The sequence below is a fragment of the Homo sapiens genome, chromosome 12 (genome assembly GCF_000001405.40).
Source record: "Homo sapiens chromosome 12, GRCh38.p14 Primary Assembly".
Taxonomy (NCBI): Eukaryota; Metazoa; Chordata; class Mammalia; order Primates; family Hominidae; genus Homo; species Homo sapiens.
In genome coordinates, this window is record NC_000012.12 from 42,603,265 (window position 1) to 42,747,443 (window position 144,179).

At 40.8% G+C, this 144,179-nt stretch overlaps 3 long non-coding RNA genes and 2 pseudogenes across 4 annotated transcripts, besides 4 other annotated features; 2 read left to right on the forward strand and 3 right to left on the reverse strand.

The window, feature by feature from the left end:
* Positions 1–404: part of an enhancer, noted in NCBI's record as "NANOG hESC enhancer chr12:42996970-42997470 (GRCh37/hg19 assembly coordinates)", that runs on past the window's edge. NCBI's record gives its function as "activates a minimal SCP1, AML or CMV promoter by ChIP-STARR-seq in naive H9 embryonic stem cells {active_cell/tissue: H9 hESC(naive)}" and the evidence as "EXISTENCE:reporter gene assay evidence [ECO:0000049][PMID:30033119]".
* Positions 405–905: an enhancer, noted in NCBI's record as "NANOG hESC enhancer chr12:42997471-42997971 (GRCh37/hg19 assembly coordinates)". NCBI's record gives its function as "activates a minimal SCP1, AML or CMV promoter by ChIP-STARR-seq in naive H9 embryonic stem cells {active_cell/tissue: H9 hESC(naive)}" and the evidence as "EXISTENCE:reporter gene assay evidence [ECO:0000049][PMID:30033119]".
* Positions 8,349–8,549: a silencer, noted in NCBI's record as "peak1688 fragment used in MPRA reporter construct". NCBI's record gives its function as "represses an SCP1 promoter by STARR-seq MPRAs in K562 erythroleukemia cells {active_cell/tissue: K562}" and the evidence as "EXISTENCE:reporter gene assay evidence [ECO:0000049][PMID:32103011]".
* On the reverse strand, positions 12,239–43,234 carry LINC02402 (long intergenic non-protein coding RNA 2402). Its single transcript, NR_110042.1, has 6 exons — positions 43,006–43,234; positions 40,963–41,030; positions 40,053–40,160; positions 31,017–31,137; positions 26,197–26,422; positions 12,239–12,698 (listed from the first exon to the last, which is right to left on the reverse strand). It is a non-coding gene; the product is annotated as a long intergenic non-protein coding RNA 2402 (long non-coding RNA).
* Positions 33,349–33,994, reverse strand: LOC390308 (CDGSH iron sulfur domain 1 pseudogene; annotated as a pseudogene).
* An 84-nt stretch (positions 43,235–43,318) lies between the features above and the next one.
* Positions 43,319–83,437, forward strand: LINC02451 (long intergenic non-protein coding RNA 2451). Of its 2 annotated transcripts, none has more exons than NR_135027.1 (5): positions 43,319–43,390; positions 43,839–43,975; positions 49,196–49,319; positions 78,658–78,799; positions 83,348–83,437. It is a non-coding gene; the product is annotated as a long intergenic non-protein coding RNA 2451 (long non-coding RNA). The 2 variants fall into 2 exon arrangements; NR_135026.1 differs by lacking the exons at positions 78,658–78,799; positions 83,348–83,437 and adding exons at positions 67,098–67,229; positions 79,439–79,552.
* On the reverse strand, positions 75,553–75,894 carry RPS27P21 (ribosomal protein S27 pseudogene 21; annotated as a pseudogene).
* Positions 83,438–88,951: 5,514 nt separating the features above from the next.
* Positions 88,952–113,855, forward strand: LINC02450 (long intergenic non-protein coding RNA 2450). The gene is made up of 4 exons (NR_135028.1): positions 88,952–89,012; positions 90,564–90,667; positions 104,514–104,722; positions 113,227–113,855. It is a non-coding gene; the product is annotated as a long intergenic non-protein coding RNA 2450 (long non-coding RNA).
* Positions 92,444–92,523: a silencer, noted in NCBI's record as "silent region_4368". NCBI's record gives its function as "represses an Ori minimal core promoter by ATAC-STARR-seq in GM12878 lymphoblastoid cells {active_cell/tissue: GM12878}" and the evidence as "EXISTENCE:reporter gene assay evidence [ECO:0000049][PMID:35858748]".
* Positions 113,856–144,179: the final 30,324 nt, after the last annotated feature.

The following is a 144,179-nucleotide window of genomic DNA, read 5'->3' on the forward strand; positions in this document are numbered from 1 at the left end:
CCCCAGTGACAATTCTTCCTTGGGGGTCCTCCTCTGCTTAAGACATCTCTTAGGGAGAATTTTGGAGTCTGCAAAACAAGAGGTCCTGTCCCAAAGCTGCCACAGCAGAGACAAACATTGACAGGGATCTGTGATTCACGGTTCCTCCCACTGCAGTCCTGCTGGGAGCAACAAAGCCCCAGCCACCATGTACAGCCTAAGGGACAGGTGTCCCACTGAGGCCAGGAGTACCCTCCTCCCCGCTCCCTCCACCCTCTATGCATGCACACATTGTAGTTTTTTCAGAAGTTCCCCCAAATTACTTTCTTGCTAATCTGCCTGTCTTTTCTTGTCTCCCTAGCAGTTCCTTCCCAGACATAGGACAGAAAAGAAGGGTGGGATTCCCCACTGGAAAGCTGTTTCCACATTTAATTGATCTGTAATTCATAGTGGCCCCAGCTCTGAAGCCCACTCTGGCCTTAACCCATCGTTCAGCCAGATACTTAATGACCTGTAAACAACACAACAGCTGTTCACAGGGGTCCATATAGTCAAAAGACCCCGAGGTGAATCTTTTGTAAGGCAAAGCATCTTTTTGTGTGTGATGCAGAATCCCTTCCTCTAATTTATCTGCTTTATAGGTTAGTGCACTCCAGGGCTCTCCAACCATAAACGTAACATTTGTAGTTAGAGTCATAGAAGAATGCTGATGAGATTTCCAGTTAAATTCAGACAAAATGGGGTCCGATTTTCTCATGGTGGCAGAGTGGCTGTTAACATCCCATCCTTCACCTCTGTTTCACGTTAAAGATCAGTGCTTTAATTGTTCTAGCTAGCAAGGAACCAGATGCCCCTCCTCTTTAACAGAGAAACACACATTTCATTTGCCCAATTTTTCTTTGACCCCAAGAGAAGGGTAAGACCCTTTGTAGGGAAAGCACTAAATTCGGAGTGAGAGGCTTGGGGAGAAGGTGCCCTATAGCAGCCAAACAGAGGGAGAGCGCAAATGCCAGGTAGAGGCTACGATTGTCCAACTCGTTCATTAAACTTCTGAGAAGGCAATGTATGGTAGGAATGCTTTATCTCCATTAATGGAAGTATTATGCCACAAGGAGAAAAACATTGTATGAATAAACAAAGACAAATAGGCTGTTGTAAAAGGAGTAGTGTTTTGATAACTTCCATTTCTATTGTTTCTCTTGTACTGAAAAGACATATGTTCATCATAAAAATTTTGAAAAGTATAGAAAAATACAAAAAAAAAAATCCAAAAATACAAAGCCCCAGCCACCCTGTACAGCCTAAGGGACAAGCATCCCGCTGAGGCCAGAAATGCCCTCCTCCCTGCTCTCTCTACCCGCTATGCATGTCTTTTTTTCTGGGCATATATGCACTATAACAATTGATCACATTGGACAGGTGAAACTTGCTTTTCACTTAACATATAGTGAATATTTCCCATGCCATTTAATATTATTTTATAACCACAACTTTATGGCTATATGATACATTTTTAGGATATTAAAACAACTTTTAAAAATAAACATGCTGGGCTTCATACCTAGGTGATGAGTTGATAGGTACAATACACCACCATGACACACATTTACCTATGTAACAAACCTGTACATACTGTGCATGTACCCCAGAACTTAAAAAATAATCAATCAATCAATCAATAAACATTCTTTAGTAGTGATGAGCATACTTTAACTCTGTGCTCATCCATTATTTTCTTAGGATAAACTTGTAAAAAAATTTCTGTTTTCTAAAGCTGTATTTGTCTCAAGTGAAGGGGAAAAAGACTCACTAAGCCCTGTTTGCTAGTTATTAATACCAGGGGGCAGCATAGAATAGTATTTTAAAAGCCTGGGTCTGTAGTCAAACCATCCCCATTTAAACCCCACTTCTACCCTCTGGATGCTTGGTTTCCTCATCTGTATAATGAGGATAATAATGGTGCCTGTGCTCTAGGGTTGCTGGGTGATATAAATGAATTCATATAGAAACACACATCTGGGCCGGGCATGGTGGCTCACGCTTGTAATCCCAGCACTTTGGGAGGCCGAGGTGGGCGGATCACGAGGTCAGGAGATCGAGACCATCCCGGCTAACAAGGTGAAACCCCATCTCTACTAAAAATACAAAAAAATTAGCCAGGCGTGGTGGCAGGCGCCTGTAGTCTCAGCTACTCGGGAGGCTGAGGCAGGAGAATGGCGTGAACCCGGGAGGCGGAGCTTGCAGTGAGCCGAGATAGTGCCACTGCACTCCAGCCTGTGCGACACAGTGACTCCGTCTCAAAAAAAAAAAAAAAAGAAAAGAAAAGAAACACACACATCTGACTCATTATGATACTGCCTCCTTTTAATTCCACCAATGGCTCAGTTAGGTGGGCACTATTATGGCTATATCTGGAAGCACATGTGCAGAAATGAGAAGTAAATTACCCAGGGTGGCCAAACTCAGATGCCATGTGTCAGCTGCAAAATTCATTCTTTCCCCCATTATACTATAATTATTAATTTTATCTATGTGGAAACCCAATTTAGATACTGAGCTCTGGAAGTAAAGGTTTTCAACCTCACTTCAAATCTCTGCCTAAGTATAGCTGCCTCAAAAAGAAGTGACTGTCTGGCATACCACTGTAAGCCTCCTGGCTCTTGTCACAAACTTATCTTTTGAACTTACATTTTTATTGTCTGTCTTCCCCACTAGAATGTATGCTCTCTGAGAGGGAGTTGTGTTGTTTAAATGATTTAGCACCAAATCTGGCACCTGGAAAACTTGTGTCAAATAAATATATCTTATCATTCAATTATGTATATAGCCTAAAATGCCAGATCATTGTCAAATTATCTCTTTTTGTTTAAGCTATTAAGATTATCTACATGTATCAGATCACCTGGATAACTGACAACTTTTCCTTTCACTTTTTACTAAAAGCACCTTTGATTTTTTCATAAAGAGCATCAAATTATAAGTACATTGATAAATATATTGATAAAATCATAAGCTACAATAGGTATACAAAACACATGATTGTCAGTGGTGAATGTAGTGTTTTTCTCTTCTATCCAATTCTTTTCAGCAATCTTCTCCCGAAAGGAAAAGGACTCAAATATAAATACTTTCCTAGAAACCCTCTCATTTCCTGAAGCCCAGAGTTATACTTGCCCAGTACAGACTGTGTATACAGGGCAGGTTGGCTGACTGATCCATCTCACAACTGGATCATTCCATAGGCAATAGCAAGTACAATCAGACTTCAAACCCTTTGCTTTGCCTAATTTTCTTCATTGCTTTTTCTTCCTCTATCTCTTTCAGAATTCCCACTTATTCTTCAAGTGTTATGTGAATATCTATTCTCTGTAAAGCCTGCTCTTACTTCCCTTCTACCCTGGGAGAGAATTTGGCTCTGTTCATTGTACTTCTTTGGCACAATGTACGTAATGTGACTATGGCTCTGAGGACATTATATTGCATTTTAAAAAATTTGTGTTCTCATGTAGACTGAGATTCTTGAGGACAGGGATCATTGCTTACAATGTTGCATAGCATATTAGAGGTTCTGCTGAATGAATGAACTATATGTGTGAGTATGTGTACTTAGAGTTTGTTAAGTGAGTAACAGGAAGCTAGGGGAGATTTTAAGTAAGGGAGATTTTAAGTAAGTAACCAATGTATGGCTTAGGAGTACATGTTTGACTGTCCGTTACTCTACCCAAATCCTGGCATTCTGGCTTGTAGGCATGTGCTTAATTGCTAAAACTTACTCTTTCAATCTTAGACATTTCATTTGAAAAAATTTTGTTTCCTTGTTTGGTGCTTCTGTAGCCTGGCTCTTCTCTCCAAAGATTGTAATTTATTTACTTTTTTCCCTCAAATTTCCTTATACATTGGGTGATATTTTACCTTCTTATTGGTACTTCCACTGTCAGAAAACACTCATCTTTTTCAACACTGAAACCAGTTGACTATAGGAAGTGGGTGGAGAATGTCGTGCCACACACTGCTCAGTAGGGTTAGGAGCTACCATGCATGATTTCAAGTTTCAAGGGGATTCCAAGCAGCCAATGCATACTGTTTCTATCATTGTTTTTCCTTCATCCACTGAAAGCCTTAAGAGTAAGGTCTATGTCTTATTCATTGCCGTGTCCCCAGCGTCCATTAAAGTGTCTGGGATCTAGTAGATACTAGGAAAAAAAAGTATTTAATAACGAATGACTAACTGATCAAAGGAAGGAATGAGGCTTCTGAGCTGGAGAACATATTTGATTTTGAGTAACTCTGATACTCCCCAAAAGGGTGAAGGTGGCAGGAGCTGAAATCTTGTCAGTATTTAATAAGGCTCTGAGGCTCATATTACTGTCAGAGGCATTCGAACCAGAGCAACTCCATCTTGAATAGTGGCTGGGTAAAATGAGGCTGAGACCCACTGGGCTGCATTTCCCTGAGACAGGCATTCTTAGTCACAGGATGAGATAGGAGGTCGGCAGGAGATAAAGGTCACAAAGGCCTTGCTGATAAAACAGGTTGCATTAAAGAAGCCAGCCAAAACCCACCAAAACCAAGATGGAGATGACAGTGACCTCTAGTCGCCCTCACTGCTCATTACATGCTAATTATAATGCACTAGCATGTTAACGGACACTCCCACCAGCGCCATGGCAGTTTACAGATGCCATGGCAACATCTGGAAGTTACCTTGTAGAGTCTAAAAAGGGGAGGAACCCTCCATTCTGGGAATTTCCCTTTCCCAGAAAACTCATGAATAATCCACCCCTTGTTTAGCATGTAATCAAGAAATAGCTATAAGTGTCCTTAGTCCAGCAGCCCAAGCTCTGCTCTGCCTATGGAATAGCCATTCTTTTATTCCTTTACTTTCTTAATAAACTTTTTTTCACTTTATTCTGTGGATTCGCCTTGAATTCTTTCTTGCGTGAGATCAAGAATCCTCTCTTGGGGTGGTCTGGATCGGGACCCCTTTCTGGTAACACTACCATTAAAGAAAATGGTTCTGGAGCCTTTGGAGAACTCTTTGGCAAGAAGTCCGGTAAGTCCGTGAAGTTCATCTTTCCTCACAGGGAGTTTACCAACTTGAATGCATGTTTTGCATTACTGAGTTGACTGGAGATGTCATTTGCAGACTTTCGCTTTGGAGTTAAAGTCAACAACATCATTCTTGCATTTTAAATGAGCTCATGTTTGCCCTGTTCCCATCAATTCCTCTTTCTTCCTCTGCTGTTTTCCCGTTTAAGTTAAGGTTCTTTGCAGAGAAGAGGAGAGGCAGAGAGGGAGTTCTGCGGCTACTGCCACGTTTTCATGGAGGATGAGTGTTCCCTGGGACAGATGGGAAGGAAGGTGACACATCAGCGTTCCTGAGTCCTGGGAGTGGGCTGCAGTTATGTGGGAGATCTGGCAAACTTGCCCGAAGCTAAGCTCTTAACGCTGTTTGCTAGTTGCTGACTTCTTGTTAAATAGCTCTAATTGTAGACACTATTCCAAGATGAACTATGTTTTATATATATTAAATTGTACACTATTAGATTTCATGTTGGTCCCCAGAGATAGTTTTAGGCCGATCATGCCTTTAAACAAACAAACAAACAAACAAACAAACAACAACAACAACAACATACCCGGGAGGCTCTGCCTGGTTTCACAGCTGGGCCCTGGCCTGTGGGTTTCAGCCTGTGATGGACTCTTAGGTAAAATCGACCTGAGCTTCCAGCCTTGTGTTGCATGTTGTGCATCCTTCACTTTCGCAGACACTTTATTTTCTCAACATCCTATTGATATTTAGGAGACAGAGTAGCTGCAGTGATGTGTCACAGACACTCAGGAACTTTACAACACCCAGGACGCTGGATTTCTGGTCTGGAAGATGGTGAGTAGTAGGAGCTGCCTTTACTGAGAGCCTGGCTTTAAATTGTTCTTTAGGCTAAAGGAACCACAGCCAAAAAAACAGATTGAGGTGGTGCTGCTTCTGCTGATGACACAGGCTTTCTGATGGCCCGAAGGAGCAGTTCTCTCTCCTGGGTCTGTGGGGCACAACTGAAGGAAATCACTCGCTACATCTCAATCAGACCTTTTCTTCTCACTCCTCTTCACTGACACAAATTCTCACAGAAAGTTTACAAAAAAAAAAAATTATCAGAGCGTTTAAGAAGCCTTACTCCATGTGAATTATAATTTAGTGGGATCATTTTCCAGCGGATTTCTGAGGAGAGAAAAAGGGTGCTTCTTTATAGGTCCCCAAGTTACACATTTAATCTTTCTATTATGTTGGGATTCTAGATGGTTTACACTTATTTAAGCTTCGTTGGTCACAATTTTTTTTTCTAATGGCTAAAATAATGCTGGTTTTTCACGTCCTGTCATCCCACCCCATTTCCTAGTTTAGTGTTCCCTGTTCAGTCACTCGGTGGTCACTATTATCCTGTATCTTCCCAGTATGTGACTACTCTCTCACCCTTTATTTTCAAAAACAAATTTTTATTTTTATTTTAGTAACAGGGTCTCGCTGTATCACCAGGCTGGAATGCAGTGGCGCAATCACGACTCACCGTAGCCTCGACCTCCTGGGCTCAAGGGATTCTCCTGCCTTGGCCTCCTGAGTAGCTGAGACTACAGGTGTACATTATGTTGCCCAGCTAATTCTGAATTTTTTTTGTAGAGACAAGGCTTTGCTATGTTGTCCAGGCTGGTCTTGAACTCCTCGCCTTAAGTGATTCTTTCTCCTTGGCCTCCCAAAGTGCTGGGATTACAGGTGTGAGCCACTGCACCCGGCATCACCCTTTCTTAATGGTGGGCTTCCAGCAGTGATATTGTGTCCGGAATTGGTGGGTCCTTGGTCTCACTGACTTCAAGAATGAAGCCGTAGACCCTCGCGGTGAGTGTTACAGTTCTTAAAGGCTGCATGTCCGGAGTTTTTTCCTTCTGATGTTCGAATGTGCTTGGAGTTTCTTCCCTCTGGTGGGTTCGTGGTCTCGCTGGCTCAGGAGTGAAGCTGCAGACCTTTGCGGTGAGTGTTACAGCTCTTAAGGCGGCACGTCTGGAGTTGTTCGTTCCTCCCTGTGGTTCGTGGTCGCACTGGCTTCAGGAGAGAAGCTGCAGACCTTCACAGTGAGTGTTACAGCTCATAAAGGCAGTGTGGACCCAAAGAGTGAGCAGCAGCAAGATTTACTGCAAATAGCTAAAGAACAAAGCTTCCACAGTGGGGAAGGCCACTGGCGGGGGTTGCCACTGCTGGCTCTGGCAGCCTGCTTTTATTCTCTTATCTGGCCCCACCCACATCCTGCTGATTGGTCCATTTTACAGAGAGCCCAGTGGTCTGTTTTGAGAGGGCACTGACTGGTGCGTTTACAATCCCTGAGCTAGACACAAAGGTTCTCCACGTCCCCACTAGATTAGCTAGATACAGAGTGTGGACACAAAGGTTCTCCAAGTCCTCACCAGAGTAGCTAGACACAGAGTGTCGATTGGTGCATTCACAAACCCTGAGCTAGACACAGGGTGCTGATTGGTGTGTTTACAAACCTTGAGCTAGATACAGAGTGCCGATTGGTGTATTTACAATCCCCTAGCTAGACATATAGGTTCTCCAAGTCCCCACCAGACTCAGGAGCCCAGCTGGCTTCACCCAGTGGATCCTGCACCAGGGCCGCAGGTGGAGCTGCCTGCCAGTCCTGCCCCGTGTGCTCGCACTCCTCAGCCCTTGGGTGGTCGATGGGACTGGGCACCGTGGAGCAGGGGCAGCACTCGTCAGGGAGGCTCTGGCCGCACGGTAGGGGCGGGGGGTGGGTTGGGGGGAAGGCTCAGGCATGGCGGGCTGCAGGTCCTGAGCCCACACCCACCCAGAACTCATGCTGGCCCACCAGCACCGCGCGCAGCCCCCGTTCTAGCCCGCGCCTCTCCCTCCACACCTCCCTGCAAGCTGAGGGAGCTGGCTCCTGCCCTTGCCAGCCCAGAAAGGGGCTCCCACAGTGCAGCAGCAGGCTGAAGGGCTCCTCAAGCGTGGCCAGAGTGGGAGCCCAGGCCGAGGAGGCCCCGAGAGTGAGCAAGGGCTGTGAGGGATGCCAGCACGCTGTCACCTCTCAGTATGGGAATCTGATCCTTCCCTCCCTGGCCACGGCTGATTAGGTCAACGGTGTGCACCTGGGCCAATTAGAACTTTTTTTTTTTCCCCTGGGTTTCTAAGGAAGCTCTGTCTCTCTGTGAGACTGAAACTTTGGAATTATGGGCAGCCATTTCATATTCACTGGGTGGACAAGTATCATCACATTAAGAAGGATGAAGTGAAGGGTTGTGAGGAGACATGGAGAAAGCTTTCACCCCTCTTCCCTCCCTGTTCTAGTCTTCCTGAGGCCTCGCTGTCTTCCTGTTCTTGGGTTATATGAATCACCTCTGTATCTTTATGATAAATCTCCTTCTCCTACCTTGTTTTTTTGGCTCTAGCAAGTGTGAAGTTTTCTTCTGTTGCTTCTAATCAAAAGAATCTTCACTAGTCTGCATTTGTCGAGTCAGTGTTGCAGTTGGCATTGTCACCACTCCAAGAAGCAGATGAAGATACAGAGGGGAAGAGGGAAAAGTGTAAACACACAGTTCCTCACCAAGCTGGGAAATGGGAGGTTTTCTTCTTTTTTTCTTTCACAGTCATAGACTCATTCCTTGAGGGGAAATTTGTGGCGTGTGCAAGAGGTGGGAGACCAGAGCCAAGGACTGCAAATAATAAAGAGCACGATGTAGCTACAATCAGGAAAGAAACAAGGATCTAAAAGGCAGAGTCAAAGTTGAAAGTTTCACATATGGGAATGGGCACCCAACAGAAAGATCTTGGTCTTCTTAGGCAGATAAAATGCTGAGTCTTGGGCCCCTCCCTAGGGATCTAAGGACTCAGGAATGATTTATTCTTGAAAGGCTGATTAAGATGTTTTGAAATTTGCATACTGGCATCTTTTTGCATACCAGGAAAACTAAGAGGACCTTGAAAGTGTTTTGATAATCACCACTCTCTTTTCCCCTTTTGACATGGATAATTCATATCCCATTTTCATGTGACTAATTCAAATATGATTATTATCCAAACAGAAATATTCTTGTACTTTCATTACTGGAAAATAACTTTCTGCTTGTCAGAGCCAAGTTGAGGAAAAGTCAGCATTGTCTGTTTCTCATAAAGCACATTCTTTCTCTGTCTCATGCCAAAATTCTGTCTCAGTTGGAAATAAAGTGGACAAATCTTCACTGTGGCTGATCTATAGCTTTATAAGAGAAGGAATATATTATGATTCTAACTCTGTCCTTGGGACTTGCTGTTCTGATTTCAGGTTACATGAGTAGAATATTTAAAAATCAGGGAGAGTACATATTCAGAATATGGGCATAAAATGGAAATGTTAGATAATTTTTTATTTTTGACATTAAAATGTTTTTCATAAATTAACATAAACAAAAATCACAGAATGGTTTTTACTTTTACTTAGGAAGAGCAAGGCAAATAAATGTTATTCACACATTGTATCAGGCAAAAATGCAAATGTTCTCCCCAACTAACACCATTAAAAATATTGCCTCTCACAAGTTTCTCCTGGCAAAAGTTAGTTTCAAATCTACAATTTAAATATTATGAGCCAGGCGAGGCACTGTGGCTCACGCGTATAATCCCAGAACTTTGGGAGGCTGAGGCAGGTGGATCACTTGAGGTCAGGAGTTTGAGACCAGCCTGGCCAACATGGTGAAACCTTGTCTCTACTGAAAATACAAAAAATTAGCTGGGCGTGATGGTGTATGCCTGTAATCCCAGCTACTCGGGAGACTGAGGCAAGAGAATCGCTTGAATCTGGGAGGCGGAGGTTGCAGTAAGCCGAGATTGCACCACTGCACTCCAGCCTGGGCAACAAAGCAAAACTCTGTCTCAAAAAAAAAAAATAAATAAATATTATCAGCCAGGTATGGTGGTGCATGCCTGTAGTCCCAGCTACTTGGGAGACTGAGGTGGGAGGCTGAGATGGAAGCTTGAGGCTGAGCCCAGGACTTCAAATCCAGCCTGGGCAATATAGCGAGACCCCATCTCTAAACCAATAATAACTATTATGTGCACAGGGGTGAAATACAGATGCTTCTTTCACTAATATAGGCTGCTCTGTCTTATGCTTTGTGTTAGTAGATGCATTTGAGTAGACCATATTCTGTTTTTATCTTCCTTCCCAACCTGAAATGAGCAAATGTTTCATGGGTTTTTCCTTCTCCTTTTGGTTTCCCCTCATTACACATTTTGCCAGATGGCCAAGGAGTTTCATCTGGAAAAGAATTTTCCATAATAATAGATCATTTGGTACTCACGGCCAATGATCCCACTTCCCCCTGCCATCTACAGGAACCATGGGATGGAGTAAAGTGGCAAATGAGTCATGCCTGGCAGAGCCTAGAGGAGGGGGAAAGACACAGCAAGCAAGGGGAGGCTTGGCTTGTCAAAGACCCGACCGAGAGTCCTAGGATAGTAAGAGCTGAGTGGTGTGTGTGTGTGTGTGTGTGTGTGTGTGTGTGGTGTGTGTGTGTGTGTGTGAGAGAGAGAGAGAGAGTGAACCTATGTACATCCTCAGGAGATACTGTGTGTGTAAGTATTTTGGAGTGTGTAGCTGCAGGTCATTCTGACAGATGCAGAACATGTGTGGCACAACTTTGTATGGCGAAGAGGAGGACTGGGGGAAGACAGGAACATCAATGTGCTGCAAAATGAGATGAGGCTGAGATCCTGGGTGTGTAAGCAAGGGCCTGGTCAAGGAAGCTGTAAAGAAGTGCAAGGGTAAAAGGAAAACTTCCTCTTTGTCCTCAGAAGGTTCAAATCACTCCACAAAAGGCAGGCTAATTGGAGAAAGAGTATGCTAATTTATCATTAATGTTTACATTGTAGATGGGAACACTTCAGAATGAAGACCCAACTCCCCACTGGGGTGCAGAAGCTTATATGCCATCTCAAGATGACAGAAAGAATGGGGACTTGGTGCATGGCCAAAAACAAGTTGTGATGGTAAATTGGGTTTTAGTGGCAAGACAGGTTATGGGAAGGAGAGAACAGGAGACTTGGCTAGCAAAAGTGATCTTATTATGTAAATGGAACCTCAGAGGTAGCAGTCCTCAGTGAGATTAAATGGTAAATTTCTCCCCCGCCCAGTCCTTTAAAGATGTCAGACTCTCAGTTAATGTTTGCTGGGTCTGGATGAGGGAGTGTCTGGCTGCATCAATGCAGATTTTCTACAGATGCAAATTTTCTCCACAAACCACAGGTTTGGAGGGTGCTACTTCATTTTGCTGGCTCTCTGGTAGCCATCTCAAAAATATGTCAAAGAAGTGTATTTTGAGGAAAAATATTTTTCTTTCCTTCAGACTCCACTTTGAAACGTTAAAAAATTTTCACATATTAAAAACCAAGTTGATCCCACTGGAGGGATTTGGGCTAGATGTTGCTAGACAAAGGAGTGGAGACAAATTGGGATAAACACAAAAGAACGACTTTAAATATATCAACCCATATCTTCTTTAATCAGCCTCTTAGCCCTGAGAATAGATCAGTTTAGTTAAATGGCTGTGTCCCATTCTAAGAGGTGGCATTGCAGATAGGATAGGCCTCTACATATGATGTAGGCAAACAGATCTTTAATAAGAGGCATTTCTATGGAAAAAGAAGAAAAAGGTTAATATCTGGAGTACTCTATAGACTAATTTTTCTAGAGTCTCTGAAGCATCTTCAAATTGCAATGGCAATCTGACAGATTTTTCTGGATTGTAGTTTGAATTAAGTGTTCAAGTAAACTTTCTGAGTAGTCCATACATCAGGAGGTGAGAAGATGATTTATAAAAGTTGCTTGGATTTCTCCTGAAGTTCATTTAAGTTGCTTAGCTTCAGTTTGCAAGGCTTTAAGAAAAGCACAGTTTTAGTGTCTAGTGATTCCAAGTCAGGAAAACGAAAGAAGCATTTGGAAATATTAGTTTGGAGACGTGTGGCCAGAAAAAAATTCAGAATTCAATCCAAAGTGTAGGCATATAATAAAAACTCAAAAATAATGGACACAGCTGGAATCTCATAACAGGTATACTCTAGTTTTCTTTTGGAACATAATTTTTATTTCTACGGTCCTCTATTTCTACCAAAGACAAATTACAGTAGGACAAATGTATTTTCAAGATAAGTTTTAGTCTTATTATACTTGGCCTGGTTATTTGCATAAAGTGCAGCAAGAATTGTGATTGGCTATATAGGCTTTTTTATTTTTATTTATTTTTCTTCTTCTTTTAGAGATGGGATTCTTACTATGTCATTCAGGCTGCATATAAACTCTTTTAAGACTGACTTTGCTGGAACTTTTTCATAAGGAATCTCAGATTAGACTTTTAAAAGCCTCAAGGCTAGAAGCCATGCCAAGGATTTGCCATCAGACTATTGCAATATCTGTATGAATTGGGTGAGTTCCTCTTTCCTCAAAGTGCTCAAATAATTTGAGGTTCCTGGGACTGTCAGAAAGTGACATTCCTTAGTTACCAAAGGTCAGGGAACTTGTAAAGGAACCTTGCAGACAACATACCAGACCAGCCTTTCCAAGAAGCTTTTTTTGAGCTTTATAAGTCAACCTTAATTCCTCAAAGCAGTCTGGTCATTATGGAAAATATGCCATTCCAGTTAAATGCTTTGTAAAGTAACCAGTATCTCCAATTGTGTCCTGTTAGAGAAACAAACAAACAAACATAAATACAACAGATCTTTATTGAATTTATGCAAATAACTATATTGCTATAAATTAAAAATATAGTTTCCAAATTCTGGAGAAATGAGTTAGAGAGAAATATAAAAGCTTCAGGTTTTGCTCACAAAATATACTTTACCCAATTTGTTGTAAGCTTGAATAGCTCAAAAGAAAAAGTTTTCTTGACCCTGGAAGACAAAACGTTAAAAAAAAAAGCAGTGTTTCAAACAAAAGAAATCATAAAACATCATTTTAGTCCTCTGTTAGTTCAGTCCCATGTAATTAATTCTTGTTTTGCCTGATGTTGGGCCAGCAATTCTCATGAATGCTGGAAGTTTTTATTTATTCCAATGGTATAATCTCTAAAGCTATCAGAAACCTGAATAAGAGTACTTGTCAGAGCCTTTTCCACACATTTTCTTAAAGAAGCAATTTTATACTGTAGCTGATTATAAACCACTTTTTGAGAAGAATCATAGTAAAACAATAATTGTCTGTGGATGACAAAAATCTTAGAATAACTATGGCTAATGACATTTGACAAGGACATTTGGTTATTTCTATGACATGCAATAATTTAACATAATAATCATAATTATTATTAACATATACTAAAATATATCAGAATTTTAGAAATCTCATAATTTTGGAATATATATTAATAATGCATTTACACAAATACAATGCAAAGAAAGTTAAACACCATTTCATATTTGACAATGCTTCCTGTATGATTTTAACATACTAAATAATCCTAATATAGCTCGTTTGAACTTCCAGGGGGCGTAATATAAATAAAGTTAGTCTGAGGTTAAAAAAACTGAGTTTAGAATTTGAAACGTTGATTTAGGAAAGTTTGTCAAATATCAAAAGTTTAAAACGCTTGCTCAAAATAGGATCACAGATCATTATAAAATAATAGTCATTAATTTAGCTAAGTGATAATGAAAACATTTTAAAAAGCAAAACATTTTACTCTTCAACAGAGAGGACACTCAGTTTCCCAATTATAAAACCTGACAAAAACACCATAAGGGAAACAAAAATCTGTCTCTCCCTCTCTCCCCTCTCTTTTTCTTGTAGTCTAATGAAAAGTTAAACAAAAATATTTTTCTGTCTCTTATTAATACTATACAAAAATCTTATTCAAAAAAGAAATCCAAATTCTACCTTTGTGTTAGTGTATAATTAATGTTCATGCTAATTTTAATAAAAACTTGTAAGCAAATATATCCAATCTCAATCAGTTTTAACCATAAGATTTTTATAAATATTTTATAACCTCTTACAATTTTTCTCATTTTTTCCAACTTTTTATATCCATTTAGTTTATCGATTTTTAAATTTCTTTAATATAATCCAACTTTTAAAAGCTAAAACCAACTTTTAGAAGCCAAGTAAATTTCGTTACTTTCCCTGTAACAAAAACCACATTCTCATGCCTTTTTATAACTTTTCTTTTCAACCAAAAGTCCTTCCTACTTTCTTTATATACTTTACATATGGAATTGTTTCTCTTATATCTAATAGTTTTAATTACATATATTAATTAAATGTTTACTCTTAATAATCCTTATTTTTTATGAAAAGCCTCAGCAGTAAGCAATTTTAATCATGTACGAGATGTAATGTCCAGGACAAAAAACAGAGCTGTGAAGACAATGCTTAGAGGATATAACCCCTCTCAGCATGGCCAAGAGGCACAGCTGAGCAAGGGAGGAAAGGGCCTAAGTGTTGTCCCCACACCCCACTATGGTCACTTATCTAGACTTCAGAATCTAAAGGCTCAAATCCAAAGATGTAAGCTCACAGACAAATTATTCAAGTATTAAAAATAACATAGAAGCAACAGTTTTATGACCTTAAAACATTTATCAGGACAGTATAAACCTGTCTGACCAATAGACCCAGGCAAAATTGTCTAAATTATATTCTAAAGATGTTTTTATTTACAATTTAACAAACTATTTGCCAAAGATTACTAAAATCATACGAACTTAAACAACATTTAAGCTTATTTACCTAATTTATGAGTGCTCATTTATTTATAAATCAATTTGGTACCATATAGATAGTATACAAACAGACAATACACATGAACACAGAAAACCATAGACAGACATCAATAAAGGCTTTATAGTTTTGATTTTAGAATTTTAGCCATGAGAATAGTAAAACTCACTAATTTAAAGGGACAGCGGGAGGAAAACTGTGCCTTTATAAATGGAAAACTTTAAGGTTTATCCTGAGAAACGCTTATTGAGTTTTAGAGAAAACCAGATAGCAATTTATATCTCAAAGCATATACATAGAGATAATTTAAGCTTTTTCAATAAGGAGTTTGTTTGTGTTAGAGGAAGATTAAAAATGAATGCCAAGGTAGACCAGATACAGTGGCTCATGCTTGTAATCCTCGCACTTTGGGAGGCTGAGGAGGGTGGATCACTTTAGGTCAGGAGTTTGAGACAAGCCTGACCAACATGGTGAAAACCTATCTCTACTAAAAGCAAAAAACAAAAAAGAAAGAAAGAAAGAAAGAAAGAAAGAAGCCAAGGTAACACAAAATGATAGGAATTTACCATAGAATTGTATAAAGAGAACAATTTCATTTCAGCAGATAGCTGTTAATTTAGTTCTGTTTTCTAACTAGATCACTGAGCTCATGGCAGAGCCCATTAAGGAACAGGGCCAACAGTGCATTTGCAATTTTTAGGGCCTGATATTTTAAATACATGAAAAGCAGTTGTAGTTGGAAGACAGAACATTTAACCCTTTAAAAACCAATGATCTCACCCTTGAACTGAATCGTGGGTCCCCCAAAAGAGGAAAACACCATGGGCAGGGCCATGCAATGCTTCCACAGTGCACTGTGCTACAGAGACATTTCTCTAAGTGTTTAGATTGTGCCTTTCTTATTTAAACATGAAAAAAATAACTAGCCCCCTGTCGTAATAATCATTTATTGTAAATGACTGCTGTCAGTCACCTCTAAAACTGTAGCTCTTGCCAGGGACTTGCAGTCATCATAGACACAAAGGGCAAGTGTCCTCTCAGTAAAAAATAATCTCTGCTACTCCCAAAAGCCCAAGAGATCAGGTGATAAAATACAAAAGAGCGCATAGTTTTAGAGCTGAGAGGAATCTGTCCACAACTCTTTAGACTCTACAGGAAGACAGGAGACCCTAAAATGGGGTGAGCGATGCTTTTTTCTGTGTTCCATAAGGGATCTGAGTCATTAGATGTCCCCATAGATCTTTTCATGTGGTACCAAAGATGGCAAAGGGAAAGAAAGAACAGGGAGCAGTAAAAGTAAATGGGAGAACAATTCTTAAGAAAGGAAGTGAGCAGAGGGACCAGGCACATACTTAAAAAAAAATGTTGGTCAATTGAGAAAAAAATTTTAAAAACAGAATACAAACGGGAAAAAGCCAAAAGTCCTTTAACATATACCAAAAGTCCTTTAAAATATACCTATACATATAAGTAGTTTGAATATTAGCTTTTAATTAAGTGAACTGTTAACCATAGAGCCTTTAAAAAATTATCTTAAAATCTCTTATTATCAGATTATTTATTTATTTATTTATTTATTTATTTATTTATTTTTCTGAGATGGAGTCTCACTCTGTCGCCCAGGCTGGAGTGCAGTGGCATGATCTCGGCTCAAGTAATTCTCCTGCCTCAGCCTCCTGAGTAGCTGGGTAGTAGTACAGTCATGTACAGCTGAGTAGCTGAGTAGTAGTACAGTCATGCACCACCATGCCCAGCTAAGTTTTGTATTTTTAGTAGAGACAGAGTTTCACCGTGTTGGCTAGGCTGGTCTCGAACTCCTGACCTCAGGTGATCCACCCACCTTGGCCTCCCGAGTGCTGGGATTACAGGAGTGAGGCACTGCACCTGGCCTTATTCTCAGATTTTAGCTGGGAAAAACAGCCGATATTTCTGGCTTTTGAATTTTTATTTTATTATTATTATTATTTTTTTACCAAAGACATCCTCCCAAGTGAACCAAGAATATGACTTAACCAAGGATGCATGAGGTGATTCCAGAGAGGTGAATGGGCATCCCAAAAAGTCACACAAACAAACCGAAAAGGACGGATTTCCTTACTGGAAATCTAATCCAAGCTGTGTGGTAGTCTAATAGTTAATAGTTTCTTGCTTTTGGGGAACGTTTTAACTTTTGGATTACAAAGCGAAGCAGCCCTCATTGTTAATCCTGCAGGGATCCAAAGTAGGCAGTTAGAGCAGTTAGAGCAGGATTTTAACTTTGTTTTAGGTCAGAGTTTTACTATTTAATTTGATCACGAGAATTTCTAAGGTTGGTCATGACAGTATTATGTGTCTTTCTTTTAATTTGATTTTCCCATCAATTATTTAGAATAAGAGAGCTCTGTTTTTGTTTGTTTGTTTGTTTGTTTGTTTGTTTTAAACTTAGGAGTCTAATTTAAAGTATCCATCTTCTGGCCATTGACAACTAGAATTTCCAGTGGAAATTATTCCAATAGCAACTCAATCCAATTGCCTTTTTACGGAAAGCCCAGGATGTAATTTTCCAAGTTTAGAAAAAAAGGTGCTTCCTGGAGAGGGCATAGAAGAAGCAAACCCAAAGACTGCCCCCACCCAAAAAAAAAAAAAAAAAAAAATCCACTCCCAATGTTACCAGAAAGGGGTCTGGATTCAGACCCCAAGAGGGAGTCCTTGAATCTTGCCCAAGAAAGAATTCAGGGCGAGTCCATGGAGTAAAGTGAAAGGAAGTTTATTAGTAAAGGAAAGTAAAGGAATAAAAGAATGGCTATTCCGGCCGGGCGTGGTGGCTCATGCCTGTAATCTCAGCACTTTGGGAGGCCGAGGCGGGTGGATCACGAGGTCAGGAGTTCGAGACCAGCCTGGCCAATAAGGTGAAACCCCGTCTCTAATAAAAATACAAAAATTAGCCAGGCATTGTGGCATACACCTGTAGTCCCAGCTATTAGGGAGGCTGAGGCAGAATAGCTTGAACCTGGGAGGCAGAGGTTGCAGTGAGCCGAGATCATGCCACTGCACTCCAGCCTGGGCGACAGAGTGAGACTCTGTCTCAAAAAAAAAAAAAAAAGAAAAGAAAATGGCTATTCCATAGAGCAGCCTCGACGGCTGCTGGTGGTCATTTCTTGATTATATGCTAAACAAGGGGAGGAATATTCATGCCTTCTATTTTTAGACCATATAGGGTAACTTTCTGACATTGCCATGGCATTTGTAAACTGTCGTGACGCTGGTGGGAGTGAGGACAACCAGTGAGGACAGCCAGAGGACACGCTTGTTGCCATCTTGGTTTTGGTGGGCTGGCTTCTTTACTGCAACCTGTTTTATCCACAGAGTCTTTATGACCTTGTGTATTTTGTGCCGACCTCCTACCTCATCCTGTGACTTAGAATGCCTAGCCATTTGGGAATGCAGCCCAGCATGTCTTAGCTTTACTTTACCTAGCCCCTATTCAAGATGGAGTTGCCTCTGACACCAGGATTAGGCTAAGACAGCGAAAGGCATTTGTTGTGACAGATGTTTAAGGATGGTGTTTGCCTCTAGTAACCCACAAATTTATAAGGGGACACCAGTCACAGACCTGCTAATCTGAGACACCCCATATGCCTTCCTGGAATTGGACTTTTCTGGCACTAACCAGGCAACAAGAATGGAAATGACATAAGTCCTGTAGGGTTGGAACATCTCAAGACAAACTATCCCAAAAGCATCATACGTTCGGAATGAAAATCTTGGGTTCCAGGTCATTTTCAGGCTGACCACCTAATGTGATCTGAAAATCATGTGCCCTGGATGGCAGAGACCAAGAGAGAGTGCTTCCATTTGGTCACAAGTCAAACTCTCAGGGACATGGAACAAAAACAGAGGGAGCCTCAACCAGTGCCCCTCTTTATGACAGCCAAAGTCAAAGGAAAGGACTATTTCTGGGAGGAAAGATATCAAACAATATGAATATTTGTATCACAAAGTACCAAATAGTACGCTAGAGTCACTGCACCAAGACTAGTCACATAAGTCTTCTTCTCCCATTAATCAGAATTTTGCAGAGGCAACAGTGATTTTTGCCATCCACTTGACTGGATTGTACAGAGAGAGATCCTGGGAGCCTGGCTGTAAGAAATTCTTACCCTTTTGCCCATGGATCAGGTCCTAGATTCTCTTATCTGTAGCTTCCAGAAGAATGGAATTTTGACCCTACCAACTAAGCCAAACTCTAGGAGCAAAGGGATAGGTTTGCTGAAAAAAAGAAGTCAACTCACAAAAGGCAGGCTAATTGGAGAAAGGCATGCTAATTTATTAATGTGTATGCTGTAGATGGGGAGACTTCAGAATGAAGACCCAATCCCCTAGTGGGTCGCAGAAACTTCTATACCATCTTGAGGTTACAGAGAGAATGGGGGATTTGTGCATGGCCAAAAACAGCATATGGTGTAAGTCAGGTTTTAGTGGCAAGACAGGTTATGGGAGGAAGAGAAGAGACTTGGCTAGCAAAGGTGGTCTTGTTATGTAAATGACACCTCATGGGTAGCAGCCCTCAGATAGACGAACTAGTAACTGTTTCCTTAGGCCTTTCGAGATGTCGGACTCTCAGTTAATCTTTGCTGGACGTGGACAAGGGAAGGCCTGGCTGCATCAATGCGGATTATCTATAGATGCAACATTTGACTGCCTTTGCAAAATTATAGCTGAGGAAATTATGACAGTGAAAGAAATCAAACCTAACCCACTCCATCTTGCTTCTAACCTTTAAGCTGTCCCTGTTCATTCCTGCGCGTAGGCCGCAGTAACTTTGGAAAGGAATTCGGTTCATGATTTGACTCTGAAACAAAATTGATAACAGCCCTTTCCCGAAAAGACCCCCTTCTTGCCTGGGGACCAGTCTGACTTTGCAGGACTAATAAACTAGCTACAAGATTAGAAATTACAGTTTAGGGGTCATGCAACCTCTGGCTCCAAGAGTCTGAACCGCCCCAAATTGTTCCTGGGGATAACATCAGTGTTGTAAAACCTAAGATCAGTGCTTGAGATATTTTGCAGACCCTGCCCTGGATGGATCAGCTGATACCACACACACTGGTAATCTGGCTCAATCAGTTCTGCCATCCCACCCAGGAACAGAAGACAGAAAAACTCACCATGACCCCCATGATTCCATCTTCAACCTGACCGATCAGTACTCCCCACTTCCCAAGCTCCAACCCACCAAATTATCTTTAAAAACTTTGATCCCTGAATGCTTGGGGAGACAGATTTGAGTAATAATAAGACTCTGGTCTTCTACACAGATGGCTCTGCGTGAATTACTCTTTCTCCATGGCAATTCCCCTGTCTTGATAAATCAGCTCTGTCTAGGCAGCGGGCAAGGTGAACCCATTGGGCGGTTACAATTTTCCCAGCAAAAGACAGGTTTCGAGGGTGTTACCTCATTTTGCTGGTTCTCTGGTTGTCATTCCAAAATATGTCAAAGAAATATATTTTGGGGAAAAATATTTTGATTCCCTTCAGAAGGTAGAGGAAACACACATCATACCATTAGCTGGTTTGCCAAATTTTAGTTGTTAGATCAGAAAACTAAGAAACGGCATTCTTCACCTGGAGCCTGGATTTGTAATATTCAAGAAATTTCATGACCCTTGGAGTCTGCAGGCAGGGTAGTTTACATCACATGAAATCTAAACGATGGTCTTACTTCTGGAACCAGAATCTTTACTCTGCCTGGTGCAAAAGAAGTAACTTGCAAATATAGTGTTCATTTAGACTGAAGCTCATGAAAACTAACTAACTTTGGACTTAGTGACTTTCAGCAAATTATCTAACCTCTCTGGGCTTCAATATCCTCAATTGAAAAATGAAGCAACTGGTCTAGATAAGTGGTCTCTAAACAGTTTTCTAAAACTTTTCCTAGAAAGTGCCCCATCCCTCACTTCCAGGGCACAAGCAGACCTGTTAGGACTTTTTCTGATTTTACCACAGTCTTTAAAGAATACTTACTGCCGATTAAAAGAAAAAAAAATCATTTTGGAGCCACCAGATTGAATTCTACGTTCCCTTCTAGCATTATCATGCTAAATGTGAATGCAGTGTGGTTGACATGAATACATTATTCAGATATTTACTAAGCATCTACTGTGCATTGACCACAGTTTTAGGCATTGAGGATAAAGCAGTAAAGGAGACAAGTCCTTATCCTCACAGAGCATACATTCTAGTTGAGGGATAGATTAATGAACAAAGTGATTACAGGGAATGATTGGTATATTATAGCAGAGAAAGGGCACGGAAGCAGTGGGGATCTCTCTGAGCAGTGGCATCTGAACAGACATCCAAATGAAGCCAGGGAAAGACTATAAAGACCTGGGTAGAACATTCCAGAAAGAGAGAACAGAGAGTGGAAAACCGTGGGCAGACATGAGCCTGCAAATTTATTTTTTACCACATGAACTAATGATCTAGGTCTCCAGCTTCCTTAAGGAAGGAAACACTTGATTTTACTGATTAAGGGTATAGGAGTTTCTTCTACTTGAAATGATGTCTTGTCTTAGTGGTTCCTCCTTACCATTCTCAAGGGCCTCCTCCCACCGCACCTTTGCAGCATGGTATTCAGTTGCAGCAGAGTGAGCATCCCGTCCTGGTGAACTGTCTTGTCCTGCCCCATCCTGTGTATTCGCCTGGGCCGTTCTTGCATCTATTGAAGTTAATGCAACGTGCCTTGACACTGGCTTTTCTTATGCACTTGAATCTTCCCCATCTATTGGTTAACACTGCTGTTAACCACTGCCTCCAGTCCCCAGGATTCTGCACCCAAAACTCTGGCACAGTCTGTTCAGAACCTAGGCCTCTGTGGTGCTCTCAGCATTTCTTGGGCGTGAAACCCCCAGGGGTTTTTCTCTTTCCATGCTGGAGTAGGCACAAAAGACATTAAGTACCAGGACTTTTGAGCCTCAGTGCTTGGGTTTGATTTCCCTATATAGTAAGTTGAGTAACCTAAAATCTCTTTGCCTTCTTCTTCCTTCTTCTTCCTTCATCCTCTTCTTCCTCTTCCTCTTCTTCTTTCTTCTTCTTCTTCTTTTTGAGACAGAGTCTCGCTCTGTCACCCAGGCTGGAGTGCAGTGGTGCGATCGCAGCTCACTGAAACCTCTGCCTCCTGGGTTCAAGCAATTCTCATGTCTCAGCCTCCCAAATAGCCGAGGAAGGATGATTACTTGAGCAAAGGAGTTCGAGGCTAGAGTGAGCTATGATTGTGCCACAGCACTCCAGCCTGGGCAACAGAGCAAGACACATCTCTTAAAAAAACAAAAAACACAGCTGGGCGCAGCAGCTCATGCCTGTAATCCCAGCACTTTGGGAGGCTGAGGTGGGCGGATCACCAGGTCAGGAGTTCGAGACCAGCCTGGCCAACATGGTGAAGCCCCAAGTCTATTAAAGATTTAAAAAAAAATTAGTCAGGTGTGGTGGCACTTGCCTGTAATCCCAGCTACTCGGGAGGCTGAGACAGGAGAATTGCTTGAAGCCAGGAGGCAGAGGTTGCATTGAGCTGAGATCAAACCATTGCACTCCAGCCTGGCCAACAACTGGGCAAGACTCCATCTAAAAAAACCCACGAAAACCAGAAACCAAAAAACAAAAAATCCAATCAGTTCCTGTCCAGGTTCCTAATCAGGTCTGTTTATGCAAATGACAGATTGACACTTTCTTAGTTCTGATTGGTTGTTACAGCTGAGCCCTGATTGGCTGGGGCTGGTGAGCCTTGATTGGCTGGTTTCCAAGTCTAAAACCAGACGTCTCTGTCAGACGTTCTTTTCAATTGGCTGGAAGTGGGGCTGGGGTGGTGGTGGTTTTTCTAGTCACAGTTTATTTTGGCACTGACAACTGGAACTTGTTTGGCTTGATTTCAGAAAGGGAGATCCTGTGACATTTTATAACATCTTTCTGATAACACAGAGTGTGTGACAGCTCCCTCACCCAGCGTGACCACCTGGTTCTGTTTTAAATCTGAGCACCTTAGCCATGGGGAATCCATTTTGCCTGTCACCCAGGAGCATACTTTAGCACTACCTTCCATGACTGCTTTCAGGTACAAATAGCTTAATATATGTACATATATGTAAAATGCTTTTCTTTTTCCTTTGAAGGGTAAATATTTTATTTCTGAGGAATTTATTACTGCACATTTTCTTTCTTTTTTTTTTGAGACGGAGTCTCACTCTGTTGTCCAGGCTGGAGTGCAGTGGCGCAATCTCGGCTCACTGCAACCTCTGCCTCGCATGTTCAAGCGATTCTCCTGCCTCAGCCTCCAGAGTAGCTGGGATTACAGACGTGCACCACCATGTCCAGGTAACTTTGTAGTAGAGACGGGGTTTTGGGTTTCACCATGTTGGCCAGGCTGTTCTCAAACTCCTGACCTCAGGTGATCCACCAGCTTCCGCTTCCCGCAGTGCTGGGATTACAGGCTTGAGCCACCGCTCCCGGCCTTACTGCACATTTTCAAAGAAAGTCTCATAAGAAAGTACAAATGTTATTCTCCCCACATCCCAGAGATAAATAAGAAGGGTATAAAATTTCTTTTTAAATCAGAACACTTGGAAGTTTAGCACCAGCATACAAAATGAACACACAAAAATAAAATAAAATAAAAAGCCTTTGCTATATATTTCAGATTTTTTTTGGTTGGGGTTCTCCTGAGGTGGTATTAATATTTCTTCTTTGAATTCACATATTGCTTCTTTCAATTTATATAACCAAAACCGTAAAAAATGGGGAAAAACAACCCTAAGTTTGCTGAAAACTGGAGAGGTTGCTGTCTTGTCTTTTGCTGTGCACGCATTCCCAGTGTCTCAGCTTACTGGAAAAATTTGCTGTCATTTTCCTTTTGCAGTTGTTATTTTCTTAAAGAATAATAGTAAACGTTCTAATGTCCAAATCTTGGTTAGTCTTCCACTTTCTTGCTCAGATGTTTCTTTGATGCTGGTAAGATCGAGGTCTGCTTTTTGCCTTATGTTATTTTTGAGTGGTCATTAATTCTTTAGGTTGCCTTGATGATGGCGAAGGTGCCTGGTGTAACTCAGCGCTGCTCTGCTCAGTGGTGGGAGCAGGGTTCTCAGTTGGGGCTTCACCTGCTTCGGTCTCTGCCATCTTGTGAAGGAGCCTTAGGAGGATAGAGGCTACGTAAATAGTGGTGGGGAGGCTGGTAGCCACAGCGAGCAGGTTGCTGGCTTGGATGATTGGCTGATTGTTGATTCCCTTTATTTTCAGCTTCTCCAACAGCTGGGGCAGGTCGTGGCTCTCTGAAGCCAGCTACACATTTCAAATCAAAGCCCTACTCTCCAAAGGACAGGAAGCTTTCCAACATGCAACAAAACGCAGACGTGGGTCTTGAAAAACTGAGCCAAAAAAATCTCACACCAGAAAGCATAGAAGTTTTCCTCCAAAATTGTGTTATAAGTTAAAAGTGCTCTCCTAGAAACTTTTAACCATTAAATAGTCTATCCGAAGTTAATTATTCTATCTGAGCTAATTGTACATGATCTTTGAGGAAAAAAAGTCAGCAATTACTGAAATATCCTTGTGTTTTGATGACAGTCATGGCTACAGAAAAAAACCATAAAAAACAAAAAAAAATTGACAGTGGTAGCTGTCATTGTCTGTGACAAGTACTCTCTGCAGGTTATAAACCTTGTGCATTGTTAACTTAGACCTGCAATTAGTCCATTCACATTTTGGTGTGATTTAATTGCAAGAATTGTAATTTGAAAGGGAATAATTGGTATGAAACCCAATATTATTTAATTTAATTTTGTTTTACTTTATTCTTTTGATGGACCACTCTCACAGAATGAGGAATAATTGATTTCATGGCCCACAGGTATCTGATGAAAAATCAATCGAATTAGTGATTTCATTTTGCAATTTACATTTAAATAAAAAGGGATGGAGAGAATTCTTTCAAGAAGTTAAAAAAAATTAGCCTTACTTAAATGATGTTTAATATAAAACACAAAAACACTAAAATAATTCCAAAGTTAATCTTCTACTCTTCTACTCCACTTTTACTCATGACTTTGCAATGACTGGGAACAGGGGTAAGTGATGACATGAAAAATGATGTGGAAAAACAAAAGAGCAAGAATTCGATATAACAGGTTATTTCTATATTTCTATATTTGGATTTAGCCAGTTCATCTGCCCGATATTCTGACCTGTGGGTTTACATAAAGATTTTCTCAGAGACAACTGGGGTATAGTGAAAGGAGCTTTGACACTGTAAACAGAAATCGTTTTTTCAAAAAGTCTCAATTTGGCCATTGTTTTTCTGTACGATCAAGTCATAATTTCTCTACTCCTGTTTCTCATGTAGAATAAGGAGTTAATAATTTAAACTCCACAATGTTATGGTGAGGATTCAATAAAATAATGCCTGTGAAAATGCTATGTGAAGTACAAACTATGCATGGGAAGATGTTAAATTTTAAATGAGGGTTTCATTTAGTTGGGAGAAGCCTAGATCATAAGCATCTAGTGCCTCAACGTCCTGCAGCCTAGTCTGGGTAGACTGCCTCTCAGAAAAGTAGAGGATTCTGTTAGCTGCAAGGCAGGTGAACAGCAATGCGGAGCAGGGGACCAAGGGCAACGTCTAGATAAAGCAAAATGTATCTGGTATTTACTATATATCATGCACTCCAAAGCCAAACTCTTTTTTTTTTCTGTAGAAATCCTGCCCATTCCTGCTTATGTGTTAAGGGAATTTGGGTCGTCGTTTCAAGAAAGTTAAGGATAAAGGAAACATTTCAATTTCCATAGTGTTGATAAAGAATTGCAGCACATTAACAAGGTGTATCATTTAGAACTTTTTTTTTTTTTTGAGTCTCCCTCTGTTGCACCCAGGCTGGAGTGCAGTTGGGGCGATCTCAGCTCACTGCAACCTCCGCCTCCCAGGTTCAAGCGATTCTCCCACCTCAGTCTCCCAAGTAGCTGGGATTACAGGTGCCCGCCACCACGCCCAGCTAATTTTTTGTATTTTTAGTAGAGACGGGGTTTCACCATATTGGCCAGGCTGGTCTCGAACTCCCAACCTCAGGTGATCTGCCCACCTCAGCCTCCCAAAGTGGTGGGATTACAGGCGTGAGCCACCGTGCGCAGCCTAGAGCTTCATTTCAATTTGCATCACTGTCACATGGCAGTAAATGCTAGGCCTTTTCACAGCTCCTTGCTTTATAGGAAATCTCTATGGAGTCTTTATTAGGAGCCTGTTGTAATGCTTTTGAAAGGAAATGCAACTTTATGTTCTTTTTACACTCAGGAGTCTGAAAGGTACATTGTTTTTTAAGAGTGCTGCACAGAGCAGAACTAACTTTACCACCTTGAGGTGTCAACAGTGAGAGAAACGGAGGAAGTCACAACTTTTGAGATGAGAGAAGCTTTTTAGGTAACTATGAGGTGTTTTAAAAAGTACCTTTTCTCTTTGGTAAGTGGAGTTTCCCAACTCCCGTTCAATGATCTGTCAAAGTTAGAATGCACATGAAAGGTGCATTGAGACAACGGTACTTGTCTGAGAGGGAAACAAAAATTTGTTTTTTGATGAATCCTTCCAAAATAGGTCAAATTGAAGCTGCTTTGAGGCACCAAGTGAGGAAATCTGATTTTAGCCTTCCTTTTTCCCCCTCTCGGTTGTAGTTATTCTAAGTGACAAAGAACAAATCATGTTAAGAGAGGTTGACATTTTTAGGAGTTGCTTTTCAAAACATAGAAACCAACATTCTTCTTATTGGCTGACCTACTACGTTTGAATGTGTGTTTGCCTTGGGTTAGGAGATACAGCCTCCCAAAAGATGTGGCTCTACCATCATCAGGCAGCTCTTTCTGAGGAATGATTAACCTATCAGATATATTTTCTTCTCTTTAGTAACAAACCAACGTTCCCCTTTCCGTGCACCCATTTGCTACATCTCCATTCTACTCTGTTAAGATTATGACTGTCTCTCGGATTCCAGGCCTTCTCATAGACCTGTCTTTCCACTGTCCAGGAGCAGCTTTGTATTCTGAAATCTAATCAGAGAGTAAGTTCATTCCGCAAATATTTCTTTTCACAACTGTTTATTGAAGGACAGTGTGTTACAGGCTCTGTGCTAGCTGCTGGAATGCAGCTATGAACCAGGTGGAGAAAGATCCCTACCCTACAGGAGCTTACACTCAGGGAAAAGGGGAATCAGCTTCCTTGATGAAATATAAGTTGGTCTATTTAAATTCTTCTCTAGCTTTCTCATCCCAACATGTGTACCTGTGCAGTTCAAACAGATTCTAGAAAGACTGGGACAGAATTCCTGTTAAGAGAAGATTGCATTTACTGTGCTAGAGCATTTGTTTCTCAGAGCCCAAAAGCTCTTTCTGCTGTAGATGTCTTATCAAGATTATATGAGGAGAGCCTGAAACATAATCCTTCTCACTGCCATTTCCATATCTCTGCCGTAAGGCCCTTGTTTTAAATTCTAGAAGGTGAAAACAATTCACAAACAGAAATGATTAATGGCATGAAGGACAGATTTATGGGAAAGGATCTTAAGAGATAAATATGTATGGGTTGACTTCAGGAGGCTCTCAGAAATTGTTCTTGGTGATATAGTTAGTGAGGAAGGATTAGCATGATATTAAAGCTAAAACAAAGTAGGGTAGAAGAGGATGATTCAGGATGTTTGGGAATACATAATTTTTTTTTTTTTTTTGAGACGGAGTCTCGCTCTGTCACCCAGGCTGGAGTGCGGTGGTGTGACCTCAGCTCACTGCAACCCCTGTCTCCCAGGTACAAGCAATTCTCCTGCCTCAGCCTCCTGAGTAGCTGGGACTACAGGTGTGCACCACCATGCCCAGCTAATTTTTGTATTTTTAGTAGAGGCGGAGTTTTGCCATGTTGGCCAGGCTGGTCTTGAACTCCTGACCTCAGGTGATTCGCCCGACTCGGCCTTCCAAAGTGCTGGGATTATAGGCGTGAGGTACCGCGTCTGGCCTGGAATACTTAACATTCGTACGATGCTTTACAGGTGAATAACAATACTGGATATCATTGATTAAGGGCTTAGCATGTGACAAGCACTTACACAAAAAGTTATTTAACAAATATTCGTTAAGTGCCTCGTATGTGCAAGGAGCGGTTCTAGTTTCTGGAGATACGACCTGAAACAGAAAAGACAAAAAAATCCTTCCCTAATGGAGCTTGCATTTAGTTGGGGAAGGTAGAATATACACAAAATAAATCAGTAATATATGTTATTGGGTCAAGTGGTGTTAAGTGCATGAGTGTATGATTATCTGCACAGCTTGCAAAGTAATTTCACAAACATCATTTACTCATTTAACAAATATTTATTGAGAATACAGTATGTACCAGCCATTGTGCTCATAACAACCGTATAGTTGTTAGCATTTTAACACCAAAATATTGGGATTTAGACCGGCTAAATGATCTTTCCAAAGTAATAGAGCTGAAGGCAGGGCATGATGGGCTTGTACCTTCAATCCCGGCACTTTGGGAGGCTGAGGTGGGAGGATGGCTTGAGGCCAGGAGTTTGAGATCAGCTTGGTCAACACAGAGAGACCCTGTGTCTACAACTAAAAAAAAAAAAATTACAGCTGGTAAATTGCAGAGCCAAGATCCAAACCCATATTTTCATTTTCTAAGTATAGTCCTCTTTCTGATGCAATAGCTGTAACTTAAAAATCTGAGCCTTGAAGCTTCCTTGTTTCTACTTTCACTCCTTCTGTTGCTGTAAGAGTGAAATAAATATGTTTCTAGGGAAGTGGATTTCTACCTTCAGGGCTTCCTGGATATGTGTGTTGCTTGGGCAATATTTTGTCTTCAATTAGATGAGTTTGGATAGCTTAAAAATTCACTGTGACTTGCAAAAGAAATGTTTTTTAAACCTTTACATTCATACACTTTTCTTTAAATGACTTTAAAGAAAGACATTTACTGTAATGTTCCCCTCTCTGTTTCATATTCTCTACTTAATTTTATTCCTTCAATTTCCTCTGGTCATATGAATTTTAAAATTAGGTCGTTTGACTCTTTTATAAACTGTATTTGGAGGCTCTGTCAAACCTCAGTGAGACTTTGCTGGATTCTTAAAAGCCCATGGCTCTCTGAATTCATCCTTTACATGAGAAAGCAGGGGAGATTCTTGGAAATAATCTGAGTTGACATCTATTTCTGTTGTTTTACAATAGTTTCCCAAAGTTTGCAGTTTTAAGTAAATTTAGAACAATTGTAAAAAAGTCAGCACACAAAGTTGAAAATGGTAGAGTTGTAGGCCAGGGAATTCAGACTTCTTATCCTGAATGTTTACACACGAATTTTTCTTTAGATGTATTTTTAACACTGTCTCCTTTGCTTTTATTTTTGCCACAAGGTAAACCCACCTCCAGTAAATAGTTTTGAAATGATTTTAAACCAGGGTGAATGCAGTAAGAAAGCCAATATATTACAATGAACAGAGCATAGTTAAAATAAAATAGTTGGGTGGCTTGGGTATTTAATAATCTTTAAAAAGATACAAAAGCGATAATCTTTAAAAATATAAAAACAACTTTTGTTCAATGTAGATATTATCATTGTTAATATTTTGGTATGGCCTATCCTTTCAGACATGTTTTCCCCTGTAAAAAATGGGATCATATGTTGTGGACTTCATTTCTTTTTTCTTTGTCCACATCATTTTTATGGCTCTTTAGTAGACTGACATATTATGATTTGTCTAACCATTTGTCTATTGACCTTTTAAATTATTTCCGGTTTTTTAACTCTTATTAATAATTTACAGTGAACATCCTTAAAGTAAAATATTTGAACACATCTGTGATTATTTTCTTAAACTAGTTCACAGAAGTTAAATTGTTAGGTCAAAGTGTATATGGAATTGTGTATATGGAATTCAAAGGCTTTTGTTAGTTTTGTCAAACTGTCCTCAAAATTCTGTATTCCTGTAAGTAATATATGGTGAGTTAAAACATTGGGTAAGAAACTAATAAATGCAAACCAGGTACAGTGGCATGGTGCCTGTATTTCTAGCTACTTGAGAGGCTGAAGCAGGAGGACCACTTGAGCCCAGGAATTGGAGACCATAGTGCTCTATGACTATGCCTATGAACAGCCACTGCACTCTAGCCTGGACAGGAGAGCAAGACCCAGGCTCTAAAACAATCAAGTGAAATCCAAAAAAAAACATTAAACGCACAATACATAATACATAATCTAAAAAAGCACAATACATAATTTAAAAAAGAGGAGTTCAGATCACATCAGCCACTAAGAATATTCTGTTCCTTCATTTAGGGGGATTTTCTATTTGAAAACCATCCCAAAGAAAGAAAAATGGAACACCATTACAGTTGAGGTCTATGTAGTGTACTGAACTGGTAATCTGAAAATCTGGTCCCTAGCCCTGGCTGTGCTGCTCATTTGATGTGTGTGGCTCTGCCAGCCAGTTATTCTACCTGGGCCTAGTATTCTTTATTCGTAGTGTGACCATACGTCTTGCTCTATGTCTGTGGCACAAGCATAATAATTAATAGCATTTTCTTTTACTCTCAAAGTGGACAATGAAGTCTGTGCTTGTCCCACTTACTTTTATGTGAGGTATTTCCACTGTTAAAATGGATATATGTTGTTTTGCCTGCCCAGCCTCTTCCCCCTGTTGTTTTCTGTTGTGGAGCCACTGTCTCCCATCATCAGTCAATGTGTCTGCAGCCTAAGTCTATCCCAGACACATGGCCAGCGTGGGCCAGTCAGAGCACCACAGCCTCTTGGACCCGGAGATGAATCTAAAAATAGCCATGTGACCCAAATCAGGCTCCTGTGAGCTGTCCTCCTGGATTTCTGCAGGGCTGGTGGTGCGCTGGCTCATATTGGTCCGCAAGAGCCAATTATTAAATTTCTAGGAGTTTTGTCAATCAGTTGTTAAACACAGCCATTATTAACAATTAGATTATATAAACTTACAATTAAAGTATATTAAAACAAAGGTAGGTGAATACTTCAAACTCACAGCTGCCTTATTATTTTACTACATCTTATATTACCTATTATCTTGAGTTATTTATGTGTTTTCACTCTATATGGTGGAAATACTACAGAATGGACTACTGCACATCTCCTCTCAACTCCATGTTTAGTGATGTTAAGTTGGTAGGTTGAAATTGGCCAGGGTGGGAGTATTTATACCATGGAAATTGGCAAATGTTATAAACCAGATTTTTTTTTTTTCTGGAAAGTTAAACACTTACCTTCACATCACTGGCTTGAACTAATCATTTGCTTTTTACTTTGTCACTATGCTGGTAAAATGTAGTCCTGGAGTAGCAGGAGGGCCATTTCGGTCATTTGGGGAGGGCTTGCCCAAGAACTCTGCTAGTGAAAAGAAAAGTAGAGCTGAGGGCTACAGAATGATGGGATTCTTATTTTTCCTTTGGCTTTATGGAGGTATAATTGACAAATAAAAATAGAGACAAGCTTGGTGTGGTGGTTCATTCCTGTAATCTCAACATTTTGGGAGGCTGAGACAGGAGGATTGCTTGAGCCTTGGAGTTTGAGACCAGCCCAGACAACATAGCAAGATCCTGTCTTTACAAAAAATTAAAAATTTATGCCGTGTGCAGTGGCTCATGCCTGTAATCCCAGCAGGCTGGGAGGCTGAGGTGGGCAGATCACCTGAGGTCAGCAGTTCGAGACCAGCCTGGCCAATATGGTGAAACCCTGTCTCTACTAAAAATACAAAAAAAAAATTTAGCTGGGCATGGTGGCGCATGCCTGTGATCTCAGCTACTCTGGAGGCTGAGGCAGGAGAATTGCTTGAACCTGGGAGGTGGAGGTTGCAATGAGCCGAGATTGCACTGCTGTACTCCAGCCTGGGTGACAGAGCAGTCTCCATCTCAAAATAAATAAATAAATAAATAAAATAAAAATCTAGCCAGATGTGTAGGCATGCACCTGAAGTCCTAGCTACTCAGGAGGCTGAGGTGGGAGTATCACTTGAGCCCAGGAGGTGGAGGCTACAGTGAGCCAAGATCGTGCCATTGCACTTCAGCCTGAGTGACAGAGCGAGACAGACCCTGTATCAAAAAAAAAAAAAAAAAAAAAAAAAAAAAAGACAAAACTCTTAATGTATGTATTTGGTATTTTAGTTGGATGAGAAACTGGCTTAATCCACGTTAGGTTTCTATAATCTATAAATAAAAGTCTTTTGATAATACAGACTCTATAATCTCTAAGACCCCCTTGTAGCTTAATGATATCTGATTTCAAAATTAAATAAGAGGAGGAACTTCTTAGATAATATTTGAGTGCCCATAGTTACTATCTTTGACAAGAAGTCAAATAAAAAATATTCCATAATGAATTCACACAATTTATCTTCAAAACATTCAGTCCTGTATAATGTTAGCATTAAATGTCTTGTAGCCAAAATTTAAGCCATAAGACAGATGAAATAAACTGATGTTAATAATTTCACTCATTTTACAAGATTTCCCCCCTTCTTTTGAAAATAAAATATTGTGTTTAAGCTGATCCACTTTAAAATAATTTTTTAAACCAACTTTTAATTATCCTCAGATAGTGATTATTATCTATATTCAACCACAGCACTGTGTCTAGAAAGCCCTGTTAAGATATAGTTACTCTGCCTTTTAAGAACACTGTACTTTCTCCCTTTGAAATATTGATTTCATTTTACCAGCGTGATGTCCCCATGGTGCACCCTGAGGTGGTATTTGCTAATTAGTGAATGAGTCTGGAGTAGGTCCTACTGAGATATTAGGAATACTCTCCAATTTGACACAGCTGAAGTGCATATTTAACATTTTATTCCTGGCTCACTGTAGTTATGACCCATCTCGCATATTGTTGATTCAAAAGAATCAAAATCCCGTCGGTGTTTTCGGTTTCTGGTACTTGACTGTTGATAGCTCGGAAGTGTTGGTGGTTAATAGTCAACATTCACAAAAATCTTATGAGGCCAAACCTCATAACTTGCCAAGTGCTAAGATGATTTAAATTTACCATCCCTGAAATAAAGTGTTCTTTTCTTTCTCTGGCTTAAAAAGAGGTTAGAAAAAGTCTGTTTTGATTTGGATGATTATGTTTAGAAATAAACTAAATAATAAAAACCTTGACGCTGCCATTATTAGCTCTTTTAGGGGTTTCCTTGTCAATAGCTGGTTGCCTCCTCTTAATTCTATTGCTAGTTTGCCCCTTTTTCAATAGTGAGTTGTCATCTTGCAACTATAACAGAACAAGCTATTTAAATTAACGTGAATGAGAACTGTGATGTATTGGAACGAAACAAGCACTTTTGGGGACTGACCTTGAGTTAATTCCCTGCACCAGCATTTGCATTTCCCAAAGTGTGTTCCAAGAACCCTAGTTAGGGAAACATTTCATGTCAGTATTTCTCAGTGTGCAGATCATCTGCATCTGAACTACCTGGGGTGTTAAAGTACAGGCTCCAGGGCTGCTTCTGAGGGGCTTGGTAATATGAATTTTCAACAGTTTCTCAGAGTGATTCACATGTACTTTGGCAAAAAGGAATCTAGTAAATTTGTGAATTACTTTCTTTTTTTTTTCTTTTTTTGTTTCGTTTTGTTTTGTTTAAACAAATGTGCACCACGATGTTTCAACAAGTAAGACAAATGCCATGAATGTGAAAGCTGCAGTTTGCAATATACCATATTTAGAACCCAGGGTAGGTGAATTAGCCAGAGGTGGTAGTCATTCTAATTAAACAATCAGGTAATTTCACGACAAGTATCAAAACTGTCCACTTAAGTTTCTTTTTTCTTGATGATAAGAGGTCCCACGTTGACTCCAGTCTCTTCGTTGTGTTTTGTGTGAGACCCATCACAGAATGGGAATTTTTGGACCTCCAGAAACGGCAGTACACAGCATTATCTCCCAAATCCTCCATGTCAAAAGCATGTACTGTCTTGGGGTTGTCTTTCTGGATGTGAAGGTTTATCACAGCTTTATTTCGATGATCTTTAACATAAAATCTTTTGTAAGCTAGATAACCAATTGCAGCTGTCCCAGCAGCAACGGTAACTGCTGCCATCCATTCAACTCGTCCGCTGGAACTGGAAGTCAGACTCATGGCGCCGTCGCTTGCAAGGCGTGTGCACTAGGATACCGAGCACAAACGGGTTTGCGCGGCCAGCGAGAGTCAAGGTAGGTGCCAGCGGCGTACTAACGTTACCGACTCCGCGCTGCTACCGCCGAATTACTTTCTTGACTTACAGACTACATTAGCAAATTAAGGGATCTGAAAAGGATCTGAAAAGTCCTGTAGTAGAGACCTGTTTAACTTTTTTAAACCCAGGACTTTCTCAAATTGTTTGATTTTTCAGTTTCTTTTGTTTTTTGAGACAGAGTCTCACTCTCTTGCCCAGGCTGGAGTGCAGGGGTGTGATCTTGGCTCACTGCAACCTCCGCCTCCTGGGTTCAAGCTATTCTCCTGTCTCAGCCTCCCAAGTAGCAGGGACTACAGGTGTGTGCCACCACACCTCGCTAATTTTTTGTATTTTTAGTAGAGACAGGGTTTCACCATGTTGGCCTGGTCTCAAACTCCTGGCTTCAAGTGATCCACCCACCTAGGCCTCCCAAAGTGCTGGGATTACCCGTGTGAGCCCCACTGCACCCTGCCTCAAATTGTTTGATTACAGAATTCTTTTTTGGGAGGAACATTTGTTAGTTGATCAAATACTATTGGGAAAAGTTACTCTATCTAATAGCATAATAATTGTAGATTGTCACAATTGCTTGCTAGTTTGATACTGAGTTACTGTAGTGTCTTGCTATAAGCATTAGACAGACATCTGAGTGTGAATCCTGAATTTTATACTGTTGGTTCGGTTACCTAGCAGTCACGTTCTCTTAATCATAAGGGAGACAGAGCGAAAGAGTGAGTTAATACCAGAAACATTGCTAGAAAAATAGACACGTGTTTCTGATACTATCATATTTTATGAAGAGTGATGTATATGAATACTTCTGGCAATGTATTTTGCCCAGACATTCTACATCCTCACTCTACACCTCCAGAGAAGAGATCTGGGAGATCTGGTTGCCATTTGACAGTAGACTCTACAGAGGAAGGAGCAAGGAGCTCTTCCAGAAACACCAATCAAGTAGAACAATGAGAAAGAAGTAAACACAGTTGAGCAGGAAATTGGATGGAAGTGAAGTAATTCTTCACTCTGCAGCAGAAGTGGTTAAAGGCAACCCCAGTTTTTCTTCCCACCATTCTGCCATTAGGCATAAACAACACAGAGCCAGGCAGTAAAGAAATGATAAAGGAGGACTGAACTTTAGGGACTTCTCTCTGGGGGTGGGACTGCCTTTTGCTTGGCTCTAGAACTAGAGGGACAAAGACGGGTCCGGAGTAAAGGAAGTAGGGCACAGATTAGCTGGAGGGAGAGAGATAAGTAGACCTCTGGGTTTCCTTTCAAATTGCCTGGGTTGATTGACCAGGATAGAGAAGGAGGCCAAATCCTGGGCTTGCTCATCCCGTCCCTCACCACGCAAGGCATTTCATTTCTCCATGCTTTTGCATGCCTTGTCTCCTTTGTTTCTTCTTTTCTTTGTTTTTTTTCTTTCCTTTTTTTTTTTTTTTTTTTTTTTTTTTGAGAAAGGGTCTCTCTCCTTTACCTAAGCTGGAGTACGGTGGCCTGAACATGGCTCACAGCAGCCTCAACTTCTGGGGCTCAAGCAATTCTTCTGCCTCAGCCTCCCAAGTAGCTAGAACCACAGGTGTGCATCACCACGCCTGGCTTTTTTTTTTTTTTTTTTTTGTAGAGGCAAGTCCTTGCCATCTTGCCCAGACTTGTCTGGAACTCCTGGGCTCAAGCCCTTCTCCTACCTTGGCCTCCCAAAGTACTGAGATTACAGGCGTTAGTCATTGTATCCAATCCTGCCTCCTTTATTTCAAATGCCCTTGCCTTGTTCTCTCCCTCTATGTGCCCATGGAACTTTGCTGATTTTTCTAACTTAAGCTCATAATATGTTAATGGTATGCAGCGAGATTGGGAGCTTTTTGAAGGGCAGAGATAATGTCTTATTTATCTTGAGTATCTTGCACTAGGCTCAGCTTCTAGCATAAAACAGCTTTTCAATTAATGTTTGTGGTAGCCAGGGAGATCAGAAATCTCAACAGGATGCCTCTAAATAATCTTTAGAGTACTCATGTAGAGTTCAGTGGTATAGAGCTTTAGAGCTGGAGGCTATCTATAGACCCTCCTCATTTTACAAATAGGGCAGTGATAGTTCACTCAAGAGGCAAGCAGCGACCTAGGACTCAGGCCTCCTGCCTCTCAGTCCTATGTTCTTTTGACTCCCTCAAGGTGGTTTGTGTAATTAAAAAAACCCTCAAAACTCACACTACCCAATGCTGCATGACCCTTTATGAATTATAGTATAAAGCAGTATTTCATGTAATATTTGCATCAGTGAAAAATGCAGAGACATTGAGCTAGAAAGTGATTTAAGGAGGATGTTCTGCCTCCACATAGAATGTGTTCCATTTCTGAATTTTTGCATCCATTGTGTGCCTTTCTAATTCTTGGCTTAGCTTGGAAGCTGCAGTTAAAAAATGCTGGGTGAGAAGCTATTCTCCTGGTACTTTCAACTTTATTGGAAAGAGAAGGTCTCATAAATCACATAAGGGAACTGGGGCCTGTAGGATTGCTTAGTTGCCAAGTGAATTCTGATTGATTGCTTTGGAAAATATGTACATTTTCCAGGAGCTTATCTGAAATAAAATAAAGATTCATACTTTCTCAGACTGAGCTCCCACTCCACCAGATTTCAATCATAGTCTGGTCATTTTAATCCAGTGAAAGGGCAGTTAAATGAACAGTGTAAGCATTAGAAGTGTAGTAAAAAATCTGAACAGCAAAGCACAAATGTTATTTCAAATAGAGAAAGGTTTGGAACACCAAAAATACTCCTAACTAAACATAAAATTAGAACCAGATTCAGGTTCTATGACTCGTGTTGACTTAAGCTTCTTCCTAATAATGGCCAGCATATCAGAGTGGAGAAATTGTTGGGAAAACCATGTTATCAGACGCAGGTATCACTTCCGTATCAGGAAGCACTGTGAATTAGGATTTCAGGAGAACTGAAATTGTGTGTGTCCACAGAGAGCGAAATTAAATGGGAGGAAAACATTTGGATCTTAATCCTTTGAGGTCACAGAAACTGTTGAAAATCTATGAAAGCTGTGTAAAAATTCACATGCATATGAAAACTTTCAGACCCACGATGCCCATAGGGTGCTGGGAACCTACATTAAGTACCTCTTATTTAACTATTTTTCCTAGAATTTCTGGTTTCTATATGTGGCAGATCTGCCTGGCTGGCACCTGGAACTTCCAGCCTCTTCACACACATACACTGTAGGGCCAGGTTGTAGCAAAAAAAAAAAAAAAAAACAGAAAAGGAAAAAAGAGGACAGAACATCTGCTGTGAGGCTGATTCAGTTTTACTCAGGGTGAACAGAAGTGGCCTTAATCCCCTACAGATTTCCTTTACTTTGTTGTTATGCAGAGGGATCATCTGGCAGAGATTTTAAATTTTCTGAGCATTTATTTATACTTTCATTTGTAGTACGTCTGAAAGGAAAATGCAAACTTTTAATTGGACTGACTTGGTAACTTGGTTCAGTGATAGGCTGGGTTCAAAATTGCTCCATCCCCGTTTATCAGATGATTACAGTTTAGGTGGGTAGCAAATTCTGCTTTATCTTGGAGATACACAGTTTAAGAGATTTTCTAGTCTTCATTCATTACCATTTCTTCTGAATTCATCTCTGGTGAACTAAGGAAGACTTCTTGCTGTATGATTAGCCTACTGAACATGATGATGCATTCCTGAACAGACATGGGAAAGGCAGGTGGATAATAATAGTCTACAGCACTTTTTGTTTATCCAGAAATCTGCCATCCCCAGGAGGTTGACATATAATCCCATACTTAATCTGTCATCCATACTTTATGTAATAATAATAATAATGATAATGATAATCATTTACACTTATATAGCCACTTTCATCTAGGGTATCTTAGAGCTTTACAAACACTAATTAATTCTCCTGGTCTCCCTGTGAACTAGGTAAGGCCCGTTTTACAGGTGAGGCATTTGAGGCACAGAAAGGACGAATGGCTTTCTCAAGGCCCTTGGGTACTGAATGACAGAGAGCTCTGTACTTCCAGTTGTCTAGAGCCAGCTGCATCTTCTGGGTGAGTGAGTGGGAGGGACCACACCAGAATAAGGCCTTCTAAGACTTGGTTACCTAAACCCTAGTAGTGCATAGAAGCTCTGGGAGAGTTTCCAAAGTATGTGCTTTTTCATCCCCAGCACACACATGCACAGCCTGTGAGTGGTTGTTTTTGAGGTCTAAGCAGTAGAGGTGGAGTTAAAGTTGGCTGTCATATATCTTTGGATAGGAAGGAAAGGAAAGAACGTGGGCAGAGAATTGCATTTTAAGTGGATGTTGCTGAGATGTATCAGCCTACTCTACACTGAATCAGAGTAATCCTGACTTTTGACTTGTTTTATTCTGTTCCACTACATGAACCATTTGATATGTACATAACAAGGATGCAATGATTAAAGAGAGTCCAGTATGCAATTGGCAAGGCACCTAATGGAAACTAGCTTCTCACTGTTTCCAGGCATTTTAGTTTTAGAGAATCCTTGAAATTCTCCCAAATGGGTGGTGCTGAATTCAGGGAAAATGATGTTTAATGAGTGCTTCTCTCTCTCTTTAATTGCAAGAAGAAATAGACAAATGAGGGCTTATCAAATGTTAATATGCATACCAGTCACCTAGGGATCTGTTAAAATACAGATTGTTGCTTAGTAATTCTGGAGTGGGGCCCAAGATCATGCTTCCAGTTGATGCCCATGATAATGGTCCCTATAGCTTGCTCTGAATAGTGAGACTCTACGCTACTGTTTACAATTCCGATGAGCTTATTCCCACAACATACTGCTCTGGAGGAAGCTTCGGTCAATTGGAGTGAGGCCTGGGCTTACAGGACCAAGGCCTGGTTTGGAAAAGTGCTTCTGCTCTTTATTATCTAAGAGGTTTGAGACCCCAAACCTTTCAGAGCCTCAGTTTTCATATCTTTAAATGAAGATCATTAATTGCTCCTTTGCAGATTTGTTATGCAGATGAATAAAATAACCCAGGTGAAAGAGTCTGGCACGTGCTGGCTGGGTGCGGCGGCTCACGCCTGTAATCCTAGCACTTTGGGAGGCTGAGGTGGGCCGATAACTTAAGGTCAGGAGTTTGAAACCATCCTGGCCAACATGGTGAAACCCCGTCTCTACTAAAAATGCAAAAAAACTTAGCCAAGCATGGTGGCACACGCCTGTAATCCCAGCTACTTCGGAGGCTGAGGCAGGAGAATCGCTGGAACCCGGAAGGCGGAGGTTGCAGTGAGCCGACGTCATGCCACTGCACTCCAGCCTGGGCAGCAAGAGTGAGACTCCGTCTCAAAAAAAAAAAAAAAAAAAAAAAAGTTTGGCACATGCTATAACTCCACAAATGTTGATTCATTCTCTGGGCTCCCCAACTTACCCTGTCTGGTTACGTTCTCTAACAAATACTTTATAGTTTTCCTTCTGTATCTGCTGTAATTAATAACTATATTTTATCTATCTTGGCTTTTTCCTATTATTTTACCTCTGGATTCTTTCTCTTAAACATGTATAAGCCAGCATCAAATGTTAATATGTCTCTCAATATCAAAATGCTTTCCTTGAGCTAATTTCTTGTCTTGTTAACTATTATAAACTTACCTCTGCCTTCCTGGGTTCTAATTTGATCTAGGCCATGCAACACAAGTGAGACTGTATGGTATTCATTTAGTAAACAAATATTTATTAAGCACCTACTATGCTATGTTCTGATGCCCTGGGTATACATACCACTGAGAATAAGATAGAGACTTTTTGTTTTCCATATTGTTTTTGTTGCCTCTGTTTAACTGTTTGAGCAATAGCGAAGTCTTTCTTTAATTCTCCATTTATTGATGAAGACTTTCTCTCATTTTCTTCTAGTTCCATTTTTGTCTTTTCCTCTTGCCCACACTTATCCTTTAGATCTTTTCCCTCTGAATCCATCAGACTGACAAGAAAATTCTTTCCTAAAAAGTCTTTACAAAACTCATATTGTGTGAAATGGTTTTAATTTTTAATAAAAAGCAACAGTGAAAGTTAAGTATTGTATACGCATGGGAACAAATGTCTGGAATAACACATACCTCACTGTTAACACTGGAACTGGTGAGAGGAAACTTTCACCTTTATCTTTATGTACTTTGGCATTTTGGGGAAAAAAACTCTCCCCCTTACAGTCAGCAAATTGTATTCTGTAACACAGAAAAGAAAATGAGAAAAAGTATGGGCCAGGCATGGTGGCTCATGCCTGTAATCCTAGCACTTTGGGAGGCTGAGGTGGGCAGATCACCTGAGGTCAGGAGTTTGAGACCAGCCTGGCCAACATGGTGAAACCCCATCTCTACTAAAAAGAAGAAAAAAATACAAAAATTAGCTGGGCGTGGTGGCATGTGCCTGTAATCCCAGCTACTCAGGAGGCTGAGGCAGGAGAACTGCTTGAACCTGGGAGGTGGAGGTTGCAGTGAGCCGAGATTGCACCACTGTACTCCACGCTGGGCAACAGAGGGAGACTCCGTCTAAGAAAAAAAAAAAGTATAGATTGATGGACGACAAAAGGAAGGTTGAAGAAAAATGAAATGAAACTTACAATCTTCAAATTTGCCCACATTCCCACCTGTAGTTTTATGTCTCAATTGCTGAGTCTGTTATTTAGGTTTCAAATCACTGGTTTGGAACCCCGTCTTCCTGGGATTATGCAGTGTCAAGAACACTGTTGACATGAAAGCAATACTAATAGTAAAACAAGAGGAGGCATTTTTACAAGACACAGCACTACCCAGATGGATTTTGATAAGGTTGGTATGTACCCCAAGAGGTCATAATTAACCACATCAAAGAAGGAGTGGCTTCTTAAGCAAATGGACTTTATCTTGCCATCTGCCAAAAAATGTACCAAATGCTCTTACTTTGTTAAAAAATATCTGCACTTTTGGAACCAAGTCTTCGTAGCTTTGAACTGACAAACGTGATTGAAGAAATACTTTTATTACTTACACATTTGACCTCTCATTCTTTATTTGGCACCTTGCTTCTCTTATGTCCTCCTCGCTTGGACACATCATCTACAATTTACATAAATGAGAAAGTACTGGGTCATGGCTTAATTGGGAACAGAGAGGAGTTATCTGATAAAAACAGAGCAGGAAGAATTTAATTTCCCTAGCTCATGGTCAATTTTCATCCTACCAGCTGGCATGCTGGATTAAGTAGTTGTTAGAGAATTGAATTTAGCAAATCTAACGTAGGCAAAACTGCGTTAGAATTTATGTAGGACTCAACCTGGTTTCTGATTAGAATCCTCTGAAGAGGTTTTTGCAGATTAAGCTTGATTTAATTGGCTAACTTTGGAATTAATAAAAACAACAACCAAGGCCGGGCGCGGTGGCTCACACCTGTAATCCCAGCACTTTGGGAGGCCGAGGCGGGCGGATCACGAGGTCAGGAGATCGAGACCATCCCGGCTAAAACGGTGAAACCCCGTCTCTACTAAAAATACAAAAAATTAGCCGGGCGTAGTGGCGGGCGCCTGTAGTCCCAGCTACTTGGGAGGCTGAGGCAGGAGAATGGCGTGAACCCGGGAGGCGGAGCTTGCAGTGAGCCGAGATCCCGCCACTGCACTCCAGCCTGGGTGACAGAGCGAGACTCCGTCTCAAAAAAAAAAAAATAAAAAAAAAAACAACAACCAAACAAAACAACAAGCACAAAACACCTCTCCAGGTATCTCTAACGTGTAGCCAGGAGAGCTACTTCTGGGACTGAGCCAGCCTTATACGAGGTCTTTGGACTACACAGCTTTTAATTAGAGACCACATGGTTCTCTTAAGGAATAATAGATACTCTTCAAATTTATTCTTTCCTGTGATTTTTAGTTTCAGGTACATTTGAAAAATAATCATAGGTGTAAATGAATAGATTGGAATGGCCCAAGAATGTACTGAACATTTACAATTGTGTTTCAGCCTTGGTACTTTTACTTTATGTATATAAAACTCTAATATTATATTTCTCTGTAATTAATACTTATTTCTTAAATGTTATTTAATGAAGTAGTTCACCTTTATTTCTGCAATGATTATTAAATTATCAATCTTTTTCAAATGCAGAATAAAAATTTGCCTACCCTTGACTGTAAGTTTCTGGCTAGCACTGGAGTTTCTTTCACTGGAGGCATCTTCCTTAGATTCTTTGCCTGCCTCTTCTTTTTGGTGGTGCCATACTAGTTAGACACACCTCTACTGTTTCTCTTAGATTTAATAAAGGTGTTGGAGGCTATTCTTGCTGTTTTGTGGTTTTTATTCTATTTCTTCATTTCCAATATTACTTGGGGATATCTTTTTGTCTATGCTGTTCCCTATTCCACCCCTTTCCAGGGAGTTCTGGGCACAGCATTTTAGAATGTACAGAGATAAACCAGAATGTGCCTCATCATGCATAATCCACATGCCAAAGGACCTGCAAACCATGTTGGGTGATGAACATTTGAAGGAAATGAAGGCAATTGCCCAAAGAAATTATGATGTGAAATTATATGGTAAATGATAACTTCCTTAATATATTTTTCTTCCTTAATAAAAAGAATTGTCCTTTTTAATTATAGAAAACCCAGATCCTCCAAGGCCCTAACCCTGTTCCTTGATATGCAACTTTCTTTAGGTCAGGGATGATACTCATCATTCACCAGTGTTGCCACTTCCTCTGTTGTATTCATGATTGATAGGAGTACTAATTGATCAAAGCATTCTTTCCTGCTTGAATCTGGATGTGGCTTCAGGCAGCCACTACTAATTGATTGGTATTGGTGTTAAAAATGACATTATGTGTAATTCCTACCTTAAAGGTCTCTTGCTAATTACTGCTGCCAGGAGGATAATTCTGCCCTTTAACACCAAGGGGGCTTCATGATCTATATTTAAATAAGTCTCCTGCCATAATACCCAGATAACAGTTGAGACAAAACTAGAATATTTATTAAGACTGTAATTAAGTGTAAGTCACTAACAAAGTGGAAATAGAATAATATAAACTAGATAATCTTGCCTGTTCTTCCCTAATCCATCGTTAGCCTGGGATCCTCTAGCAGGATACCTCTTTGTATATCTCCTGGTTTTCCTCCATGAGGAAGAGAGAATTTTAAACTCCTAATCCTTTGGAATATTTCAGAATCTTCAGGACTTAAAAATTCAGATCCAAGAAAATGAAGTCCCAAGAGAGAGGAATTGTTCTATTTGTTGCTTTCTGAATTCTAGGTGAATTGCCTGATATTACTGAGGACTGGCAACAGAATGTTCATATGACATGTCTTTAAGAGAGACCACACTTAACTACAATTCTACTATGACCTCAAAATCCCAACATTCCTTCAGCAGAGCCACACTCTTAAAGATTATAAATGTTGTCTTCAAATAATTGAATATTTGAAGGTGTAAGTTTATTGCATATTTCTTCCAAGGGTCAGCTAGATCAGTGGGTAGAAATCAGAGGGGGGCCAGACCTGAGTTTAACAGAAGGTTATGTTTTCTACTAATAAGACATGCCCTAATGTTATTAAGCTGCCTTATGTTTTAGTGCTCCTAGTCATTGGAAAGATTTAGACAGTCTGGATTGCCCTGTGCCAGAGATAGAGTTGAGTGGACTCCCTTAGCAGATGGAAAATTGAACTTAATCTCCCTTCCCTTATCAAAGAATCAGGAGATAAGAAGATTCAAATATTCAGTTATTTGAAGACAATATTTATCAAAGAATCGAAGACAACATTTATCAAAGAATCGGGAGATTCTTTGATAAGTTAGGTATAGCTACCCTACACGGTACAGCAGGAGTATTTATAAGGAGGTAATCTATAAACCATTTGAACTTTTCTATCCTGACAGTTGCTGGCCAATGCAGGACTGATTATAAGTAATGATGACACATCTGTAACTTCTAAATGGGAAGGTCTTCGAATGGGATTGAAAAGACAAAGTGATGAAAAAATAATTGTGATAATACATACTGTTCCAGGTTTTAAGTGAGTACAACATAGCTGCATTATAATATAAAATTGTACAACTTAAAAATACACATATATGCAATCTATAATTACAAGTTTATGTGTACAACCTAGTCTATTTCTAAAAGAATTGTTCACATAATTTTGATCTTAAAATTGTAAGATGGAATATTATGTAACTAACATAACACTGCTACGGAAAATATATAATGTTGTGGGGAAATATTCACACACTACTGAAGAAAAGCAGATCATAAAAATAACATGAAGAATGATTCTACTTTTGATGGGGAAAAAGTATACATTTATGTTTTTAAATATAGATTAAAGGTGCTTTTAATTTTGTAAGAAAAAGAAGACTGGAAGGATGTACCTCAAAAAGTTAATAATGGATATTATAGGGGAGTAGAATTAAGGGTGACTTTTGTTTCTATTTTAAATGTTTTCTAAAATTTCCAAAGTTCTTAAAATAAGCAGACATTACCTTAGTGTTATCTTAGTTTTATATTTCTGCTGTAACAAATTATTACAAACTTCATAGTTTAAAAAACATGAATGTATTATCTTATGGTAAGATAATGTATTATCTTATAGGTTAAGAGTCCAATGCAAATTTCACTGGGTTAAAATAAAGGTGTTTATTGGGTAAAATCAAGTGCTGCATTCCTTTCTGGAGGCATTAGGGGTAAATCACTTTCCTCACCTTTTTCAGTTTGTAGAGGCTGCCTGCATTTCTTGGCTCATGGCCCCCTTCCTTCGTCTTTGAAGGCTGCGAAGTTGCATCTCTCTGACCATTCTTTCATAGACATATCTCCTCTGATGGGCTTCAACTAGAAAATGTTTTCTGCTTTTGGCATTCTCTTGATTAGTTTGAGTTTACCTAAATAATCCAAGATAATCTCCACATCTCAAGCCCTGTATCCTTAATCACACTTGTGAAGTCCCTTTTGCCAAGTAAGGCAACACAGTCACAGGATTCGGGGATTATGACATGAATATTTTTGGTGGGGGAATGCATTATTCTGCTTACCACATGTGGTCGGGAAAAGAAAACATTTGTAAAAATGTGTTGAATCCCTACTGAACTCATTCTTTCCAATAGAAACGAAGTCATACATGAGGCCATTCTCCAGGCTAGTCATCAGAGCCTATGTGACCCATGATAGAGGGGATTTTACTTTTTCAGTAAACTTGTTCAAATGGTCCTGTTAGTGCTCTTACACATCAGTACCTGAAAGAATGAACAATAACAAGTTCAAATGGTTTATAGATTACCTCTTTACAAATATACCTATGGTACTGTGTAGATTCACTATATGTAACTTATCAAAGATTCTCCCTCTGAAAGGGAGATTTAGCTCAATTTTCCATCTAAGAAGGGAGTCCATTCAACTCCATCTCTGGCACAGGGCAATCCAGACTTTGTCTAAATCTTCCCAGTGACTGGGAGCACTCTATAACATAAGGCAGCTTACTAACATTAGGGCATGTCTTATTAGTAGAAAACATATCCTTCTGTTAAACACACATCCGGCCCCACTCTAATTTCTACCCACTGGTCTAGCTGACTGTATCAGGAGAATGTATTCAGAGTTCCCAAGTGGATGCCAGGAACATAACCCTACCCTTTTTTTTCTCAGCCTCTGCTTTACTCTCTTCTTTCTCCCTTATACTTATTTTTGCCTCTCCCGTCTCCTCATATGTTCGGGAATACTGAGTGGAGATTCCGTTTTCAGTCTTTAGGTGGTGATCCCCATGGCCTGTGGCATGAGTTCAAGCAGGATGGGGGTAGGAAGTGAGGAACAGCTGAGGAATTAGATGAGTTTGAGAGAAGGTAGTTGTGGGACCTCTTTTTTGGTGTAAATCTCCGAAGGTATCCTGGGAGGCTCCCGTTTCTCTCCTTCAGTTTTCCCAGTGGCCCAAGTGATTGATTCACCTGCTTCTTTTTACCTATCGCCACTAGTGTCACTGAAGGCTTCTGTTACATTAAAAGAAAATCCTTAGCTAAATTAAATTTAATGGAGTTTATTTGAGCAAAGAACGATTCGCCAATTGGGCAGCCTCCAGAGCCCAGGTAGGCTCAGAGACTCCAGTGCACAGCCACGTGGTGGAAGATTTATGGATGGAAAAAGGAAAGTGACATATGGAAAATGGAAGTGAGGTACAGAAACAGCCAGATTGGTTACAGCTTGGCATTTGCCTTATTTGAACAAGGTTTGAACAGTTGGTTTCCTTTGATTGGCCAAAACTTGGTGATTGGCACAAGAGGAGGCTATAGTCTGTTGACACATCCAGTTAAGTTACAGTTCGCTATGAACAGAGAAACCTTTATGCAGAACTTAAAATATGTAGGGAGGCACCTTTAGGCTACACTTGACTTAACAGTTCTTACTTGCTCACCATGGAACAAAACAGTTGTTCATACAAACCAGAGCCCTTCTGGAGTTTTCTGAGGGCTTTTCTATCCAGCAACTGGGGACAGAAAACTCTCACATGCTCCCTTCTACTTATCTTGTGTTCGGGTTATGTAGCTCCAGGTGCTAGGGAAGGAGCGTTGCACGGAAGGGCTGCCTTAGAAGCTGGGGCATGGGGAAAGGCCGGCAAGAGGCTCCGCTGTTGGGCCAGGCAGTGGCAGGTGTGAGGGAGAAAGTCTGCTTTCCCTCTGTGGGGTGAGCTTTCCTCCAGCCTAGGCCAGCACAATCCCAGTCCCAGGTGGGTGGATCCCAATAAACAGAGCAAGTCTGTCTCCTTACAGTGTTCCAAAGATGGCGAGTGTATTGTTTTCTCATGTTCTGAGCTAGCTCTGTAGTTAGTTGAGGAAGTGTCTGGAGAAGGCTTTTCAAGGACAAGCCTCAAGTTGTCCTCTTTTTTGGCATTTAGGGGGAACATTGCCCCTGACTGGGAACTAGGGCTTGCCTCCTGATGATTGCAAGCCAGAAATAAAATCCTAAACCCTCCAACTGACTGAACTGAACAGACCCCCTCTTGGCTGAGGGAACCCCAGAGAAACCCAAAAAACGAAATTCCAGGCCATGCCAGGAAGGGAGGCTGAACACACCTTGTTGTACTCTTTTGGGGTTTAGGTTAAAATAGAGGTCACAAGACTGGCAAAACAGAATCTTTGTGGCAATGGGATACCAAATTACAAAGAAGACCTAAGGCCATGCAAGGCAGGGGTTAAGTCACATCCTACAAACCATAAAATCTGCCCTCCCCCACTTTTTTCTGAGGCAGTCTCCCTTTGTCACCAGGAGTGCAGTGGCATGATGACAGCTCACTGCAGCCTTGACTGCCTGGGCTCCAGGGATCCTCCCTTTTCAGCCTCCTGAGTAGCTGTGACTACAGGTGTGCACCACCATGCCAGGCTAATTTCGTATTTTTTGTGAAGTCAGGGTTTTGCCATGTTGCCCAGGCTGGTCTCAAACTCCTGAGCTCAAGTGATCTGCGCACTAAGTGCTATGATTACAGGTGTAAGCCACTACACCTGGCTTTGTATTGATTTATTAATTGGTCTACAATTCCCATCTCCCTAACATGTATATAACCAAACTGTAACCTGACCACCTTGGACACACTTTCTCAGGACCTCTTGAGACTGTTCCCTGGGCCATGGTCACTCATACAAGTTCACAGTAAGCCTCTTTAAAATATTTTAAAGTTTGGTCTTTCCATTAACACGATGATGAGGAGGATGACAAGTAGCTGCCATGTGCGAGTGCTTACCATGTTTTAGACTGTGCTGAGTGCCTACCTGAATCTAGTTAGATCTTCATGATGATAGTATGACATAAGAACTATTTTATCATTATTATGTGTCAGTGATTTCAAAATAACACAGAAAACATATAACGCTATACACTAAGTTAATGATATATGTAAGCCATGCAAAAAATATTGAGAATAAAATACACTGAATAAAGCACTGAAGTCATACAAAGGGCTTAGCTATGGTTGTGCTAAGCCTTGGAAAAACAGGTGGAATAAAATCCAGAGTCCTCTCTCCCTCTTTCCCCCAATTTACTCTCTTTGGATGGACCACACTGCAGCCGCTCTGGTGCTCTTTCTATCCCTAAAACACACCCAGCCTATTAGAGGCCAAATAGTGCCCTTTCAGTCCCCTAAAGTCATATGCCCAAGTCCTAAGCCCCAGTACCTCAGAATGTGACTGTAGTTGGAGATGGGGCCTCTACAGAGACAGTTAAGGTAAAATGAGGTCATTGGGGTGGGCCCTAATCCAATATGACGTATACTCAATACGACCATGATATTATGATGTATATATTTTGGGTTTTGTCCATGATTCCGGGTTCTCAGCTCCTGTAAGCCTTGCTGTTTCCTAAGTGACTAGAGCAATAAGAATATCTTTTGTTAAATTATTTGGCCTTTTGTCCTGGGTTCTTGAAACACCCTAGAAACAGCTTCAGAGAAGTGAGGGAGAAAGATGTTTTTTTGTTATTCGTAACAAAGCCTTTTCAACCACATCTGAGCTGGTGTGAATGAGGTGATTTTTGGAAACTCAGGGTGGGCAAATGATGGGGTGCTCATTGCCAGGGGAGAACTAGCCATGTGGTCAGCCCCACACTCCAACCACCCAACAACCAGGGAGGGGAGAGAGGCTGAGGTTTAAGTTGATTACCAATGACTGATTGATTTAATTAGTCATATCTGTGTAACAAAGCTTTCATTAAAACCCCAAAAGAACTGGGTTGGAAGAGCTTGTGGATAGCTGAGCATGCGAGAGTTTCCAGGAAGATGAACAAGAAGACATCCACGAGCTGGGAGGGTGGTGCACCCCAGCTCCACCCGGACAGAAGCTCCTGGGCTCATGACCCTTCCAGATCTTGCCCTATGCCTCTCTTCATCTGGCTGTTTATTTGTATCCTTTAAAATATCCTGTGTAATAAACCAAGTAAGTGTTTCCCTGAGTTCTGTGACCTGCTCTAGCAGCTCGTGGGAGCCCTGGTTTATACTTGGTGAGTCAGAAGCACGGGCAAAATAACCTGGGGCTTGCAATTGTTGTCAGAAGTGGAGGGCAGTCTTGTGCAGCTGAGTCCTCAACCTTTGTGATCTGATGCCCTCTCCAGGTAGATATTGTCAGAATTGAGTTGAATTGGAGGACACCCCGCTGTTGTCCTCTGTGCAATCACTTGCTTGCCGATGGGAGAAATCCCCACACATCTGGTGTCACAGGCGTGTTGTGAGAGTATAGAGGAAAATGGTTTGCTTTTCCACCTATAGACACATACAGAGGGAAAATGAGGTGAAGACACAAGGAAAAGACAACCATCTATGAGCCAAGGAGAGAGGCCTTAAAAGAAATCAACCCTGGCATCTTGATCTTGGACTTCAAGCCTCCAGAATGGTGAGAAGATTAATTCTGTTGTTTAAGTCGCCCTGTCTGTGGTGTTTGTTATAGTAGCCCTAGCAAAATAATACAAAGCCTTTTTCTGTGCTAGGAACTTTGTGCTTTGCATTTTCTGGTTGGAAATCTTTGTTCCCATGCTCAGTTCAAATATTCCCCCCTCACAGAGGCTGTCCCCACCTGTCAACTGAAATTACTGCCCCCACTCCCAACAGTCAACCTCTTACCAGCAACCCCCAGCACAGGAGTCTGTTCTGTATTTTTTATACTTCTATTAGCACCTGATATTATTTACTTGTGTTACTGTTTATTTTCTCTTCCCTGATCCCTTCTAGAATGTAAGCGCCTTAAAGGTAGCCTCTAGTTCATTTTTATGAAATAAACTGCTGTCAGTTCAGAGCCAGGGTCTGGTGATTAAAAAAAAAAAGAAGAGGAAATAACCTTATTATTATTATTTTTTTATTATACTTTAAGTTTTAGGGTACACGTGCACAATGTGCAGTTTATTACATATGTACACATGTGCCATGTTGGTGCGCTGCACCCATTAACTCTTCAATTAACATTAGGTATATCTCCTAATGCTATCCCTCCACCTTCCCCCCACCACACAACAGGCCCCGGTGTGTGATGTTCCCCTTCCTGTGTCCATGTGTTCTCCTTGTTTAATTCCCACTTATGAGTGAGAACATGCAGTGTTTGGTTTTTTTGTTTTTTTTGTTTGTTTGTTTGTTTGTTTTTGAGACGGAGTCTCGCTCTGTCGCCCAGGCCGGACTGCGGACTGCAGTGGCGCAATCTCGGCTCACTGCAAGCTCCGCTTCCCGGGTTCACGCCATTCTCCTGCCTCAGCCTCCCGAGTAGCTGGGACTACAGGCGCCCGCCACCGTGCCCGGCTAAGTTTTTGTATTTTTAGTAGAGACGGGGTTTCACCTTGTTAGCCAGGATGGTCTCGATCTCCTGACCTCATGTTCCACCCGCCTCGGCCTCCCAAAGTGCTGGGATTACAGGCGTGAGCCACCGCGCCCGGCCCAGTGTTTGTTTTTTTGTCCTTGCGATAGTTTGCTGAGGATGATGGTTTCCAGCTTCATCTATGTCCCTACAAAGGACATGAACTCATCATTTTTTATGGCTGCATAGTATTCCATGGTGTATATGTGCCACATTTTCTTAATCCAGTCTATCATTGTTGGACATTTGGGTTGGTTCCAAGTCTTTGCTATTGTGAATAGTGCCACAATAAACATACGTGTGCATGTTTCTTTATAGCAGCATGATTTATAATCCTTTGGGTATATACCCAGTAATGGGATGGCTGGGTCAAATGGTATTTCTAGTTCTAGATCCCTGAGGAATCGCCACACTGACTTCCACAATGCTTGAACTAGTTTACAGTCCCACCAACAGTGTAAAAGTGTTCCAATTTCTCCACATCCTCTCCAGCCCCTGTTGTTTCTTGACTTTTTAATGATTGCCATTCTAACTGGTGTGAGATGGTATCTCATTGTGGTTTTGATCTGCATTTCTCTGATGACCAGTGATGATGAGCATTTTTTCATGTGTCTTTTGGCTGCATAAATGTCTTCTTTTGAGAAGTGTCTGTTCATATCCTTTGCCCACTTTTTGATGGGGTTGTTTGTTTTTTTCTTGTAAATTTGTTTGAGTTCATTGTAGATTCTGGATATTAGCCCTTTGTCAGATGAGTAGATTGCAAAAATTCTCTCCCATTCTATAGGTTGCCTGTTCACTCTGATGGTAGTTTCTTTTGCTATGCAGAAGCTCTTTAGTTTACTGAGATCCCATTTGTCAATTTTGGCTTTTGTTGCCATTGCTTTTGGTGTTTAAGACATGAAGTCCTTGCCTATGCCTATGTCCTGAATGGTATTGCCTAGGTTTTCTTCTAGGGTTTTTATGGTTTTAGGTCTAACATTTAAGTCTTTAATCCATCTTGAATTAATTTTTGTATAAGATGTGAGGAAGGGATCCAGTTTCAGCTTTCTACATATGGCTAGCCAGTTTTCTCAACACCATTTATTAAATAGGAAATCCTTTCCCCATTGCTTGTTTTTGTCAGGTTTGTCAGAGATCAGATAGTTGTAGATATGCAGCATTATTTCTGAGGGCTGTGTTCTGTTACAATGATCTATATCTCTGTTTTGGTACCAGTACCATGTTGTTTTGGTTACTGTAGCCTTGTAGTATAGTTTGAAGTCAGGTAGCGTGATGCCTCCAGCTTTGTTCTTTTGGCTTAGGATTGACTTGGCAATGCAGGCTCTTTTTTGGTTCCATATGAACTTTAAAGTAGTTTTTTCCAATTCTGTGAAGAGAGTCATTGGTAGCTTGATGCGGATGGCATTGAATCTATAAATTCCCTTGGGCAGTATGGCCACTTTCACGATATTGATTCTTCCTTCCCATGAGCATGGAATGTTCTTCCATTTGTTTGTATCCTCTTTTATTTCATTGAGCAGTGTTTTGTAGTTCTCCTTGAAGAGGTCCTTCACATCCCTTGTAAGTTGGATTCCTATGTATTTTATTCTCTTTGAAGCAATTGTGAATGGGAGTTCACTCATGATTTGGCTCTCTGTTTGTCTGTTATTGGTGTATAAGAATGCTTGTGATTTTTGTACATTGATTTTGTATCCTGAGACTTTGCTGAAGTTGCCTATCAGTTTAAGGAGATTTTGGGCTGAGATGATGGGGTTTTCTAGATACACAATCACGTCATCTGCAAACAGGGACAATTTGACTTCCTCTTTTCCTACTTGAATACCCTTTATTTCTTTCTCCTGCCTGATTGCCCTGGCCAGAACTTCCAACACTATGTTGAATAGGAGTGGTGAGAGAGGGCAACCCTGTCTTGTGCCAGTTTTCAAAGGGGATGCTTCCAGTTTTTGTCCATTCAGTATGATATTGGCTGTGGGTTTGTCATAGATAGCTCTTATTATTTTGAGATACGTCCCATCAATACCCAATTTATTGAAAGTTTTAGCATGAAGGGTTGTTGAATTTTGTCAAAGGCGTTTTCTGCATCTGTTGAGATAATCATGTGATTTTTGTCTTTGGTTCTGTTTATCTGCTGGATTACGTTTATTGATTTTCATATGTTGAACCAGCCTTGCATCCCAGGGATGAAGCCCACTTGATCATGGTGGATAAGCTTTTTGATGTGCTGCTGGATTTGGTTTGCCAGTATTTTATTGAGGATTTTTGCTTCAATGTTCATCAGGGATATTGGCCTAAAATTCTCTTTTTTTTGTTGTGTCTCTGCCAGGCTTTGGTATCAGGATGATGCTGGCCTCATAAAATGAGTTAGGGAGGATTCCCTCTTTTTCTATTGTTTGGAATAGTTTCAGAAAAAATGGTACCAGCTCCTCCTTGTACCTCTGGTAGAATTCGGCTGTGAATCCATCTGGTCCTGGACTTTTTTGGGTTGGTAAGCTATTAATTATTGCCTCAATTTCAGAGCCTGTTATTGGTCTATTCAGAAATTCAACTTCTTCCTTGTTTAGTCTTGGGAGGGTGTATGTGTCAAGGAATTTATTCATTTCTTCTAGATTTTCTAGTTTATTTGCATAGAGGCGTTTATAGTATTCTCTGGTGGTAGTTTGTATTTCTGTGGGATTGGTGGTGATATCCCCTTTATCATTTTTTATTGCATCTATTTGATTCTTCTCTCTTTTCTTCTTTTTTAGTCTTGCTAGTGGTCTATCAATTTTGTTGATCTTTTCAAAAAACCAGCTCCTGGATTCATTGATTTTTTGAAGGGTTTTTTGTGTCTTTTATCTCCTTCAGTTCTGCTCTGATCTTAGTTATTTCTTGCCTTCTGCTAGCTTTTGAATGTGTTTGCTCTTGCTTTTCTGGTTCTTTTAATTGTGATGTTAGGGTGTCAATTTTAGATCTTTCCTGCTTTCTCTTGTGGGCATTTAGTGCTATAAATTTCCCTCTACACACTGCTTTGAATGTGTCCCAGAGATTCTGGTGTGTTGTGTCTTTGTTCTCGTTGGTTTCAAAGAACATCTTTATTTCTGCCTTCATTTCATTATGTACCCAGTAGTCATTCAGGAGCAGGTTGTTCAGTTTCCATGTAGTTGAGTGGTTTTGAGTGAGTTTCTTAATCCTGAGTTCTAGTTTGATTGCACTGTGGTCTGAGAGACAGTTTGTTATAATTTCTGTTCTTTTACGTTTGCTGAGGAGTGCTTTACTTCCAATTATGTGGTCGATTTTGGAATTGGTGTGGTGTGGTGCTGAAAAGAATGTATATTCTATTGATTTGGAGTGGAGAGTTCTGTAGATGTCTATTAGGTCTGCTTGGTGCAGAGCTGAGTTCAATTCCTGGATATCCTTGTTAACTTTCTGTCTCATTGATCTGTCTAATGTTGACAGTGGGGTGTTAAAGTCTCCCATTATTATTGTGTGGGGGTCTAAGTCTTTTTGTAGGTCTCTAAGGACTTGCTTTATGAATCTGGGTGCTCCTGTATTGGGTGCATATATATTTAGGATAGTTAGCTCTTCTTGTTGAATTGATCCCTTTACCATTATGTAATGGCCTTCTTTGTCTCTTTTGATCTTTGTTGGTTTAAAGTCTGTTTTATCAGAGACTAGGATTGCAACCCCTGCCTTTTTTTGTTTTCCATTTGCTTGGTAGATCTTCCTCCATCCCTTTATTTTGAGCCTATGTGTGTCTCTGCCCGTGAGATGGGTTTCCTGAATACAGCACACTGATGGGTCTTGACTCTTAATCCAATTTGCCAGTCTGTGTCTTTTAATTGGAGCATTTAGCCCACTTACATTTAAAGTAATATTGTTATGTGTGAATTTGATCCAGTCATTATGATGTTAGCTGGTTATTTTGCTCATTAGTTGATGCAGTTCCTTCCTAGCCTCGATGGTCTTTACAATTTGGCATGTTTTTGCAGTGGCTGGTACCAGTTGTTCCTTTCCATGTTTAGCACTTCCTTCAGGAGCTCTTTTAGGGCAGGCCTGGTGGTGACAAAATCTCTCAGCATTTGCTCATCTGTAAAGTATTTTATTTCTCCTTCACTTATGAAGCTTAGTTTGGCTGGATATGAAATTCTGGGTTGAAAATTCTTTAAGAATGTTGAATATTGGCCCCCACTCTCTTCTGGCTTGTAGAGTTTCTGCTGAGAGATCAGCTGTTAGTCTGATAGGCTTACCTTTGTGGGTAACCTGACCTTTCTCTCTGGCTGCCCTTAACATTTTTTCCTTCATTTCAACTTTGGTGAATCTGATAATTATGTGTCTTGGAGTTGCCCTTCTCGAGGAGTATCTTTGTGGCATTCTCTGTATTTCCTGAATTTGAATATTGGCCTGCCTTGCTAGCTTGGGGAAGTTCGCCTGGATAATATCCTGTGGGGTGTTTTCCAACTTGGTTGCATTCTCACCATCACTTTCAGGTACACCAATCAGAAGTAGATTTGGTCTTTTCACATAGTCCCATATTTCTTGGAGGCTTTGTTCATTTCTTTTTATTCTTTTTTGTCTAAACTTCTCCTCTCACTTCATTTCATTCATTTGATATTCCATCACTGATACCCTTTCTTCCAATGGATTGAATCGGCTACTGAGGCCTGTGCATTCGTCATGTAGTTCTCATGCCGTGGTTTTCAGCTCCATGAGGTCCTTTAAGGACTTCTCTGCATTGGTTATTCTTGTTAGCCATTTGTCTAATTTTTTTTTCAAGGTTTTTAACTTCTTTGCCATGGGTTCGAACTTCCTCCTTTAGCTTGGAGTAGTTTAATCATCTGAAGCCTTCTTCTCTCAATTCGTTAATGTCATTCTGTGTCCAGCTTTGTTCCATTGCTGGTGAGGAGCTGCATTCCTATGGAGGAGGAGAGGCACTCTGATTTTTAGAGTTCCCAGTTTTTCTGCTCTGTTTTTTCCCCATCTTTGTGGTTTTATCTGCCTTTGGTCTTTGATGATGGTGACGTACAGATGGGGTTTTGGTGTGGATGTCCTTTCTGTTTGTTAGTTTTCCTTCTAACAGTCAGGACCCTCAGCTGCAGGTCTGTTGGAATTTGCTGGAGGTCCACTCCAGACCCTGTTTGCCTGGGTATCAGCAGCGGAGGCTGCAGAACAGTGGGTATTGGTGAACAGCAAATGTTGCTGCCTGATCGTTCCTCTGGAAGTTTTGTCTCAGAGGAGTACCTGGCTGTGTGAGGTGTCAGTCTGCCCCTACTGGGGGGTGCCTTCCAGTTAGGCTACTTGGGGGTCAGGGACCCACTTGAGGAGGCAGTCTGTCCATTCTCAGATCTCCAGCTGTGTGCTGGGAGAACCACTACTGTCTTCCAAGCTGTCAGACAGGGACATTTAGGTCTGCAGAGTTTTCTGCTGCCTTTTGTTTGGCTATGCCCTGCCCCCAGAGGTGGAGTCTACAGAGGCAGGCAGGCCTCCTTGAGCTGTGGTGGGCTCCACCCAGTTCGAGCTTCCTGGCCGCTTTGTTTACCTATGCAAGCCTCTGCTATGGTAGGTGCCCCTCCCCCAGCCTAGCTGCCGCCTTGCAGTTTGATCTCAGACTGCTGTGCTAGCAATGAGCGAGGCTCCGTGGGCATAGGACCCTCTGAGCCATGCGCGGGATATAATCTCCTGGTGTGCTGTTTGCTAAGACTGTTGGAAAAGTGCAGAATTAGGGTGGGATTGACCCGATTCTCCAGGTGCCGTCTGTTACCCCTTTCTTTGACTAGGAAAGGGAATTCCCTGACCCCTTATGCTTCCCAGGTGAGGCGATGCCTTGCCCTGCTTCAGCTCACACTTGGTGCACTGCACCCACTGTCCTGCACCTACTGTCCAACACTCACCAGTGAGATGAACTTAGTACCTCAGTTGGAGATGCAGAAATCACCCGTCTTCTGCATTGCTCAGGCTGGGAGCTGTAGACTGGAGTTGTTCCTATTTGGCCATCTTGGTTCCCCAACCCCTGGAAATAACCTTTGATAGAATGAACAGTTCTGATCCCCACAAGCCACTGTGCAAGGTCCATGAAATTTTGGTATCTGCTATGAGCAATCACAGACCATCATCAGTCTTTCATTATTCTCTTGCTCCAAGTTCAGGCCTTTAAAACATTCATTTTCATTAAATCATTTGATTTTTATAGGAGGCTTGGCTTTTCTCCAATATGCCCTGCAAATTCTCGTCTGTTATACTTACATTAAATTAAGCCTAAAGCTGCCTCTTTACATGTTTTAAGTTTGGTCCGAAAGTTTCTCCATATGTAGTGAACTGTAACCTAACAGGCTGCGTCAAATGACTGTAACCAACTCTTGCACCAATCACTGAGTTTTGGCCAGTCTAAGGTGAGCAACTGTTTAAACCGTGTTCAAATAAGGCACAGGCTGAGATGTAACCAATCCAGTGATTTTGGTACCTCACTTCCATTTTCCATACCTTGCTTTCCTTTTTCTGTCAACAAATCCTTTGTGACCACATGCGGAAGTTGTTCTGAACCTATTCTGGTTTGGGGGCTGCCTGACTGGAGAATTGTTCCTTGCTCAGCTGAACTCTGTTAAGTTCAGTTTGTCTTAAGTTCTTCTTTTAACACCTGTGAGCAACAATGGCTGCATCTTAAGTGAGGCCCCCTCACCCTAGTCTACACTTCTGCATGCTCTCCTGCATTTGTGTATGCTTTGGTTTGTGTGTTCTCCTTAAAGAGTCAGCATTCTGCATATCATAGTACTGGGAGGAGAGTATTAAGCCAGCTCTGGCAGGAAAAACAACTCTGCTTGGAGATAGAACTGAAAATAGATTTCCCCATTGGGCAGAAATACAGATGCATGAAATCTCTTGTGCATCCCATTTGATATTCCTGGCAGCAATAGTTCTGGGATCTTATTATTTGAATGCTTCTTGCCCATTGTGATGAGGACTACATATCCACACATGAATGTACATACGTACAGTAGAATATTAGAAATGGCAGAAATTCCATTTATTGTGTAACGAAACCCAATCTTTCCAGTCATTTACTAGTCAGGAGAGCTGGTCTCACAATTACATATGGAAATATTATATTTGAAGATATATGATCTTCATAATTTTGTTTCGGATATGGGTGAAAAGCAGTCTGAGAGCTACCAGATTAAATAAACAACAGTAATAATCTTTTTTATTCCTGGGAAAAGAAATGAGGCTGATTTGAAAAAGAACAAATCAACTTGTTAATGTTTCAAAAAATATCTCATTAGAAGTAAACACAATTTCATGAAAATTCCAGTGGTGTTTAATCTAGCTAATATTACTACTGCCTTGTGGAAACTGTAACACTCAGCTGTGTGACAGGTTGCTTTTCACAATGATTTGTGTCACAGGATTTTTCAACTTTTGAAACAGGGTAGAAAATACACAATTTTACTTTTTTTTGGTTAAAAGGAAGCTGAAGAAAAACAAGGACAAAATATTGACTATACAAATGAAAGCTTAAAATGAAAACAACACAAACCAAACTCAAAATACACTGAGGGTACCAATTTGCTCTTTAGAATTTTCTGGGATTATTGTTGCTTTAAAACTGTAGAGTAAACAAGGAGCGGTTCTCTGTGACTCATAGTTCCAGATTGACAGCTGTCATTTCTCTTTAGCAGATAAAGAGGCACTTCCTTTTTTTAGTTGTCAGCTGCTAAGGCAGTTTAGTGAGCACTGGAGAACCAGGTCAGGGTGAGCACACAGACTGCTGTAATGGCACAAAATCAAACCCCACTTTTGGACTTGGGTCTAACGGCAAAGGCAAGATTGAACATTGGAGCACTGATTAAAGTCAAACCTCCCAGTTTCAAGAGGTTTATTCATTTTTTAAAAGGCCTATTAGTAACTGAATGAGTTTACAGTTCTGAGTAACTGTATGTATGGTCTATAGTAAACAACCTAAACAGCTGTTCTAAATGAGTTCTTTATATTCAGCCTCTAGAAACTTGTAATTACATTTGAGCCAGGACATGTGATACCAGAAGATATAAAGCTATTTAGCCCCAACTGCCACTTGAATTCAGGCAAGGCAGTTCAGTAGGATCAGCGGAACACACAAGAAAATCACTGCCATTAATCATCTCTTAAAGTAGAACTGAAGAAAGCTTTTCTTTAAAAACAAATAGATTTACTCTTTTTTCATTAGTCCTGGGCTTTAAAAATAAATTGTGATGAGGTTGCATTTTCAGCAGCAATTGATCTTTTCTGTCTTACATTTTATATCTTGCTAGGTGATGTTAGGAAATTTTAGGCATAAATACTGTTATAGCAGTTCTCTTTAAAAAGTGGAGGCTCAAGAAGAAAGTTAAGAAACACCCTAATTTTCAACAACCATGAAATCAAGTGTGGGTTGCTCCAAGAATTTCTCCCCATCTCTAGCTACAAAAGCATGCTCTAGGAGAACACATGTATGCCCAATGAAATAGTTTAGATATTTGAATATGAACAATCTTTAAATAAACAGGCCATGTTTTAAATGTCGTTTATTTTAGCAAATATTGACAGATTTGAAACCTCTGTTTCCAGGTAGATTGACCAAAATCTAACAGTTACGAATAGTTTTACCAACCTGCAAAATCTTTATAAATTTTTTGACTCTTTCCATCATGAATTCATTCACTACTGAAAAGAGTATTTACTGAGACTCATTTGGTTCTACAACTAATAACAGTGAGCTTCAGGAGTTTGAAGTTTTTATTCATTTTTAGCAATATGTATTCAATTTATCTTAACATTCTTAGGATCTGTCTTCTGATTCTTTAGATTACAAATAGGTCCAACATAATTTCTTTTTCTTTTCTTTTCTTTTTTTTTTTTTTTGAGACGCAGTCTCACTCTGTTGCCCAGGCTGCAGTGCAGTGGTACACTCTCAGCTCACTGCAACCTCCACCTCCGGGGTTCAAGCAATTCTCCTGCCTCAGCCTCCTAAGTAGCTGGGATTACAGTCATGTGCCACCACACCCGGCTAATTTTAGTAATTTTAGTAGAGATGGGGTTTCACCATATTGGCCAGGCTGGTCTCAAACTCCTGACCTCAAGTGATCCACCCACCTCAGCCTCCCAAAGTGCTGGGATTGCCACCGTGCCTGGCAGTTCTAACCTAATTTCTTTCTGACCTTGGCTCTCTTGGGCCATGCCAATTACAGGTCAAGTCAACCCTTCCCTTAAAAGCCTGGGACACTGATTAGCATGAGCCAGAGCTGGAGAGCCACATGAAGGCAACGTATGGTGCCCAAATGGTACACGGCCACACGCTGTTCTTCAAGATGCACCTCATTAGCTTGTTTCTGATGTGGTACGTCGTTCTCCTCTATTTTCTCCAATTTCATACTTTTGCATTTTTAATCATTCTTTAAGACCCAGCTCAAATCATTTTTCTTCATGAAAGCTTTATTAATCTACTTTCTTCGTTCTCCCAATTTCCATGTATTTGTATTTTTCTTTCAGTGCACACCTAGAAGTGGTTGCATCTATGGTAGTCAGATTTTCTTCCTCTTGTGTTCCTATAGATCAAAAGTTCTTTGACAATAATATTGTTTCTCATTTTCTAGTAGCCCCTGCTGTCTTTCAAATGGAATGTGCCTGATAAATATTTGTTGATAAAGTTGGGAGGAATTGGATACAATATTGGCGTATGGATTGGCATATATTGGATACCATATATCTGGCATATGGATTGGCATACATTGGATACCATATATCTGGCATATGGATTTTATTTTTGCCTTTTTTTTTCATCCATTCCTGAAAGTAGTAAAAAAAAAAAAAAAAAGACCGTATCAGGACTACATTTATAGCCAAAGAGTCCTTGAATTAGAGTGAAACAACTGAGGCTAGAATTTAGCTCTTTATGTTAAATTTGTGGCACTAATTTTCCCAGTGGCAGTTGGGGAAGTCACCAACACAGACATAACGTCATTGCAAACCAGGAGGCCAAGCATAGCTGTGGGAAAGAAAGCCATGTTCAAAAGGAAATATCCAAAATAATAGAATGGAGGGTCTAGAAAATCGCCACCATGAATGCTGTTTTTGTGGGTCTCATTTTCCCCAAGGTTGCTCTGGTATGAAAGTCCTTCTTTAAGGAGATAACATAAAAATAAATAAGTGGTGGCAAAAAAAAAAAAAAAGCTCACTCTTGTAATGGCCTTGTGTGTTCTTTGGCTATTTCAATGTAATGTTTATCTAATAAATAGCATTTCAGTGTTAAACAGTAGAGCTGTGTCTCCGCTTCTATGCCAGAAGGCTGGACCTCCTTCAGGTCTTGCCATGCTCTTACTGCTGAAAAAAGTTCTGTTTTAATGAAAAGAGATACTATGTGGCTGGAGCCAGTACCAGTGATGCCTGCTTAACATTTTCATGCTTCCACATAGTACAGAAGTCTTCAGACAGTCACAGTTCACGTGTTTGTGTGTGATTACTATATGTATGGTCTATAGTAAACGTGCATGCATACATAAAAATATAATTTCAATAAAAACTGACGGTAAAAAGCACCCAGACAACCAGACAATACTTGTTGGAGATAGAATTCTATGTAAATGCTTCCTGTACTAAACAAGTTTATCAGAGAAAGGCATTGTTCAAAGGGAAATATCCTTTGTGTATGAAGATAAACGTAATAAGGATTATTGTGTATAATGTCCTTTGGCGATGTGTATTGGTGCATCTGTATAATAACTGAATAATTGTTCTGATGTCCATATTACAAAAAAGGAAGGAAAAAAGAAGACTAATGTGTGTGGTAGTGAAATTTGAAAGAAAGATGCTAATTCCAGAACAGAGCAAATGAAACCTATGTCCAATTACCTACCTCAACTCTTAGACAGTCAACATATTTTTATTTATTTATTTATTTTTTAAAAATAATAGATACGAGGTCTCACTGTGTTGCCCAGGCTGGTCTAGAGCTCAAACAATCCTCTTGCCTTGGCCTCCCAAAGTGCTGGGATTACAGGCGTGAGCCATCACGCCCAGCCTGGTCAACACATTTAGATGGTATTGGAGTCATTTTTGAGATTGGATTTCAGAAATGTAGTTGATCTCCAAACTTTGCTATTTTCCAGAGGAGGAGAATGTTTCTTGAGAATAGTAAAATGAATTTTTAGCATGGTAGAGTGAGGACATGGCAGGGACAAGGTAGGTCAAGGCGGGACAGGTTAAAGAGGAAGAAAACATAGTCCAGGAAAAATTGTCCAAACTACTGAGAAAAATATATGATATTGCCCTGTTCATTTAATCCACTTCTGTAAACTCAGAGGAAGTGTTTATGCGGTTCTAAGGCAGTGCTTCTACTCTGACAAGGTATGAGAATTTGTTTTATGGACCAAAGAGTTTCAGGGTGGAAAATGGGAAAGAGAAACTTGAAAGGGATTTGGTTGAGGTGTTGTCATCATCAGTCTGACCTCCTTAATAAACTTTGCATGTTCAATCATCCATTCCATTCATTTGGAAAACTATTAAGCTCCTTCTGGGAGCACAGGAAGGATCACTACCCTGAGATAAATAGGTCCTGTCTCTGAGGAACTTACAATCAGTCAGGTTTAAATTATGAGATCCATTATGCATAGTTCATGTGCTCTGCAGCTTGGGCTGATTTTAATATTGATGGACACAGACATGGTGTTTATGGGCAATGAATTGTGTTGACATGGCTGCCTTGTCCCCTCTTGGGGAACTGTCCTCACTGGTGGCCTTTGTTGCTTCCGCTGATTTCCTTAGGGCTCCCTTACTTGGTAACTTCCCTTGATCCAGCCTTCTCCTCTCTGTCCTTTCAGCAAATACAGCTGCCTTGTGTGCTGTTCTCCCAGAATTCAGAATCTATTTTATCTGAAAAACCTCTTGGTAAAGTGATAATGGATTCTTTTTCCTAGTTAGCATGTTTATATGGGAATAGCACAATGAAGACACCTGCTTTAAGCCTGGGGAAGGTCTCTAATGCTAACAATTTCAGGTCATGGCAGGCTAAGGGGTGGTGGTGGGGAGTCATCGGAACCCCTCAAATGGTAATCATACTCCATGGCTTCTGTCTGTATCCAGAGTGATGGTGGCGGATGTATCACTCTGGTTCCAAGAGCAACTAGAGAGCTTGTCATCTGTGCTGAGATGCACTCACTTCTGCAGGTTTTGTTCTCTCCCTGGGCCATCACTCCTCAGAAAGGGTGGAAGAACTCTGGAAAATTTTCACCTATGGTCTCTTCAAATACTAGTTTTCTGCTATTCCCACCACTCAGTGTGTGTTTGTTTTGGATTATTTAAATTCACAAACAGTAAAGTCGACATTGACTTTGATTTTTTATCCTATGAGTGATTTTTTTTTTTTTTTTGAGACAGAGTCTCCCTCTGTCACCCAGGCTGGAATGCAGTGGCGCAGTCTCAGCTCACTGCAATCTCTGCCTCCCGGGTTCAAGCGATTCTCCTGCCTCAAACTCCCAAGTAGCTGGCATTACGGGCACGCACCACCACGCCTGGCTAACATTTTTTTTTTTTAAGTAGAGACGGGGTTTCGCCATGTTGACCAGGCTGGTCTTAAACTCCTGACCTCAGGTGATCCACCCACCTTGGCCTCCCAAAGTGCTGGGATTACAGGCGTGAGCCACTGTACCTGGCCTATTCTATGAGTTTTGACGCTTGCAGAGATTTGTGTAACCACCACCACATTCAGGATACAGAATAATTCCATCACCCTCTAGGTCAATGCTCTGCTCTCACAAATAATCCTTGGTAAGTATTGATCTGTTCTTTGTTGCTATGGTTGTATACATATTTTTGAAAGTGTTGTTTTAATGGAATCATACAGTATGCCACTTTTTGAGACTGCCTTTTTTCATTCAGCCTAATGCACTTGAGATTCATCCAAGTTGTTGCGTGTATCAGTGGTTTGCTCCTTTTTATTGCTGAGTAGCATTCCATCCAATGGCTATTTATCCATTCACTGAATGAAGAACATTTGGATTGCCTCCCATTTTTAGCAATTATGAATAGAGGTGTGCCCATTTTACTATGAGCATGTTTTCATTTATCTTAGGTAAATACCTAGGAGTAGGATAGCTGGGTCATATAGTAAATATATCAAATAATACAAAATAAAAACAATTGGAAGAGACTGCCAAACCATTTTTTGTTGCCCCAGAATAAATGATGCTATAGAAACGAATCTTTTAGTGCCTCTGAGCTCACCCATCTAAAAGCAAAGCAAAGAGTACTGGTTCCTCCAAAGAGCAGCCATTGATCATTTGTCTGACTCAATGTTTATTCCTACTCACTGCTGTGAGAAACCACCCTCTGGAAGGCAAGCACTTTGCGTCTTTACATGCAGAAGTGGGCGGGGCTGGCTTTGTGTTGAGTCAAGGGTGCGTGTTACTTAGAGGTAGCTTAGGTCGGAGCACTGTCTGGGTCCACAGAATCAAGCAAAGCTTGGAATGAACTATACAACAGCAGTGGGAGGCTCAAGCAAAGCTTGGAATGAACTATACAACAGCAGTGGGAGGCTCAAGCAAAGCTTGGAATGAACTATACAACAGCAGTGGGAGGCTGCTGTGCTTTCTGCCTAAGCTTAAAGAAAGAAGACACACCTGGGGTCCTGCAGTAGAGCACTCAGTTTGATACTTGGGCACATTAAACATTCAGCAAGAACAGTGCCTGAACATTGTCTTCTAAACAGTATCATCAAAATGTAAACAGATAGTGTGACAATCCTATAGCGATTCTGTTGTTGGATGTCTTTTCTCCTGATTGGTCTCAGTGCCCTGAAACAATTCCTTCAGCCTGAACTGCTGGGAATTCAGATTAGCCAGCATCAAACCAACCCTTTAATGGGATCCATTGGCAATTGCACACAGCAGAGGTTAAGCAAATCTTAGGAACAGCTTTTTACTAATCACAGAAAAAGATGCACTTTATTTATATTTTAACACATCCCACTGTATTAAATCCAATGAAATGAATCAGAGATAAGCTATATAAAGAATATATATGTATATTTATATGTGTATATATATACACACACACACATTTCAGGTAATTTTGGTAGCACTTAAAAAGTTTGTCTGATTTAACTTCTATGACACCACAACTTTAAACCGCTCCTAGCACAACTATAAAATAGAAAAACTGACATATGTAAAAAAAAAAAATGGATCAGGGATCATATCAGACAAACTTATAATTATAAGCAGAATTATGGTAGAAGATAAGTAGCAGTTGGAGAAACTCAAAAGGTTTTTGGGCTTGTTTTGGATGACCCTCAGAAGGTTTCATTTCTCAGGCAAATGTTCTGTCTCTGGAGTTGGAAAAACTGGACTTGAACTCTTATGAGAACAGGTAATTCCTCCTGGTTTGTTTTGATGACCAACATGGCCAGAGTAGCTTCTTTCAGGTGTTTAGCGCTTGTGCTAGAGCCCCTTTCAGAAATCAGAAATTTAGACAACAATTAAAAGCAAACAAACAATAACATGGCCACGCATATAGTTGTGTGAAATCTTGCTAGTCCCCTTTTTCTTCTCCCAAAATGTCTAGACGAAGCACAGCGGACTGACTGTTCGCAACCTCAGGCTAAATTTCCTGAAGTTCCTCCTTACTATCTTACTCTGCTGCTTTCACAGAAGGAACCAAGGCTAAGTTCTCAATTGTTTCTTTTTTTTTGTTTTCCTTTCAAATTACCTAAACAGTAGGTTTGTGGTCACCTGGTTTGAAATGCCCTCTATTTTCTCTGAAGGCCAAGTATCCTAGTATCCTATATTTAGGTATCACACCTGTGATAGTTAACCAAGACTCTCAGGCTAGGCGCGGTGGCTCATGCCTGTAATCTCAACACTTTGGGAGGCCGAGGCCAGTGGATTGCCTGGGCTCAGGAGTTCAAGACCAGCCTGGGAAACATGGCGAAACCTCATCTCTACTAAATATACAAAAATTAGCTCCGTGTGGTGGTGTGCGCCTGCAATTCCAGCTACTCGGGAGGCTGAGGTGGGAGGATCACTTGAACCTGGGAGGCAGAGGTTGCAGTGAGCTGAGATTGCACCACTGCACTCTAGCCTGGGCGATAGAGTGAGACCCTGTCTCCACACACACAAAAAAAGACTCTCAGGAAGTATTTGTTCAAAGACTGAATTCACTCATATATTCAACAAATATTTAGTGGGCGCCTAAATATATGTCAGATACTATTCTAGGCACAGAGGTGATCAGCACTAGGCATGCAAATAATTCTGCCCTAAAAGAGCTTACATTCTGGCAAAGGAGAGCATCAGAGCTGTCTTGACTGGTATACAACATTTCACATTCAAATGATTATTTTGTTCCAACACAGAATATTCTGCCTCAGGTGATATTTCAGTCATATAGATATAACTGAGGAGGATAAAGGGTATACATTTGTTTTTCTACTTACCACATAGGTATCATTCTAAAAAAGCAGTGCTAATATTGTAGCATCCTATCTGATAACTACAGTTACCTGTATCTGAATGTTTTTGTAAATTTTATAATGTCTTCAGGTCTATGTGACTTTTAAAATATCCAAAATTGATGTGGATTACTCATCAAAATTTGAAATGGTAATTTTTAGCCATGAAGTAGAAATGAAAAATGAAAATGATTGCTTCAAGATTCTGCAAGATGTTTTGCTGTAATTGTATACCAGGCTTAATAACGGTCGAGTCTGACATCCACGTTCCAACATTCTGTTGGAATTAATTGAGGTAAAATATTTGTGGATCTTTTCTTTCTTTTCTTCTCTGTGTATTTATAATTCAAATGAATGAAAGGAGCCTGATTACTAACTGGAGAGTTCACCAGGTTACTTTTTTCTTTTTTGTGGTTAAAGCTGCATAGCCACAATTTATTGTTACTTGTTACCTGTCTCCATCCTCAGTATTATCTGGTGATCAAGTTGCACTGAGAGATGCTATTTTTGTATAATGCCACAGGACATATGCATAGAAGTTTTTCACATCTTACGTTATGTAACTGAAAGGCATTAGAGCTAGTTCCAAATGAATCTTTTTGTTTAACCAGTTCCTAAAGAACTCATCTTTTATATGTACCAGCTGTATCATACAGTTGAACAATTACAATTCTTAGAGGTCACTGTGTGTCCCATTTACCATATAAATAGCAGTGTGATGGTCTGGAACCGTTCGATTTCTTATTTTCCTTATATGCCTTCTTTCTGGTGTTAAAGCATTAAGGAATTTTGACATAATGATAAGCTGCTATTTAAAGTCCTCACTTGTGAAGATTGGAATGCAATGCATTCAGAAGAAATTTACAAGCTATGCATTCATCAGAGGTTAGAGCCAACAACAATGAGCATTGTTTGAAGGCAGGAAACAATTTACATTTCAAATTTCTGTTACCTTGATTACTTTGACCATGGAGGTGATTATCAAAAAAATTTAATAAGATTTTTAAGATTCTTATACAGTCTTATAGGAAGCAAAATATCTTCGTGATAACTAAATACATGTAATTGCTAGCCAGATGTTTTGTTTTTGTAATGCCAAATAGCTGGATGTTAAGAAACATTGGTTAATTGTGTTTTTAAAGTTTTTTTCTTTTTTTAAATGTGAATGTATGCTTGCCATAATGTGGTCAGAGTTACACGGTCAACATCAGAACATGGCTGTTTTGTAGTTTTATATCATAATACTAATACACAATCTCAAAAGTATATCTGGAAAAGATTTCTTTGCTATGTAGAATTCTCCCTGATTTCTGAAGAAATTACATCCAGTTGTATAGGGATGTTTATAAGAATAATACAAGGACAAGTGATCATTATCCAATTAAATTGGTATTTTGCAGGAGAGGACCTAGCAAAGCCGGGGTTACACATCAAAATGGAACAGAAGAAAGCTTAATTTCAACTCAAGAAACTGGAGAATTGGCCAGGCGCAGTGGTTCATGCCTATAATCCCAGCACTTTGGAAGGCCAAGGTGGGCAGATCACCTGAGGTCAGGAGTTCAAGATCAGCCTGGCCAATATGGCAAAACTCTGTCTCTATGAAAAATACAAAAATTAGCCAGTAGTGGTGGCAGGTGCCTGTAATCCTGCTACTCAGGAAGCTGAGGCCAGAGAATTGCTTGAACCTGGGAGGCAGAGGTTGCAGTGAGCCGAGATCGCGCCACTGCACTCCAGCCTGCGTGACAAAAGTGAGACTCCATCTCAAAAAAAAAAAAAGAAAAGAAATAAGAAACTGGAGAATGAACTGAAGAATCAATTTATAGATCACTTCATCATCTAAAGTGAGCAAAACAATCTCTTGTGGCAGTTGGAATAATTGGTAATAATTGGCACATTGGCTGAAATTTCCACTAAGTGAAATTGCTGCAACAATTAATATTTTAATAATATAATGATTGTATTTAATATATTTCATAATATAATGATTTAATAATATAATATTGGGTATATATAGAGATCTATCTATGTATCTATCTATATAAAGTGAGACTCTACACACACACACATACACACACACACACATATATATTTGGAGACAGGGTCTTGCTCTGTCACCCAGGCTGGAGTACTGTGGTGCCATCACAGCTCACTGCAACCTCAGCCTCCCGGACTCAAGTGATCCTCCAGCCCAGCTTGCCCAGCTAATTAAAAACAATTTTTTTTGTAGAGACTGTCTCCTTATGTTGCTCAGGCTGGTCTTGAACTCCTGGCTCAAGCTGTTACTAGTGGAAGTTATCTGAGTTTCCAGTAGCGAATCCGTAGGGGTCTGCAGCAACCTCAGTTCTTGCCTCCTCAGAAGAAAGAATTCGACTGAGGGGCATAAAGCAGAAAAATAGACGGAGGCAAGTTTCAGAGCAGGAATGGAAGTTCATTAAAAAGCTTTAGAGCAGGAAGGAAGGAAAGGAAGGAAAGTACACTTGGAAAAGGCCCAAGTGGGCATCTTGGAGGTCAAGTGCGGCTTTTGACCTTTGACTTAGGGTGTTATATGTTGGCATACTTCCGGGCTCCTGTGTCCCTTTTTCCTTGATTCTTCCCTTAGGGTGACCTGCCAGCATGTGCAGTGGCCAATTGGCGCCTGGGAGGTGAGCATGCACAGTGTGTTTACTGGAGTCTGGCACATGCTTGCCTGGGACTTCGTCCCTTTTCAGGTGGAATGACCCGGGAAGGTCATACTCCGCCATTTTGGTTCTTAATGCTCATGCTTGAGCCCGCTCACCCAGTTCCTGAGATCTTAATTGAGAAGCTGTCAATCACCAATTTCAGGTGTTTTCTATCTATAAGGGACCTGCCTTTCTTTGATGCTGGCTGTAACCAATTATTATTTTAGAGAGGCAGTGGGACAACTGCCTGACCATCACCTGATGGTTGCCTGACTTTGCTGGTGAGGTGTGGTGGGGAGCCCTCTCCTACCCTGGTTATGCCTGACTAGTTACCTACTGTAACAAAGCCATCCTCCCGCTTCCGCCTCCCAAAGTGCTGGGATTATAGGTGTGAGCTGCTGCGCCCCATGTATTTCGTTATATTTAAACAAAACTCTGTGTTGATGAGAATAGGAGAACCTTTCCCCCATTTATTTTGTATCCTTCTTTAGTTCTCTGAAGAGCTCTGTATAACATTCTAGATACTCAGTTAAATGCTTGTTTATTCTAAAAATGTCCCAAAATTCAACAGCCAAGACTTTGGCATTGTAACTTATGAGTTGCCTATAGAGAAAAACAAAACATCTCCTTTCTGTATGCTAAATGCCTCCAGGTACTTTTTCCCAAGCGTGTTTTATCTGAATCAAAAAGTAACACAAATTAACAAAAGTCTCCAAAAGTTCTTATTTCAGTTACTCATTTATTCAACATACATTTAGTAAACAGATACTTTATGCAAAGCCTGTTGCTATGCACAGAAGGGGTATGAAAGAGAAAAGGGAAGGGGGGAATATTCCTTCTGGAGGAGGCACAATGGCCCATGCACTGTGCTAAGCATTTGATATCTGTGGGGCTATCCGAAGACATAGCTACTGCCTTCAACACGTTTGCAGTCTAGCAAGGAGGTATGACGGGTACTATTCCTATAGCGAGGTAAAATGGGAGCATGTGCCACAAGACAAGTACAAACTGGACTGCATGTTAGAGTGGACAGGAAGAGACCACTTTCAAGTTGGGAGGTCAAGAAATCCCAGCTGAGAATTGGCTAGAATTTCAAGGATTTCAATAGGAGAGCGTAGTATGTGGTGGCAGAAGTTGGGGAATCTAGAAGTCGGCATAGGTAGATGTGTGATGTAAAGAGTATGGGTAGGAAAGAAGTGGGAACTATTTGAGCAAAAAGAAATGCAGTTTAGACCAGGCGCAGTGGCTCACACCTGCCATCCCAGCACTCTGGGAGGCCAAGGTGGGTGGATCTCTTAAACCCAAGAGTTCGAGGCTAGCCTGGGCAACATGATGAAACCTTGTCTCTACCACAAATACAAAAATTAGCTGGGCATGGTGGAAGGATCACCTACCTGAGCCCCAGGAAGTCGAAGCTACAGTGAGGTGTAATGGCACCACTGCACTCCAGCCTGGGTGACAGAGCAAGGTCCTGTCTCAAACAAAACAAAACGAAACTAAACGACAGAAAGAAATGCAGTTTAGGTGGTGAATAGGGCACACTAGAGCCTCCTGAACATGTCAGACCAAAAGAATTACTTCTGTAAGTGTTCGTATCTGTGGGAATTAAAAAAAAAAAAAAAAAAGAGGTTTCTTTTTAGGTTTCGCCTAAATCTATTAACTCAGAATCTCAGGGGTACTTTTTTTTGGCAAACGCTTTTCTTTTTAAAGCAAGTACTCGAAGTGATTGCTAACATCAGGTAAGTTTGGGAAGTCCTTGGAATGTGAGGGCTGGAATGATAAAGGGAGGCCCTGCACTTGGATTGTATTCAGAAGGCAATCTGTTGCATGCAAGAATTCCCACCTATTTGGTCAATAAGCAAAATATTCCTAAATTGTCTTTGTCTGTATGCCTTTGACTCTTCAGTCACATTCTTTTAGACATTTGGGAACCTAGGTCGCTCAGGTAAATGTGACACAAGGCCAGCCCTCCCCATGTTGAAGAATTGTGACACTGTGGAGACAGAGCGTGGATCCACACAGTCCAAATGGAGCAGGCAGCTGCTGCTAAGAGCTTCTCTTTCACTGAATTGGGCCATGTTCTCTGTGGCATGTTTAAATAGCCCTTTAAAGGCAGTAAAAATGGGTTTCTATTGCTCAATCCCTCCTCTGTGGTTGCCCCACTGACAGGACTGAGACATGTATTGAGTGGATGGGAAATGTCATTCTGGCTTGGTCTCTTCTGTCTCTATTATTTTAGAAGTGAACGCTCACAAGCTGTTAGGGAATGGATGAACAAAATGAAAAATCACTGGTGCTAGATCCAAGTCTTTTAATTTTTATTAACAAATGCTCTCTTATCTGGACCATAGGGCATGATGGCCTTTGGAATGCCCAAGGAGAGGACCTTCCCTTTTCATTTTGTCTCCTTCTCTTTATTTGTCCCCTTTCTATTTTATCTTTCTGGACCCAAGTCCTCATTTCTAAACGCATCTCTTCTTGGCTCTACTTCCCAGACTGGCTCCCTCATGCCTTCCCCTGAGTCTCTGGTCTCCTTAGCTGTCTGTGTCCCCTCTTCCTGCAGCTTCCCACCCCTTCATCATCTGAACTCATCCTCAGCCTCTCCAGAGCAACATCATGATCTCTTCACTCTCTCTCAACCTCCTTGCTTTTCACCCTTGCCCATGAACTCCATCAACCCATTTCCAGCTTCCCCTTCCTTGACTTCTTGTCCTTTTCTTTTGGTGCTGCTACTCTATGCCCGGTTGTCCAGCTTCATTCTTCCCGTCTCCATGTTTCCTTCAACATCTCTGCCTCTTCCCATCCTGCTCCTGGCTGCCCTTGATCTGCTTAAAATTACAGTAATATCACTGAATTCTGCTTCGAGGTAGACTGGAAGAGTGGTTGGGACCAGAAATTAAGAAGAAAGGTGGTCAAGGGCATTCACTGGTTCTTGGGCTCCACTGCCCGTTTTCAAGTTCAGACTGTGTGGTCTTTGTAAGTGCCTCTTTGTGCTTCATCTTAATCTTTCAAATGGGCCTGCTAGCAGTATGCAAGTTATAAGGCTATTATGAGCATTGAATAAGCTCATATATGTCAAACACTTAGAACAGGGCCTGGCATGTAAATACCGTGAAAGTGTTCATTGTTATTTCTCTATTTGATCTGTGTCCTGTAACTGCTTCCTTTTTCATTCACACTGAATATGTCTGCACATTTCCCAGGTTATAACATTGGTATAATATTTGTAAAAATTTTTTAAAATATTATTTCTTAGCTGGGCACCGTGGCTCACACCTGTAATCCCAGCACTTTGGGAGGCCGACGTGGGTGGATCATGAGGCCAGGAGTTCGAGACCAGCCTGACCAACATAGTGAAACCCCGTCTCTACTAAAAATGCAAAAAAATTAGCTGGGTGTGGTGGCGGGTGCCTGTAATCCCAGCTACTCAGGAGGCTGAGTCAGGGGAATTGCTTGAACCAGGGAGGTGGAGGTTGCAGTGAGCTGAGATCATGCCACTGCACTCCAGCCTGGGCAACAGAGTGAGAGTCTGTCTCAAAAAAAAAAAAAAAAAAAAAAAGAAAGAAAAAAGAAAAAAAAATTATTCCTTAAGATGAAAAACTTTAGTATTTGCTTTCTACAGTGTATGTATAAGCTGGTGTACAACAGAGAAGATGCAAGCTCCCTTTCCACTGCATGTCTGCTCAGAAAATGACTAGTCCATCTTTGTGAGCAGAAAGTTCAAAGCCAAAGTTTGGTTGATTCAAGTAATTCCTCTTTGCTAATATACACTGAGAAATGGTGAGCCGTTCTTTTATCTTTTCCCTATTTGTCTTTAGCTATGTTCATCGACCTAAACTTGACAGTTTGTGTTATGCTCATGGACTAGAAAATGAAATTGCAGAAAATAAGGAAGAAGGAATTGAAAGAAGAGACTAGAAAGGGGGCATTTTACAAATTGTGAAAGATGAATATCAGCACCTTGTTTTAAAACGAGAAATGGATCTCCAGAGAGGAAGGACCGATCATCCTTTAAAGTAAAAGGTCTATAAACTGTCATGCATCAGATTTACCTGAAGGAGTCTATCCTCAGGCTTCTGACAAGTTCAGAGTTGCATTTTAAAGAAACTCCCAGGTGATGCTGTGATATAGTTTGGCTGTGTCCCCACCCAAATCTCATCTTGAATGGTAATCCCCATAATCCCCACGTGTCATGAGGGACCTGGCGGGAGGTAATTGAATCATGGGGCGGTTTTCCCTCACGCCGTTCTCGTGATAGAGTTCTCACGAGATCTGATGGTTTTATAAGCGTCTGGCATTTCTCCTGCCCGCATTCATTCTCTCTCTTGCTGCCCTGCCTTCTACTGTGATTGTAAGTTTCCTGAGGCCTCCCCAGCCATGCAGAACTGTGAGTCAATTAAACCTTTCTTCTTTATAAATTACTCAGTCTTGGGCATTTCTTCATAGCAGCTTGAGAATGGGCTAATACATGCTGCTATAGTCCAGGGACCATACTTTGAGAAATACTGCCATAGACTTTTCTTCCTGTCCCTTCATAACACTTTATTCTTTCCTTTTTGTTCATTAAAAATAGTAGTATCTCCCTTAGTAATAGGGAGATATTACTGCTCTAAAATAATTTCATTCTTCATTGGCGTTAATGCCATTTATTGTACTTTCTATTATCTTTATTTGTAAAGTTGTCCTCATTCACATACAATGAATTCTTCTCTTCCTCCTGAGCCCTCATCACCAGCTCCACCTGCCTGAGTCTGCTAGCACCAGCTCCACCTGCCTGAGTCAGCACACCTGAACCCCGGCTTCTTACTTGCAAATCCTGCCCAAATGACCAATACATACTGAAATAGAGACTTTCTACCAGGTTAGAGTATGGAAAAGAAGGGTCTTGAGGTTGAGCTAAAGCAAGAGAATTACCACCAAGAGTTTTCCAGGAGTGTGCTCAGCCAGAAGGGAGAGAGCAAAACAACAGGGTCAGAAGCTCAAATGCTGGGTGACAGACATGGTGATGTATGGAGCTGAATGTTAGCACGAGGACCATAATAGACACCTATTGCTTTTGCCTTCCTATCCCCCAATGTCTCTCTCTCTTTTTTTTTTTTTTTTGGTGGAGCATCTGACTTTACTTTTAAGGAACTTTTTTTCTTTTATATTTTGTAGGTCTAATTTGAGGCCCTACTTTCCCAGCCCCAGGTATGGGCTCTAGGCTTTTCAATGAGAGTAGCTCATGCTCTGGTTGGGGTGACTTGTGGCTGTCTGGACATGTGGCCCCAGGGGGCTATTCTGAGTCCTTTGAAGCTTGAGATGGAGGGAAAAGAAGGCCACTCTTCTTTGGAAAGTTCAGAAGCTAAAATTATGTCCATTAGGGCTGCTGGGGACTACACAGTCTTCCATTTGGAGAAACCATTCCTGAAGATGAAGTCAAGACTAAAGAAATCAGGATAAGGAGAGAGATGGAGAGGGAGAAGAAGAGGGAGTTCAGTTATTTGAATCCCTGAATCTAGCTACGCCGGAAGCCAAACTACTGTTGGAGTTCTCAGTTATGTGAGCCAATTAAGACTCTTTTTTGCTAAAACCACATAAATTGGGTTTCTGTCATTTGCAATAGAAAAAAAAAGTCCAGAAGGTCATTAAAAATGTTGCTTTGGTCTATGGGATATCCATATCCTGTCACCTTGGTTTTTCCTTTGAAACCTCCCTCATTTCCCTACTCTCAAGTGTATGGATAGTGACACTTGGCTTGGCCAATCTGTGATTTCCATCTTCTAGGCCACAGCAATTGGTTCAGGGATGAGCACAAGGTGTAATCCAGGTCTGGGAGACTCATTTCTGGATTTTTTTTTTAATGAAGTGTTGGAAACGTAAAGCTAATTTTTTTTCCTGAAATTGCAGTGCTAGAGGACATCAGCCTGGGTCTGTTGGGGTGATTATATAGGATGGGCTTGTGTGAAAGCCAAGCCCACAGAGAACATGTGGATGTAGGAAGATCAAGGCTGATGACATCAAGATTCAGAACAGCTGAGGTTAAGAGGTTCAAGAAGCTTAAAAACACATTAAAGAGAATTGTTAATCAGCTGCAGAGTGCACATGTTTAGAATCACAGTAAATCATGGTCAACTTAAGCAGATTTTCCTAATTGGCTTTGTGTTCCGAAAGATTTTAGTTGCAGTTTTAGCCAAAGTTTTTTCTGTCTTTTGCTCCATTATATATAAGGATAAAAATGATTCTTACTGAAAATTATGATAGAATCAGAATTTCAGTACTGAAAGGGACCTTAGAGTTTATCTAGCCTTGCGGTTTCCAAGTTATGGGCCATATCATTTTTACAAGTGGTCCCTAAATTCATATGTGTCACAAACATCATTCTGCAGATAAAAAAATGCTTATATCTGGGACACATATGTGGATTATCATTTTTCAAATGAATGCAGGTGGTGCTATGATTATGTTAGAATTCATTTAATGTTTGGACAGAAAGCCCAGTACCATTTATCAATCAGTAAAGCCATTTTTTTCAATCAGTAGAAACGTTTACTACCAACCTTTTAGTAGGGGGAAGAATCTGAAAACTGTTGATGTTAACATATTTCACCTAACTGAAAGGATTTTAAAACATATCCCTGGCCCAAAATGTTGATTTGTAATAAGTGAAGAATCTAAGAGGTTACATGACCTGTCTGAACATTTGTAGTGGTTCTGTGCTACTTTTGTCATGGTGCAAGGCTGTGGAAAGGTGGCTACCTAGGGGACATGGTACCTACGTGGTACATGGAGAAGAGGTGAAGAGTCTTGTGTCATTATATCTCTGCCACCTGTAATCCTCAACACCATCCCTGGCTCCTGGGTGTCTTCCTGCCCTGCCCATCCTTTTGTGCCCCTTCCCCTGGCTTGCTGCACTCTTGTCACATGACTTCCTTCCGGTGTTTTGGAAAGGCTCTGCTTTTCTCATCCCCGGTATTTGGCACACGTGATTGCCTGTCTAGAATGCTCTCAGCCCCATTCCTTTGCTTGAGTTAATGCCTCCTCTGTCCTCACCTCTCAGCTCAAGAGTCACTTCCTCAGAGGAGGGCCACCACGATTACACTCATCCCAGCTCCTGTCCAAGGCAAGTCCTTTTGTTGTGTGTCTTCTGCAGACAGCATTGCTTTCCTTGGGCATACTTCCCTTGGTGTAGAACTCTGCTTTTTTTTTTTTTTTTTTAATCCAAAATGTGTTTATTGAGTTTCCCACTCATCTTGATTCAGAGTGCTTTTAGTGCTGCTTCCTCCTGAAGGAACATCCTTCTGTAAGCCTTGCTTTTCCTCCTGTAGGCTGTCAGAGGACAGTGGAGCAGTCAACACACAAAACTACCATTTGTGCATGGCTAAAGACCGTGGTGATTTTATAGCATCCTGGGCATTTCACATCCATGAAGTAGGAATTGGGGCTCTGCACCAGGCATTTCTTCTTGTGTTTCCTCTTCTCCTCTTCTGGGGAGGGATGAAGGAGATCCTTTGCGAGAGGCATGTTCTTGTGTGGGTAGGTCGTCACCGCTGGAAAGTGGAACTCTGCTTTTGTGCTGGCATTTGACGAGGTCTGATTTCCCCACCTGAGAAAGTGGAGTCCTAACAGCCGAGACAGTGTTGATTTTTGTGCATAATTGTCTTCACCGGTGCTTGGCATGTAATAAAATGTGTTGCACAGATGAAGCAGAGGCTTCTAAGGTGCTTAAATTCCTGCTCTCTCTGCTCCTCTACCTCTGTTATGCCAAATTTCACATTCTCATGCTTCATTTTTACCTTTTCTGTCCCTGTAACTAGTCTTGGAACTCTTCAAGGGCAGAAACTGTATTGTATTTATCTTTATATCTATGTATCTATTTTTATCTAAAATGTGAAGAGAAGGCCCACCTGCAAGCTTGTGACATAACCAGAAAACTATGTCCTATATACAGCCCTCCTAAAAATAGCCCAGCATGTGCTCTGGTATAATCTGACTCAGATGCTTTATGTAGTAGAATTTCAGGAATATGCCTGTCTTTACACACTCATTAAAACCCCTGAATTGAGTTAGTCTTTTAAGTGTATTTCAGCAACTGCTATGATAAGATGAATGTATTATCCCGGATTTAACGAGAAGCAGAAGCTCCATGAACTGTGAGCATTCCGTTGCTTCACAAACACCCCTTCTCTACTTAAACTCAAGTAAGAGCTAAAGGGTTGAAGGATGTGTGGGCTGGGAAGACCACCCAAGAATAATGTCGTATTTACTGTAATGTATAAGCACAAACTTTTAGGGTTATACACCATGGGTTTGAACCTTAGCTTTGCTACTAACTACCTGTGTGGCCTTAGCAGGACTCTCTTTCTCTAAGCTTTATTTTCTTTGCAGCTCAGTAGAGAGAATAACAGTACCTGCTTTATAAGGCTGCAGGGAGCATCGTGGAAAGCAAGCATGTGAAGTACTCTGCACAGGCCTGACTTGAGGGCTCAGGGCCATAACTACTGCTTCCCCTCCCTCAGTAGGAGGCAGATGGGTGGGTGGGAGGCAGGTAGGTGGGTGGGTGGAGCTCGAGTAGCAGGAACATCCTGGATGAGACAGTGCTGCCTCTTCTTTCTCTGTAGCCAGAGTGGTAAATGGGAGAGGAGTAAAAAGGTCCCGGGGAATAGAGAACAAACTTATCCAAGCCATGATCAACCATTTGTTCTTTGGGGCAAGGAGTGGGGTTGGGGGTTGGGGTATGAGTGACTTGAAGATAAAGGTGGGACATCTAACTGACATTGGTTATAACGGTAAGTTTGTTTCAGTAAGAATAAAATATCAGGCTGGGCATGGTGGCTTATGCCTGTAATCTCAGCACTTTGGGAGGCTGAAGTGGGAGGATCGTTTGAGCCCAGGAGTTTGAGATCAGCCTGGACAACAAGACGAAAACCTAGCTCTGCAAAAAATACAAAAATTATCCAGCCGTGGTGGTGTGTGCCTGTAGTCCCAGCTACCTGGGAGGCTGATACTGAGGGTGTGAGGATCACCTGAGCCCAGGAAGTCGAGGCTACAGTGAGCTGAGACCATACCACTGCACTCCAGCTTGGGCGACAGAGGGAAACCCTTTTTTTAAAAAGAAGTAAAAAAGAATAAAATATCAAAAGACCTTGAGGAAGGAAGACAAAACAGATACACTTAAAATACAGCTCAATGGCAGATCCTGGAATAAAACATTGTCTTAGAGCTTCCTGGCAGCTGTGGACTCTGACGTATTTTCATCGTAGATTTTAAGTTTTTGTTTTTCTTTGCATAATGCCTAATTTACATGCTGATTTCTCCTGAAACCTGATGTTGAATTGTTGCTTTTTTTAAATGGAAAGGATTTAGATTAGATCATGGAGTGAAAGAATACTGTAGTTTATAAAGTGCAACACAAATGTAAAAATAATCGTTAAAGCATTCTAACTCCAATGAACTATCTTCTCCTTAGTTCCTTCTAATCCACTCTCCAGACTTGACCAGAGGGTTATTCCTAAAACACAATCTGGTAACATGTTTCCTTTGCTTATAGTCTCTGTCCTCCATACTTACCGCAGTAATTGTCATTTTCTTTATATTAAGTTTTTGTTAAATGGTCTAAAATCACACTGTATTAAAAGCAGCAATCTTTACTCTTTCCTTCCCCAGTCCTGTTCCTCAGAGCAGAGTTTATAAAACTACCTCAGTGTTCAAGTGCTCATAACACTCAAGTGCATTGGTAGGGTTTCTAGGACTTAAAAAATTATTTTAAAAATGTAACTATCATAACCACTTACAGTAAGTTGGGAAATTACCAAAAAAAACTGTGCCTTTGCTTATATTGCCCTAATGGTACCATAGTTTAACCATTATCATATTGTTGGCTGGACCCCAAATTATATAATTGCCTTAATTTGGGGCCACTTAAATTATTTCCAATTCTTATTGCTATAATCTATGGAAAACATCTTTTTTGAATTTATTTTGTTTATATTAAAATATAAACATATATTTCAAAATTGTTTCCTTAGGGTTGATAGTCCAAATGGCAAAATCTGGGCCAAATAATACAAATACTTTTATGGATCATGAAACTCATAAACTATCTTCAAAAATGATTTGCCACTGTCCGGTGCATCCAGAAATACATTCAAGTACTCTTTTCACCTCATCCTTGCTATTCCTTTTTTGATTTTGACTAATGTCTCATTGTTTTGAAATCTAGACCTTTACAAAATTCTCTAAGTATTATTCTTGGTGGGAAACATTAAGACATAAAATATAAAACTCTACTTGTAAACTTGAATTTCTTTTCTTTTTTGAGGTGGGGACTCACTCTGTCACCCAGGCTGGAGTGCAGTGGCACCATCTTGGCTCACTGCAACCTCCACCTCCTAGGCTCAAGCGATCTTCCTATTTCAGCCTCCCAAATAGCTGGGACCACAAGCATGTACCACCATGCCCAGGTAATTTTTTTTTGTTTTGTGTTTTTTGTAGAGACAGAGTTGCACTATTTTGCCCGGGCTGAAACTACGATTTCTTTTAAGGTTTAAAATACTGAAACTTTATTGTTTTCAAACTCTTAATTATGAAATTACCAGATATGATGCGTTCTAGCATTATTTTCTCGTACATTTAGAATTTCTACCTTGTTTTATTTCCTGCAGCTTGTTGCTGTAGGAAAAGGTATGGTGAATCACATGCCATTTTGTGTTGGCCAAGAAAATAACTCCATCTCTAGTTGTCTGGCACATCTTGACAAAATATATGGTGCAGTTTAGAAGTGTTTCAAAGGCTTCTTACTCCAAAATTTGGGGAAAAAACTATCCATTGCTTGCATATGTGAGCATAAAATGATTCACTTGGTATTAATGCCTTTAGGTTCTTTGATTGACTAGGGTATATGAGAGAACTAAGATAAAGGAACACTCATTAAAGGCAGATAAAGACTTGATACTTTTTCTTTATTCACTGGGTAAGATTTATAGTATGGTAATCAGAAATTCCAAACTGGCTCTCAGGCATTGTATCTACATGATGCCAACTTTTGTAAGTGAACTGAAAATTTTGTTCTCAAACCATTGCTTCATGCTATTTTTCACCAGGGCAAATAAGCAGATTGATCTCAGGAACCAGAGGTTGCATGGATGGCTGGTCCAATTGATCCGCCTGTCCTAATGGATCATTGTGTAACAGGGAGGAAAAACAGGAAACTTGATTTAGGCACCATTTTGATCAGAGACTGAAGTCAAATGATGTGAGTACTCAGGTCATTATGATTCCTTTAGTTAACTCCATCCTGTAGAGTAGGGAGCTCTGCTGATGTCACCTCAGTCATGCTTATGACAATAGAATTATTTTTCAGGGGGTCAGTATTTGGTAGTTTTGAGAGAAGGTTCAGTTTTACTAGAGGAATGTTATAAATGCAATAGTTTTATTATAATTTCCATGTAACTTTTGAAGAGGAAGAACATACATGGTTTTCTCAAGAGTGAAAAACAATTGTCAGCAAACAATTTGTTGTGAAAAAATGCCCTTTAACTTTTATAGATGTTTGTGTCTGTCCAATCCTGGCTTCTTCTCAGTTTCTCAGAACCCTCATCCATCCCACCCACCCCATCCCAGAATTTGTATGACCCCTGGCAAAACACAAAAGTCCTCTCCCCACTAATGAGAGGTTTGGGAAACATATTCTCTTGTGTGTTATTCCCCAAATAGTTGTTTCATACCATTCTTCAGAGGCAAATAAATGATCTGTGCTAAGGAATCAGTTTCATGGGTGTTTAGAAAAATGGATCCATCTGCCTTAATGGATAATTGTGTGACAGAGTTAAACAACAACAATAACAAACACACTTAGCCTTCAAGCTTTGGGGCTGCAGTGCCTGGAGATCAGCCAGATCTTTCCTGTTCAGTGACAATAAACATGTGGTAGTGTCCTGAACCAATGCTCATCTTGGGAGGAATTCAAGATTTGGGGGTAGGGTGTGGAGGTACAGAGAGGGAACCTACTGTTTGGTGCCTTTCTGCTAAAATCGTAGTCCTAGCCTTTCAGCTATTTTCTTCCTTAGCCCCTCTTTAACATTTCCTCAAGCCCCCACTCCCTGCACATGCAGAATGAGTGTGCTTCCTCCAACCACCAATCTCTCTATCCCCTGAATCCCCTACGCAGAGGAAGAGCCCAGCCCTGTGCCCTGCCTTGTTGCCTTATCCATAATAGTCAAGTCTCTTGGAGCTGGGCATCTTTTCACACTACCTTAGCTTTGTATTCATCTAACTTTTGCACTTAGAGATTTATTATGCCCTGGGACTATTTCCTCAGCTCAGAAGCCTGGAGGTGGGTCGCAGAGCTTTGCTGTTCTTCCTCATGAGGGCTGCACCTCTGCCAAAATATTTTTCTTCCTGCTGCTGCTTTTTCACAAGGTTGTTCTCTTGTCCCTTTCCCCATGCTGGGCAATCCGTCCTGTGCTGTGGTTGGGTCAGCCTGCTTTTTGGAAGGTATTTTTTACATTTGCTTCAGTTGTTTGGATTCTAAGGCAGGGTACACCCTCTCTGTGGTCTACGTGTGAAAATGCACATTTACAAAACAAAGCCAATATAAATGGATTATGCTGTTGACTTAATAAGAACAAAATTTTCTAGCAACAGGGAATAGAAATGTAAATTTAGTTTTTGGTGATTCATTACTTAATAGGAAATATTCCAATTCAACATTTGTAAATAAAGTAAAAGTACAATTTACTTATTCATCTGTTTAGTCAGCATATATTATTTGAGCATCTATTATGAGTCAGCTTTCACACTAAGTAATGAAGACACAAAGAAGAATGAAACAATTCCCAACCACATTGGGAAATCTGACAGTCTAAGGGAAGAGACACATACAAAAAGAGGTCATTTGAAAACAATGTGATATTCTAGTAACAGGATATACACAGAGGATTAAGGGAATATGAATAAATGAATAATTGAATGAGTGAATGAAGTTTTCTATTTCCTTTAATGTAATAGAAAACAAGTAGTTCAATGGCTACTTACTGGATATAGAGGGTTGAAAATAAATCTGCACTTAAAAAAACACTCCTCCTATAAAGGCGTGGGTTTGCATTCTTTCTCCTGAAACTGGGCAGGTGTTTTCACTATATTTCCCAACAGTGTGTGATGAAAGTGATGCTGTGTGAATTCCAAAGTGAAGACAAAATGTGATGCTAATACTGCCTTGCTGGAGCTCCAAGCACCATGCTGTGAGAAAGCCCAAGGTAGCCTATGTAATGACACTACATGGAGAAGCCCTGAGCATACATGAATAAAAGAGCTGCCCAGCATCTCCCATCTGCTCCAACCCACCTACTGTTCCAGCCACTATCTGACAGCAAACACACGAGAGACCCTAAGCCAGAGCCTTTTTTAAAAATTTTATTTGTTTTATTTTATTTTTTGAGATGGAGTCTTGTTCTATTGCCCAGGTTGGAGTGCAGTGGTGCCATCTTGGCTTACTGCAACCTCTACTCCTGGGTTCAACTGATTCTCCTGCCTCAGCCTCCTGAGTAGCTGGGACTATAGGCACGCATCACCATGCCTGGCTGATTTTTTTTTTTTTTAATTTTTAGTAGACACAGTTTCACTGTTTTGTCCAGGCTGTTCTTGAACTCCTGACCTTAAGTAATCTGCCTGCCTTGGCCTCCCAAAGTGCTGGGATTAGTGAGCCACTGAACCCCACCCTCGTAGAATCTTTCTCAGACTCCTGACCCACAGAAACAACAAGAGAATAAAATGTTTGTTCTTGTTTCAAGACCTTAAGTATTGGATAGATTTGATATATATCAGAAAAGTGGAACAGACTGTTACTTTGTAGTGGGGTGCTGCTAGAACAAAAGATGAAAACAATTTGGGGTCGGGCATCAGGGAGATATGCTGGAAGAGCCTTGAAGATATTGTCAGCAGAAGCCTGGTGGGCCCTGAAGAATCTGTTGTAAAGGTTTAAAGGAATGTGAGGAAAACTTTATTGAAAACCAGAAGAAAGGAGGCCTTTGTTAGGTGGTGGTAGAAAGTTTAGCCAAATTGTCACCTGTAGTAGTATGGAAAAGAGAAAACGTACCCAATGAACTAATGGATCTGTCTGAGAAAATTTGCAAGCAGAATGTTGAAAAGGCCAACTGGTTTCTTTTAGACATCATGCTAAGACACAAATAGACAGATAAGCCAAAAATGCAACTGTTCAGTTTTTAATAAAAACATAGAGGAAACAGTAAGATGTCAAGACTGTTTTTGAAAATAAATGTTTCTTATTTTACCAGAAAACAAAAACTCTCAAGTACTATTTTCAGGGCAGAGATCAAATCCGGGGTGGTCTTGTACAATCCTTTAAGACCTCAAAGATGTTAGGTGGGGCCTCATATCCTTTCAAACAGACAAAAATGTTCTAAGAATCTGAAGGGTGTGCATCGCAGACCCTTTGTGTTAACAGGATTTTTAAAATTTTTTGTTTTTGTTTTTCTTAAGACTGTTTTGTTTAGGGTTTTTTTGATACAGGTTTTTGCTGTCTCTCCCAGGCTAGAGTGCAGTGGCTCGCTGTTGGCTCAAGGGATGTAACCTCCACATCCCATGCTCAAGGGATCCTCCCACCTCAGCCTCCCAAGTAGCTGGGACCACATGTGTAAGCCACAAAGCCTAGCTAATTTTTGTATTTTGGTAGAGATAGGGTTTCAATATGTTGCCCAGGTGAGTGTCAAACTCCTGGGCTACAGCCGTCCTCCCACCTTGGCCTCCCTAAGTGCTGGGATTTATAGGCATAAGCCACTGTGCCAGGACTTTTAAGACACTTAAGGGAATTTTTCGAAGGCAACCTCACAGGGAGTGAAGGCTTACTTTAAAGAGTTTTGTCTAACTTTCATTTAATGGAGTAGATTACAAATTAATATACAAAAATTTCACAAAAAATTTTAAAGGAATTGTGTCAGCTTGAACTGAAAAGGACAGACGGAGCAAAATGAAAAGAAGCCTTTGTTTTCCAGAATGAATGTGGGCAGGAAGGATCCTGAAATATCTACTTAGCTGCATTTCCAATGCTAGGTCATACATGGCAATACAACTTCTGCCTTGTTTGCTGGAACACTTGCAATGGAGCACTGTTTTGGCAGGTAAGCCGTCTGACTGCCCTGGGGCACCATGCTGTGAAGAAGTCCAGTTGGTCTACCTAGAGAGATCATATAAAGAAGCACTGCGACAGCATGCTGAGAGAGGGGGAGAGAGAGAGAGGAGAGAGGAGGGAGAAATATATCAATCCCTGGCTTACCCCTAGCTTCTCCAGACCTCCATTTTTTTTTTTTTCCTGCTCTGGCCACCATCTGACTGGGTGAGAAGTCTCAAGCCAGACCTACCCAACAGAGCCCTTCTCAAATTCCTGACTCACAAGAACTGTGAATCATAGTGAAGTAATAATTGTTTTAAGCCATTAAATTTTGGGGTGGTTTGTTATATAGTCCTAAAAAACCAGAACACTGGCCATGTAAATTTGAACAGTATATAACTTTTTATGCTTCCAAATGGGAAAATAAATATTCATTTATTTACTCTTTGATTTATGTCAGATACCTTGCAAGCAACTTAATGAATGAATGGATGAATGAACATCTCCATTTTGAGGTGAGAACATTCAAAGGTGGGCCATACAGGATTTATGTAACTCATCTAAGAATTCAAGGCAAGTAAATGTCACTAGTGGACTTGAATCATCCCAAAGCCATTAAAGTTCCATTCATTCAAACATTATTTTATTGTGTGTTAACTATGTGCCAGGCACTGTGCTAGGCAATGGGGGAATGGTGTTAAACAAGACATTCATTGTTTCTGCCCTAACAGTGCTAATATTCTTGTGGAAACTGACAATAAACAAGAAGTAATTATACATTTTGACCAACATGGAGAAGAACTATAAGAGTGCCATGATGAATTATAGGAGAGGATACTCCTTTAAAGAAGGTATTTAGGAACATTCTCTCCAAGGAGGAGACATCTGAGCTAGAACTTGAAGGTTGAGAATTAGTCAGCTATGAGAAGAGGAGACACAGCATTTTTTGTGAGAGGATTAGATGACGCGTGTGTGTTTTTTGCACAGTAGTAAAGCATGTCACTTTACAGAGCCTCAGATGAGTGGGACTGGCAGTGAAAAAGCTTTGGGTACCCTGAGAGTAGAGTGAGGGCCTTCTTGAATTTTGCCACTTTAGCCCCTTTCTTGTCTCATCCTAGTCCTGACCCTGAACATAGACTTAGAAATTTTAGATTTGTTGCATTATTGCCTATCACATTTAAGACCCATCTAATAAAAGAATCACCATAGACACAGGCGTACACAGATACGCATACACAGGAAAAAGCCAAAGGATTGATCAAAGTTAAGTGTTTAAAAATATTCATGTAACTGATGGGAATTTTATGATAAGCAGCAAGGGAATTGGCACTTACATTTCAGCACAGGGCTTGCTGAGATACAAGTCTGGGGTTACTCAATGCGGTAAGCAGGCTCATTGAGCTCATAATGTTTTAGTACCTGTTGGGGGATGAACTAATCAGCTCCAAATGGGCAACAGGCAGTGAAATTGTGTTTGTGTGAGTGTGTGTGTGTGTGTGTGTGTTTGTGAGAGAGAGAGAGAAGTGGGGGTCAGGGGGTGGGGTGTGGGGAGGCAATGTTCAGCCAATGAATGCTGTTCCAGCAGGGTTCATTTGGGAAAGTTTAATATTCACAAAGTCTTCTTCTATAACATAAATATTTGTTTTGGTCAAATTCTTAGAAACTCTTTCTGAGATTCAAAGAATATGTACTATTGCACTTGGATTCAGAATGTATCATGGCCAAATTGAACCAAGAATTCCCCTTCATTAGTAAAATCATGTTGCCCTTGCAGGTTCTAAATCATTCCTGGGACAATGCAGACGTGCCTGGGGAGATGGGGCCGAGCAGCAGACCTGAAACCAATTCTGGGCTTTGGAAAAAGGAGATACTGTGTCTGCTCACTTCATGTGTTATCTTCCAAGGATTCTTTTGGTATAAGCAGTTTTGCTTATCCTACCGTTGTTCATTTTGCTCTCACTTTCTTTGAGGGATTATTTTTCCAGAGGAAAATGTGGTTCAAGGTCATTTCTAATTCCCTACATTTATTACTGTTGGGTTATTGATGTCTTTCTACTCTGATTATTCATGCCCGTCTTAAAGTTTTCTCTTTAAGAACTTTATAACTTTTCTTCTTTTCCCACACTTCTTATTACTGGCATCACTGCAGCCTAATTGGGCCCTGGGCTCAGGAGAGGAAAAAAGCATGGAATTTACTCATCTGAAAAGTCAGTTTAACACAAGTTTATTTTCATTTATTATTTTTGTGTAGAGACAGGATCTTGCCATGTTGCCTGGGCTGGTCTCAAATTCCTGGCCTCAAGCCATCCTCCCTCCTTGGGCCTCCCAAAATGCTGGGAGCCACCATGCCTGGCTTAACACAAGTTTATTGAGTAACTACTTGAGTTGGGCATTGTCTCCTGGGTGCTAGGGATCTAGAGTTTAGTGAGTCCCTGGAAGAACTCACAATCTAGTATAATTACCTATTTGCATAACCATGTACAGTAAATAGGTAATTACGACACTAGTTTACAAACATCAAAGAAAGTAGACAGTATGTGCTGGAAGTGGGCTGCTCAGAACTGGAATGATGTAGAGCATTCTTCTATAGGACACTTCAGAGTTTTAGTCCAGATGAGATTTATTAGCTCATTAGCTTGTTAGGTTTTTAATCATTCATTCATCAAACATCTATCAAGCCCCTATCATGTGCTAGAAATATGCTAGGTGTAGGTAGCAGTAATACAAAACGAAAAAGAAGGATCCCTTCCCTTAGGTCACGATAGACATGAAAACACATGGCTGCAATGTTTTCAAATGCTATAATAGAAGTCTCTGCATGGAATGGTTGGATTACAAGGGGAGAACAAGCTCCTTCATGGGGAGGCTTCAGGAAAAATGTCAGAAGTAATGTTAGAAGAGAATTCTAAGACAAGTGAATGTTTACTGGGCTTTTATTAAAAAGAGTACATGGGAGAAAGAATATTCCAGACTGAGGATGCACAGAGGCCAGGAGGCTTGAAACTATCTAGCACATTTTGGGGGAACTGCAAGACATCCAGCCTGGTTGGAGCTTCACATGCTTAGGGTGGGGCCCAGGGGGAGAGAAACTGTAGAGGCAGTAGGCACAGTGTTCCTGGAGGACCACACGCTGGCAGAAGGCTGAGACACAATGCAGGGTATTCAGGGAACCACAGTGATGTGGCCTGTCTGAGGCACAGGAAAGAGAAGGAACTAGAGAGGCAGGGAAAGACCAAAACAGGAAGGGCTTTGAATGGTAGTCTAAAGCAAATTGAGTTTTTTGTCAGTGATGGGAAGCCACAGAGGGATATTAAGACATATCTGTTTTTAATTTTTTATTTCTAAATTAAGACAGTAAAATTTGCTTTCATTGGTGTACAGTCCTACCAGTTTTGACAAATGCATAAGTCATATTGCAACCCCTTTAGACAAATATAGAGTAGTTCCACCATCCCAAAAGAGTCCCCCAGGCTCTCCCTTTGAAGTCAGCTCTCCTCTGTCCCGGGCAACCAGTGATCTGTTTTCTGTTCCTGTGGCATTGCCTTTTCTAAAATGTCATAGGAACACAATAACACATATAGCTTTTTGATTCTGACTTCTTTCACTTAGCATAATATATTTAAGATTTATCCATTTAGTATGTATACCAGTAGTCTGTTCTATTACCGAGTGGTAGTCCATGGCATGGATATACCACAGGCTTTTAATCCATTCAACAATCAAAGGACATTTGGTTTACTTTCACTTTTTGGTAATTTCACTTTTTGGTAATAGAAAGCTGCTATGAACATTCAGGTACAGGCTTTTTACGAATATAACTTTTTCATTCCCCTTGGGTAAATGTCTAGGAGTACAATTACTGGGTCACTGGAGAGTATATGTTTAACTTTGTAAGAATCTGCCAAACTGTTTTCCAAAGGTACTTGTACCCTTTTCCAATCCTATTAGCAACATATGAGAGTTCCAGTTACTCTGTATCCTTGTCAGCACTTGATATTGTCAGTTAAAAAAAATGGAGCCATTTTCATAGATATGAAATGATAATCTCACTGTGGTTTTACTTTTTTTTTTTTTTTGGCCAAATGACTAGTGATATTGAAAACGTTTCGTGTGTGTGTGTGTGTGTGTGTGTGTGTGTGTGTGTGTGTGTTTTGCCATCCATATATCTTTGTTGGTGAAGTGTGTGTTGAAATCTATTGCCCAGTTTTATTTTTCCTTATTGTTGAGTTTTGAGAGTTCTTTATATATTCAGCATACAAGTCCCTTATATGTATTTTACAAATATTTCCTTCCAGTCTGTGGTTTATCTTTTTATTCTCTCAACAGTGTCTTGTAGAAGCTTTTCATGTTGATAAGTCCAGTTTATACTTTTTTCTTTTGTGGTCCAGCTTTTGGTATATTTTCTTTTTTGTTTGTTTTTTGAGATGGAGTCTCACTCTGTCACCCAGGCTCACTACAACCTCTGGGTATATTTTCTAAAATCTTCACCTAAGCAAGGCTGTAAATATTTTCTTCTAAATTTTCTTTTGGAAATCTGTGTATAGTTTAGGTTTTTCATTTAGGTCTGTGATCCATTTTGAGTTAATTTATGGATAAGGTGAAAGGTATGGGTCGAAGTTCACTTCTTTTCACTTAAGGTTGTGTCTCAGAAAGCCAGCAACAATGTTGAGAAGGGATTGGAGAGACAAGAAAGTTGAATGTTTCTTAATTTATCTCTTGTTCTAGGACTTTGCGCATCAGTAGATAAATGGAAAAATCATTCCCAACACAGGGATTGCTGGCATTTATGAATCAATTACATTGATTTGGCCAATATGAATGGTAAAATATTTAAAAAATACATAATAATTAGCCTGTTGGACGTATGACTTAGTGATTTGGCTGTATAGATATAGCTTGAACCCTTCTTTTGATCCAAATTTACTCCCTTATTTATCACTTGAGAGTTATAAGGAATTTAAAAGGAAGAATGTTTTATCTTTTATGTTCTATGATTGTACATCTGAGTAAGACAATTGCTATTATGCTTTGCTAATACTCCTGGTGGTGTCATGATATAAGGGAAGATGAATTTACTTTGACTAATGTATAAGAAAAAAAATCTGTTTTAAGAAAATCGAGGTGTTGGCTTATGAAAGATGAAATTCCAGAGACTCCTCATTTATGTTTTAGACAACAAAAATAATACATAAGCAAATGGAAGAGAGGCAGGAGAATAGGGTCTGGAGTCAGGGAACCTAAGGCCATTTCACACTGACTTCCTAGAACTAAATTGAATGGAAAACCCTAACTTTGCACATCTAAGTAACAAAAGGACCAGGGGCTACTCCCTTTGCAAACCCCCACGTTTTCTGCATGGCAGATGGGAAATTGAAAGTACTTCTGATTGGTTGCTTTTTGCATAGGAGTGTAACTTTGTAACGTCAGCCTCTGATTGGTTGCAGATAGCAACCAATCAGACTGATCGCCAGCAAAGTCTTTGTTTGCATAGACGTTCAACTTTGTAACTTCACCTTAGTCTCTGAGGGCCACAGCTTCATTTACATGAGGTGAACACAAAGTGGCCAATGGGAAATCTCTAGGGGGTATTTGGACCTGAGAAGATTCTATATCCAGGCCCTTGAGCTGCTGCCGCTGCCGGCTCCCACACTGTGGAGTGTACTTTCACTTTCAATAAGTCTCTGCTTTTGTTGTATCATTCTTTCCTTGCTTTGCTGTGTGTTTTGTCCAATTCTTTGTTCAAAATGCCAAGAACCTGGCCAACTTGGAGTCAAGACCCTCTACCGGTAACAGAACTACTTCTTCCGCCCATTCTACAACTTCATTTTTAATGAATAATCTATGCTATTCTTGAATTTCTTTAAATTAAATTAATTCATTTAAACTATCAAGTGGAAAGTAGAGAGTAGGGGTTTAGGCTGTGGAATCCAAATACTCAGGTTCAAATCCTAGTGTCTCTAACTGCATGACGGGAAAGCTCCTTAAATGCTGTGATCTCATTTCCTCCTCTATAAAGTGTGAAAGATGATATTTATACATATGGCTCTTGTGAAAATTAATTGAAATAGTGCTTTAAATGCTTAACTAAGACTGATAAGTAGTATGTGATCAATAAATATCAGCTATTTTTAGTAAAATTGAGAGCTTCCTTTAAGCTATTCTATGCATTGTGAAAGGATATAACCATGGAACAATACAGGGCTTCCTTCCTCAGGGAGTTTGCAATTTGCAACTCATTTAGGGATGCAGATGTGTAAAGAATGACCACTTAAAATTCAACCAGAGGCTGCTCTGCCTATGGAGTGGCCATTCTTTATTACTTTCCTAATAAGCCTGATTTCACTTAAAAACCAGAATGAAATAAGTGTTGTATTATATTTGTTAGGTGAGGTTAGAGTGATTATCAACCCCTGGGTGGATTAGAGGATGTTTCAGCCAAGGACAGTGTTTGATTTGGACCTTGGAGGAGGAGTAGCGGTCTCATAAATGGAGAAGCAGAAGAGAATGACTCACACATTGGTCCAGAAAGGATTTGGAGAAGAATTCTCTTGAGCTGAAGAAGGAAGGATAGGGGGTGGTGGGAAAGAAGTGATAGAAAAAGCAAGTAAAGAACAGATTTTAAAGGGACCAGAATGCCAAGAGGAGAGGTTGGGCTTGGGCTTTTCTTATTCACCATATTTTATACCTTTTTCATATTAGTTCTTGGAAAAAGCCAGCCTGGAAGACTACTCATGAAAGGTTTTCTCTTCCTTTTAAAAAAAATATAAAACAAAAAACAAAAACCACCCTTGTAAATCATTAATGGCCCATTTTAAAAAGGAGATTACAGCCTGGGAGTTACTATTTTTCTGTTAGAGAAATAAAAAGGAATATGTTGAATTATATGAAATATGAATTGGCCTCTGTGCTCCAGTACCTATCTGGGACAGATTTATAAATACTGAAATGATATAAATGATGGTTATTCAACCCATTTAACATTAGAGAACTTTTAATGGCAAAGCAAGGACACTGAAAGAAAAGTTTTAGGGAAAAATAGTGGTAGTCTGGAAATCTAAAAGTTATTCTTTATTCTTCCATATTGATTTACATCTATTTAGAACTTGAAGATTTTTAGTGTTATGCCTACTCTGCCAATTCTTGGAACATTTGCGGAACTGAGAATTTACTTCTTCGTTTATTACTTCCTAACTACATTTTAAAGGTAATAGTGAAATCTTAAATTATTCGTTCTCTTTTCATTGGGCAATGTCATTGAGGTAGAACTAATATTCAGAGAATTAATTTCCAAGATTTTTAATTCTGAAAATGATACAGATTATTTTTCTCAAGTTTAATCTGATGTCTCCTACAATAATACTGGGGAGTCGTGCTGGGAACAGAAGATAAGAAATCATTCATATTCTAGATTAGACAAGCTATACTTTAATTAACAGGCTGCAGTTGGAAAAATGACTCCAAGAATTAAATGTGAAAACCAGCTATTTCAGTGTTCCAAGAATATTTAATCCTCTTAGAAGAGTTTATCTATGTCACAATTGGGAATGATTTAAATTGTCTGTGGCATCTTTACGTTATTATTGAAAATGGAAAAAAAGAAAAATGCCCACCCTCACAGGCTTTTTGCGGCAAAGTTTGGGGGGCACCCACAATTTTAACTTCAGCATTGACAGAGTCCCTCCCCATCTTAGTTGGCGTTGGCTTTCAGGGTTTCTACCAAGGCATCTCTTCAGGCTCACTCTCTAAAAAGATGTTCTTGTTTCATCAGAGCTAACCTAGTTAGTGTCCCATTTCCACAGGACTCTGATAAATGCTAGAATTTCTGCTAAAATAATTTCAGAGTCTAGTGTTTATCCATTTGTTAATTCATTTGGTATTTATTGGTTGTTATTAGATAAACCTATTTTCACTTGAAAGGAAGTGTGAAAATAATATAGGCTTTAGAGTCTGAAGTTCTGAGTTCAAATTGTGAGTCTATCCTTAACTTCCCAAAGGTGTCTGCTGAACTCATATAACTTCTCTGAATTTCCGGCCTTTCATTTATAGAGTAGTGGGAGAATAACAACCACACAGGGAGATTGTGAATACCCTGAAGGGGATTTGCCAGGTGTAAAGTGCTATTTGAAATTTTTTAAACTAAACTAATAAATCCTGCTGAGGGAATGCTTTATCATCACAGGTTGCTCCTTTTATGGTGGTGTCAGTTTCAGGCATAGGCAGGTGGATATAGAATACTACTTGGGATGTGTGGCAGGTTATATGTTCTGAAGAAGACTGCAGTGTTCTCTTCTCCCACACACTCTTCTTGCAATGTGATCTTGACAGTACCCACATTGGGAGGTCTGTTTCCTCCCTTTGGACCTAGGTGACGTTTTCTCCTGTCTTTGCTTTCTTGGGATACTCATGCTTAGAACCCAGCCTCAGTGCTGTGAGGAAGCCCTGTTCCACTTATGTGGAGGAGAGGCCACGTGTAGGTTGGCTGGCAGCCTACCTGAAGTCTTAGCTGACAGCCAGCATCACCCAACAGTGGATGGAGATGCTTTCACACTTTGAGTGTCCCCAGCTCAGGCCCCGGATAACATGGAGCAGGGATATGACATCTATGATGTATCCCCTTCAAATTCCTAACCTACCAGTGAGGCAGAAGAATAGGGTCTAGAGGCAGGAAACTTAAGGCCATTTCACGCTGACTTCCTAGAACTGAATTGAAAGGAAAACCCTAACTTTCCAGGCTTAAGTAACAAAAGTAGTTGCAGAGGCTACTCCCTTTGCAAACCCCCACCTTTTCTGCAGCAGATGGGAGATTGAAAGTACCTCTGATTGGTTTGCTTTTTGCAACCAATCAGACATTTGCATAGGAGTGTCACTTTGTAACTTCACTTTAGCCTCTGACTGGTTGCTTCCCACAACCAATCAGACGTTTGCATGGGAGTGTGACCTTTATAACTTCACTTCAGCCCCTGATTGGTTGCTTTCCGCAACCAATCAGACTGATTGTGGGCCACCACCTCATTTACATGAGGTGAACGCCTAGTGGCCAATGGGAAACCTCTAGGAGGTATTTGGCCCTGAGAAGATTCTGTATCAGGGGCCCTTGAGCTGCTGCTGGGGCCTGCTCCCACACTTTCACTTTCTATTTCTTTCACTTTTCTATCTCTGCTTTGGTTGCTTCATTCTTCCTTGCTTTGCTGTGTTTTGTCCAATTCTTTGTTCCGAACGCTAAGAACCTGGACAACTTGCTGTAAAGACCCTCTACTGATAAAACCAGAATCCACGAGAATAATAAAATAATTGTTTCATGCCATCAAGTTTGGGAGTGGTTTGTTACACAGCAATAGCTAACCAGAACAAGTTGGGAGGATTTATCTACACCAAACCTGTTTTTAACATTTTAGTAAGGTTGTAAAGAAAATTTGAATAGTATTATTTCTATTGTTTCAATAGCTTTAAATCATGATGGCAAGCTGTAGTTATTTGTTTACTGAAACTTCAGAGCAAAATAGACTAAGAATTATTGGAAATTTATACTTTTTTCATGTAGGATCAAATATCATGAAGGGAATTGTCATTTTCATTCCCACATCATCTCCTTAGATTTTGAGTAGAGGGGCTGGCTGTATTCCTGTTGGCTTCTACTTCTACAAGGAATGAGAATTGAGCCTCTCCATTCTTAATGTCTTCAGAGTGGGATCCCACACATGAACTGTTCTAGCAACTCCTCTCTCTGGCATTCAGTCTTTCAGAACCAGAGGCAGGCAGAAAGCAGATGCTCTGTGGATAATTTGGGAAGAGACAGTGGAAGAATTTTATCACTTTGCAGCTCTAAAAGATACTTCAGACTATTGGCTTTTTCTGAACCCAGATGTTTCAGCTCTGTGGTTTATCTCCTTGTCTGTTCAAGAAGATTGTAAGATCTCTCATGAGCTTTCTCTCTTGAAACCTCGGGGCCTTTGCTTGAATGATTTACTTTACCCAGAATGGCTCCTTTCAATCCCTAGCCTTCTAAGTCCAGTAGAAATTCCACCTCTTTCATGAAAGTTTTGTGAGTTAGCGGCAACACTTCAGACTTCTTAGCACTTTGTTGGCACTTCTTTTAGAATTCTTAACGCCGCCAATGCCTGTTTCCCTGATGAGATCGCGATGCCATTCTTGGCGGGGTTTCCATCTTGTTTTCCTTCCTGACCCCTACTGTGGTTTCTCAGGAAATGCTCGTTGAATTTCATAAGACGACCCGGGGGAGTGCCAAAATTGTGCAATCAGAGTCAAGACACTTGGCTCCCAGTTTGAGGTCTGAGCCAGGTCTGTCAAGAGGAGATTCTGAAAATGGTCTTGTGACCCCAGAAGATTCTTCATGCTACTGGGCCTCCTCAGCTTGCTCCTCTGTAAAGTGAGACATTCAGAGCAAGGCAGTGGTTCTTAACTAGGTACACTTTTTCAACACCACGGGTGCCCAGAGGGTCTGATACATCCTTGGTTGTACAACCTTGGCTGGATTTACAATTTATAAGATGCCTTCCCATTTCAGTAATATATGGGGGCTGTTGGATATTGCTGTAGCCTGTGGAGTTAGATGGAAGGAAGTAAGCAGATTGGAATTACAGGTTAGGATTTCAGAGACATAACAAAAAAAAAAATCCTCTGAATAATAATAGCTAATATTTATGAACCGGGTGCTGTGCTGGGCTTGGAATGCCTTATTTTATTTACTAGGCACACAATGCCCTTATGGGGCAGGCACTACTATTATCCCGTTTTATAGATAAACTGGGGTTTAGTGAGGTCAAATAATGATCCAAGTTGCTGAACTAGGTTGCTAAGCACCGGAACTGAGATCAAACCCAGGCTCTCTGACTTCCGAACCTGTATTCCTAACTACTCCCTGGCTGCCTTTCTCTTAGTTTTTGCTTTTATTGTGTGGAGCTGATCGTATGTTTATTAAGTATTGACTTTATCAGTCTTTGCAATTCCACTCTATGTTCTGTATAATATTTGGTTACTGGTAGTTAGGAAGTGATGTTCACTTACAACAATCTTTTATAGAGATAGTGCATGGAGGCGTGGTTGGGCCGTTTAATTTTTGAAAATTGCAGCATACCATACCAGATTCACGAAAAGGTGGCGTCATTTTATTCTTTCACACATACAGTCATGAGTAGCTTAATGAGAGGGATACATTCTGAGAAATGCATCACTAGGCAATTTTGTCATTGTGTGAACATCATAGAATGTACTTACACAAACCTAGATGGTATAGCCTATTGCTTCTTGGCTACAAACCTGTACAGCATGTTACTGAACTGAATACTGTAGGCAATTGTAACACAATGGCATTTTTGCATGTAAACATACCTAAACAGAAAAGGTATGGTAAAAATATGGTGGTATAATCTTACGAGGAGCACTGTTGTATATATGGTTTGTCATTGGTGGAAAGGAATTTGAAAGGAATTTACTTTCTGAAGGGAATACCTGGAGTTAAAAGAACATCTGGTGTTACAAGGTCATCAAAGACCAGGAAATGTATCAAGTCTTCTGGAAACTCACCCAGAGTTCTCATTAGTGATGAGGGAATTGCTATTCTGTAACTGCATAGATGGAACAATGATAACTCATATCCATTGCAAAATGTTTCACCCCACAGAGTGATTAAGCAATTGGTATTTATTGCACCCAAGATATTGTTCACGTTTCTATTTGTGAACAACTCCCGTAACTACTCTTTTACTCCCCATTTCCTTATCATTGCACAATTTCCAGCTGCATCTGTAATGCCTCTGCCCAGTTAAGTGGCTCTTGGCTCCTGCTGAGCATGACTGATGGGCTGAGTTTCCCCTCAGGTTCTTCTAGTGCCCAATTTCCTAGTCTCCGTTAGCAGAACTGCTTTGTCCTATACATACTTTGTCTTAAGGTCAGCTCTGCTCTCAGCTGTGCCCTATCTTCCAGTGGTTGCTCAATCTGGTTCCGTTTGCCTCCATGACATTACTAAAATCTCTTCCCATCTCTTGGATTCAACAGCTCGAAATCACGTTTTTTTTTTTTTTTTTCCTATAGAATCATGACTTCCTTTCCCCAACCCCCAGAGTTTACCCTTAGACCTTGGTCGTTTTTATTTTCAGCTCCAATCAGTTAAAATTCTGCTCTAAAGTGGTCAAGTGATGCTTTCCCTTCCAAGGAGAGAGTGGATAGTGTCAATGGGTCTGGTGTGACTAGCACTTGTGCTTAGGGTCACAGGAAGGAAAGGCAATCGGGAAGGATTCCAGTAGAGAAGGTGGAGGAAGGGGCATCAGGCCATTGATCAGTGCTTCTGGTCTCCCACAAGTCTGCTGGCGATGCAGAGCACATGGTATAGGGGTCAGAATATTCCAGACCTGGCCGTGAGAGAGCTCAAAGACATGGGCAAGTAAGTCCCTGCCATCTCAGAGCTGCAGTCTCTATGAGAGTGGCCCCCCTGGTGGCCCATCTCCCTTCCTTATATTATTGGGGGTCACAAAGTGCCTCACTAAAGAGTGTACTTTCCAGTCTCCTGGGAAGTTAGATTTAGCCACATAGGTCTGGCTTAGGAGAACTAAGTGAAGTTCTGTGGGGACTTAAGCAGAGGAGGCTGCTTAAAAGTAGGAGATAACTGAGTGCAGAGCAGCTCCCTTTTAGCCTTTTCCCTTCTTTCCTGTAACCTGGCATGCAGATGGTGGGATTTCCATAGCTGACTTGCACCATGAGGTGCTTGGTAATAGAAGTATAGTGCATTAGCGTATAGCACCTATAAGGTATTAGTGCACAGGGCCTAATAGGGCATTAGGGCACAGCGCCTATGGGGTATTAGTGTATAGTATCTATAGTGTATTAATTTTCTGTTGCTATATAAGAAATTACCAGAAATTTAGTGGCTTAAAACAACACATTTATCATCTTACAGTTTCTGTGGATTTGGAGTCTGAGGATGGAGTCTCTGTTCAAGGTCTTGCGAGGCTGAAATCAAGGCATCAGCTGGGCTGTGCTCTCATCTGGAGCTTGGGCCCCTTTTCCAAGCTCATTCAGATTTTGGCAGCATTCAGTTCCTGGCAGTGGTGGAACTGAGGTCCTGTTTTCTTCTGGGCTGTTGGATGGGGGTCCACGCAGCTCCCTGGAGCTGCCCTCACATCCTAGCCTCATGGCCCCTCCCACATGGCTGCTTTCTTCTTAAAGGCCAACTGGAGAATCTCTCTTAGAAAGGCTCAAAAGCTACCTTGTAATTTCTTTAGGATGAGCCCAGTGCCTTTTAAGGGCTCACCTGGTTATCAGACCCACTCAGGATATTCTCCCTTTTAATTAAGTTAAAGTCAACTGATTTTGGTCTTTGATTACATCTGCAACGCCTCTTCAACTTTGTCATGTAATGTAACCTAATCATGGTGGTAAGATCCATCTTATTCACCGTCCTGCCTGTGATGGAAGGGAGGGGACTATTCTGAACACCAGGGGCAGGAATTTGGGACCATCTGAGTTCTGCCTCCTACACATAAGGTGGTGCAGTAGAAATATAGAGCCAGGCTCTCAGGAACTGTGGTGCCTCCTCATCACCTGTAAGCTGTGTAACTCTGACCTTTTTTTTTTTTTTTTTAGACGGAGCGATCTTGGCTCACTGCAAGCTCCACCTCCCAGGTTCACGCCATTCTCCTGCTTTAGCCTGCCAAGTAGCTGGGACTACAGGTGCCCGCCACCACGCCCGGCTAATTTTTTGTATTTTTACTAGAGATGGGGTTTCACCGTGTTAACCACGGTGGTCTTGATCTCCTGACCTTGCGATCCGCCAAATGAGATACATGTTCTTTGTTTATTGAAGACACTATATTCAGGCCTCTTTTACTAGCTGCTGAAAACAATACCTAAATTGATTTGATTCAACACTGAGGTTGGAGAAGCTATTTCTTATTTTGAGACAGGGTCTCACTTTGTTGCCCAGGCTGTAGTGCAGTGGTGTGACCACAGCCCACTGCAACCTTTAATTCCTGGCTCAAGAGATTCTCCCACCTCAGCCTCCCGAGTAGCTAGGACTACAGGCATGTGACAACATGCCTGGCTAATTTTTAAATTTTTTGTAGGAATGGGGTCTCGCTATGTTGTCCACGCTGGCCTTGAATGCAGAAGCTATTTCTAAGATTTAATCTTTCCCTTTCTTTGGGGGCATTCTCTTTGCTGTGTGTACACTGGCTGATGCCATGTTTGAAATTCAAAACTCTCTTGCTTGCCATTCATAGCTCTATGCATCCCAGGTGTACCTTGTAATTCTCCAGTGGTGATTCTGTTTGTTGTAGAGAAGAAAGAGCAGAATTTGAAGTTAGAAGACCTTGCTCCCAGGGTGGGCTTCTTCATTGATCAGCTTTATAATCTTTAGCAAGTTACTTCAATAGTTAAACTTGAATGCCCTTTAAGAAAATGAAGATAATAATCATACCTGTCTTGCCTACTGTATAGGATTGATGTGAGGAACAAATGAGAGAAATATGTGAAGGTGTTTCGAGCCCTGTAAATGCCTGAGCAAACGTTAATGACATGCCATGACTATCCATGCATTCATCTGTTCATTCTACAAACTTAATCTGAATGCATTATTTGTTAAGCATTGAACTGGTGCTGGGAATTCTAAGATTAGTAAGAGAGAGTTCCTGCCGTCACAGGGTCATAGTTTTTTGGGGTGGAGGGAGGGACAGACATATAAACAGTGGAGTATGAGATGTGCTAGGATAGAAGAATGTATGGATTAGTCCTAATCTGGACCTAAGGGGTCAGTAGAATCTTTCTAGAGGCTTGGGCAAATAAGAGATAGTCCGATGAATAAGTATTAATAATAATAATTACTATGCATAGAGTATTTGTTATGTATCAGGAACTGTTCTAAGTATGTTATATGTAGCCCTATGGTATAGATACTGTTATTCTAGCCTCCATTTTGCAGATAAGGAAACTGAGGCACAGGATAATTAATTTGCCCGACATAACACAGCTAGTAAGCTGGTGGAGCCAATCTAGGCTGATCCCATAATTGTTCACTCCAGAGCCTGATCCCATAACTGTTATGCACTGGACCAGGTGGGGTGGCCTGTCCAGAGAGATGTAACAGAAAGCCTGTTCTGTGGAGAAACTGCAAGTAGTTCATCAGGGTCCCAGCAATTCATCAAAAAGTAAAGATGGGGGAAAGAGGGAGTTAAGGGTACAAGGGCATAGAGAGGTAATATAAAAGGGCATAGAGAGGTAATATAAAAGCCAGTAAGCTTTTATATTGAGCAAAGGGAAGCCAGGTAAGGGTCTTGGCCAGGGTTGTTCTTTGCAAAGATCACTGTGGCACAGACGGATAATAGGTTGGAGGGGTAGTATTGGACACGGAAAATAGTAAGGAAGTGCTGGCAGCTGGGTTTAGGGGAATAGTGAGTCTGGGGACAAAGGCGTGGATATGTGACACATGAAAAAATTAGACAGGATTATTTGGGTGGTGGTTGACAGAAAAGGAAGAATCAAGAGTGAGTTGTAGTATCTGGTTTTACCTGACAGAAGGGCCCTTTGCAGAGATGAATGCTAGAGGAACAAAAGGAGGAAAGGTGATGAGATTTGAATATATGGAGTGCGAGGTGCTTTTGATTCATACAAGTAGGCAGTGAATACAGGTATGAATCTGAGAGATCTGGAATGTGAAGATAGGCTTGGGAATCATCAATATGTGGATTATAATAGAGGCCCTGGGGATGGATGAAATTGGCAAGGGAGAGTAATGTGGAGAGATAAGAACCAAGGACAGAAGTGCAGGGAGCACCCATCCTTGAAGTGTGAGCTGGGGGATATGAGGTGTGCAGAGAGACAGGAGGAACTCAAGAGTGCAGGGGAGTTAGAGATGCAAAAGCACTAAGTGGGTGGTTTCATGCAGAAAGGAGACTCGATACACATTAAACAAACAGGACAAGTAAGCGAAGGAGTGAAAAATATTCATTGGACTTGGCCACAAAAAGATGAGCACAATTCCAGTGATTGCTCTGCATGGACATCAGGTTGCAGAGGGTTGAGAAATAAACGAGAGGTGCAAAGGTAGAGCTAATAAGTACACAAACGAACAAAACCAAAAAATGAGAAACAAGCTTTTTCTAGGACTTTGTGACAGGAGGAAGTCCAAAGGATAGGTGAAGAGGGTGTAGGATCCAAGGAGAGTTTTTTCTTTCTTTTCCTGTAAGTTGGGGACATATGAGCAAGTTTTTAGTGTGAAGGAAAAGAACCACTGGAAAGAGCCTACCTGAGTGGGCAACATAGTGAGAGCCCATCTCTACAAAAAAATTAAAAACATTAGCAGGCTATGGTAGTATGTGTCTGTAGTCCCAGCTACTTGGGAGGCTGAGGTGGGGGGATCGATTGAGTCTGGGAGGTCGAGGCTGAAGTGAGCTGTGATTGTGCCACTCCAGCCTGAGTGACAGAGTGGGACTCTGTCTCAAAAAAATAGAGCGTGGCTACTATAAAGAAAGAAGGATGATAAAGTAAGGTTTCCTGGGGAGGCTGAGGGAACAAGGTTCAGCAGCTGAGTGAGAGGATTCATCATAGGGAGAATGTTTTCTTCCTTTAGATGGGGAGAGAGGAAGTGCTCCCTAGGCTCCCACCCACCACCCACCTGATTCTGCCAGGCCCGGGACACTGACCTGCCACACCAACCTCTGCCTTGTGCTGTTGTCATTCAGACACGTGCCAGCATGCATCCATTCAGCAAATACTGGTTGAGTACCTACTAGGAGCTAGCCCCTTTTTGAAATGCTGGAGATACATTAGTGTTTACAGCAGACAAAAACCCCACCTCTTGAGTTTACCTATTCTGGTGGGAGGGCAGAGGCAATAAAATAACTGAGTAAATTATGCAGCATATTAGAAGTTGATAAGGCCTAGGCAGAAAAATAGAAACGGGAGAAAGAGAGGATTGAAGGGTCTCCCTGAGAAGGTGAGACTTGAGCAAAGATATGAAGGAGGTAAGAGAGGAAGTCCTGCCTATGTTTGGAGGAAGAATATTCCAGGCAGAGGCAACCGCAACTGCCAAGATCCCAAGGCAGGAGTAGGCCTGGCATCTCTGAGGAGCTGAGTGAGTGAGCAGTGAGGGCTGAGAGGTAATGGCTGGGTGGAGTTGCAGGACACTTAGGACCTCGTGGGTCACTTAAAGGATGTTGACTTTTATTCTGAGATGGGAGGCCATTGGAAGGTTGTGAGCAGAGGACTGATGTAGGTTTTCTTATGGTTTAAAGGATCGCTCTGGCTGCTATGTTGAGGATTGACTGTGGGGAGTGAGGAGGTTGGGGACAAGTGTGGAAGGTCGGAAGCCAGTGAGGAGGCCATTGCAACAATTCAGGTGTTGAATGATGTGGCTTGGGAGAGTTGCTTTAGAGGAGATTATAAGCAGTGGCTAGACTTTGTATATATCTTGAAGGTTGAACCAGAAGGGTTTACTGACTGTTTATGAGGAAGACTCCAGAACTTTTGTCTTGAATAATCAGAAAGCCTCTTATCTGTTCCTTGTGAAAAAGAAGCTGGTTTTAATTTTCTTTGTATGTTTCATAGTTCCAATTGCAGTTTTGGGTGAACTTCAAGTTTTTGGTAAAAACTATTTAAATTTAATTGAAAGATTTGTAGCCCTCTAAACTCATGCCCTATGGGATGATTAAAGTAGCTAATTTGTTGTTTTAAATACACCTTTTCCCTAAACTCAACACTAAATCTCTCAAAGTAACATCTATTTTCTGGAAGCAAATGGGACTTGTATGGTGTGACTCATAGGTAGGGATTGCTTGGGAATTTTGGGTGGAGGAGAGAAAGGAAAGAGTTGGCCCAAGGAGGCACCACATTGGAAACCTGGAGCAGCTGAGGGCTCTCAGCTGAGAGGTGACTGGCAAAGTGAAGGTGGGAATCTGAAAAACAAGAAAGGAAACCCAGATTGATTTTTTCCCTGATACCTTCAGTGTCTGACAATGTGTATTCTGACAATGTACATGCCTCTGTATGGCTTGCAAACAACAAGGACTTTGTTGCATCTTAAGTTCTTGAATTACAAGCAGAAGGAAGACAACATTTGGAAATGTGTCCTACTTTTGTGTTCTCTTAAAAAAAAAAGCATCAAATTTTTTCTTTCCCCTTATGGTTCTAGAACTAATGTGCCAGTCACCTGTGTGTTTGCTCTCAGATCCATCCCCACTCTTATCTTTGACTGTTCTGAACTGCAGGTGGCTTCCACTGCAGACTTCACTTCCCAGCTCCCTTCCCCACTGGCTCCAGGCTTAGTGGGTGTGAAGCACTGCAGGGGATTGCAGGGTGTGAAGTGCTGTACTGAAGAACAAGGGTATTTCTTCCCCTCCGTCTTTGCTTCAAGTGATGTTCCAAAAGTAGCTATATTTTCTCTCCCAAAAGCCACACATACCACTGAGTGGCTCAGACTACTAGCTCTGTTAATATCACCTCTTCTCTTTTCTCTCCCACTTCTTGGTACTAGCTTCTTGATTCTGCTAATTGCTGGACTGCCCTATTGCTTCCTGTTACCTCATTGTTTCCTGTTACCTCTCATAAAAGCTTTGTAACTTGTTCTCCATATTAAATTCCTAATATTGAGCTACCTGGTATGTGCTGTTTTCTTAGTCGGAACTTGACTGACATGTGTATTTATTGTTGAAATTTGGCAAGAGGAGAGTTTTGTAGAACATAGAAGAATATAAAATCACCACTAATCCCACCATCCAAAAGTAGCTATAGTTAGTGTTTTGGTGTGTATCTTTCCAGTTTATTTTCATGTGCATATAAGCATTTTTTTTTTTGTTCACAACTTTGGAGACATAGTGTACTCTTTGCTTTGTAATCTTTTTTTCCCATTTGATATATTGAAAAAATTTCTAAATCATTTGGTATTCCTATATAACATGATTTTTAAAAATCATGTTATATAGTTAGTTCTGTGACTTCAAATAGATATACTAGAATTTAGTCAGTGGACCACTGTTGGTTGTTCAAATCGTTTCCAATATTTTGCTATTATAATATTATATGCAATTTTGGGGGTATATTTCTGATTGTTTCCTTAGAGTAGATTGAAAAGGTAACTTCTACAAGAGCAGAGGTGTTTTCTGGCCTGCCCACTGATGAATTCTCAGTGCCTAAAGCAGTGTGGGAAGGGATACGTACAGTCTAGGGACCTCATACATGTTGAACTGCCTCTCTTTTGGGGGCCGGGGCTGATTCATCACACAGAAAGTAGTCGGCTCAGAACTGGCTGGCTGCCTGATGTATTGTACAGGATGGAGCCTCCAGGCTACCACAGCTGCTGGGATTCATTCAGCTGGTGGAATTTGCCTTTTGTAACTGAGAGCCAGCTGGACTGAGAGTGAAGGCCAGGGCCTTGTGGATTCCTGTGAAGTCCACTCCTGTTCCTCCAGGACATCTGTTGGCTGCTCTCCTGAGGCTCTTGTAACCATGTTGTGTCAAAGCCCAGGCCCTGCCCCAGCTGGACGAAGCCTGCAGGGGTGGGGATGGAATTTTCAGGCCCCTTCAACTCTGAACCCTTAAAAACTGAGATTTTCTTAATTTTAGGCTTTCAACTACACTCTTAAATTTACTATTTTGAGGGTTAATTCAGATATCAAAGAAAGGCTTGATCACCAAGTAGATGGTAAAGGAAGTCCTTTTTGGTAAAGGAAGTTTAACTTAACCTTTACCAAGTTAACCAGCTCACAAGTTTTTTTTTCTTCTTCAGCAAATGAGGCACCACAGGAAGCTGGAACCTGGTCTCACCATTTATCTTTGGTTTGCCTAAGACCAAATAAATGACTTTATGCCCCAGGCTAAATAACAACAACATGCCAATAAAATAAAAACCACAAAGACAAAGTGGAATGTGGAGGACATGAAAGTTTCATGCTAGGAATTAAACTAGAACATGAAGAAGCATCCGGAGATCTCCAGTTCTGAATACCCTGGTCACTGTCAACAAGTTCCAAATGATTTAAAGTACTAATTGAATTTGATAATTGTTTATTGATCACATAGTATATACTCTGCATCAGAAGCTGCCTCTAAGTAGTGTCACCTTAAGCAGAAGGGATTGAGGTACAAATTCACATCTCAGTAAACACTAAAGTGCTTAATTAGGAGCCCAGGATTGCATTGCTTGGGTTCTAATCCTGGCTTCACCATTATTCGCTGTGTGATCTTGGGGAAGTTGTCAGCTCTTCCTTGGCTTCAGTTTCCTAGTCTATAAAAAGGATGTAATATCCCACAAAGTTATTGGGAGATTTAAATGAATTAACATATATAATGTATTTGGAACACTGCCTGGGACATGGCATATCTGCTTTGTTGCTCCACAGCTTCTCTCCAATGCCAAGTTTTCCTCTGGGTTGGGGTGCGGTATGACTTGGGGAATTGTTGCCTAGCCATTTATTTGGTGTGCGTCCCCTGCATCTGCAGGGACTTCCTAGCTTCCACCTCTTTGTAGCTTCCTAAACTTTCACTTGAAATACATGACCTTTGGTCAGTCCCCAGCTTGCCCCTCAGTGAGGGGTTAATGCAACACACTAGGCTAGGGAATGTAGAAGATAGGGAATTGTAAGGAAAGGTCTTTCCTTGATATGCTCAGCCTGTGAGGGTCTAACATACCTGGTCCAGGAAGAGATACCTTAGAATAGGATGCTGGCATTGGTATGGGGTTCCTTAAAATCACTGAAAGGAGGCCTAGTCCCTGAGAATGATTCTTAGCAACTGGACAGTCTGCCAATATTAGGACGATGTACTCAAGACAATCCAGCCTTTCATCCAAATTCAGGAATCTTTGGACGCTATCCCTTGGGAGATGATCATTTAATTTCTGCTCTAACATTTTATTCATTTGTTCATTCACTCACTCACTGGGCTAGGCCAGTCAAGGGGACTTCACCACTTTGACCTATCAGAGGATAGTAAATTCTCCCAAACAACTTCCAGCAGGTCTTTTTTATTCTGGTTTTTCATACAAGTCATCTCTATTTTATATATTTAATGGCATACATTATCTTCCTGAATCTTTTCCTTTTCAGACTCATTTGTTCTAGATTCAGATCATTCAACAAAACATGGCATGATTTCCACAGTCTCTGACATTCTGATTGCATTGCTTGAGAAAATTCTCAGTCTGGGAATCTCCTTAAAATGCAGCACAGATGATGGCTGAATAGGAACAGCTCCGGTCTGCAGCTCCCAGCGAGATCAACGCAGAAGGCGGGTGATTTCTGCATTTCCAACTGAGGTACACAGCTCATCTCATTGGGATTGGTTAGATAATGGGTGCAGCCCACAGAGGGTGAGCTGAGGCAGGGTGGGGCGTTGCCTCACCCGAGAAGTGCAAGGGGTTGGGAAACTCTCTCCCCTAGCCAAGGGAAGCCATGAGGGACTGTGCCATGAGGAACAGTGCATTCCAGCCCAGATACTACGCTTGTCCCACAGTCTTTGCAACCTGCAGACCAGGAGATTCCCGCGGGTACCTACACCACCAGGACCCTGGTTTTCAAGCACAAAACTGGGCGGATGTTTGGGCAGACACTGAGCTAGCTGGAGAAGTTTTTTTTCATACCCCAGTGGCGCCTAGAATGCCAGCAAGACAGAACCATTCACTCCCCTGGAAAGGGGGCTGAAGCCAGGGAGCCAAGAGGTCTAGCTCAGCGGATCCCACTCCCACGGAGCCCAGCAAGCTAAGATCCACCGGCTTGAAATTCTTGCTGCCAGCATAGCAGTCTGAAGTTGACCTGGGATGCTCGAGTTTGGTGCAGGGAGGGGCGTCCACCATTACTGAGGCTTGAATAGGAGGTTTTTCCCTCACAGTGTAAACAAAGCTGCAGGGGATTCCAACTGGGCAGATCCCCCTGCAGCTTGGCAAAGCCACTGTAGCCAGACTGCCTCTCTAGATTCCTCCTCTCTGGGGAGGGCATCTCTGAAAGAAAGACAGCAGCCTCAGTCAGGGGCTTATAGATAAAACTCGCATCTCCCTGGGACAGAGCACCTGGGGGAAGGGGCAGCTGTGGGCATAGCTTCAGCAGACTTAAACGTTCATGCCTGCTGGCTCTGAAGAGAGCAGCGGCTCTCCCAGCACAGTGTTCGAGCTCTGCTAAGGGACAGACTGCCTCCTCAAGTGGGTCCCTGACCCCACTGCCTCCTGACTGGGAGACACCTCTCAGCAGGGGTCAACAGACACCTCATACAGGAGAGCTCTGGCTGGCATCTGGCAGGTGCCCCTCTGGGACAAGGCTTCCAGAGGAAGGAGCAGGCAGCAATCTTTGCTGTTCTGCAGCCTTCGCTGGTGATACCCAGGAAAACAGGGTCTGGAGTGGACCTCCAGCAGACCTGCAGCAGAGGGGCCTGACTGTTAGAAGAAAAACTAACAAGCAGCAAGGAATAGCATCAACATTAACAAAAAGGATGCCCACACAGAAACCCCACCTGAAGGTCACCAACATCAAAGACCAAAGGTAGGTAGATCCACAAAGATGAGGAAAAACCAGCGCCAAAGGGCTGAAAATTCAAAAACCAGGATGCCTCTTCTCCTCCAAAGGATCACAACGTCTCACCAGCAAGGGAACAAAACTGGATGGAGAATGAGTTTGACGAATTGACAGAAGTAGGCTTCAGAAGGTGGGTAATAACAAACTCCTCCGAGCTAAAGGAGCATGTTCTAACCCAAAGCAAGGAAGCTAAGAACCTTGAAAAAAGGTTAGAGGAATTGCTAACTAGAATAACCAGTTTAGAGAAGAACATAAATGACCTGATGGAGCTGAAAAACACAGCACGAGAACCTGGTGAAGCATACAAAAGTATCAATAGCTGAATTGATCAAGTGGAAGAAAGGATATCAAATTGAAGATCAACTTAGATTAGAGAAAAAAGAAAGAAATGAAACAAAGCCTCCAAGAAATATGGGACTATGTGAAAAGACCTACGTTTGATTGTTGTACCGGGAAGTGACGGGAAGAATGGAACCAAGTTGGAAAATACTCTTCAGGATATTATCCAGGAGAACTTCCCCAACCTAGTAAGACAGGCCAACATTCAAATTCAGGAAATATAGAGAACACCACAAAGATATTCCTTGAGAAGAGCAACCCCAAGACACATAATCATCAGATTCACCAAAGTTGAAATGAAGGAAAAAATGTTAAGGACAGCCAAAGAGAAAGGTCGGGTTACCCACAAAAAGAAGCCCATCAGATTAATAGCAGATCTCTTTGCAGAAACCCTACAGGCCAGAAGAGAGTGGGGGCCAATATTGAAAATTCTCAAAGAATTTTCAACCCAGAATTTCATTTCCAGCCAAACTAAGCTCATAAGTGAAGGAGAAATAACATTTTTTACAGACAAGCAAATGCTGAGAGATTTTGTCACCACCAGGCCTGCCCTAAAAGAGCTCCTGGAGGAAGCACTAAATATGGAAAGGAAAAACTGGTACCAGCCACTGCAACAACATACCAAATTGTAAAGACCATCAACACTATGAAGAAACTGCATTAACGGATGCGCAAAATAACCAGCTGGCATCATAATGACATGATTGAATTCACACATAACAATATTAACCTTAAATGTAAATGGGCTAAATGCCCCAATTAAAAGACACAGACTGGCAAATTGGATAAAGAGTCAAGTCCCATTGGTGTGCTGTATTCAGGAGATCCATCTCATGTGCAAAGACATGCATAGGAAGTTTACCTTAACCTTTACCAAGTTAACCAGCTCACAAGTTGGTTGTGATGGAGGAATATTTACCAAGCAAATGGAAAGCAAAAAACAAGGGTTGCAATCCTAGTCTCTGATAAAACAGACTTTAAACCAACAAAGATCTAAAAAGACATAGAAGGGCATTACCTAATGGTAAAGGGATCAATGCAACAAGAAGAGCTAACTATCCTAAATATATATGCACCCCATACAGGAGCACCCAGATTTATAAAGCAAGTTCTTAGAGACCTACTAAAATACTTAGACTCCCAGACAATAAGAGTGGGAGACTTTAACACCCCACTTAGCACCCAGATTCATAAAGCAAGTTCTTAGAGACCTACAAAAAGATTTAGACTCCCACACAATAATAGTGGGAAATTTTGACACCCCATTGTCAATATTAGGTAGATCAACAAGTCAGAAAATTAACAAGGATATTCAGGACTTGAACTCAGTTCTGGACCAAGCAGACCTAATAGATAGCTACTGAACACTCCACCCCAAATCAACAATATACATTCTTCTTAGCACCACATCGCACTTATTCTAAAATTGACCACATAATTGGAAGTAAAACACTCCTCAGCAAATGCAAAATAACAGAAATCATAACAGACAGTTTCTCAAACCACAGTACATTCAAATTAGAACTCAGGATTACAAAACTCACTCAAAACCGCACAACTACATGGAAACTGAACAACCTGCTCCTGAATGACTACTGGGTAAATAACATTAAGGCAAAAATAAATAAGTTCTTTGAAACCAATGAGAACACAGACACAATGTACCAGAATCTCTGGGACACAGATAAAGCAGTGTCCAGAGGGAAATTTATAGCACTAAATGCCCACAGGAGAAAGCGAGAAAGATCTAAAATTGACACCCTAACATCACAATTAAAAGAACTAGAGAAGCAAGAGCAAATGAATTCAAAAGCTAGCAGAAGACAAGAAATAACTAAGATCAGAGCAGAACTGAAGGAGATAGAGACATGAAAAACCCTTCAAAAAAATCAACGGATCTGGGAGCTGTTTTTTTTTTTTTTTGAAAAGATTAACAAAAATAGACCACTAGCCAGACTAATAAAGAGGAAAAGAGAAGAATCAAATAGACACAATAAAAATGATAAAGGGGATATCACTGCTGATCCCACAGAAATACAAACTACCATCAGAGAATACTATAAACACCTCTGTGCAAATAAACTAGAAAATCTAGAAGAACTGGAAAAATTTCTGGACACATACATCCTCCCAAGACTAAACCAGGAAGAAGTCAAATCCCTGAATAGACCAATAACAAGTTCTGAAATTGAGGCAGTAATTAATAGCCTAACACCCCCCCCCCCCCAAAAAAAAAAAGCCCAGGACCAGATGGATTCACAGCCAAATTCTACCAGAGATACAAAGAGGAGCTGGTACCATTCCTTCTGAAACTATTCCAAACAATAGAGAAAGAGGGACTCTTCCCTAACTCATTTTATGAGGCCAGCATTATCCTGATACCACAACCTGGCAGAGGTACAAAAAAAAAATTTCAGGCCAATCTTTCTGATGAACATCAATGCGAAAATCCTCAGTAAAATACTGGCAAACAGAATCCAGCAGCACATCAAAAAGCTTATCCACCATGATCAAGTTGGCTTCATCCCTGGGATGCAAGGCTGGTTCAACATACACAAATCAATAAATGTAATCCATCACATAAACAGAACCAATGTCAAAAACCAGGTGATTATCTCAATAGATGCAGAAGAGGCCTTTGATAAAATTCAACACCTTCATGCTAAGAACTCTCAATTACTAGATATCAATAGAATGTATCTCAAAATAATAGCTATTTATGACACACCCACAGCCAATATCATACTGAATGGGCAAAAGCTGGAAGCATTCCCTTTGAAAACTGGCAGAAAACAAGGATACCCTTTCTCACCACTCTTGTTCAATATAGTATTGGAAGTTCTGGCTAGGGCAATCAGGCAAGAGAAAGAACTAAAGGTATTCAAATAGGAAGAGAGGAAGTCAAATTGTCTCTGTTTGCAGATAACATGATTACATATTTAGAAAACCCCATTGTCTCAGCTCAAAATCTCCTTAAGCTGTAAGTAACTTCAGCAAAGTCTCAGGATACAAAATCAATGTGCAAAAATCACAAGCATTCCTATACACCAATAACAGACAAACAGACAAATCATGAGTGAACTCCCATTCACAATTTCTACAAAGAGAATAAAATACCTAGGAATACAAATTACAAGGGATATGAAGGACCTCTTCAAGGAGAACTACAAACCACTGCTCAAGGAAATAAAAGAAGACCCAAACAAATGGAAAAACATTCCATGCTCATGGATAGGAAGAAGAATCAATATCATGAAAATGGCCATACTGTCCAAAGTAATTTATAGATTCAATGCTATCCCCATCAAGCTACCACTGACTTTCTTCACAGAATTGGAAAAAAAACTACTTTAAATTTCACACGGAACCAAAAAAGAGCCTGTATAGCCAAGACAATCCTAAGCAAAAGGAAAAAAGCTGGAGGATCATGCTACCTGACTTCAAACTATACTACAAGGCTACAGTCACCAAAACAGCATGGTACTGGTACCAAAACAGATATATAGACCAACGGAACAGAATAGAGTCCTCAGAAATAACACCACACATTTACAACCATCTGATCTTTGACAAACCTGACAAAAACAACCAATGGGGAAAGGATTCCCTACTTAATAAATGGTATTGGGAAAACTGGCTAGCCATATGCTGAAAATGAAAACTGGACCCCTTCCTTACACCTTATACAAAAATTAACTCAAGATGGATTAAAGACTTAAACGTAAGACCTAAAACCATAAAAAACCTTAGAAGAAAACTAAGCAATGCCATTCAGGATATAGGCATGGTCAAAGACTTCATGACTAAAGCACCAAAAGCAATGGCAACAAAAGCCAAAATTGACAATGGGATCTAATTAAAGAGCTTCTGCACAGCAAAAGAAACTATCATCAGAGTGAACAGGCAACCTACAGAATGGGGGAAATTTTTTGCAATCTATCCATCTGACAAAAGGCTAATATCCAGAATCTACAAAGCACTTAAATTTACAAGAAAAAAACAACCCTATCAAAAAGTGGATGAAGGATATGAAGACACTTCTCAAAAGAAGACATGTGGCCAACAAACATGAAAAAAAGCTCATCATCAGTGGTCATTAGAGAAATGCAAATCAAAACCACAATGAGATACCATCTCATGCCAGTTAGAATGGTCATCATTAAAAAGTCAGGAAACAACAGATGGTGGAGAGGATGTGGAGAAACAGGAATGCTTTTACACTGTTGGTGGGGAGTGTAAATTAGTTCAACCATTGTGGAAGACAGTGTAGCGATTCCTCAAGGGTTTAGAACCAGAAATAACACTTGACCCAGCAATCCCGTTACTGGGTATATACCCAAAGGGTTATAAATCATTCTACTATGAAGACACATGCACACGTATGTTTATTGCAGCAGTGTTCACAATAGCAAAGAATTGGAACCAACCCAAATGCCCATCAATGATAGACTGGGTAGAGAAAATGTGGCATATATGTACCATGGAATACTATGCAGCCATAAAAAGGATGAGTTCATGTCCTTTGCAGGGACATGGATGAAGCTGGAAACCATCATTCTCAGCAAACTAACACAGGAACAGAAACCCAAACACAGCATGTTCTCACTTGTAAGTGGGAGTTGAACAATGAGAACACATGGACACAGGGAGGGGAACATCACACACTGGGGCCTGTCAATGGGTAGGGGTTTAGGAGAGGGATAGCATTAGGAGAAATACCTAATGTAGATGATGGGTTGATGGGTGCAGCAAACCACCATGGCATGTGTATACTTATGTAAAAAACCTGCATGTTCTGCACATGTATCCCAAAACTTAAAGTATAATAAAAAATGCAGCACAAAGATTTAGTCTCAACACTCCATATGCAGAATAAGAGTCTCCCTGATGGATCTACTAATGGAGCCTAAGACTGTTTTAGCTTTTAAAGGAAAATTTTAAATGAGTCATTATTTGCCCAATTTTCTTCCACACGATAGCTACGTAATTGGCTTTGTAAATCTACATGTAACAGTTTAATTTCACTGCAGCTCACTTATCCTCTGATGTAATTTTGAATTTGCCAGTTAGAGGTATTTTTAGTGCCCATAATTTTGATAAGCATGAAGATGAATAAGAAAGACAAGGACGGCATACTCCAGCACCCCATCACAAATTTTGCTCTGAGATGAATACCCATCTACTAATCAACACTCTTTGACTTTGGATTCAACCAGCTGATTCTTCCCACAACTCAATCTATAGTTGCTACTCACATATCTGATTCAGTTTGGGTTGCTATAACAGAATACCATGGACTGGGTGATTTAAATAACAGAAATGTATTTCTCGTAGTTCTGGAGGCTGGGGTAGTCCAAGGTCAAGGCACTGGCAGGTGTCTGGTGACATCCTCTTCCTGGCTTGCAGTTGGCCATTTTCTTATTCTACCCTCACATGGTTGAGAGCAGAAAGAGAGGAAGCTCTCTCATGTCTCTTTGTATGTGTATATGGGCACTAATTTCATCATGACACCTCAACCCTCATGGCCTAATTGTTTCCTGAAGGCCTCATCTCCAAAGACCCTAACATTGGAGATTCAGGCTTCAAAATGCAAATTTTGGGGAGACACAAATGTTCAGTCCATAGCACCAATTTTGAAGCTCTTCACTTAGTAGGGCAACATTGGAAAAGTTATGTATAATAACTTCTCTGAACCTCACTATCATCATCTGTAAAGTGGAGGAATATCTACCTTGAAGTGAGGGCTAAGATAAATTATAGTGAAGGTTTATCATAGTGTCAAGCATTTAATGTCAGTTATTTAATATGTTATTTCTCCATCTTGTCCACTAGATACCACAAAATTGATCTGAAATTTCATTATCACAGTTTCAATATTTTCCTGTCTTTGGTCTTTTGGAACTTTCCCCCTTTTTTTTTTTTTTTTTTTTTGAGACAGAGTCTCACTCTGTCACTCAGGCTGGAGTGCAGTGGTGCGATCTCACTGCAAGCTCTGCCTCCTGGGTTCGCGTCATTCTCCTGCCTCAGCCTCCTGAGTAGCTGGGACTACAGGTGCCTGCCACCATGCCCAGCTAATTTTTTGCATTTTTAGTAGAGACGGGATTTCACCGTGTTAGCCGGGATGGTCTGGATCTCCTGACCTCATGATCCACCTGCCTTGGCCTCCCAAAGTGCTGGGATTAGAGACGTGAGCCATGGCACCTGGCTGAGCTTTTCCTATTTTTAATGACTTTTAAAGGATTAATTGGCAATGATCTTGATATAAGCCTAGAGATTTGTTTAACAGCTGAGAGCAATTATGACTTCCTATAGAGCACTAGATTAGCCTAGTGACTAATACAAATAATATCATTAATTTGGGTGCTGGGGAGAGGAACTCCATAAGAGTTGAGAATCAAACCTGGAAGTCAGACAGTAGCTTTTTTTTTTTTTTTTTTAAATGTGGTATGCAGAAGTGGAAGACCATGCAGGATAATTTTTATTAGATTTTATTACAGAACATTCAGCACAAATATTACTGCTCAGATTGGGGTGGGTGATTGTTGCATTTACTTGGACATTGTTTATCTGATAGTATCATCATGATTAGGAGGTTCTGGGATCAGACTGACCTGGCTCCATCATTTGCCAGTGTGTGTAAGGTCACAGCTGGAACCTTGACTGAGTCTGTTTGCTCGTCACTTAAATGGTATCCAGAACATAAGATGGTTTGAGGATCATGGGAGAATGTGTGTCTGAAGTGCTTATCCTGGTTCCTAGTCCATAGTGGTGGACTCAATAAATGGTAGCCGTGATTTTAACTATGGTAAGAGAAAATTTCGCAAAGGAACTGGCCGCCAAACACCACTAAAAATTTAATCATTGCCTTTTTTACAGCAGGCAGATTATAGGAATATTTGCTTTCTTTTCTCTCAAGGGTGTAACACTGTGACCAACGAAGAGAGTGTTTTCTATCAGTGACTCGCAGACTTCCCTTTCACTGGAATCCAGCTTATTAGCTGCATGGTTAACTTTGGAGCCAGGAAAACATCCTGCACATGACACTGCCATCAAGCAGAGGAGACATGTTTCTCGGCTTCCCCTCTCTGGGACTTAATAGCCTCTGAAGGCTAGCCTTTACTGACTCATGAAGCTGTGTCTGCCTGGGGTCAGTGGTGGAGACATTGCGTTAACCCCAGCAAGCGAGCCATCACCAGAGCTTTGCACAGGGAGACACCACATAGAAAGGCAGATGAGGCAACACACACACCATCCCCAGACAGCCATGGGTCCCCAGAGACAGGAAAAATATGTGTTTTCTTAAAGAATTAGAAAAGAAAACCTTGCTTTTTCCTGTGTGGCTCATTGGTAGGAGATCTCAAATTCTAACCCTTGTTTTCTCTTTTACCTCTCTGTCTGCTAAAAAGCACTCCTTAGATCCAGTATCTAGCATGGTGAGCCTCCTGGATGCAGTGCTGCAGTGGCCACTGCTGGGTCAAAAACAAACACTGGGAAAGGAGGAAAATGATGTTTTTCTCTCTTTCAATAAAGCATTTGAAATCTCTAGTTCTGTTTTCTCCTTTCTCTCTCTGGTGTCCCATGTATGCAGTGATGAGAAAGGAAGTTCTTCCATCTGGTGTTTGTGACTCAATTATTCCTAACCCATTTTTATGTTGTTCTACCAGTAGTAGTTCCCCAGGTGCAGGTCACCTTCCTCTCTTATGACTCCCTGTACTCCAGGCTGTTTCTGGGATAGGTGTTCATGGTTGGGGAGAAACTGTACTCTCAACATTAGCAGAGAACATTTACTGAGTGATTGTAAATTGGTCCCTAGAGAGGTCCTGGGACATTTTCTTAGTGAGCCAATGCTGACTTCTGGAGAGCATTCCTTAGTAGGTGTCAGGATCAGCTTCATAATCTAGTCTAGAACTTTGTTAAGCTCAAGCTTTATGATAATGTGTGTCCATTTGTAATTATCACCTCTAATCATCATCTGGAAATGTAGATTTCAATTTGTGTGCAAAGGTGCCCACTGCCTTGGTTTTCTAGTCTGTTTTACGTAGTCTATTCTGTGCTTTTTAAGTCGACATACATTTTCTTTAGTAGACAAGGAATGATACTCCTGTTAGTAATGAAGAGAATGGTCAAAAAAGGCTGGGGATATGGTTGGGGTTAGATTTGTGCCATCCACATATGGCGGGTGGCAACCATATTGGACGGTGTAGATGTAGAACATTTCCATGATCACGGAAAGCTCTATTGGGCTTGTCAGATCTGTGTTAGATGACCAAAAAGAGTAGGATCACCTCCTGCTGGCCTGGAAGTCTCCATTAGTAGAAGCCAAGAGAGTGCTGTAGAATTCTTCGGACTCCTATAAAGACCACTGTCACTTATGTCTTCTCTACCTCCTCTGCTGCCTGGAGACCACAGGGCTACTCTCATCATGTCACTTATCACATGAAGCCCAGGACTGCCTGGCCATTTTCATGCCAAGACTCCTCCATGACTTTGCACTTCTCTTAAAGGATTTCACTGGCCCTTTGGAATTTTAAGGTCAATTGTCAGCATAATCTCCCAAAACCTCAACTCTTCACTGAATCTTCTCTTCACTTCCTTGCTCTTCCCCAGACACTGCTTCCCTTGCAGCTCTCTTGAAAGATGGACATTTTCTCTCTCATCCTTCTTGTACTGCTGGACCTGGAGGTGGGTGAATTATTTTGCCTTAATTTCTGCCAGCACAGTGGCTCACACCTGTAATCCCAGCACTTTGGGAGGTGAAGGTGGGTGGATCTCTTGAGCCCAGGAGTTGGAGGTCAGCCTGGGCAACATACTGAAACCACATCTTTACTAAAAATACAAAAATTAGCTGGACATGGTGGCGCATGCCTGTAGTCCCAGCTGCTTGAGAGTCTGAGATGGGAGGATCAGTTAGTTGAACTCAGGAGGTGGAGGTTGCAGTGAGCTATGATCATGCCACTGCACTCCAGCCTGGGCAACAGAGTGACACCCCCCAAACCAAAAAACACTTCTGCCTCTAGACCTTTCTCTCTCTCCTCCTTAAAATCTGTTATAAATCTCATGTTGTCAATTTAGATCACCCTATATCCCTGCTCCCTTGCTGTAGTCCATAAGGACACCTTGGGTCACTCTGCCTGATTTCTTGAGGACTTTTTAGCTTGTGGCTCACTGCCATTCTCTCATCATTATTTATTTAATTGTTAGTAATGTAAATAGACAGGTAGAGGATTCTTGACTTTTTCTCCTCTGCTTATCTTGTCCTCTGTCTCATCTCAGAAACTATCTCTTGTAGTTGTCAACCTAAATAATGAGCTCTCTAAGAAATATGTTTATTTGCAAATAGAGCAACGCCTTGTGAATATGTGTGCCATGGTAAACTCTGTGCGTATTCAGGGAGGTAAAGGAAGACAAAGATTTTTTATGTTTTTTTAAAATTTTTTATTTTTAGAGACAAGGTCTCACTATGTTGCCCCAGCTGGCCTCGACTTCCTAGGCTCAAGTAATCCTCCCATGTCAGCCTTCTTAGTAGCTGGAATTACAGGCATGTGCCACTGCTGATAAAGGTTTTTAAAGGAAAAAATGAGGAATACATAATCATTTTGAAATAATTATCCCTGGCTACAGAGACCAATAACAAGGGTGACACCAGTTCAAGGTTGGACAAGCAGTTGCTGTGCAGATGTCCTTGCAGAAGTATTTTTTTTTGTGTGAGGTTGCAATGGCCTTTGTGCAAGGTTGTAGTTTTTGTAGTCTTTCATGATAGTTTTTACTATCAGGCATCCTAGCCAGGAGAACCCTCATTTCGTGGCCTTCCCTGGTTCTGTTTGTAAAGGTTTTTTAAATTTGTTTTTTTACTTTGAGCATTTTTTATTAATGTATGGTTATTCATAACACAGCACGGTAAATAGAGATTTATGCTTTAAATGTTTAAACCTATATGCAATCTTTATATGTTTCCATATTCAGCCTTTATATACATTTGGCAAGACTTTGCAAAAGCTGTCATTAGATAAGGATATTGAGTGCACAGGTTGCTGTTAATTCCAGTGGAAACAAAGTCTCTTAACTCATTTTTTTCTACTTTGCTGATTTTCCAAACAATTGCATCTTTTTAAATTTCAAAATTATAATTTTGTTGACATTCAGAAATATTGACAATGCATGTAAAGGTATGCACAATGCATAGAATATATTACAGCATGGAATGAAACTGCATATTCGTCTGCATTAATCTAATTATGCATATATATATTTTTTTATTATACTTTAAGTTTTAGGGTACAGGTGCACAATGTGCAGGTTTGTTACATATGTATACATGTGCCATGTTGGTGTGCTGCACCCATTAACTCGTCATTTAACATTAGGTATATCTCCTAATGCTATCCCTCCCCACTCCCCCAACCCCACAATAGGCCCCGGTGTGTGATGTTCCCCTTCTTGTGTCCATGTGTTCTCATTGCTCAATTCCCATCTATGAGTGAGAATATGTGGTGTTTGTTTTTTTGTCCCTGAGATGGTTTGCTGAGAATGATGGTTTCCAGCTTCATCCATGTCCCTACAAAGGACATGAACTCATCCTTTTTTATGGCTGCATAGGATTCCATGGTGTATATGTGCCACATTTTCTTAATCCAGTCTATCATTGTTGGACATTAGGCTAGGTTCCAAGTCTTTGCTATTGTGAATAGTGCCACAATAAACATATGTGTGCATGTGTCTTTATAGCAGCATGATTTATAGTCCTTTGGGTATATACCCAGTAATGGGATGGCTGGGTCAAATGGTATTTCTAGTTCTAGATCCCTGAGGAATCACCACACTGACTTCCACAATGGTTGAACTAGTTTACAGTCCCACCAACAGTGTAAAAGTGTTCCTATTTCTCCACATCCTCTCTAGCACCTGTTGTTTCCTGACTTTTTAATGATCACAATTCTTTATTTTATTTTATTTTATTTTTTAATGATCACAATTCTAGCTGGTGTGAGATGGTATCTCATTGTGGTTTTGATTTACATTTCTCTGATGGCCAGTGATGATGAGCATTTTTTCATGTGTCTTTTGGCTGCATAAATGTCTTCTTTTGGGAAGTGTCTGTTCATGTCCTTTGCCCACTTTTGATGGGGTTGTTTGTTTTTTTCTTGTAAATTTGTTTGAGTTCATTGTAGATTCTGGATATTAGCCCTTTGTCAGATGAGTAGATTGCAAAAATTTTCTCCCATTCTATAGGTTGCCTGTTCACTCTGATGGTAGTTTCTTTTGCTGTGCAGAAGCTGTTTAGTTTAATTAGATCCCATTTGTCAATTTTGGCTTTTGTTGCCATTGCTTTTGGTGTTTCAGACATGAAATCCTTGCCCATGCCTATGTCCTGAATGGTATTGCCTAGGTTTTCTTCTAGGGTTTTTATGGTTTTAGGTCTAACATGTAAGTCTTCAATCCATCTTGAATTAATTTTTGTATAAGGTTTAAGAAAGGGGTCCAGTTTCAGCTTTCTACATATGGCTAGCCAGTTTTCCCAGCACCATTTATTAAATAGGGAATCCTTTCCCCATTGCTTGTTTTTGTCAGGTTTGTCAGAGATCAGATAGTTGTAGATATGCGGCATTATTTCTGAGGGCTCTGTTCTGTTCCATTGATCTATATCTCTGTTTTGGTTACTGTAGCCTTGTAGTATAGTTTGAAGTCAGGTAGTGTGATGCCTCCAGCTTTGTTCTTTTGGCTTAGGATTGACTTGGCGATGCGGGCTCTTTTTTGATTCCATATGAACTTTAGTTTTTTCCAATTCTGTGAAGAAAGTCATTGGTAGCTTGATGGGGATGGCATTGAATCTATAAATTACCTTGGGCAGTATGGCCATTTTCACAATATTGATTCTTCCTATCCATGAGCATGGAATGTTCTTCCATTTGTTTGTATCCTCTTTTATTTCATTGAGCAGTGTTTTGTAGTTCTCCTTGAAGAGGTCCTTCACATCCCTTGTAAGTTGGATTCCTATGTATTTTATTCTCTTTGAAGCAATTGTGAATGGGAGTTCACTCATGATTTGGCTCTCTGTCTGTTATTGGTGTATAAGAATGCTTGTGATTTTTGCACATTGATTTTGTATCCTGAGACTTTGCTGAAGTTGCCTATCAGCTTAAGGAGATTTTGGGGTGAGACAGTGGGGTTTTCTAGATATACAATCATGTCATCTGCAAGCAGGGACAATTTGACTTCCTCTTTTCCTAATTGAATACCCTTTATTTCCTTCTCCTGCCTAATTGCCCTGGCCAGAACTTCCAACACTATGTTGAATAGGAGTGGTGAGAGAGGGCATCCCTGTCTTGTGCCAGTTTTCAAAGGGAACACTTCCAGTTTTTGTCCATTCAGTATGATATTGGCTGTGGTTTTGTCATAGATAGCTCTTATTATTTTGAAATATGTCCCATCAATACCTAATTTAGTGAGAGTTTTTAGCATGAAGAGTTGTTGAATTTTGTCAAAGGCCTTTTCTGCATCTATTGAGACAATTGTATGGTTTTTGTCATTGGTTCTGTTTATATGCTGGATTACATTTATTGATTTGCATGTGTTGAACCAGCCTTGCATCCCAGGGATGAAGCCCACTTGATCATGGTGGATAAGCTTTTTGATGTGCTGCTGGATTCGTTTTGCCAGTATGTTATTGAGGATTTTTGCATCGATGTTCATCAAGGATATTGGTCTAAAATTCTCTTTTTTGTGTGTCTCTGCCAGGCTTTGTTATCAGGATGATGCTGGCCTCATAAAATGAGTTAGGGAGGATTCCCTCTCTTTCTATTGATTGGAATAGTTTCAGAAGGAATGGTACCAGTTCTTCCTTGTACCTCTGGTAGAATTTGGCTGTGAGTCCATCTGGTCCTGGACTCTTTTTGGTTGGTAAGCTATTAATTATTGCCTCAATTTCAGAGCCTATTATTGGTCTATTCAGAGATTCAACTTCTTCCTGGTTTAGTCTTGGGAGGGTGTATGTGTCCAGGAATTTATCCATTTCTTCTAGATTTTCTAGTTTGTTTGCATAGAGGTGTTTATAGTATTCTCTGATGGTAGTTTGTATTTCTGTGGGATTGGTGGTGATATCCCCTTTATCATTTTTTATTGCATCTATTTGATTCTTCTCTCTTTTTTTCTTTATTAGTCTTGCTAGTGGTCTATCAATTTTGTTGATCTTTTCAAAAACCAGCTGCTGGATTCATGGATTTTTTGAAGGGTTTTTTTTTTCTCCATTTCCTTCAGTTCTGCTCTGATCTTAGTTATTTCTTGCCTTCTGCTAGCTTTTGAATGTGTTTGCTCTTGCTTCTCTAGTTCTTTTAATTGTGATGTTAGGGTGTCAATTTTAGATCTTTCCTGCTTTCTCTTGTGGCCATTTGATGCTATAAATTTCCCTGTACATACTACTTTGAATGTGTCCCAGAGATTCTGGTATGTTGTGTCTTTGTTCTCATTGGTTTCAAAGAACATCTTTATTGCTGCCTTCATTTTGTTATTTACCCAGTAGTCATTCAGGAGCAGGTTGTTCAGTTTCCATGTAGTTGAGCAGTTTTGAGTGAGCTTCTTAATCCTGAGTTCTAGTTTGATTGCACTGTGGTCTGAGAGACAGTTTGTTTTAATTTCTGTTCTTTTACATTTGCTGAGGAGTGCTTTACTTCCAACTATGTGGTCAGTTTTGGAATAGGTGTGGTGTGGTGCTGAAAAGAATGTATATTCTATTGATTTGGGGTGGAGAGTTCTGTAGATGTCTATTAGGTCCGCTTGGTGCAGAGCTGAGTTCAGTTCCTGGATATCATTGTTAACTTTCTGTCTTATTGATCTAATGTTGACAGTGGGGTGTCAAAGTCTCCCATTATTATGATGTGTGGGGGTCTAAGTCTCTTTGTAGGTCACTAAGGACTTGCTTTATGAATCTGGGTGCTCCTGTATTGGGTGCATATATATTTAGGATAGTTAGCTCTTCTTGTTGAATTGATCCCTTTACCATTATGTAATGGCCTTCTTTGTCTCTTTTGATCTTTGTTGGTTTAAAGTCTGTTTTATCAGAGACTAGGATTGCAACCCCTGCCTTTTTTTGTTTTCCATTTGCTAGGTAGATCTTCCTCCATCCCTTTATTTTGACCTATGTGTGTCTCTGCCCATGAGATGGGTTTCCTGAATACAGCACACTGATGGGTCTTGACTCTTTATCCAATTTGCCAGTCTGTGTCTTTTAATTGGAGCATTTAGCCCATTTACATTTAAGGTTAATATTGTTATGTGTGAATTTGATCCAGTCATTATGATGTCAGCTGGTTATTTTGCTTAGTTGATGCAGTTTCTTCCTAGCCTCAGTGGTCTTCACAATTTGGCATGTTTTTGCAGTGGCTGGTACCAGTTGTTTCTTTCCATGTTTAGTGCTTCCTTCAGGAGCTCTTTTAGGGCAGGCCTGGTGGTGACAAAATCTCTCAGCATTTGCTTGTCTGTAAAGTATTTTATTTCTCCTTCACTTATGAAGCTTAATTTGGCTGGATATGAAATTCTGGGTTGAAAATTCTTTAAGAATGTTGAATATTGGCCCCCACTCTCTTCTGGCTTGTAGAGTTTCTGCTGAGAGATCAGCTGTTAGTCTGATGGGCTTCCCTTTGTGGGTAACCTGACCTTTCTCTCTGGCTGCCCTTAACATTTTTTCCTCCATTTCAACTTTGGTGAATCTGACAATTATGTGTCTTGGAGTTGCTCTTCTCGAGGAGTATCTTTGTGGCATTCTCTGTATTTCCTGAATTTGAATGTTGGCCTGCCTTGCTAGATTGGGGAAGTTCTGCTGGATAATATCCTGCAGAGTGTTTTCCAACTTGGTTCCATTCTCACTGTCACTTTCAGATACACCAATCAGAAGTAGATTTGGTCTTTTCACATAGTCCCATATTTCTTGGAGGCTTTGTTTGTTTCTTTTTATTCTTTTTTCTCTAAACTTCTTGCTTCATTTCACTCATTTGATCTTCCATCACTGAAACCCCTTCTTCCACTTGATGGACTCGGCTACTGAGGCTTGTGCATTCATCATGTAGCTCTCGTGCCATGGTTTTCAGCTCCATCAGGTCCTTTAAGGACTTCTCTACATTGATTATTCTAGTTAGCCATTTGTCTAATTTGTTTTCAAGGTTTTTCACTTCTTTGCCGTGGGTTCGAACTTCTTCCTTTAGCTCAGAGTAGTTCAATTGTCTGAAGCCTTCTTCTCTCGACTTGTCAAAGTCATTCTCTGTCCAGCTTTGTTCCGTTGCTGGTGAGGAGCTGCGTTCCTTTGGAGGAGGAGAGGTGCTCTGATTTTTAGAGTTTCCAGCTTTTCTGCTCTGTTTTTCCCCCATCTTTGTGGTTTTATCTACCTTTGGTCTTTGACGATGGTGACATACCGATGGGGTTTTGGTGTGGATGTCCTTTCTGTTTGTTAGTTTTCCTTCTAACAGTCAGGACCCTCAGCTGCAGGTCTGTTGGAGTTCGCTGGAGGTCTAGTCCAGACCCTGTTTGCCTGGGTATCAGCAGCAGAGGCTGCAGAACAGCAGATATTGGTGAACAGCAAATGTTGCTGCCTGATCGTTCCTCTGGAAGTTTTGTCTCTGATGAGTACCTGGCCGTGTGAGGTGTCAGTCTGCTCCTACTGGGGTGTGCCTCCCAGTTAGGCTACTCGGGGGTCAGGGACCCACTTGAGGAGGCAGTCTGTCCATTCTCAGATCTCCAGCTGCATGCTGGGAGATCCACTACTCTCTTCAAAGCTGTCAGACAGGGACATTTAAGTCTGCAGAGGTTTCTGCTGCCTGTTGTTTGGCTATGCCCTACCCCCAGAGGTGGAGTCTACAGAGGCAGGCAGGCCTCCTTGAGCTGTGGTGGGCTCCACCCAGTTCGAGCTTCTGGGCCGCTTTGTTTACCTACTGAAGCCTTGGCAATGGCGGGTGCCCCTCCCCCAGCTTCACTGCTGCCTTGTAGTTTGATCTCAGACTGCTGTGCTAGCAATGAGCGAGGCTCCATGGGCGTAGGACCCTCTGAGCCAGGCGCGGGATATAATCTCCTGGTGTGCTGTTTGCTAAGACCATTGCAAAAGCACAGTATTAGGGTGAGAGTGACCCGAATTTCCAGTTGCTGTCTGTCACCCCTTTTTTTGACTTGGAAAGGGAATTCCCTGACTCCTTGGCTGTTTTGCAGATCCACTTAAACCCCTGTCTTCCTGCAGGGCATAACTTCACAAATACGTGTGGCGCAGACACAGAGTCCTAGAACATGTTTTGGGGAATTGAAAATAGTTCCTTAAGACTGAGGTGTTCAGTGAGGAGGAAAGAAGGGCAAGGGATAAAACTTCATAGAAAATATCCACACTTGCCGTCTTTATTTTCTTTGGTTCAGTGCCTTAGTGAGTCAGGCTTTTGGACTGTAAACTTTGAATGGAAAGATCTAAGGCTGGGCATGCTTAAGTTTCAGACAAATCATCTGTCTTTGCTCCTTATGGTTCACACCTGGCATCTGTCAGCAGGGCTGCCTCCTTGGGATGCTGACTGGTGGTTACAAAAGAGAAGCCCCACAGCCTTTCATGAAACAACTATATATCCCTGTATCATAGATCATAGAGAACCAAAATGTGTGGTTTAGGAAATGTCAAGCATGTTCAGGAATCTTAGACTTCATTCATTTGCCATTAGTTGACATTAGATTGGTATTTCTTTGCCCACTATTGGCTCCTTGAAAACTGAATCCTAACTCTTAGAGCAGTGCCTGCACAGTCTTTCCATAAGGATGAATTAATATGGGTGATGCAGCCACAAATTAGGCCTTTCAAATTTTTCAGCTGGTTTTTCCTCCAGAGGGTGTCTGTAGGCTGTACAGGAAGCATGGCGCTAGCATCTGCTCAGCTTCTGGCGAGGCCTCAGGGAGCTTACAGTCATGGTGGAAGGTGAAGGCAGGAGCCAGGGTATCACATGGTGATAGAGGGAGCAAAAGAGCTTTTTTTCTTTTAAACACTAGTAACTCCATTTTGGTTCTGAAACTTTCACATGGTCTTACACCAGTGGATCTTGTGCTTATGCTTAACTTGAACCTTGCCAGAATCTTAATTTCAAACATTCAGCTCCTAGATCATGTTTTTCATCTTTATAGCCCACTTCTTGCAGCAGCCTAGCTCCAACAATCTTTCAACACTCCCAGGACCTTCAATCTAGTGTCTCCACCAGTCAAACACCAGAGGCAACCCTTCTGGGTGGATGAATTAAGAAAAGGTGTCTTCTCTGGGCATGAGACACAGACTAGATTTTGGCCCTCTTTTACCCCTTTCAGACACAGCTAAGAAAAAAAAAAACTGTGCTGCCTGTTCACACTTCAAATTCGTGATCAGTAACCTCAAGTGAACCATGATTCCTCCCATCAGCTTGACTGTATTTCCTTTGCATATAATTTTCTGTTTGCCTAGACAATGATTTAATTTCCTCTTTCTTCTCTTCAGAGCTTTAACGTCTCCTCCCTCACTGAGTTTCAACTGATGACCTTGCTTTCCAATCCACCAAAGAAATTGGAGCCATGGCAAGAAAACCTCCACAAGTTCCTCTCAGCACACCTAGTCACCCATGTACATCTCTATCTACATGCTGTACCTTCTCTTTGGCTTGTATTCCTCCACTCGGGCACTGAATCTCATTGCTTTTGCCTACTCAAGGGCACTGCTGCCAGGATTCTCTCTGCTCCTTTTTATCACCAAATAATGCCTTTGCATTGGATCATTCCTACCAGAATTTAGGCATTATTTCTTTCCTCTTCAACACAGGTCTCTATAGACCTTATTTCCCTCTTCAGTTGCTCTGTTTTTCTATTTTCTGTCATAGGAAAATTTATCAAATGTATTGTCTGCACTTGAGGTCTCCATGACTGTGGTCAGTCTTTCACCTCTCTACTCTACTGCTCTTGTTAAGGTCACCAGCGACAACCACATTTTCAAAAACAGTGATCAAATTATCAGTCTTCCTCTCCTTGGCCTGTTAGAGGCATTTAACGTAGTAGGTTGATCTCTCTTCCTTGGAATATTTTTTCATTTAGCTTCAAGGACACCACACTCTTCTGGTTTCCATTAACCTTTTTGCAAAGTGATGTCTCCTCTACTGGTTCTTCCTTAACTCTAACCTCTAAATATTGGAACACCCCAGTGTTCATTCTTGGTCTTCTTCTCTTTCTGTCTCTCCCTAAATGATCTTATCCAGCCTCATGGCTTCAAGTAACATTTTCATGTTGATAATTCCCAAATTTATATCTATCTTCAGCCTGGACACTCCATAGAATTTCAGACTTGTACTTCATACCCCCATTGCCTAATCAGAATTTCTACTTGGATATCAAATAGGCATCACAAATTGAACAAGATCAAACTGAACAACTGATATCCATCTCTCCTCTCAAAGAAACTGCTACTCCCATGGTCTTCTTTATCTCTAAGATGGCAATTCCATTCTTTTAGTTGATTAGCCCCCAAACCTTGGAGTTAATTGATTCATCTTTTGTCTCACACTATCAACAAATCCTATTGGCTCTAGCTTTAAGATATGTCCCAAATCAGGTCACTCATCTCCTCCATGGCTACCATCTTAGGTGAACCACCATCATCTCTCATTGGATATTTGTAATAGCTTCCTAACTGGTCTCCCTGCTTTCACCTTTGCTCTGTTATCTGTTTTCCACACAGCAGCTAGTGTAATCTTTCCAATACATAGGCCATATCATGTCATTCCTCTACTCATAATACTGCAATGCTTTTCCAGATTGCTCAGATAAAAGCCAATGCCCTATGCATGACCTACAAAGCCTTAAATGATCTGGCTCCCTGTTACTTCTATCCCAAGTTACTCTCTGACCTCCTCTTCCATCACGTTTCCTCCTTCTGTTTTAGTCACACTGCTTTCCTGAGTTCACCAGATAGGCTTTTGCCTCAGGACATTTGCACTTGCCATTCCCATGCTCAAAATGTCCTTTGTCCAGATACCCACGTGGCTCATGGCCTCACTCCCTTCAGGTGTTTATTCAAAAGTTTTAGTGAAGACTTTTGCAGATACTTTCTCTAAAATTTCATTCTCCTATGCATACTTTCTATTTCCTTCTCTGCTTTTTCTCCTTAGCACTACTTATCACTATCTAATGTACCTCACATTTTATACCATCTTGTTTTTCATCTGACTCTCCCACCAGAATTTAAGTTCTGTGGAAGCAGGACGTTTCAGTTGTCTGTGTTGTTCGTTTTGCTCTCTGTTGCGTCTCCAGTGCTTAAAAACGTGCTGGACTCCCAGCAGGTGGTTAAGAAATGTTTGCTGAATGACTAATTGAAGTTAAAGAGGAATCAGCCAATACTGCCTCTTTTTACAAGGCATTATAACCTACTGTTTAAGAGCATGGGCTCAAAATCCTGCTGTGTAACATTAGGTAGGTTATTTAATCTGTTTTCCCCTGTGCAAAATGGGGTAATAAAATTTCCTACTGCATAGGGTTACTGGGAACATAGAGAAAACAGATATAGAGAAATAACTGTAGAGGTGAAATATTTAGACTAAGTGCACGTTAAGTTTTTTTTTTTTTTCTTTTTTAGCGACAGGGTCTTACTCTGCCACCCAGACTGGAGTGCAGTGTTGTGATCTTGGCTCACTGTGGTCTTAAACTCTGGGGCTCAAGTGATCCTCCCACTTTAGCCTCCTGAGTAGTTGGGACTTTAGGCATGGGTCACCACACCTGGCTAATTTTTAAATTTTTGGTGGAGATGGGGTCTTACTATGTTGCCCAGACTGGTCTCAAACTGGTCCCATGAGCAATCCTCCTGCTTCAGCCTCCCAGAGTGCTGGGATTAAAGTTGTAAGCCACTGCAGCCAGACACGGAGTCTTAATTTTCATTATTATTGTTGTCCTCGGCTAATGTTATGTCATCTTCCCGTCTGTTCATTACACCATCCTTATAAGTTATTTATACAATATAAACCTATTTATAGGAATTCCAGCTCTGCTGCTCATTAGCTGCGTGATATAAGGCAATGTACCTAATCTTTCTGAACCTCAGTTGTCTGATCTTTAGATTAGAGATAACAGTACTTACTTTGCAGAGTCATGGTGAGGATTAAATGATATTTAAAAGCAGTTAACAACTTGCCCTGACTCATAGTAAATGCTCGATAAGTAAAAGCTCTTAGCTGTGTTGTGAGGGTGCAGGATATGGAGGAGGCATTCTGGCAGGGCAAGCGGGAGCCAGGCTGTGGAGCTGGTTGGACTGCTTGTGTTCAAGTTCTTCTAAAATTGAAACTCATAAACAAGCAGCCTGTGCAATCACAGTCTTTAATTCAGTTCTTCTTTACCTAAAGATTGCTCAGGAATTTTTTTTTAGTAGAGATTGTAATTTTTAGAGTTTCTTGAGATGTGTTTCTTTTTATAGTTGCATCTTCCATAGGCTCTTTTCTCTGATTTTAAAATATTCTATCTAGAGTCTAAGAGAACACACATGTATCTATTCTCTCTTTCTTTGTTTTTGTTCAACTTGAAGCTAACACTATCTCTTCCAAGGTTTTAGTAGCTTCCATATCACCAGTTCTTCCTTGTTGATTGAAATCACACACAGAGTAGCAAATTCACTTGTTTCCCCTCTACCCTTTGAGCATCCAGCAAGGAGATGGACATTATTTTTATGTTACAGAGCAACTACATGAAGTTGTCTAAACTGGCCTGTTTTAACCTAATATTCCCTCAAGCCAGACCTAACCAGCTTTTGTACAAGCCTGAGAATACCTAACAAGCTGATTATTCAATACCACCCACTTCACCGCATACATTCTTAGGTATTGTTGCACAAACTCATCTTCTGTCCCGATTTCAGAAGGAACTCCATGAATGGAAGAATCCCTGAGGGGACAGAAGTGAAGGTTAAATCCTACACTAAATACATGAGCTCATCTTTTTAGAATCCTGCAGAGCCGAGAGTGGAATTATGCCAACATTTCACATTGACCAGGCAAACTGTCAGCATTGTCTATTTCCTTTTTATTTTATACAGCGTAAATATCTTTAAAATAACCTACTAAAAAACTGCAGAGTGAGAAAGACCACCCTCTTCCTAGTCATGATTCAAATTTTAAGTGGGTGTACAAAATGAAGTAAAATGATTAGACACAGAGAACACATTTTAAATATAATTTTAAAATAATTTTTCCTGTAAGTAAAAGTGTTGAGTTTGGGTGGCAACAGAATTCTTGGAGCTAAGGGACTTTCCAATTGTGGAATATGACATATTTTGTTATGAGCCATAGTATGGTACAGTTTTGGAAGGAAGTGAACATGATTGCTAATTAGCTTGAATTTATTTAATGCATGAAATAAATCCTCTTCGGTATTTTGATTACATATGGCGGTGTCCTACCTCCTGCAGAAATGAAATAAATACTAATTGAACTGACAGTTTTTCTTCTAATGAAGTAAGAGCTTGTTAACTTCTCCCCCTCAAATCTGTCATCTTCTCTTTATGTAATTCTTAAGTATCCATTCTGATTCCGTGTCTCCCACATTCATCCAGCCCTTGAAAGCAAGCTTAAAAAAAGAAATGGAATTTTTCAAAGTTGTTTTGCATTCTCATTTATGTTTTTAAAGAATGTCATCAACGAATTTCTCCGGAAACACCATTAGCTGTGCCTCCGTTGGGCGGGTCATGCCATGGGAAGAGCTCAAACTTCTGAAATCAGGATACATTTTTCTCTTTTCTATTTTTTCCCCTTTTCTTTTTATTGAATGCATTTTTTTTACATACAGAAAAATACTTACCCTAGGTGTACACTCAATGCATAATCATGAAAATCATGTACATTAGGGATTTGCCCAAGGTCACAAAGCTTGTGACAAACAGGGACTCCAGCTTCCTTATTCTTCATCCACTACTTTTTTATGCCCCATTCTACTCAAAACCCCTTTAAACTGTGTGTCTCATCCATGAAGTTATTCTTTAGAACTGAACACAGTGGTCTAACAAAAGATACTGGGCAGAAAGTGAGGCTCACCATGACCTTAGTGGGCTCCTAAAAATGTTTGCCTTCCCTTGAGATTTACGGAATCTTTACCCCTGTGCTGTCTTACAAAATCCATACCAGGATATATTTTTTCTGAGATGTCGAGAATATCAACAGTACTGGTAGGTAACTCACTGCTCAGTCAAGTGGCGTGATAGACAGGGGATGCTTTTTTAGTTCTAGTTTTCTGGCCCAGTAGGGGAATGGCCTTTCTCCCTCTTATTTTCAAGCTCAAGAGTCAACTGCAGCCCCAGAGCCCATCTAGACTTCTCCTTGTATGCATTCCCAAAGTACTCTTGCATTCCTGTGTCATTTTAACCCTTGAATATGCCTTGCACTGCTCTATAACAGCTTACTGTCTCATCTCCCCAACCAGATTGTCTCATCTCACTATGCGAGAAAAGAGTAAGTCTTAAATGCCATCTCAGGAAATGGACACTTCAGAGAGCATTTCTCAATGTGTGGTCCTCAACATCCTACATCAGAAACATCTGGGACAGCTCAACGAAAATGCAGATTCTTAGCCCCTACCCATGTTGCTTATAATCCAGTATTGGCTGTGGTGAAAACCATGAATAGAGTTTAATAGTGTCCACAGGTGACTCCTATGCACACTAAACTTTGAGAAACACAGGCTTATAGGCATGAGGCAGATACTTGATGATTGGCCTGAACAACCTCCCACTGTTTCCCCATGAATACCTTCAGCAGAGTATCTCAAGGCTCACACAGGCCAGCATGGCTAGGCCTAAGAGTAGAATTCATACATATGTTCACTTAACATACATTAATTATGAGTTTACTCTGCTCGATGTAGGTATATCATGGGCCATAATGGTTTGGCAGTATCCCCACCCAAATCTCATCTTGAATAGTTCCCCATAATCGCCACATGTCATGGAAGGGAACTAGTGAGAGGTAATTTAATCATGGGGGCAGTTACCCTCATGCTGTTCTTAGGACAGTGAGTTCTCATGAGATCTGATGGTTTTATAAGGGTCTTTTCTCCCTTTTGCTTGGCACTTCCTCTTGCTGCTGCCATGTGAAGAAGGACTTGTTTGCTTCCCCTTCTGCTATAATTGTAAGTTTCCTGAGGCCTCCCCAGCCATGCTGAACTGTGAGCCAATTAAACCTCTTTCCTTTATAAATTACCAGTCTTGGGTATATCTTTAGCAGCATGAGAATGGACTAATATAATGGGGAACTAGATATATAGACACAGTTCCCTTGTGGATCATACAGTCTAATTTTATAATGTAAGGAACCTGGAAATAGTTCCTTTCTCCATCAGCATCTTGCCTTTATTTTCCTTTTTTTATTTCTCAGATATTTTGTGAATACCTTCCATTAGCCAGATTCTTTTCTATGATGAACAAGACAGATAAGGGCCCCTTTCCTCTCGTAGGGTTTACCCTTCAGTGAGGAGAAAAGGAAAATAAACAAGTAAACCCAAAGCCCCAAGTTAATTACAGACTGTGACAATTGCACTGAAGTGAATAAACAAAGTAATGTGTGGAGAGACTGACTTCAAAGGGTGAAGGCTAGGCAAAGTTACTCATGAGGTGCCATCTGATGAGAAGTGATGGATGGAGGCCTTTGGGTCATGACTGGAACTGGGGTAGATTAGTGAGTCATCTGAGGCACACATGCCTTGGTGGAATACTACCTCTACTACTAACACCACGAGCTATTGTTTATTGAGCATTTCCTGTGTACTGGACTGTGTGTTAAACATTTTGCATACTTTATTGTATTCGATCTTTGCAGGAAACCTAGGAGATGGATGTTATTACTTCTACTTTCAGATGAGGAAACTGAGGAAGCTCAGGTCAGGTGATTTGTTCAGGGACACACAGTAAGTGGAAGAGTGGGCAATTAAATTTGGCTCTGTGTGGTGGCAAAACCTGCACTCTTTGGCACCACAAGATTTCCACCTTTGGTGATACAAGGCTGTGCTACTGACTGCAGACGAAGCATGACAAAATGCAAAGTGCACAGCCTTGCTGTGATAAGGATGGTTAATATTAAAAAGAGTAATAGTAATGATTTAGCCCTATCGAGCACCTACTCTATTCAAGGTTCATGCAAAGCACCTTGACATTCATTAGTTCATATAATCTTCAAAATAATCCTATGAAATACAGATGGGGAAAGTGGGGTTTAAAAAGGTTAAGCAACTGGGCCATGGCCACTCAACTGGTAAGTGGTAGGACCAGATTCACACCATGAGGTCTGGTTCCAAATCTTTGACTCCTTGCCCTTCTGCATCCCTAATAAAAGGAGTTAATGCGTGTGCAATGGTCTTAGACACAGACAAAGTAAAGCTTGAAAGAACTCATCTCCCTCATTCCCGCTCTTTTTTTTCCCCCTGGCCTGGTTCCTGATTTGTGTGACCTTGTCTTCTTGACTTGTGAGATACTTGCTACAGAATTGCTGTGCTCTCTTTCCCCATCCTGATTTATGAGGGTTGACAGTTATTGGCAAGTACCTGGGTATGTCACAGGATAATTTGCCACTTTTTTCTATCTTTAGAATGCTGTCAACCCAGCATTAAATCACCTTCAATCATTAATAAGCTGATACGGGTTATCTGTCATCATCTTTCCATAGATGGGGGTGGGGGCGGGGTGGGTTGCAGCAAGCAGGACACAGAGCAGCTAAACTGGGATGCTAAGGAGGATGTCTGGCCAGGTTCAGAGCCTGTGGCAGGCTCGGGAGCAAAGCCTTAGCAAGGACTCTGAAAAACCAGGGTGGAAATGAAGGTGGAGACTCCCAGGGATTGTGATCCCTCCAGGAAGGAAAGAGGCTCCTTGAAATGGAGGAAGGATAGAGAACCAAAGCAAACTTCACAGTTTTGCCCAGTGCAGCCTTTTCATGTTCACGTTCATGCTGAATCCACGCTGGTGCCACAGTGGTACCAGTCTATATTTTTGTATTGCTCTGTTTCTATCAGAGCAATGATGGCATCAGATGGCAGTGAATACCGGGGTTTACACCTCCATGTTGCTCTTCAACTGTGGCTGAAATCTGAGCCTTACCCTGTTTTTGGCAGATCTACTTTTGGAATGTTTGACCCGTTCTGCTTGGGCTAGTCGGCTTGGATTGGATGATATGTCAGGGGAAGACCTGGCAGCATTCCCTTCACTCTCTGGATTGATTTGGGTTGGGATTAGTGAGATATGGCCTCATTCTCTGTGATTTGGGGTTGAGCTGCACTGGGTTTGGGAGAAAAACGAGGGTTCATTCTCAATCTGCCAACCTAGATTTCCAGGTCTAGACCACCATGATCTCAATACCTGCCATGTAGTTGCGCTGTTTGAAATTCCTTTTATTTTTAAAAACTTAAATCTGAAAAAATGGTGGGAGGTTGTATATTCAAAGAGTGGCTTTATGCCTCACCTTCATCTTGGATTTTTGTGTGAAAAAGTATTTTGGCATCAGTGTTCCATGTTCTTTTCAGGCTAGCTATATGTAATAACCAGGTATCCATGCTAGACACATGAAAACTGTTAATTGTTTCACTGTTGAAAAAGGATTAGAACTGGGCTTGTGAAATGTTTTACAGAATAGCTTTATGTGGAAGAAGTTCTCAGTAAAAGCTAGAACAGTATCAGCATCATCTCTAATGTTTGAAGGTTGATCAGCGCAGTAAGCCAGAAGTCAGTGGATCTGGGTTCTGCTTTTTGCTTTGGCCCTAACTAGCTGTGTGACAGTGCCAGATCTCCTGGCTCTTTATGTCTTATTTCCTCAAAGTAAGGTTGGAGGGTGGAGGGTGGAAGACAGGAGGCTGCAGTAGCTGAGTCCTATGCACCCTTCTAACCATGATTACTTTTTAATGAAAGTGAATCTAGACTTCTACAAACTGTCTTTTTGAGTCACTGTCAGAGGCAGCAACTTGACTTTGAACGCTCTTGTGTTTTCACATTCTAACAGATAGTGTCTATCTGTATTTTAAAATCATGGTGGCAATCTTTGCCATGAATTTGGGGTTCAGCATTCTATTTCAGGCTCTGATAGTTGTGTGATAACGGGGTAAAAAGATTTCCACTGAGTCTTTTAAATTGTAGGACATCTTCTCTTTGGGTTTTCAAATTGTAACTTTGAACATAATCTTTTCTCATTAGCAGAGGCTTTGTTGAAGCTTTAGACACAGATATCAAAAATCAGTCAGCTTTATGGACTTTTAAAAAAAAATCTTTTTGGCAAGCTTCAATGTGTTGGAACAACCATGATACATAAAGGGACTACTTTGCCTGTTAACAGAAGTGCTAAAGACCAGGCTAACAGGTTTGCTGCTGTGCTAATACAGAATAATCTCTGATAACTATAATTAACTTGTACGCTTCTGTCTTAGGTTGACTCACCAGAACACTCACACCCTTCAAGATTGATATTCATTCCTCTTTGAGATACGAGCAGATGCTTCCAACAACTGTCTACAGCCACGATGCCGTAGCCTTGGTTTGTACGCATTTATCCCTGGCAGGCGCGCTATCTATTTTAGGAAGGTATTTTGACACTTTACCTCTTGGCTACAGTGTCTCCAAAAATGCACTCAGTGAACGGAACAGTCTCTCTCCTTGCAGGCGTGCAGGCGACAGTCAGCCCCAGCATGTTCTGTGGCAGAGTCAGCTGGCTCAAGACCAAAGCAGCTAATCAGCGTTGGGTCTGTTCTGGGGCTCAAGGAAGATGCCCTGCCATTCACTGACAGCTTTTCCCTGGGCTTTCTCTCCTTGCAGGCATTCTTATTCTGTGAAAGGGCTACACAGCTATGCTTGGGGATTCTAATCAAGGTGTCTTTGGATAAGGATGATCGTCTTGTGGGGCTTCAAGTTTGGACTCTTCTGACTACCCTCTAGTTTTTTCTGGTAATCCTGTAAACTGCCTGGCTTTTCAGGCAAAGCTGTTCTTCCTCTGCGTGGGTTTACGAGAGAGTTAGGGAGACTATCTGCTGCTTCCTTTTGGGGCAAAGGTGGGAATCATGATGATGAAGCATTTAGCAAATGAGGCAAATAACAAATGCCTCTTTGACATGCAAATAAATGTTCATAGAAATAAAAATTAAGGGATTTATATTGAAACATGGTCATAGTTTATTTTCTAGATCTGGGCAAGATAAATTATATCAGAAAAGAAAAATCTAACCCAATGAGAATACTTAGTGAAGTTTTACTAGGAAGTAGTAGTGAGGAGGTATTTCAATGGGGCTTCTTAATGGAGTGGGCTTCAGGAATGATGTGATGGTGATATTTTCTGAACAATTTTTGGTTTGCTAGAAATCCATGTTCTCCATATTCTCAAACCCTAACCTCATAGCACATAAACCACATTGTCAAGAGGACCTGCTGGTTGGTGCTAATGACATTTACCAAAAACACAAACTGCCTTTAGAGGAAAAAGAAGTCTATTCTTACTGCTGTTTATAGTAAATATTTAAAAAATTACAGAGTAGCAGCTGTCAAGTTTTCTGGCATGAAACATAGTTTTATTTGTTTTCAGACATCTTGGGAAAGTCTTAACTTGTTCTTTATTACATTTTCCTTAATTTTTTTTCTTAGGCTTACGCGTCCCCTCTAATGGATTTTTGTAAGTCAGTAATTAGAAGGGGTAAGGATTCATACATTTCTTTAACATTATCCTGCGAGAAGGAACATCTCATTACATTATGTGTCCTGAATAAGAAAAGCTATACAAATTGTTGAGAATAATATCTATGTGAGCAATCACATTGGCAACAAACAAACAAAAAAACCAGAAACAACTATTAGATCGGGTATGTATTCTTTTGGAGTTATCAAATATAGCTGATGAGATTTGCTGTGAATCTTCATTGGTGCCAGCAAGACTGGAGGAGAAAACACAGTTTTCCCAGATCTGGAAAATTTGGGTAATATCTCCCAAACAACCGCATAAAGGCTTCCATGCATTGACAGCTCCAAGATTCTAAGAGAGATAATCTGTTCCAAGATTTAGAAAACAGTGGTTGAAAATCAGGACATTTCCTGAGGATAAATGACCAGCTGGAAGGAATTAATTCACAGCATTAAGTTCAACCAAGTGCCATTAACCCGCCTGTTCCTTGGTATTGCTCTAGACTGGTCGTCATTTCTTCAGGACACATGTGCTGCTTTCCATCCAGGTGAACTGGAGACAGCAGAACAATTGTTCCTGGATAAGATGTCCCATAATACTATTCTTGTGAGTTTGAAAGTTTCCTTAAATGGCAAGTGCCATTAGCAGGGAAGTTTAATGCTGTTACTGGCAACTGAGGCTGGAAGGGTGGATCTAGCAGGCAGCAGAGCAGAGAACTGGCATGGTGCCTCTAGTCTGTTGGTTGTGCCAACAATCTCCAAACTCTATGCCACGTGCCTAGGGGTGTTCAACAAACCCATAATCTTGCAAATCTCAGCACTGGAACCTATCACTGGGCAACTTTTTAAAGTTATATCAAATAAGTTTGAGAGGAGGTAAAAGGAGTGATTGAATTAAATTAGAGGAAAAGAGAAATAACTGCCTGGGAGTATTCATAAAACTATTGTTATTACTTTTTAGGCCTTTGCAATTATACTTCAAAGTCAGGGAGCATCTTCAAAATTTCTCTATTTTCTTTTAGTCATTAATGATATCCTCTATTTGTTATTCTTTTACAGTACAGCATTTTTCAAAGTGAATGAATAGGAATTTTTATGAAGCAGATAAGCAGAGCAGTAAAGCAAAGAAGTCGGTGCAATTTCTAGATAGGAGAGTCTCTTGCTACTTTAATTACAATATTTGCAGTTAAATTGTTTTGATTATTAGTCTACTGCAATATACAGTATAATTTACATTTTGCTTCATTTTGAGAGCTTAAACAAAGCATGTTTTAAATGATAGCAAAAATCACATTTGAACATTTTTACCTTTAGAAATTCACATTTTAGTTTTCTACTGATTAAATGGGTTCTCAAAAAAACAGTGTATCTGAGTATAAAAGGGAGTATCTGGAATACAATTACTTAAAATATTCCACTTTGCATTTATAATACATTTCAGAATGTGGAATGAATATTTTACGCAGAATCCATTTTTGACTTGAAGATGGTTTTATATTTAAAAGTCTCTACTCAAATGTGTTCTCAAAAAGAATTCATTCAGCTATCCCTTGTTTTCATGTTGAAGCTATTGAGAGTATTCAATGATATTCTAAGAGTAATTTTTTTTCCGGTCGTAGAAAAAAATTATTGGGGCTTTTATGTTAATGCGGTATATTTAGCTGACCTTTGATTCTCTGCATGGTCAAGTAAACAGCAACATTTTTAGGTTTTTATCAGAAAACGAAAGCATGCCACTTCTCTGCAGACTCTAAGGTATGACATTCAGATTGAAATACCATTTATTGAATTCCAAGATTATGCTACTAACTCTCCTTACATTGTCTTTGTTTTCACAGAAAATAGGTGAATGTGTGAGTAACACAGATAAAGACAGAAATGGCTTGATAATGTTTTAGGTGACATCTGTCTCCTCGTGTGGCCCATCCTGGGCCCTGCTCTTTAGTCCCATCTCCTTGTGCTCTGCAGCTGGGGATCCCGCTCTCTGAGTTCATTCTCTCCATGCTCTGTTGGTGGGAAGGTTTGTGATCCCTGCCCAGGGTAACTGAGCCGAAACCTGTCCTCTGTTGAGCAAAAGACTGAAAGCTCTAACATTTTCTGTGAACACCACAAGAAGCCTCCTGCCAACACCTGACTGTAGCAGCCAAAAGGCGTTGCTGTTTAGCCATATCATATTCTATATAGCATGAGCTACAAATATACACAAACAAGTTTAACTTATAAATTCACAGAAAGCTGGGTCCAGAAGAAGGCTTTGAGCTCATTTAGTGCAGTGAGTTTCAGACTTTCCCCATGGTATGGGGGTTGGGGAAGGGGACAGGAAGGAAGGCTCAGCCCCTCTCAACAAGAACAGGTCAGCGTTTGTTTTATATATTGTGGTTCTGAGTAGGATTTCTTTAGGGAAAAAGCATTCTGCCATTGTTTGCCACTAAAATATTTGAGAACCTCTGGTCCTCTCTTTTTACAGATGAGGAAATAGAACCCCAGACAGATGTTGTGTCTTTATTCAATGTTGCTTGCAAATACAGAGATTTTCCCAAGGCTTAAATTTCTGGCTTAGTATGTAATAAATGTGTTACCCTTTTCTCGAAACTTCTTGGCTGGAAAGACATGAGCAGAGAATCTGTGTGGCCTGTCTCTGTGCCGTGGTTTCACTCTTGCAAGCATACCACCTCAGCGTGTGTCAACGTGTGTGTGTGTTACACTCATGCTTGCTTGCATGAGGCTGTGTGAGCCCACAAAGGCAACAAGCCTGTAGAATTTGGGGATCAAGTGGACCACCTCAGTAGCTGAGGGGCCAGTGCTCGGAATACTTCCCTGAGTTTTCCATGATATGGCAGCTGCTTCTTGCTGTAGGAAGCAGATCATAAATACAATCTCAAACTCCTTGGCTCCTATCACCACCAACATGGTTCTGAAACTGGTGTTGATTGGAGAACTGTGGATGGCTTGGGAGCAGCCACTAGTTTAATGAGAGTATTCTGTCCTGAGTGTTGTATGCAAGCATGTCAGATAGGGGGAAAGGGCAACAAGACACTACCACTACTTTGCTGCCAGTGCAGCCAAGGATCCCATACCCATGGCTGCAATCTGATCAGAAATTGCTGATTTCCAACTTTGTTTCTGAAGATCATAAAATGGGCATCTAATTTCCCTCTTGTGTACTGCAGTCTGTTCAGTTTGGTCCAGCAAACATTTCTGCAAGCCTCCTGTGTGCCAGGCACAGGCTATAAACCACATGTGAAGAGAACACTCCTCTGAGTTAACATAGGCCGTGATGTTCATATTTCTTCCTAAAAGATTATTTTAAAACAGTTTTTACATTGTTGGTGGGAATGCAAAATGGTGCAGCTGCTATGGAAAACAGTATGGAGGTTCCTAATAAAATTAAAGATAAAACTACCATATAATTCAGCAGTCCCATTTTGGGGTGTTTATTCAAAAGAATCGAAAGCAGCATCTTGAAGAGAGATTAGCACTTCTATGTTCATTGCTGTACTATTCACAGTAATGATAATGTGTTCATCAACAAATAAATGCGTAAAGAAATGTGGCCTATGCATACAATGGAACACTATCCAGCCTTAAAGAAGAAAATTCTTTAATAGTGGACATCATGAATGAGCTGTGAGGACATTATGCTGAGTGAAATAAGCCAACAGAAGGACAAATAGTGCATGATGATTCCACTTATAGGAGGCATCTAATCATAGTCAAAGTTTTAAAGTGAGGAGCTGGGGAAGCCCATCTAAGGGGCTAGCCATTTCTGGTCAGTTGTTAGCATGTAAAATCGTGGTGTTATTGTTGCCATATCTTCTGATTCAAATCAAGAAATCCAGATTTTAAAAAATGTTTCATATCTCATTTTGTAAATGTTGGCAATGAAGTAAAAAAAAAAAAATTGCAGAGCCCACATCTGTGAGCTGCATCTAGTTCACAGAAAGCCCGGTTTTCCACCAATGCTTTACAGTAACCTTTGAAAGTGACTGCAGCATTTGTGGTTGATTGTCCTGCTATGTGAAACATATTGTCTCTGAGTCCATGATGCTGGAAGGATTGAGCTGCACATATGGTTTTGTAGACATATTATGAGCAGCCAGTGAATATTAATCATTAGCAGCAGTTTTATCACCACCATTATGCAAGTTTGGGAAAGGTACCACAGAGCAGTTAGTAGCAAACCTGCAACAGTAATCATGGGACTACTTTGGAAAGTGATGATCTAGAATTAAATTTCACTCACACGCTTAAAAGCAATTATAAGTAGTAAGAGAGATATATGATTATACCATGGTCAAAAGTCCAGGATATTTTAAAATAGTTTTTAAGTTCCTATAGATTGAAGAATCAAGGAACTTGCACTCCATGAAGCCCTAGTACAGTTTGATTATAAAAATATATATTTTGGCTACTCAGTTTTATAGAAAGAGTAATGTTTATTTGCTCAATTGGTTACGGCTGCTGCAGCTATTGCTTCTCTATTATACACAATCATAAGCACTTGCTTTCTAGGTTTTATAATTGTATAATAGAGACAAAGTTTAACAGGCTATTTCCTGAAAATAAAAAAAAATATTTTTATGAAAATGAATTGAGATGATACTTTAACAAATACCCTTAAGATTAAAATTCACAACTTCAAAGCTGCCTTTATGCAAAGTCGAATCAGTATTTAGAGCCAGGAGAAATCTTAGAGATCATCTAATTTAGTCTTTCTGATGGGTAAATCAAAGCACAGAGAGGTTAAGTGATCAATCCAGTGCCACACAGCTATACAGCACTAGAATTCAAGCCTCTAGCATTGAGTGTACAAACTCATGACATTTACAGATTTAACACTATGGTCTCAATTACATGCCAATGATCTAAAATCCATGAACGGTAGTACTTATAATTTTTCTGAAACAGGGATTTGAATGCACGTATAGCGATGCTGATACACTGAGATGAGTCACTTCCCTGGTGAATGAACCCAGCTGACCACTTGGTATTTAGTCTCAACCCAGCTGTCTTGTTTTCTGCTCCAAAGAGGTCATTTAAATTGTTTGATTATATTTTATTGCCTGGCTTATGTAGCAGGCTCGCAATAAAATGTTTCTTAAAGCAATGAATAAAAGACTGCATTTTATAAAGAGTTATTTGCTGCAGAGGCATTTGAAAATATGAGCATTCAAAATTTCTCATGATGTCAGTCTTCATGAATGTTAACGGTCAGCTGTAGTTTCTATTAATAGAAAGGTCCTCGGGTACAGAGGTAGAGTCCCCAGTGGTTTCTCCAAAGGGAATTTGAGCCAGACCCATTATTTTGTGGGGCTAAAAGGTAAGACTAAAACAGAGACTTAAAATTGTTGAATCAAATTCTTTCAGTTCTAAAACTAGTCCCTGAGATTAGGTTAGGGACTTTTGAAAACTCCAGCCCTTTCCAGTCTTCTGTGTCCTGTTCAATAAATTATTGCTTTAGGGATAAAAAATTTCATGCCTAGATGCTGTATGGTGTAATATGATCAGGATTCCCCTTCTAAATGTATGTATTTGACTTGGGCAAGGCACGTAGCCTCTCTAATTATTGGTTTCCTCATCGGTAAAATTGACAATGATGCCTGCTGCTAGAAAGGTTCTTGGAAGTTCACAGGAGCCCCCTGGGAAGTCTGGGTTGGGCACTCTCCAGGGTTCCTTCCCATCAGCCTCTCCTTCCTTCACGCACAACATTGCAGTTGTCTCTTGTTTGTGTGTGACATTTCACATCAAGCTGTTAGCTCTGGGAGGGGTGGGAGAATGTCTTGCTCTCTTTTCTGTGCAGCTCCGTAAATATTTATTGAATGAATAAAATGCACAATGCGAATGTAAGCAACTGTTGTAATTTCATCTAGGAAGTCTGCTTCCTAATTTGATGGTATTAGTACTTCCTCGACTCTGGGCATGCTCTGACTTCCTGTATTTAGTTTTCTGACCCCCCAAAAAGGCAGATGGAGAATCCTTACAACCCACATAGAGGGGATTTTGGCACATGATTTCACTGTGCCAAAATGTTTATTGGATTGGCATTTTCTGAGCAGGGATTGGGGTTAGCCTACCGTTGACGAAATCTGTTCTTTTTTGTACTTTTCTAATGGAATACTCCAATCCAGTCTCTCACTCAGGGTTAAATAACAAACCTATAGAATAAACATTAAATAATATAGCCATGGGAAGGGCCAGCACAATCTATGGCTCATAGTGAGTTTCACGAATGCTGGTTTTACTGCCCCCCTTGCAAACCTTCCAAACCCAGTTTAGTATTTCTGCTACTGATGATTTTCCTATCTGACTTTGCTGAAGATATTTATGACTCGAGCAGGCTTCTCTCCATAGTAGTCATAAATGAGATTCACCTTGGCCTCACCTTTCTAAATTTTGTGTTGGCTTTAGTCCACCCAATGGTGGATTGAAAGCCAAAGGTGACTCAGGGCAATGTTGGATCTAAAGATTGATTTTTGCAAGTTCCCTGGACGGGGTCCTCACAGTGGGTGGGGCTGACAGCCTTTTGTATGTGTCTCCCTTTCCTGATAGAGTGTGGGAATGTGTTATCTGGCTCCTGGCAAAGCCCGCTTGCTTGTCTCTCTTGCCACGTGATAGCCTCTTCCTGGGCTCCACAAAGACCACACACTCCCTTCCTGCTCAAAAACTTGCCCCTGTTAGCCAAACCAATGTACTCAGCTCAATGGAGAAAGTAGGGGAGGTTGTCTCGTGTGTGTGTGTGTGTGTGTGTGTGTGTGTGTGTGTGTGTGTGTGTACACAGTATACATCAACGAGAGGGCTGTCATTGGATTTTGTATTGGGTCCCATTTTAACTTGTTGCATTATGTCACTGCCCCTACACTGTAACAAGGATCATTGTTTTGAAGACTGGCTTCTCAGGGCTTTTGTTAAGCTAAAAATAATAAAGATTATAAGAAATTATTGAAGTAGAATTGGGAAAGTCCACGACTCTGAGACTGCTTTTAATGCAATAAAGCATTCACTTGCTATAATATTTTATTGTTTTGTTCTCCCCAAAGCACAATTTACAATGGTTTTGTTAAAGGGTTTCAAGTCATTTTGGTAAGTGATCTTTTGTTTTTGTGTCTTGTAATTACCCAGATCAGTTTTTCCTTGACTTCAACTCATCTTAAAAATTTTCAAAGGCTGTGCCAGGATGGCTTAGTGGGCACCAGGTTTCTTGCTAAAAAGCCAGAAAACCACTATATATTTGTTCTGGGGAATTGTAAAACATTAAAAGGTGTAAGGGAGTGTTCTTCTGGGGCCCTAAACCAGTTGCATGCTCTCTCCTAAGCCTAAACCCAAGGCTATCTTTGGCACTGGAATGAAAAAGCATCATGCCAGAGAAAATTATGCTGAAGTCTTTCTTGGGGACTTGACACAACCAGGCTGACACTTCATGAGGAAAGCCTTGTGATTCTGGAGACTTTGCCTGGGGCTGTTTACACAGCCTTCTTTTAAAGACACAGGCCCTTCTAGGGGAAATGCTCAGTGTCCTTGGAACTCCTCAAACCTTTTCACTGTAAGCAAGTTGCAGGCTTTCTTATGGGCATGGAGTCAAGTAAATACACACTTTAAAATGAATTTCTGATGTCCACTCATGAATGTTTCATGTCTGCAAGACATAACATTTTTTTGGAGAGCAGAGGTCTGGTGTAACCACATTTTCGAGGTTGCTTCATTGTTGTAAAACTTGATCTGCAATCCTGTGACACGTGTCCCCAGGGGGAAAAAAACAATGAACACCCATTGTTCCATCAATCATGGATAATCAAGTCCAGTTGCACAACGAGTGCATTGTGCAGAAGAGGAAGCAGTAGCCTAGACAGTGTACCTGTCTTGCTTAGGATCCCCCAGAGCTTTGATCTCTCCCCTCTATTGTCTTCTCTAGCTGTTCCCCACCTCCTGCAAGCCCAGCCCTGTCTTCGTCTCTAGGACTAAACCGCACCTTAGAGACATTAAGGAGCTCCACCCCAGACCCTGAGGCTCAGAGTCAAGTCACTGTTTCTGCTGGGTTGGCTTTGAGTCTGCCTTAGACTTTGCACCCCAGCTATGAAAACTGACCTTCTGAGACTCTGCCCTTGTTTCTCATCCAGTCCCTGTATTTGTGTTCCATCTTGTTCCCATGTGCCTGACTCCTCACCAAGGTCACCCAGGGCCATACTTTCTCCACAAGGGGTCCTTTCCTGATCCTGCTAGTTTCCTTTCTAGTGCCTGGAGCCTTTTACTGGGCACAGGCAGGTGACACAAGCTCTGATTTAAAATAACGATGATAACGATAAAGACAGTAGTTAACATTTATGAAGTGCTTACTATGTGCTGGGCACTGCACTTTGCATATGTCATCCTATTTAATCTTCACAGATATGCTATAAAGTAGATATTACTGATATCTCCACTTTTCATTGGATAAACTGAGGCTCAAAAAAGTTGAATACCTTTCTAATCATGACTGTGCTTTTCAGTAGGGAGCCCCTTGCTGAGATGAGAATGCAGCCTTTACTCTAAGACATTGCACTTTTGTGCTGTGTGAAGACAGAATTTTCTTACGCTCAATGCCTGTCCAGATTGCCAAGTGCCACCCCCTCCTGAGTCCCCTGTAGCTCTGCTCTATCTCCTGTTGCGGCACCTAGACTCCATGTCAGGTCTCTCTGGTGAGGCATCCTGATGCTGATGAAACCACCTTTGCAAAATTATATCAGAGAAATCTGACATGGTTGACTCCATCTCGCTTCTGACTGCTAAGCTATCCTCAGTCATTTCTGGGCACATGCCAAACTAACTTTGGGAGGAATTTAGTTTATAGTTTATCCTTAAAGCAAGGATGATAATAGCCCTTCCCAAAACTAAAATGTCTTCAGAAAACTAATGAGAGGCCACAAGGTTAGGATTATGAGAGGTGTCTGAATTCTGCTAAGATATAGATGTAGTATCTATAATCCTTTACTGCTCAGGAGTCATGAGGCCAGAGGTCACAAGATTTGTGACTTCTCCAATTGCTCCTATGGATAACATCATTGTAGAATCTAAGATTGGTCTTTTGAGACTTTTTTAGACTTTTTGGCAACTGACTGACCCTGCCTGGACATGTAACTCATGACTCAACCGGTCCTGTAGCCTCGCCCAGTGGTGAGGACTCAGTGGACAAGGACTTTCTCCACACTCCTATGACTTCATTCCCTAACCAATCAGCAGCACACATTCCCTAGCCCCCGTCCCACCACATTGTCCATAAAAACTCTAACCTCCAAGCCTTCGGGGAGACTGATTTGTGATTTGAGTGGTAACTCTGTCTTGCGTGTGGCTGGCCTCACATCAGTTAAACTCTTTCTCTGCTGCAATGCCTCAGTCTCAGTGAATTGATTTTGTGCAGCAGTCAGGAAGAACCCGAATGGTGATTATGCTGACAGCCCTACTGGGCCACAACTGTTGTCTATTGCCTGGCACTTTGGATACTGCTCTGCTTCCTGGAATGGACTTCTTCCCGTCACAATCACCTGTCAGGGCCAGTTTCACCTCAGCCCCCTGAGTCTTCCCTGTTCTATTATTGTTGATTTGGCTTTGCCCTTGGTATGATGGTATTTAGCTTGCAAGGGACTGAATTGGGTAGTGGGAAAAGAGATGGAGATTTAGCTTGAAGCCAGCATTCAAATCATACAGAGAAAAAACCCACAATTTTAAATGATATCAATGGCTCCTTTGCATTATAGGAAGGAAAGAAAATTTAGGAAGTAACTCTTAAAGTTCAGGAACACAATTTCTAGAGATCTTTCTAGAATACTCATAGATAACTTCGTAAGTTTTCCATAACTGATTATATTGTAAACATTTTAGATGGTCTGAAAAAAACTTGCTTTTTTTCCATCTAAATATGGTAAAATTATCCCTTATCTCTTACAGTTATAATAAATTTAGTCCAGAATTACTCAAAACTAAACTCTTGGTCCATCATTTAAGCTCGAATCAGATTGTACCTATATGAATGCCTGTGTACGTGTTCCCAGCTGTCTGTTCACGTCTACATATGTTCTCACAACGCTTAAGTTTTATCCCAAATATCTAAATCTCCTGTATCAGTCCCATAGAATTTGGGCCACTTCCGACACCTGATCCCTCTCTTCCCCACAAAGAACCTCAGTGCCTTATATATCTGCACTTTTTAAATGTTTTGCACATAGTTCTATTTACTCGGACATCTGCATCCCATCCTCTTC